Source organism: Protobothrops mucrosquamatus, unplaced genomic scaffold, assembly GCF_001527695.2.
Source record: "Protobothrops mucrosquamatus isolate PMUCROS unplaced genomic scaffold, P.Mucros_1.0 scaffold1292, whole genome shotgun sequence".
In the NCBI taxonomy this organism is placed as follows: Eukaryota; Metazoa; Chordata; class Lepidosauria; order Squamata; family Viperidae; genus Protobothrops; species Protobothrops mucrosquamatus.
In genome coordinates this window covers 400277-524329 of record NW_015387495.1, presented here as the reverse complement: position 1 = coordinate 524329, position 124053 = coordinate 400277, and the positions used below count along the sequence as shown (strand labels likewise).

General features: G+C 41.2%; 3 protein-coding genes across 4 annotated transcripts; all 3 read right to left on the bottom strand.

The window, feature by feature from the left end:
- Nucleotides 1-13626: 13626 nt before the first annotated feature.
- USP36 (ubiquitin specific peptidase 36) lies at nucleotides 13627-43546 on the bottom strand. Its single transcript, XM_015821276.1, has 20 exons — nucleotides 43472-43546; nucleotides 40583-40888; nucleotides 40285-40500; nucleotides 37881-37991; nucleotides 34533-34635; nucleotides 32777-32844; nucleotides 32339-32409; nucleotides 31669-31751; nucleotides 30579-30690; nucleotides 30223-30363; nucleotides 29566-29666; nucleotides 28477-28615; nucleotides 26767-27438; nucleotides 25453-25568; nucleotides 23333-23857; nucleotides 22351-22571; nucleotides 19845-19997; nucleotides 17509-17624; nucleotides 16540-16674; nucleotides 13627-15207 (listed from the first exon to the last, which is right to left on the bottom strand). Exons 2-19 carry the CDS (start codon nucleotides 40833-40835, stop codon nucleotides 16543-16545), a joined length of 3333 nt encoding a protein of 1110 aa, XP_015676762.1. The 5' UTR covers nucleotides 40836-40888; nucleotides 43472-43546; the 3' UTR covers nucleotides 13627-15207; nucleotides 16540-16542.
- A 6232-nt stretch (nucleotides 43547-49778) lies between these two features.
- Nucleotides 49779-81133, bottom strand: TIMP2 (TIMP metallopeptidase inhibitor 2). Its single transcript, XM_015821275.1, has 5 exons — nucleotides 80910-81133; nucleotides 56252-56352; nucleotides 54428-54536; nucleotides 52064-52188; nucleotides 49779-50145 (listed from the first exon to the last, which is right to left on the bottom strand). Exons 1-5 carry the CDS (start codon nucleotides 81037-81039, stop codon nucleotides 49948-49950), a joined length of 663 nt encoding a protein of 220 aa, XP_015676761.1. The 5' UTR covers nucleotides 81040-81133; the 3' UTR covers nucleotides 49779-49947.
- A 21395-nt stretch (nucleotides 81134-102528) lies between these two features.
- Nucleotides 102529-110193, bottom strand: CANT1 (calcium activated nucleotidase 1). 2 transcript variants are annotated; one of them, XM_015821274.1, is made up of 4 exons: nucleotides 110181-110193; nucleotides 106898-107555; nucleotides 104694-104897; nucleotides 102529-104253 (listed from the first exon to the last, which is right to left on the bottom strand). In XM_015821274.1, the coding sequence occupies exons 2-4, from the start codon at nucleotides 107532-107534 to the stop codon at nucleotides 103883-103885; spliced, it is 1212 nt and encodes a 403-aa protein (XP_015676760.1). In that variant the 5' UTR covers nucleotides 107535-107555; nucleotides 110181-110193; the 3' UTR covers nucleotides 102529-103882. The 2 variants fall into 2 exon arrangements, with proteins under 2 accessions (XP_015676760.1, XP_015676759.1); XM_015821273.2 differs by lacking the exon at nucleotides 110181-110193 and adding an exon at nucleotides 108705-108754.
- Nucleotides 110194-124053: the final 13860 nt, after the last annotated feature.

Below are 124053 nucleotides of genomic sequence, written 5' to 3'. Positions count from 1 at the left end.
ATCAGGTGCTCTTCAAAGACAGCCCCATACAGAGCACATTGCAATAATTCAGTTATGAGATGACCAGGGCATGAGTGATTGTCTGAAAGACTTCCCAACTTAGGGAAAGGCGCAGGTGGTGGTGCAAGATGAACTTATGCAAAGGCCCTCCTGGCCACAACTGCCAACTGCTCTTCGAGCAATAGGTGTGAATCCAGAAGGACCCCAAGCTGAACACTAGTCTTAAAATGAGGTAGTGCAGTCCCATCCAAGATAAAAAATGATAGTATCCCTAATCCCAGTGGAAAAACAGGCACAACCAGGATTGCATTCTGCCCCATCGACACCTGCCCCATCCGATGTATTGACCAGATGCTAGGTCAATACATCGACATAACAATCAAACAGTCCCACCTAGCCTCAGATTCCATGTAAATTGGAATTTGTACATGCAACATGCAAACCTACAAATAACATGCTTTCAAATGTAGAGTATATACAGTATTTGTAATGAAATCTGGCCATCTTTATGGAAACTTGTGAAAAACATAATATGCATATAATCTGTATGAGACATGAATGTGTGTATATGCTCTTTTTTTCTTTCTCTTGTTTGTTTTTCCCCTTTGTTTTGTTTGATTAAAGCCCTTCCCCATATTAAAAACAAAATCAATACTGCTCTTCCAAATCATTTGTCTTTTTCACTGTCAAGTAAGGACTAGAAAACAAACAATTTTGCTATTAGCAAGATGAAGCTGTTTATGGCTAGGCAACACTTTTAGATTTACTACCCCATTTACATTTAGGTGTATTTCCCAATACCTCAGCAATGGCTAGTAAGAAGAAACTGAATTTCTTCACCTTCCTCTAAAATGAAGCATAAGCAACACTCTACTGGAATTGCAATCATCAACCAAATGTGAATATAAATGAACTATGTCTAAAGCATTATTTTTCAAAGCAATTGAAGAGACACACTGGTACTTAATCCCCAGCAAATCTGCATTTTTCTTATTAATCCCTGACAAAGCAGAAAACACACCACAAAGCCAAATCAGTTACCCTATTCCTTTTTCTTACCACTGCAGCCAGGAGATGTATAGTAATAGTAAGATAGAATCTGTGTTCTCAGCAACATTCCTACACGTGAAAACAGATCAAAGCTTATGCACATTTACAGCAAGGCTGTCTGGAACAGCGCTGACTAAACAAACTGTCATGCTTCTGAAATAACTTCTTACCACAAAACCACTGCTTCATTGCAAGCCACCTTTTTACCAGATGCTCAGGATTGTCTAAGGGTGCAAGATGATTGTTACACTGCAGGCTTTTTGCAGAAATGGATGAAACCAAGGCCAGGAATACCACACTGTGTGCCTGAAATAAGGGACTGGATTTTGTAAAATAAATAAATAAACAAACAAAAATCCACTTCCTAACTCTTATTATATTTGTGGCCTATCAAATAAAGGATTTAGAATCAGAAATTCTGCAATCTAACATAAAATATAGTTCTTTGTTTTTACCTGCACATAGCATGTAACATTAAAATAGTGTTATATTTTATCTAGCAGTGAGCCATCAATCCCTCCTGTACTATGTCTGTTTTGATCAAAGAAAAATTAGGCCCATCAATACCAGAAATGGTTCTCATCCCCAACCTTCAAAATGCGCTAGCGAGAGAGCGAGAGAGAGAGAGAGAGAGAGAGAGATATGCTTATGCTCAGTGTAAATCATAATGCTCTATGTTGGGATAAAGCCTAAGGTTGGTGCTCCCTAGCATTGGGATTCAGTGAGGCACAAATGCTAACATAATAGTAGGAGATTTCTGGAAAAAGGCTTTACTTCTGGCAACAAAGATTAATTTCATAATTGTTTGGACATTCATTAAAGAGAGCAAGGCCTTTTTATATAAATATTTTATTAATTTTCTACTTTTACAGTCAAATACTTAATAGACAACGTGTTGTCTGGGTCCATCAGTAATTCAGTGGTATATATTAACTTCTTCAGTCTAGATCCAATATTACACCATCAGCTGTTTCCTCTCTTCTTCCGGTAGTACCTGTTTTCCCACACTAGGCAAATACAATTCTTATTGTTATTAATAAATATACAATTGAATATCAACATCTTTGTTACATTTTTCTCATAATATCAATAATGTCAGTTTTAGATAACTTTTCTAACCAAAACATATCTTAATTGCATTTGCACTTAATATCCATATGTTCAATCAGTATCCCATTTTCACTTTTTTTTAAATTTTAATTTCCCATCAGTGTTCAAAATGTCTCTATTGTTTATAATTTCAAAGTAAGTTATATTTGGGTAACCAAAAGCTTCCCTTATTCAAACTTCTTAGCATTTTCCTATTTCCCTTCTCATACCAAAATCTAATATTCTAATTACAGATCTTATCTTTCTGGTTATGATAATACTTCTATTTCTAGCCATTATCTATTCTCCATATTCAAACATCTAGTTAATAATATAATATCCCATCTAATGAATCAAGACCTCTATTTTCTTCAGTCTTACTCTAGCTTTCTTCCTTTGCCAATAACTTTCCAAGTCAGTGCATTTGAATCATCAAGTAATTTTTCCTCTGTTTTTTTAAAGGGGGGGAATCAATTATGTAAACAAGTCTTCTCCAACTTGATGCCATCCAAATGGAGTATACTTTATATTCCATAATCCCTCACTTAATATCATAGTGAGTCAGTAAACTAGAAAACAGTCCCTGATGCAACCCAAAGGCATTCAGGGTATCAGCAAATAAAATCTCCTAAATTTCTATAGTAGCCATGGAACTATACTTTAACTACCCTCCCATTTAAAAGAGACATTTCAAGCCCAGAACAGAAGCAGGCTGTTGTTGCAGGCAGCTGTCAGTTGTTCCCTGACCCAGAGCAGCTGCCAGCGAATATATGCAAAATTCTATAGCAATTTAATGTAACATGAGACCATCTTTTATTGTTTGTATCCAGGGTCTACAGATTTTATTAGCTAGCCATTAAAACAGACATGGAAAATGCTATTAAATATAATCCGCAAAACGTTATGGCTATATTCTAACAAAGCAGACAGCCAAGGATACGACTGCACTGTTACAGCAGATAACCAAATCCAGAAAACTGCAATAAAAATGAAAGAACGTGTAAAAAAATACAGTGAATAAAACCAATGAATAAAACCTGCAGTTGCCTAGCTCTATCCAACCACAAACGCCAAGAATAGGATATACAATGAAGATAACAAAGGGCCCTCTGAATTGATGACAAGTCACATTCAGGAGAGAACAGAATCAGAAAGAGAGAAGGATCACATCTGCATGACACTCAAGAAGCGGAACTGAGATGTGGGGCAAGCACTCAGTTAGGAGGAACAATGTGCCACAGAGGATGTGGCATTCATTTCATGATTGCACACAAAGCAATTTTTCTCCCTATTCTCAAACTTAAATAAGAAAAACCTAACTAAGAGTAAGGTTCCCTTGCACCAGGACTGAACTAAGAAGGACTTCTGTGGTGGCCTAATGGGTCCCAATTCCCTGAATAGTCAAATTCCTTTTTCCTAGAATTAATTCAGTGCAATGAATGCGATTGTTTACTGACAATCCCATAATCCTTGATTTACAGCTTTTCATTTAGCAACCGTTCAAAGTTACATTGGCGCTAAAAAAAGTGTCTTACATCTGGTCCTTACACTTACAACCATTGCAACATCCTAGGGTCATGTGATCCTAATTCAGGCACATGGCAAAGAGGTCACGTGATCACCATTTGCGACCTTCCCAGCCAGCCTTTGACAAGCAAAGTCAACAGGGAAACCTGGATTCACTTAACAACCGTCTGATTCACTTAACTACAGTGATTCGCTTAACAATCATGGGCAAAAAAAAATTGTAAAATTGGACATAACTCGCTTAATAAATCACCTTGCTTAGCAATGGAAATTTTGGTCCCAATTGTACTTGTAAATCAAGGACTGTCTATTTTTCTGGAGATTCTTACTAGCATAAATACAACTTAATTGCATTCATTTGAAGAGTGCCCCCACTTCCTCTTTGGTTGAAACAAGAACCTGACAACTCCCATGCAAATTTGGTTAAATTTAGCTTGCCCATAAACAAAATAGGCCAGTAGAGTTGAACCAATGACAGATTTCAGAAAAGACAGTGACCCACAATATACTGTAAGTGCTCAGAGATACAGTCAAGCCTGTTCTGAATTCCTCCCCCCAAAATAATATTCACAGTATATTCCCCTGGAAACACACACTAATCCATGCGCTCAGATTAAAAGTGATGCCCAGATGGCAAGCAGGGAAAGAAACTCATTTTTTCCCCTCTGCAATTTAATCCTAGACAAGCAACAAGACTCCTTTCCTCATCTCAATTAATCTCTTTAGGTCAGTGTTCCTCAACCTCAGCAACTTTAAGATATGTGAACTTCAGTTCTCACAATCCCCTAAGAAACACTGCTCCAGGTGAACAATGCAAATTGTAAACCTTGTCCAGTCCATTAAGCAGGAAATTTCTGAGCTGCATCATTTCAACTTCTCCCTCTTTCCCAGCCCCATTTGCTGCCCTGTTTTGCACTTAAAGAGAAAATAAGTTAAATAAAATCATACCCAATCTGGGAAATCCCCTACTCTCTTATGTAACTGAAATAATTTAAAAATAATACTGGCGCTCTAGAATGGAATATTGCTGTTCTTGTATGTTTGATTTTCAGAAAAATGTATCACAAGTAATTTCACATAAATTTATATCAAAGAGAAAATAATTAATCTAAATATGACCAACTGCGGTAGCAATGAAACCTCAGCTCATATTGAGCCCCACTTGGCAGAGCCTTGTTAAGCTAAGTCAAAAGGCTATTGATCATCTACCTCTGGATCTGCCATTGCCCCTAAGTTACCTCTGTTGACGAACATACAGGATCCCCCCCCCCCATGTGACTGGGCAGCACATCCAGATTGAAAACATAGCAGGTTGGATGATATGTGAGCAGAACTGGGCAGCCTGCCATTTGCCCAAATGGGAGATTATCTATTGCTGAACATCTAATCCAGCACTTGCAATGAACGCTAGGTGAGAAAACAGTTGCATAGGTTGTTTTACCATTACAGTACTTCTCTCTTCCCAGGCAAGTTCCCTAGGATAACAGCACAATGTCTGCAACTCAGCTGGAATGTTCATGTACAGATCAATCAAGAACAAGTGTGCGGATGGCAGGGGCATATGTGCACACAGCTTGCCTCTCTAGTACCAAGCTGCAGCTCCCATGTCTTTCATCTCCAGTCCAGATCTCTGGAATTAAATGATGTATCCAAGCTGCTCTAATCAAAGCCATTCAAAAGCTGATTTCTGATGAAACCATAAATTCAACTCATCCACTTTAAAAGGAATTCTGGTATGAGCACCCACAATGTTAACTGAAAGGTTAAAAAAAAAATCCAGGTGTTGTTTCTGTGACAAGATATGCCAAATAAATGGAGCAGGCCTCTATCACTTCAGCAATGCAGAGATCTGATGCCCAACTCCACTGGGGAAAGCTGTAAGTCAGCTACTCACCCATAACTGGGTCATACACACTGATTGGTGCAACAACACTGCAGAGATGCTCTCAACATTCAGAATGTCAGTGAATTTAGAGTCAACATGAATGAAATTAATTATAAAGACAGCACTGAGGCAGTCTCTCCATTGAGCTGTCACACACACCGGGTTGAGTAAGCAAAGGATCACAGTCTCTTTGAAGCAGACTGTACAACTGGGCTCATGCTTCACTGCAAGATCTAAACCTGTTATTTCTCTTATGTGGTCTGCCTATTCCAGTCGAAAGCTCTCTGGATGAATTGGATTGCAACTTCTATCTTCCTAGCCTCCATAAGATGCTGGAAATTTTAGAACAATACATCCGGACACCACCAAAACCAGAAAGGCAAATAAAAGAGGTAAATTACAGTTATTCCCATTATCTTTACAATATACATTCTGGATCACTGTGTGAACTGCCATCTCTTTCCTAAGTCTATGCACACTTGTTATGAATGAGAAAGACTAACATGCTAACTTAGATGTCCATTGTTGGACAGTGACAAAAGTTAAGCTATAAATACAGAAGACTGAAGGCTTGTTTCTCAACATAAGACAGCTTTGCAGAAAACACATACTGTATACTGAAGTTTTAGCAAAATTTACACATTTATCACAGCATTTCTGAACTGATTCCAGTTCCTTATTTATTATGACAGCACAATCAGGAAATGCGTCTATCCATCTCTTTCGTATGTAAAACAGGCCAGACTTTTTCCCTTCAGGCCTGGATGTGTTGCTCCTTTGCCAAGATGAAGCCAGGGAAGCAGACTAGGGAGAAAAAGTACCATGCTGCACAGTTTCCGAGCACCACCAAGCTGTTAGCTGCACACTCTTCTCACTGCATGTTGTTCATAGTATGTTTAGGTGTGTGTCATGTACGTGTTTCACTTTGAGAGCGGGCAAACTAAATTTCATTTTTGATGTGTGCCATTGTGCCCACAGTATAAAAATGACAATAAAGGTTATCTTATCTTATCTTACCTATTGAAAGCTTTGAGTTTGGTAAGAAATGGGCTTGGCTAAAGTCCAGGGCCTCCCAGACATCACACAATAATAAGCTGAACAGCCAGAACTTAAACATGAAGCTCACATCACCTCCATTCAGTAGCCAGTCCACTGAGAACCCAGAAGAGTGCCATGACAGCAGAGACTGGCAGCCGGGTACACCAGTCAAGCGGCATTCCCAAGGCCCAAAAGACGAGAGCACGTTTTCCTCTCCCGCAGTCCGAAGTCTGGTTGGCGTTAAGAGAGCAAGACCGGCAGCAAAGGCAAGCAGCTGCCATCCACTGCAGCTGTTGCCCTGCTGTCAATCCCAACGCCCCCTTTCGCGATCCGGGTAGTGCTTCTCCGCTGGCCTCCTGGCCTCTCAAACAGCCCAGAGTGGATAAACGCCCGTTCAGCGGCTTCTGGTCAGTTGCCCCCCATCCCCAATTGGCCGCGCTTTCCAAAGGAGTCCCTTGCCCAAGACCGAAAGAGCTACACGCCATTCCCACAATCCCGTCGCTGCCAGCAACAACTCCACGCCGAACTTCTCCTCCCCGAGAAAGAACAGCTGTCTTTGCCCGGAACCAGAGGGTGCAACAGCTGCCAGTCGCGATCGGAAAGCCGCCCAGCCCAGCCCAGCCCAGCCCAAGGCAGCTGCCCCGGACTGTTCACCACCATCCTGTAAGCAATTCAGGTACCCGGCGCGCCGCCCCCAACAACCGAACAGACTTGAGGCCCCCCACCTCGTCCCCGGTCACTCGTTCCCGACGCCCGAGACGGTGGGGCTGATCTTGTTTGCCACCGAACCCCACCTCCTTCCTGCCAATCCCTTCGCCCTTTGAGCAATCGCTCCCATGGCTCTCGGCTCTTCTCTGCCCAAAATGCTTCGCCTCCTTGCTAAACACGGAAGGCAAGGCGCTATCCCTCAAGCCTCCGCAAGCCAGGGGAAGCAGGGGCACGCGCGGGGAGAAGGAAGGGCGGGCGGGGGGGGGGGGAGAGAGAGAGATCACCGGATCGCAGCGCGGCGGATCCCAAGGACAGTTAGCTGCGCGTAGGAGGGCCACTCCCCCCTTACTGCCACCCGGAGAGAAATGCTTCGTTTTCCCCGCCGCGATGCAGCGTCTGTCGCCCTCCCGCAATTCATCCGCTCGCTCACCAAAACCAGCGGTCTCGTCTTCTTCCTCCATGTTACCAAGCAGAGTGGAACCGCTGCCGAGAAGGCAGTACGAAGCAGCCGCCGCCGCCGCCGATCCTCTGCAAGTTCCTTCTCAACCTCCCGAAAAGAGGCGCGGCTTTTTGTGCCACGTGATAGAGGACGCGCTTCGGGGCTCGTAATGCCGCCAAGCCCCACCCAAGCGGGGTTGGCGGCTTCTGCTGGGTCGGAGGTGCGCCCGCTAGAAGGAGAGAAGCTGCCGCAACACGGGAAGTCATTCAGACCACGAGGGGACGGGGGGCTCGGGGTTTACACGCGTTGGCTGCAGGAGGGCCAAGTGGACCGCGGGGCTGGTGTGTCCCAAGGCGACCCGAGATAGGCGGAGCTATTTACGTCCGCGTTCTTCGCTTTGGGAATTAATTGTAATGTAATTGTAATTACTAATTCGTCTGTGTCAGGGGTAGGCAACTTTGGCTCTTTTATGACTCGTGGACTTCAACTCCCAGAATTCCTGAGCCAGCATAGCTGGCTCAGGAATTCTGGGAGTTGAAGTCTACGAGTCATAAAAGAGCCAAGGTTGCCTACCCCTGGTCTGTGTCGTAGCATCTTACTAACAACGATTCAGAGAGTTGGGGGCTAGCAAAACTTGCTTCTGCTTGAGAGCGGGGTGCGTGGCCGGCTTTGCCCCCCTGGAAGCCAAACACTCCGCCCTTCTAGATCGCCGTATCGTTCTTCGAAGAAAGCCTCGAATCCAGAATTTTTCCTAAGGATAGCTTTAGAAGTCCCGTTGTCATAAAAAAAAAAAAAGAAAGGTTGCTCGCTTCCTATTTTCGTGCGGCGGGTCTTTTAGCGTGTAAGCGGGAAGGCAGAAACTGATCTCGTAAATTGTTGAGGGAAGCTGTTTTTCTAGCTGAGTGGTTTAAAAAAGAAAAAAGAAAAACCTGCGTCAAGCAAAAGTGCCCCAGAAGAAAGTGCACGAGGGGGGAAACCTAAGGATTTAGTAGAGGAAAGAAGAAAATTGCCTGCAATATGAAGTAGAATTTTGAATGCTTGGGAAATCACCCATTGCACAGAAGGTGCTGGTTTGGGGAAATTACTTTTCATGCAACGATACCTTGTCATTTAAAAAAAAAATGTAGCAGTTCAACATAAACCCCGTTGTGTTGGAAAATCAAGAAAAAAGTGGAAAGGAATATCAAACAATGATCCTGCTTCTATTTTTCTGCAAAACCTTTCCAAGAAATGCTAGTTCAGTGTTTTACATCTTTGAAATTAAAAAACCACTGTGGCATAATTGTAGTATAATAATAATAATAATAATAATAATAATAATAATAATAATAATAATAATAAAAAGTTGGAAGGGACCTTGGAGGTCATCTAGTCCAACCCCCTGCCCAGGCAGGAAACCCTATACCATTTCAGACAAATGGCTGTCTGAATCTTCTTAAAAACTTCCAGTGTTGGAGCATTCACCACTTCTGGAGGCAGGTTGTTCCACTGGTTAAGCTCAGTCATTATCAGTGTGCAAATGTAGCCTATATCCCCAGCCAGTATTTGAGCTCTATACTCAAAGCTGACGCATTCAAACTAATGATGGAGAGGAAGGTGGACTCATCAGAGAATCAGCTGCATCAGACTTACAGCTGAGGCAAAGCAGGTTGAGCTCTGCTGAGAGTATAATTAACTCCTTCCAAGAATGAAAAGACTCTGGTTGGCATTGCTCTCCTTAGAAACCACCCCTTGCTAAGCACCTCTCTGAACCCAGCAAAACCATGCCACATTTTTGGAAAGCTCTCCCAAGCTGTGGCTTTTCTCATGTACAGGAATTCTGCAGTTTCCCACAATGGGCCTCTATGCAGAGCTTCCTCTTTTCCCTGTCTGCTGCTGTGTGGGGATTTTGGGGGGGGGGGGGTTGGAATAGTCTGCAGGTGTGTGAGACTACAGAAACCTCTAACAATAATAAAAATGCAACCCTGCTCATTCATGACATATAAAATGCTAGAGCTGGTTGTTCACTGATCTGTTTCAAAAGCCATTCTTCACCACTGAAAAAGGTGCGTCACAGGTGTGAGCCTCATAGATGGCTCATGGGAATTCAGATAGCAGAGAACTTGCTGGGTAAATAATATAGTATGTCATTCTTATTGCTATATTAGAATGGAAAGGACAATTTAGAAAACAGTTGCTGTGGAGTTTGGAAGATGAAATAAGAGACTGGTAGGTCTCCCACTTCACTTCCTCACTCCTACCTAAAGCTACCATCTTCCAATTATGTTGTTTTCCGGTTAAAAGACTATGTCAGTGTCAAGTACTATCCAGTCGTATTCAGGTTTCTACATGTGCTCTAGGGCAGAGGTCCCCAACTTTTTGGGCCAGGGACCAGTTCCGTGGAGAAAGGTTTTTCCATGGACAAGAGAGTACATGGTTTTGTGTGCTGCCTGCATCCCACGGATGGGGCTTTGCTTGTTTGTGCGGACCGGTTGCGGTACCAGTCCACAGACCAGGGGTTGGAGACCCCTGCTTTAGGGACGGATTGGGGGTCCTGCTGATGTACTGTCTACCCAACAGGCCAAAAACCTCTTGACCCTACCTCCAAGGCTGGTGATTGAATTCCCGATGTTCTGGAGGTCATATTAGGAATTTTTGTCCTGCATAACAGCCATAACTTTGTCTTAAGTCATTATCAACTCATATAGCTGGCCACATATTAGATCTTTTTAAAAAAAACCTCAGAACTGTTAATTCATGATCGGGAAATGGTGTGTGTGTGTGTGTGTTTCTGTTAATATTTTATCTTACCAGGTCACTTTCACTCGTGCTATTGATTTCTTTAAGTGTGGAGAACCAATTAAAATATCCACCCCAGATGCCAAATCCCCGAGTCATGCCTGTCTGATTGGAGCATATTACAACCTTAAGAAATTTAAAAAAAATACTTTGACATTCACATGAGTGGCCCTTTAAATCTTATAAACAGCATGGAGATTGTAATGGAGAAAATCTACATGGTCACCATATGTTGACATCAATTTGATGGTACATGCTTCTGAATCAGGGAGGAGTCTCATATAAACATAAAGAATACATCCATGTTTCTCCTGGCCAACCTCTTCCCTTTTCAGTAAATCACACATGCCCATTATGTTATATCTGGCCTACTAGGTAGACCAGAGTAGGAAGGCTAAAAGTACTTTTATTGGGATAGACTGTAATATCAGAATCTTTAAAGTCTGACTATGTATCGCCTTCTCCTTGTATTTCAGTGAATTAGGGGAATATCGAAGTCACTGGATGTTTTGGACTTAAAAAATGTTAAATCCCTTTTCTTTAGACAACAGCTTCTACATATCTGTCGTAGTTGTCTCTTACCCACTGTACCTTAGGATATACTACAATAATCTTTAAAAGTGTGAGAACGCTTTTGTATTGATGTATACATTACTGCCAAACGAAATATTCTCAGCATTTCTTGTCCAACATCAGCAGGCAAAATACCAACTTGTAATGTGTACAGTGTGGGAAACTGTAAGTCATCCTTTTATAATAATGAACCATTAAGGCAAACCTCCACTGGATTGTTATAAATCTTCTAATGGCTCTTCTTAAGCCATATTTGCTTTTTCTTTGAGAGCCTTTAGTTCTGCACAGTATTTTAGTTTTTGACGTAGCATACACTGCATTCCTAATTGGAATTGTAGTTCCTATCAGAATATAAGTACCTCCATTATTGAGGAACAGGTTAATAAGAAATAACAGTAGTTCAACCAGATATTGCCTTTAGATATCTTTAGCTAAATTTTGATGTATGAAATCCTCTCTGAGCTTGTTTGCTTGCAGACATTTCATTATCCAACTGGATAACATCGGTACTAACTAGTGTGGGGTTTGCCCTATTTTATATACAGTAGCTTGTCCTACCACTGTTGTGAGAGTATAGTTATCTCCTTGGTAGTTCCTTGATTAGGGCATTGTTTTCTGCTGGCTTGTCTGATGTTAATAATAATAATAATAATAAAGCTGGAAGGGACCTTGGAGGTCATCTAGTCCACCCCCCTGCTCAGGCAGGAAACCCTATACCATTTCAGACAAACCCTGTTTATCTGAGTGTTGGCTGCTGGAGAGGATGTGAGGGGTCTTTTTGTTTCCTTCTTAGCTTTTTTTTTCTTTTGAATGGTATGCAAATGTGGTTTATCTCTATTTTTTGATTCTGATCTCCTTAAGGTCCATTACTTACTATTACCATTACTAGTTCAATACCAGGTAGCTAGAGGACATGCCCACAAGTTTGTCTTCTCTTAGAAAACAAACACATTTGTTATCCCTATTTAACTTCAAATGAAGGGGTTTTTTTTAAATGAAAAACATGTTTTAAAAGACAGTGTAACAATTGCATGCTTAAAACCAGATTAAAAATATTTGAGTAACCATAGTTATGAATAGGGTCTAGATACCACAAACTTATGTTAATTATTAAATTCATAAGGAAGAGAAGGCTTGGGGCAACAGCCATCTTCCAATACTACCAGTAGAAGGGCTGTTAATTTATTAGAAGGGGGGTTTAATTTATTCTCTACAACAGGGGTCCCCAACCCCTGGTCCATGGACCAGTACCGGGCTGCGGCATGCCAGCAACCGGTCCGCACAAACAAGCAAACCACAAAACCATGCATCCTGTGGTCCGCGGAAAAACCTTTCCCCATGAAACCGGTCCCTGGTGCCCAAAAGGTTGGGGACCTCTGCTCTATAGCTCCTGCAGGCAGAACAGGAAGTAATGGGTGGAAGCTTGTCAGAGGGAGATTCAACCTGGCAATAGAAGGAATTTCCTGATAGTGAGAACAATTAATCAATGGAACAGCTTGCCACGAGAAGTTGTGGGTGTTTGAACGCTGGAGATTTTCAACAAAAGACTGGAAAACCATTTGTCTGGGATAGAATAAGGATTCCTGCCTTGTACAGGTTAGACTAGAAGACCTCCAAGGTCCCTTCCAACGCTACAATTGTACGACTCTATACACACCTTTCCCTTAGCAGTTGAAGGGACAATCAAAACATTCCTCTTTTCAATGGTAGCTTATTCTGAGAAAAGGTTACTGGGCTGGAATCATTCAATGAGCTTCCATGGCTGGGGTTGAATTTGAACATAAGTTTCCTAATTCTAGTCCAACTTCTGAACTTCTATGTGACACTGACAAAAACATGGTTTATTAAATACATGCGACACCGGGCACTGGTTCTCTAGGGTTTATATTGGAGGTTTTTTTCCATACATAACAAGATATTGGGGCCAAATAAGTGTTCTGCTCATGAGGTAGTCTTTTCATTGAAGAAGCCTGAAGTCATCAAATCTCTCCTAAACTATATCACAGTTCTGCTGAACCCAATTTAAAGGCTGCTTCTAAACCTTCATTTTCTTTCATGTCTATTGTAATTAATTTTACAAAAAAAAAACCTTCCATATATAATTTATCCATAGTTTCTATCACAATCAGCAAGTAGAGGGAGGAGTTAATATTCACATAATAGTAGCAAAGCATTACATAAATTAGATTAAGCAGAATAAGAGTAACTCTCAGCTACTGCTTCTTGCTAATGACCCCCTGGAAGGGTATGTGTTTGTGGGGTCATTGTGGAATTTCAGCACAATAAATACTCCAATATAAATACAATACTTAAAAAAACATGTGTTGGATATAACTACACCCAGCTAAACTCTTCCACTCCCAAAAAGCTTTTTTCAATATAACAATGGTTATGTTTTATCTTTTTGGTACTACTAGTTATCTCTGAAAACTAAATGTCTAAGATCATTTCTTTAGACCTTCTTAACCTTTCATTCACCGAACATGTTAGAAAAAGCCACAAGAGATTGACCGACAGACTTGAATAAACAGGACACATACACAAAACATTCCTTTATTGCACCGTGAACCGTTGCTACAATGAGGGCTATTACATTAAACCCCAGTATGAGGTGCAAAGTGTGCCCATGTTCAGGGTATCTACATATTGGCAGAAGACTGTAAAACAGAAGACCCTGTTCCCCTCAGAGAAATAAGAGGATCAGAGTCCTCTTCGTCAGAGAACAGTCTTAATTGTGAGCCCAAAATAGGTACAAGGGCCAAATTGGTAACAAGTTTTTGTGTGTTATGCAGTGGAAAGAATTAAGTTTTCAAGCTTCACACCCCATCTGTGAATAGAGAAAACAGATACCAATGCTAAAAAGGCCAATGGATGGACAACAGAGAGATTCAGAATGGATGGAGTGCACATGGACTGCCCCTCAGAGGTGACTGTGCAGTATTGGCATATGACAGATGAAATATGTCAGCCTTAGAGAGAGCAGCAATTGTATTGGTAGACAACAACAGGCGCAAAGGAATCCCTTTTCCTATTAGTGAAGTATCCCATTAAAAAAAATTCTTGCAGGCAACTAGTGTTCCTTTTCAACTGGGCAAGAAACAGATTCTGCCTTAAAGCAGCAATGATTCAGTCAGCCTCTTTCTAACACTAAATCTGTTGCGTGAATCAGATCTTCTAGGAGACTCAGCTTCTGCCTATCAAATTGTGCAACAATGCCCACCAGAAATGAATTTGCACAAGAGCAAAGATAGACATGTACTTGGAACAATCCGATGCCCTACTTCAAGAGTTCCCAGTTTAGGATATGCAATGGGGTTGTTTTTTTTTAACGTGAAAGGACCTTCAAATGTTCAGTTTTCAGTTTATACATTCAAAATCGCAAAAATCCCATCAATAAATAAATTGCTTCCAAGCTCCTTGAGAATGTAAATTAGTTGAAAATCATGTTTAATAAAGGCAGGCCAATCAGACCACCAGCTTTTCTTGCGGAACAGAACTCGGTTCCAAGGATCCTCTGCAGCAAGAATAGGTGGTGGAGAATTCCTGAGGAAAAAAATGTGGTGAGAATTTATGCTCATCTGAAAGGCTGAAACAAGGGATGGGTCAGTCATGCACAAGTAAAGAAAAGTCATACAAATTACACTCATAATGACACAGCTGGTAAGTGGGGAAAGGCTAATTGCCATTTCAGGCAATAATCTTAGAAACCAGGCAGAGTTCTCAGTTTACTTCAAGTTCTCTTGGCAGGAAAGGTTGCTGAGGGCATCACAACTCACCAAGCCTAGATTTCTGGGTGTGGAGCAGCAGAAGGTTTCATTTCCAAGGGCTGATTGCCCTGCCCCCCTCTCGATCCACATCAAGTTACCCTGGGACAGTGCTTTTCACAGGCATGGCATCCTGCAGCGCCCCTGATATAGTAAGATCAAGAACCTGCTTTCTTCAGAGGCTGTAGAGGAGCGATGTGACATCCTAGCACTCTGAATAGCAGCACTCTACTCAAGGGAAGAAGAGGCCCTTCTCCCCAGAAGTGGCAACTGGTGACTGCTAACAACATGATTCTGGTCACTTGAAGCTCCACGATGTACACGTTGACCACAGCAATTCTTCAGCCAAGACTCATCTGTTGGGTGGAAATGGAAATGAAATTAATGACACAGAAAAGTCCTCATCCTTGTGGAATCAGAATGACATGACCACAGCTTCAAACCCAGAAGGGGGAAAGAATGGTAGAATTAGAAGGGGCGTTGTCTTACCTGAACGCCTTTTCTCAGCACGGAGATGGAGGATCCACCAATGGGTAGTAGACTGTATTCCTGCGTACCTGGAGGACTGATTGTCTTGACTTGATCTTGCCCATGGACGGATGTACAACTTTGGCTCTTAGGCAGGTATAGTCAGACTTTTGGTGAATCCTCCTTTTTTTGCTCTTGAGCTGTTTTTCAGTTCAGAATATGGCCTTTTCCAAATTGATACAAAAATTGTCACCTCTGTCAGCCAGCAGTTGGGGGGATAAAAGTACATTAACAGGGTAGAAGGGGCTCCTTCTCCCGTTCCCCCCTCACGGTAACAACTTACAGCTGCTGGATCTGTCTTCTCAGGGAAATAAATGTCTGATCTGATTGGGCAGGAATACAGTCTACTACCCATTGGTGGATCCTCCATCTCCAGTGCTGGAGAATGAAGTGACTTCATCACTTGCATTCCTTAACTTCAGAGCCAAAATGCATCTTCTACATCCAGGATAATGCAGCAAAAAAAAAAAAAGTCGCATTTGACAACTGCAGTTTAGCTATATCCAATCACATACATGTAAAAGCCAAGGGAAAAACCCGGAACAACAGTTACACTGTATAAGGTGTTTCGGCTCGGCTTATTTATCAATGCTGTGCAGAGACTTCCACCTGAAGTGGACATGGGTGTGCAAGTAACATCTGTCAGGAAAGCGTTAAACTAAATGCTTATTTTCTCAGAATCATTTGTCAACTGTGAAGCATGGCTAAATAGGCTTGTGCATTCCTGCATGCTCCAAGCCATATTTTGCCATCTGAATACAAATTTCCATACAACCCCACAATGTAAATATTGTTTTGAAGAATACATAGCATTTTTACCCATCTTGGATGCTAGCTACCTTTCATTCCCTAATAACTGGCCATTTCCTACTCCATCTTAGCAATTCTATATAAAATAACTATCATCAGTGGTTCTCAAATCTTTTCTTCACACCGGACCTCCTTTAAATATATTCTGTGGCACGGACCATGGCCAGGGACCACCAAGACACCATGGCCAGGGACCACCAAGACACCATCAAGATTTAAATCATAACATTTCTTCAGGACTTTGCAGACACCTTGTGATGACATCGCAGGCCCCATGATGATAGCAGAATATCATCATCACCACGGCCACCCCATCTTTCTGCCGCCAATAAGGTGCTCAATTTATTTACCTTTCAAAGCCGATAGCTCAGGCTAGCTACTTTGGCTGGATGTGTCACAGCCCAGAAGTTGCGCCTGCTTTGCAATTTTTGGAAGACATTGTAGTTTCTCTTCCGTTCACGCTTGAACTTCTTACTTTTTTTCACCTATGAATAAGAAGAATATGTTTTACTGTTTAATTCCTGATACTGAAACTGTGACATAGGAATTATCCTACAGAAATACAAAACAGAGTAGAGTGGACAATGGGTTTCCATAAAAGCTTAGCTTTAAAGCAAGTATTTTCAAGCCTTCACTTCTTCGTAAAACCAAAGTGTTCTAGACCTTCTATCAAGCATTCCAAGTTTTTCCAAGACTGCTTTACTATATTTATATTAATATTTACTATATTAAAGAACAATGGGAAAAAGTGTCTAAGCTGAAGCATCAGAATTTACTATGGGCTTCTGACTGAATCCAAGATCTAGCATATCTACAGGCTATTACTTTATCTTCCACTCTTACCTTGCATTCTCAACTATCTGAACTCTGTAGTATGCTCAGTGAAAATTATGCTTAGTTTCCCACTAGATGGAGAAATGCTTATTTATAGACTTAACTTCTGCTATGGAAATGTAGGTCTGACCTTCCAACCACTCACATTAAACTCTGTTCAGTGCAACCTATTCCTGAACAAATGCCCACAAGATGGAAATCATCAAATAAATGACATGGGCAGAGGCAGAGAAAAATAAACTGTCTCCCATATTAAATCAGAATGTAACTTTGTATGCACAAGGGCTGCATGATCAAAAGTTTGGGTTATGTTCTTGGACTTACATTATTGCTTTGTTTATTTCCTGACCAAAATACGTTGCAATAGCAATTCTCCACATGGATACATATTTACCAAAAGTATGAATTTCAAAACCGAAAAATTTGAAACTCAGTCCAAATGGTAGAGTTGGGGCACTGTTAGGCTCACATGAATTGCTCCGTACCTTTCCACCATCAAATTCTTCATCCCAATCATCAAGGATGGACTGCTTCTGGGACCATATAGCATCATGCATGGCATCCTGGCGGACAGCAGATGCTTCACCATCCCATGTTAAAACTGTGGATTAAACAGTAGAGCTGAGAGTGGCAGCATCCAACCTCTTTATTTCAGCTTACAATGGATTCCTTATTTCTGCCCTGAAGAATCAAGCAAGCATCTATTTTCAGAAGTATAGGCAAGGAAATAGGAACACCTTACATTCACGTCGCCATCATAAACCTAAGGAGGCCATCACAAAAAAACAGATCTCTTTTTGCCTCCTTTTATTACATGCAATATGAGTCCTTGATTATTTAGGATGGCAAGAACCATTCCAAACTTGGCGCGTTCCAGCAGTTAAAGAATCAGAAACCAAATAGAAATTTTGCATAAATCATTCTCATACATACTAAATCCTATTCCAAGGCCTTTTCTTAGCTCCCAAAGTATCTACAATTCAATTCTGATGGAAGAAGCTAGAAAGATGTTAGGTAATAATTTTTCAGAGATTATAATTTACTGCTAGATATCAAATTTGGTTAGAAAATTCAGAGCCTGCTAGGCCACCAGCTAGGCTGATCATATTTCTTTCTCTTTTTTTTTAGTTTTTATTTTTCTTTTTTTACAACAAAAATAAAACTGGAAAAATACATTTTTTCCCTTAACAAAACTGTGTTATACATCTCATATTTACAATTTATTTACATCAGTAATCATGTCTTTTTCTTTCTTTGTTCTAGCCAATCATAACATTTGTTCCATATTTCATAAAATTCTGTTGCCTCCTTGTCTTTTAATTCTAGCATAAGTTTATTCATTTCCGCGCATTCAAGAATTTTATATATAATCATATCGTTTGTAGGTATGTTTTCACCCTTCCAACACTGAGCGTATACTATACGGGCTGCTGTCAATATATGTATAATGATGTGTTGGAGTTGCTTTTCCATCTTTGAATTTATTATATCCAGAAGAAATAGTTCAGGTTTGAATTCAATTTGCACCTTGGTTATCTCCTGTATCCAGTTCCCTATAGCTCTTTGCTTTAGGGCACAGCCACCACATGTGATAGAATGTTCCTTCCTTATTTTTACATTTCCAACATTCCGGATTCATATTTTTGTACATTTTGGCCAATCTCGCCAGTGTTAAATGCCATCTATAGAACATTTTGTATTGATTTTCCCTATATGCAGTTGACAGTGTCAGTTTACAATTTATATTCCATAAACTTTCCCATTCTTCCAAATTTATATTTCGGCCCACATTTCTCGCCCACACTATCATTGGCCCTTTCACTATTTCTTCCTCCAGATCTACCTCTAATAAATATTTATAGGTTTTTGTTAAAATATTTCCTTCCTTAACTGTTAAAATTTTATCCAATTGATGTGGGGTCTGGCTTATTCCGTGCTCTTCCATATCCTTACTATGTTTAGATTGGATCTGTAAATATGGCCACCAATCTATGATTATTCCTTGTTCTTCTAATTTTTCTCTTGATTTAAGGTGTCCTTGGTTGTCTAATAGTTCTTTGTATCTAATCATCTTTTTCTTATCCAAGGTGTTAGGGTGAATCATCGCCTCCATCGGTGAAATCCAATTTGGAATTTTCCTATAATGTCTTTTTTTGACTTTTTCCCACGTCCGAATCAGCGCATCTCTTAATCTGATGTTGATAAAAGTATGTGTGTGTTTTCCTATGTTTCCCCCATAGAAAGGCATGCCAACCATAGGCTGATCATATTTCATTACATTTTCCAAACTGTAACTTATTTATATAGATGATCTTCGTTCAATGACCAGCTCATCAGCAGCTGTTCAAACCTATGACAGTGCTGAAAGAGTACTAGTTATGATCAGTCTTCATGCTTAGGTTAATCACAGTGTCCCCAGTCCCATGATCATTACTGGTTACCCTTTTTTGCCAGCTTCCTACAAGCAAAATCCATGGGGAAGCCAGCAGGAGGTCGCTAATGGCAGCCAAGTGACGATGGCAATTGGAAGTGCAGGAACTTCTGCCTCTAATTGGCATGGTCACATGACCATGTTGCTTACTAACAAAAATCCAATTGCCATCATTAACTACCTGTGAATGTGTTGCCCCCTTTTTTCCTTTATCTTAATTAGAAAGTGAAGTACAAGACATACGATAAAAATGGTATAGTAACGAGCATGCAGCAGTGTGACTCGGTAAAAACTTAGAACAACATGCATGTTCCCAGTGAAAAAGGTTTCCAAAGTCCCGGTGAAAGCTGTAACTGGAAAAGGAGGGAATTCCAAAAGTATTGAGCATACCTTGCTTTCCATAAGCTTTATCCAAAGAATCCTTCAGTAGCTCCTGAACTACATCAACTGGTCCACATTCATGCTGTGTTATTTCCTTCTTTGGGCTCAGGACATTGAGGGAGAACTTGTCCCTATGTCTGAACTGGTTGCCCCAAGCCAGTGCTGTTGTGAGAAGAAAAAGATGAACAGCATATTAATGTAAGAGATGTACACGCAAATCTCATCTTTCCTGCAGGATGAGCAAATCAAGTAGGACAATGATGGCAAACCTTTTAGAGACCGAGTGCCCAAACTGCAACCCAAAACCCACTGATGCATCGTTGGGTGCCGGATGGGTGTGGCCCATTGGGTGGGTGTGGCTGCGGTGGTAACAGCAGGCTAGGTGGGACTAAAAAGTTCAATCAATCAATTCCAACTTTGCAAGATCTTTTTTTTTCTCGCGAGAAGTTGAAATTGACTGATTGATTGAACCTTTTTTTTGCACATGGCGGCAGAGGCCTAAAGTGAAAAGGTTTTATAAAACCCAGCTGAAGGCCTAGGACTGGGGTGACGGTGCGCGTGCCCACAGAGAGGGCTCTGAGTGCCGCCTCTAGCACCCGTGCCATAGGTTCGCCACCACTGAAGTAGGACATCCATAAATGTTCCTTTGGGGCAGTGCATTCTTAATGCAGTGGAATGGCAGTCAAATTTCTCACTTTCAAGGTGAAACACATGCAAGATATTAGCAGATACTGAAGTATTTCAGTTCTGCCAATTATTCTTCATTGCACTAAATATCTCGTAAAATAGTATGTTGTAATTCAAGCATTTATCCTCCAAATCCTTTCTTTTTTAGAATATCTATGCGTGTCTGTGTGCATAGAAGAGAGGGGTTGTTTGCTTCTTTCAATCAAGGCTGATGAAAAACTAGCAATGTGGCTTATCCAGGAACAGATGCCTAATCTGTGAAATCCCCAAATGAGGTTTGGGTATAAACACTAGGGACACAAAAAGAACTTGGCGAAAATATCTTGGAATTAATACAATGCACTGGTGCTAATGCATGCTTCTATTTTAATTTGGAAATACAGACATCAGCTCCTATTTCTGGAATTCACAGATGATGTAATAGACTATTATGTACAATTCAGCTTGAGTGAAAGTGGAAGGTCACCTATATATTCTTTTCAACCTTTTCACCGATTGTACCACTTTTAGGATATGGCAACATCCGAATTCCACCAGTCGCCTAGCAAGGTGTCAAAAACTTGATGACCAAAAAAAAAAAAAAAGGAAAAAAGTGATAAAGCACAGGTAGTCCTCGACTTACAACAGTTCGCTTAGTGACTTTTCGAAGTTACAATGGCACTGAAAAAAGTGACTTATGACCATTATTCACTTATGACAATTGCAGCATCCCCAGGGTCATGTGATTTACATCTGCATGCTTGGCAACTGATTCATATTTGTGACAGTTGCAGTGTCCCAGGGTCACGTGATCCCCTTTTGCAACCTTTTAATAAGCAAAGTCAAAGGGGAAACCAGATTCACTTAACAACCGTGTTACTAATTTAACAACTGCAGTGATTCACTTAGCAAATGTGGCAAGAAAAGTCATAAAATGGGGCAAATCACATTTAACAAATTTCTCACCCCTTCTCCTTTTATGTCCTCTCCTCTCTCCTCCTCTCATCCTTTTATATCAGGGGTGTCGAACTTGATTTCATTGTGGTTACTGTGGGGAGGGGGAGGGGGGCTGTGTGGCTAGCTCTAGGTCGCTCAGGTCTGGAGGCACCTGTGGGAGGGATCTGGGGGTCTCCAGTGGAGGGGGTTAGGGTTAGGCTCCTTCCCTCTCTCTTTCTCATTTGCATCTCCTTCCTTCTTCTCTCTTCTCCCTTTTTCAAGGTTTGTCTCACAAAAAGCCTTTTCTTTCTCACGCACACATCCCTCCAAAATCCTCCCCATTCTCATGCACACGTCCTCCAAAATCCTCCCCATTCTCACACACAGATCCCTTCAAAATCCTCCTCATTCTCACCCACACGCCCTCCAAAATCCTCCCCATTCTCACGCCTCTCCAAAAACCTTTCCTCTCTCTCTCTCTCTCTCTCCCCCCCTTCTCTGACAAAAGCCTTTTCTCTTCTACCTCTTTCTCCAGCATTTTTTTCTCTCCCTCTCCCACCAAACCTGCCTTTTATATCCCTTCCTGTCTCCGCCCCCCCTCCTCCTTTCTCTTCCTGGTGAGCCACAAGTGCCGATCCTGGGGCCTTTGTCTCACCCCAGCAGCCCTGCAGCTCCTGAGGACTCTCTCACGGCAAGTCCTGCGCTGTACAGCTTTGGCTTGTTCCCTCCCCCGCTACACTTGGCTAGCCTGGGCAGGGCCCCATACCAGTTGAAAAGCCCTGATCTATACTACATCGAGGGAGCAACAAGACTATTTCAGGTGGGGATGGGAGATGGATACCTTCAGTATCCAGATTTTGACCTCCCTTGCTTTCCCCTACCCAATTAACTTTAATGCAGATGTATTACCAACCTGGGAGGCTGTCTCTATCTACAGAAAGTCCATTCTCGTTTAGTTCTTCTTGGGGGCTACAGACCTCAGCCACAGAACAATGCAATATCTTTCTTTTTTTATCTTTGTGGTGCTCACTCTCTCCAGAAGAAGCGCTCTTGTCTGAACTGGGTGAAGGCAATTGCTTCTTCTTTTTCCTCTTCTTTGTTCTACAGGAGCTGACTTCAGGCGGAGGAGAGCAACTGTACATAACAAATAAAAGTCATTTTATGGTGTCAGCCTTACCAGTAGACCAGACAAGAAACCATTCTTCTTCACTGTAAAGCTACTTTAACAAAATCTTACAAGTCTGAAAGTACAATCTTCATGTCGTCTCCTTTAGAGCCTGAGAAACTAGGCAGGATTCCTCCAGAGCCTCTTTGCCTAGCCCAGGGGTGTCAAACTCAATTTCACTGAGGGCCGCATCAGCATTGTGGTTGCCCTTGGGGGGCTGGGTGGGTGTGGCCAGAGTGGGTGCAGCCTACTGGGTGGGCGTGGATGGAGTGGCCGTAGCTAGTTCTACATCATTCGCGTCAAGGGGGCCTGTGGGGGCCTGGGCAGGAGTGGGACAGATCTGAGGGTCTCTGGCAGAAGGGGGTGGGACCGGGGCAAGTGCCAAGGCATGGTCCACCGGGGCAAGTGCCAAGATGGCCACCATAAAATTGTACATTGGCTCCCAGCCGGCCTGGGCCAGGGCCAGGGCCAAGGCAGTGGGGGCCGTTCCCTCACTGTTTCCAGGATGGCTTCGCGGGCCACATGAAACCACTTCACAGGCCGCATCCAGCCCCCGGGCCTTGTGTTTGACATGTCTGGCCTAGCCTACTATCCAGTTGTGGGCTATTCTCTCTTTTATCATTCTCTAGCCAGAATCTCTCTACTGTGTCTTCCAAGGTCTTTCCCACATACCATTACAACTGATCAAGTAAAACCTTGACTTGAGACAACCAGCCAAGCAAACACTTACCTGTCCACAGGGGACAACAAAGAGGAGCAGTCTTCCTCCCTTTGCTGCAGCCTTTTCTTCTTTTTCTTCTTCTTCTTTTGGATGGAATTACTTTGACTAGTAGCTATTGCCCTGTCGTCTCCAGCCCTTTTCTCTTCCTCTCCCTTCCTAGTCATCACCAAGTTGGCTTCCTGTGCAGGGGAGACCATAATGCTGCCATTTTCCTCAAATTGCCTCCTCTTGCTGGGAGGACTGGAGAGCCAGGTCCTCTCGCCATTGAAGTATTTTATGTTTCGGCTACCGTGGTCACCCTGCTCTTCCACTGGGGAGCTATGCTTCCTTTTTCTCTTCTTACTGCTGACAACTAATGGCTCTTTGCTGTTGCCTGGATAAGAGAGGTGCGGTGCCAATGTGGGTACAACTGGTGATGGAAGAGGGGTGGCAGCAGAGAGGCATGATTTGAAGCTGGATGAGGGCATGAAGACGGCAAAGGTACTGTCAGCTGTTTGTGGTGGTGCTGAAGATTTGGAAGCAGGTGAGAGCACCCTAGAGGACCACATAAAGGTAAAGTTAAGAAGACCCAGCAGATCCCGAAACTTTGAAAATCTTTGGAAAATGTCATTGCTGCCTCAGTTCTCTAAAGGTCAGAGCCAACCATCTCACTAATTCAATGTACAAACAGAAAGGCATCATCACATATCTGGTTGCTTCCAGGTGAAGATTAGAATTACATGTTACCCTTTTTCAAAAGATACAAGTACCAATTTGGATCACAATTATTCCAATTCCAGAACTGGGTGTATCGAAGATTTTGCACCACTTTAGTTCCCATCCAAAGAGAATCATATAGCTGGACATGAATGCAGGATTGTCAACTAACATACGTCTAAGCATGGAGATTTTCCAATTATAGAATTTCTGTTTACTTATTTCACTGCCAAATCTGGAGCCACAATTTTTTGTAACAATGGCTGGATCATATATCATGCTGGATCTTAAAAGTGGCTTGCATGGTGGCGACTTATATATTATGTGTGAACTAGGTAACTGGCTTATTTTCCAAATCATTATAATAAGATTTATGAGAACACTAATTTATTTTTCTCTTTGCAGATACGGTTTATAGTCCACGAGAATAGTGATGTTCCAAGATAGGAATGAAATGTTGCTGTCCCATATTACTTCTTGTTTATGTCTAAATGACTGGGAGGCATTTCTCTACAATATTTCTATCATTCTGTTAACCTAGTTGTCCTAGAACTTTCCTTTTTTTGTGTGGCAGACATCTAATCTACACTAGTTCTTAAATTTAAAAAAAAATGCACGCCCTGTGACTTTTTGCTAAATAAACTGACCTACACCATTTGCTCAATTTACCGTATTTATCGGCGTAATTGTGCGTGAAAAGGGGGGACTTTTATCCCCCGTTTACTACACACGCACAATATGCGGCTATATTACAATTCTTCACCATTATTATAATTATTTTTTTTCAAGACTCGATGGGAATAAAACGAAGTTTCAAGAAATAAACTTTAAATTCAAAAAAAGGACTTTAAAGGGAGAATTTTAGAAGGTGCGTGTTATACGCCGATAAATACGGTACTTGGGAAAAAAAAGTAGAATGCAAAGCATTTACGATTGAGCAGCACGACTGCATTTTGCTTCCAGAGGTTGAACTATTGCTACAAAGTATATTTTTCTCTAGAAATTTTAGGTAAAGTGCTGATCGGTTCACGGATCAATTACTGGACCCTAATAAAAGCTTTCTAGGGGATGGAGGAAACAGAACTTACCAATATTAAGTTATGCAATTAGAAACCGTTCTCAGGCATCATCTCTAGCTGAGCAAATGACGCCTCACTCCCTGGATGCAATTTTCGGTTCCAGAACATGGAGGAACAAAGCACCTGAACCAATCAGATTCCTCTAAGCTAGCAGGCTTTAACGCAGAAATCCTTAGGCAAAGCACTAGAGGGATTCCAACAAGGAAACTAAACTTAACCTTAACTAACAAAAGGCCTTAATGAGGAAAAGGATTAAATACCACTGGTATTTAATTTAAATACCACTGGTATTTAATATCATACTACTTATGATGCAGGCTGTCCTGCCCTGAAGCCCCACTGGCCATAGCTTACCTGGCTTGGACGGGTGTAGCAGCACAGACGAATTGGGTGGTATATGTGGCAGCTGGGGGGGAATGGGGCGGTGCCTGATGCTCATTGCCGCTCACTTTCCGCAGGGTGTTGCTGCCCTGTAGTTATCGACATAAATAAAAACTTGGTGGTCTAAAAGGAGGTTTCCATGACCCCAGGGACAGCGGGTGGCATAAGAAGAGGGTGGGTACAAAACAAAGAGAGGTAGGGGTGGAAGAGGGAGGGAGGGGAAGAAGAATCAGAAAAGTGTTTGTGGTTAGAAACAGAGGGAGGACATGTCAAAAGACAGAAGACGTGTTAGAATAAGTAACAGGCCACTGACACCTTCCCATTTCCCAGGGCATGCTAGCTTCACTCCTAAAGGTTACAGCCCTGCCAAGCTGCTCTGTTCTGGCCCAGTGCAGCAAAAGGATCGCTGTCTCTCCAAGCAGCCTCATTTACTTGCAGATGCAGCAGGAGGGGGGCGCGGGGGGGGGAGGGAACAGGCTGTGGATCAGGGCCACGGGCTGCTCACAAAGCCAAGATGGCCTTCCTCAAAACTCCACCTCAAGAGTACTACCAAAGCATGGCAATTCTCACCATGGCCAAAGGGGAAATCTGTTACTTCTGTATTTCAGTCACTTAATATCATTTTAATTGTTCAATTAAATCCATTTTAGATTTTTTTTTTTGTCCTGGTCCTGTATTCTTCTTGGAATGCAGCCCTCAGCACGCCATTCAAATGGTCTAGTATAGCTCTTGGTCCCCCCCCCCCCAAAAGGTTCTACATCTTAACTTTTCATAACCAGAAAGAGGATTTGGGGGGGGGGAAGCAAATTCAACATGTTTCACCCCAAGGCCATGAGAAAAGCAAGTCTTGCTACAGAGACTGCAAGTATAAAGCATAATTTACTTCCCGCAAATGCTGTATATTGTACTGGGGCAGGGGTAGGCAACCTTGGCTCTTTTATGACTCGTGGACTTCAACTCCCAGAATTCCTGAGCCAGCCAGGCTGAGGGGAAAGCGAGAGGTTTCCAAGCTGAGCCATGCTGGCTCAGGAATTCTGGGAGTTGAAGTCCACGAGTCATAAAAGAGCCAAGGTTGCCTACCCCTGTACTGGGGCATTGCAAGTCTGCTAAACGAGGTGTCATTTTGGCTACTGCCTGCAGGTAGATGCCTCCTGAGCCTTTATTGATGGAAAGGCCATCTGCTTTTCTTTCATCAAACTTTCACTTTTTTCACCATTTCCCCCCCACACCCACCCACACACACCCACCCTGGAGAAGGGCAAGATCGATTCCTTCCCCCAAACGCACCTTCCTGGCAGAAAGTGCCAGTTTCTTTGCAGGTGGGGGCGACATGGTGTTTCCCAATTCCAGATGGCCCAAATTAGCCAACAGCGGTGATTTCAGCTTGGCAAACTTGGTGTCCTCGGAAGCCTGTTTCCCAGACCCAGAGTCCGATTCCTGAGAGGAAGAGCGGCCATCAGCTCCTGCCGTGGCCTGAGAAAGTCCCTTAATTGGCCTGTGAGCTGGACTGGAGGAGGAGGAGGAGGAGGAGCTGCTAGAAGACGACGACGATGTCAAGGATGAGTCCTTGCTTGGTAGCTCTGTGCCGTCCTCCTGCACTTTGGCTTCAGAGGTTCCTCCAGAGGTGCCTGACAGCTGCAGAGATGCCGCCAAGTTCTTGCCTCTCCAGGAGCTCTGTTTGGCCATCTCCAGTTTAGCACTGTCAGCCTGACCAAAGTCCTGAGAGGTTTTGAGAGACAAGGGTGGCTGCTTCTTGGATCTCTTGCTTAAGTCATCCAAGAAAGAAGGCTTACTGGGGAGTTTCGGAGATGAGAATCCAACGGCAGGTATGAGCTTGGGAAGAGGAGAAGGAAGTATCCCGTTGTGAGATTTATTGTTGGAAACAAAGATGTTGCGGGAAACAGGAACGCCAGATTCCTCACTGTCTGAAGCCTTCTTAACCTGAGTTGCATCTTGTCTCTAGGGAGGAGAAAATAGACAGAAGTGCTGGATCAATAAAACGATCCACTGTATCTGCACCACTTTACTTTACTTTACTTTACTTTATTTTGATTTATATCCCGCCCTTCTCCCAACGGGACTCAGGGCGGCTCACAACATATTTAAAAACAGAAACATATTTAAATCCCCACCAAATAAAACCAATTAAAACCAAATATTTTAGAGTTGTGCTGTTTAAAATTTTCTAAAAAAAAGTGAACCCGATTTAAAATCCTCCCTAGGCCAGGCCTGCTTGCTGGAAAAGCCATGTCTTGAGGGCGCGGCAGAAAGTAAGGAGATCCGGAATCATCCGGATCTCAGGGGGTAGTTCGTTCCAGAGGGCGGGGGCACCCACAGAGAAGGCCCTCCCCCTGGGGGTCGCCAGCCGACACTGCTTGGCCGACGGCACCCTGAGGAGACCCACTCTGTGGGAGCGTACCGGCCGGTGGGAGGGAATCTGTGGCAGAAGGCACATATACATACAAATTCCACTGAAGATGTTACCTAGCCTGGTAATGAAACGTTTGGAAACCAACCCACAAGCTCAGAGAACGAATCTGCACCCTCATCCTACACCCGATATTTGCCACTATTGCAAACACACACATGTACCGGGGAGATGAAAAGCTGACTATAACTCTGGTGGTCTTGCCAAATGAAATAAGGTTGCTGTTATTTATATACATTAACCTAACCATCTTAAGATTCAATCCCACTTGATCTACTAAAATAAATTAAATGGAATCACTACAGATTACAGTGAAATTCTGCTGCCTCCGCGCAAGTTCTCACAACAATATATCTGCACAGCTACCACCCAGATCTGAGAAATTAAAAACAGAGCAAGATTTTTATTGTCTGGGGGCAGAGACAGCATTCTTACTTAATAGCTAAACTATGGATTCCTCTTCCCGGGCCCAAAATTGGCTACTTGGAGGCAATTTTTCCCATCCATTTTTTCCCCTCTTAGTTTCACATTAGACCAATTTTGGAGTGTAGCTCTAGTGTGTCACTCACTTTGCTTATCAGTGGTGATGCAAGGGTACCATTAGTTGCACTTTTCTTCAAATGATCAGAGGCGATGTTTGTTCGGCTGGGCATTGAGCAATTGCTTTTGGAGACAAGTCCTTCAGGATTCTTCTTAGTGCTTGGGATCCTTAAAAATATATTATTTCATTAATTTGTTCATAAGATTTACCTGATTCCTTGTCTTTCATTAAACATTTTTCTGAAGTACTTCAAGCACAGGGGTAGGCAACCTTGGCTCTTTTATGACTCGTGGACTTCAACTCCCAGAATTCCTGAGCCACAAGTCATAAAGTCCACGAGTCCTGAGCCACGAGTCATAAAGTCCACGAGTCATAAAAGAGCCAGGGTTGCCTACCCCTGGTCTAGCAGCTAACTAGGAATAAGGGTAACTATTTGAACACTGGAAAGTTGGGAGCCTCTGTCCCAAGGGAGCATTTAGTTGCTATGTAGTTTGTATACATTAGTCATGTAGTAGAGTTCTGAAGACTATTAAACTCAAAAGGACCTGGGATTGAGGAGGTCCACAAAAACATAGGAAGCTGTCTTACTCCATATCAACCCAGTGATGTAATCTCACTCTGTATTGTCTACATCAGCTGGCAGCAAATCCCACATGGAATCTTTTCCATCTCTGCCTGAAGGTGCTGGGGACTGAACCCAGAACTTTTTTTTTTCACAGCAAGCATGTTTGGCCCTTCTCTAACAGGAAGGATAGCTGGACGCCATGATACAGTGAACACATTTCCCAATAATTAATTCAGGCCAATTCAGGTCATGAATAGTACAAGGAGATGTTTGCCACTTAGGTTACCTCTCAGCCATCCACTTGCAATGGCATCAACTAGGTTATCCCTAGTACTGATGTTATTATATTTGTTATCTATTTTCGTTAGATCATAATCCTGAGGTAGGACAAAATAAAATCCTATCAAATTTTGCCAGCTTTTAAAAGAGCATAAAAGAAGAAAGCACAAAACAAGAATGGCCTAGAAGACACCAGTTCAGATATCGGGGTGACAGCAACAACACCCAAAGGGAAAGCAGGAGAATCTAATAGGAGCCTCAAGCATCTCTTACCTAAGATAGAAGAGTACGTAGGCCTGTTGGTTGAGAACAACTTTGATGTTGCTTGAATGTACCAGAGAATCATTCATCTGGTACCACTGCCCATTACTAGCCTAGATATACAAAGAAAGAATAATTGATCACTATCCCCTAGAAATATCATCATTATCCTCAAAAGATGGTTACATGCATATATTCATTTATTTCATTCATCTATTAGTAGCAGCAAGCCAGGAAAATCAGCCCAAGTACAGCAATGTCTAAACTCTAAAGGGTAATACTAGAGATTATCTAAGTAGGTGGATAATGTCATACCTAATCGTAATATACTTTGCCTTTGGTATCTAGCTGATTAATGTTATTAAACTTAAGACATTAGGACAATCACTGTCTGGACTGAGCTCAACCATTCTTATGACGTCACATCACTTCCAGTAATCTGTAGCTTGGACATCTTAGAAAATCCCCAAATCACAGATTCTTCAATAACTGGGAAAATTTGGAGATGGATCACAAGACACAGAAACAGGGAAACAAAGTAAAACAGTTCTGGTGGTACAAGGCAATTTTGCGAACTTCTCAAAAGGCATGGAAGTAAAACCTCTCCCCTAAGGTTAATGATCACTGATCAACCATTACCCACAGCCTAGCATATCAACAAAGACCCACCTTGACATAGCAGTAGTAATGCCCTGCATGGCAGCTGTATCCTGAATGCACAAGTACAGCATAAAGGCCATACATGACAGGGTCACCACTGCTCTGCGACATGTAAGGGCGAATATTCAGGAATTCAGGGTAACCCACGTCCTACATAAGAAAGAGAAAGAGTTCGTAAGAATGCGTTCCACCTTCTATCCACCTGCATAAGGAGCGTCAGCCTTATCAGGCACAAGTCAGTCATCTATAGATTGAACTATCCAAAGGACTGACACCCACTCTTAAGAAAGTCAGAGGTACTGGCCAACTGGATTCACCCAAGCCCTCTTTCTAAGAAGGTACCACACTCCCCCTTTTCTGATCACCTTGGTAATCTTTCCCCCACTAAAGTTGGCGAAGCGCTTGAGTGAGATGGTAAGGACATTAGAGGCCCGGTGGATAGTAAAACGCTTGGTGGCTGGAACTTTCTTCTTGCACCTACACGGAAGAGAAATGAGTGAGTTCTATTCCTGCTCAAAACATGAAGTACTTGAAACAGAGCCAGTCCCTAAACGCCTATCCTCAATAGAGCTTATAGACTGCCACTAACGGAGGCAAGTTTGAAACATCTTGGGAAGGGCGGCTTCCTGTCTCTCAGTCTGCCATGTACGTGAAAGGAAGACAGCCTTGAATTTAAGGCCACCCCAAAGGAAGAGTGGTTTTAAAAACTCTGCTGTTTCCATTACTATACTTGCACCAAATTTAAAGAGAGCCTCCCATTCTAAGGGCAAATTATTTGAGGAAAAAATAGTCACATACACTGGATAGTTTCTAAGTATTTTGGAAAATGATTGGCTTCAAGTAATAAGTGGCTAAGTTCACTTTTACTCAACTATTTCTCCATGACCCCATCCCTGCCAACTGATTAATTTATAAATGATTAGGTGACCTTTCCTTTCCTTTCCTTTCCTTTATGTATGTACAGTAAGTCCTTGGTTAATGATCATTTGTTCAGCAACTATTCAAAGTTCCAATGGTGCTGAACAAGAAGACTTAAAGCCAGATCTCAAAAGTTCAGCGTCCCCAATCAGATGATCACAATTCAGTTGTTTCCCAACCAGCTCACAATTATGATAGTTAGAGCATTCCAGTCATGTGATTGCATTTGCAACCTTCACTGCCAGTTTCCAACAAGCAGTCAATGGGGAAGCCAGCAGGAGGTCAAATAGCAATCACATGACTGTGGGATGCTGTGACTGTGCAGGATTCACTTAACGATCGCAACTGGAACTGCCAGCCTAAGTCAGCACAGATACATGACACTATGCTTTATGATCGTGTCACTTAACCAGTTCCCAATAAACACTGTTAAATGGGAACTACCTATATGTGCAATTATGTAATTATGTGAGGGAAACGGTTTATACACGTAGCAAAGAAATCAAGAGGGAAGCCAAGAAAAAAAAAGTAACTCACTTGGCACACATGTAGGCATTCTCCCCACTCAAGACATCAGCTTTTACAAATAATTCTAATGCCCGTACAATGTTGGCTGCTTGCTGTAATAAAAAGAGAATAGAGGGAAATTCAAAGCTTTGGCTTGAACCTCATAGAAGTTCAGACTAGAGGGAAGATATAGCTATAATCATATGCATTCATATGCACAAACAAACATATGCACACCAGCAGGCACACAAACCTATTCCCCAGCAATCTCTCTCTTTATTTGCCTGCCCCCTTTTACTTATCAATATTGCAGCTACTATTGTGTAATAACACAGTGCAGTATCCTTTTTTGGATATTCCAGATCTAAGTGAGGGGAATAAACCTGAAAAGCAAGCCAAGCAAAAGGATGAGAGTCTTCCAGAAGTGGCTATGCCCCAGCTACTTCCTCCCCCTAGTATTTCAGTGGCTTTTACTCCTTTTTATACAGGACAGCTGCCCTTCTTCTGCAACTACCACGAGCTTTAAGAAGTGGTATGCTTGGAACAGCTTCCTATAACATATCTACCCTATGGTTTAAAACAATTCAGAAGGTGGCCTTCAATATTTCATTATTATCACAACTGACAACTAGGAGATACCATCCTTTGAGTTGGATTAAAAAAAAAGAAGAAAGGAAGAGAAATAATAATGCTGGCATACCCTAATTTCCAAAGCCACATCCAGGTATGGGTCATAAGTATCTGAAACACTCTTGCACACGGAGCACTTCACTGCAAAGAAAGCAGAACAGTTGCTTGCCTGTTCTTCATGGTCACAGCCAATGTCACGTTTCATACTGAGACAGACGAGGCATGAGGCTGCAGTCTCTGTCTCTAGCAAAACCAGCACTGAAATCAGCTAAGCAACCAGATGCTTAATATCCCATTCATAGCCTTGATAGAGGCCAAAAACTAGAAGGAAACGTCTACAGTGTCTGGGAAGCAACTACAAATCAACTGAACCTATAGAGGTATAGTTGGGCACTGAAGGGAACTTTGGAGATGCCTTAGTAGACTTAGCCAAAATTTAAAACTTCAGGGACATGGAAAGGAAACCTCCCAGCACTCCCTCATCTGGGCCTCGCTAAGCTGAGCTCACCACGAGATCGGAGGTAGCCGCCAAAGATCTGGTGCACCAATGTGGTAGCCTGAGTCTGACGATCCAACCTGAAAAGACAAGCAACAGAGTGACTAGATTTCAGGAATGCTTTCATTTAAAACAGGGGTCCCCAAACTCTTCTGCTCATTGATCTCTTCATGAGGTTTCAGATGGTTCATTGACCCCCCCAAACATTTATTGTGTGAAAATAATGTAATAAATACAATTTTAATCAATAAACCACAAACAATAACAATAATAATCAATAATCCCATCAATCCTTGGGGGGGTCAACATTGATCACTGGTGAATTCTGATTTAAATAGGATGGCCTAAACAAGGATAAGGAATGTTGCTACACTACATTCTCCAAGAATTCTAACTAGCATGGCCTATAATGAGGTATGATGGGGGGCATAGCTCAACAATATCTGATAAAATGCAATTCTTCACTTATGAGTTAAACACAAGCAGTCAAAACCACCAGGCATGAATTTCCTTCTCTCAAGAGCAAAGAATACCTGCACGTCTGACTTAAACTGGTGGGTTTTTTTGTTTTCTCTGAGCCTGGTTGGTCTCCTCAAATGTTTTTGTTACCAATACACTGATGATGTTACCTAGCGTGGTAACGAAACATCTCCAGGAAAATGACCAAACTCAGAGAACACCAAGAACCCATTATTTCTTCCTTCGATAGGATTTTTTGCTATTTTTATTTTTCCGTTATAAAGGTTTTTATTGAGTTTTATAGGGTTAGGGATAGGATAGGATAGGATCAGGATAGGGGTTAAGGTTCGGGATAGGGTTAAGATTGGGATTGGGGCAGGATTGGGAACAACATTGGGATTACCCCCCAATAACATTTTCAAGCTTTAGCAAACAGACTGTTATCCGGGTACATATGTTAAGACTAATTAATATGATGGTAAATAGCTGTAGTAAATATGATAAACGATAATCATAAACAGTATCAGTTGGTCAATACATATCATTCTTCTTAGTAGTATATATTCAAAATAACATATCACATTCATTTCTCACTAGTTCGTTTTCCTAACCATTGGTAAAAATTATCCCACGTTCTAAAATAAACTGAATCTTCTTTCTCTTTGATCTCTAAAGTTAATCTATCCATTTCTGCACATTCTAAGATTTTCTTAATTAAAATCTCCTCAGCTGGTAAGTTTTCATTTTTCCAGTATTGGGCAAATACTATTCTCACTGCTGTAAGTACATGTAATATTAATTACTCAATCTCCTTCTCATAATTAGCTCCTGATATTCCTAACAAAAACAGTTCTGGTTTAAATTCTATCTGTCTTTTAGTTATCTTTTCCAGCCATATATGTATCTTAACCCAAAACCTTTTTGCAGGGCATACCCACCAGATATGATAGTAAGTACCTGGCCTTTGTTTGCTTTTCCAACAATTATTGGAAGTATTTTTAAACATTTTCACTAATCTCACTGGTGTCATATGCCATCTATAAAACATTTTATACAAATTTTCTTTGTATGAGACTGCTTTAGTCAGGATTTTTTGCTATCTTTAAAGCTTTAATATTTACTTCCATAGTAAGGAAAGGTAGACCTAGTCACTGTTGCTCATGTAATATGCAATTCCCCCCCCCCACCTTCCTATATTTGGGAAAGCTAATGCTTCAGTAAGCAAATTTAATGAGAGGACATAATTACAAGATCAGTTCAACCCAGTGTTCTCTCCCAAGCACACAGCAAGTAAAGTAGTTGCTCATACTTAGTATAACCGTTGAGGCAGGCCTTTTGCATGGCATCAATGGTGTAGCGCAAGAACTCGTGAGCATCCTCCTGACTACCGAAACGGAAGTGCCGGGCAATCTCTGCCAAAGGAGATTAAAAAAAAAAAGAACTCATTACAGACCATCTCAGAACAGTACCAGAAACAGATGTCATTATTGAATCCAGCATGGAAGCTCAGAAGTTGTTTCTCATAAATTGACCACCATCAAAACCAAACTCTCCACCTAGCATATCTAAGAAAAATGCTGATGAGTAAAACAAAAAATATTATAAATAAAAAATAAATGTTGATGAAAGAGCCAGTTTGGTCTAATGGTTAAGGCAACAGGCTAGAAAGTGGGAGACTGTGAGTTCTAGCCCAGCTTTGGGCAACTTTCGGTCGACCCACTGGAACTCGGTCAGTGAGAGAGAGAGAGTCTGGTCGGGTGGAGTGTCCCAACAACAACACCCTTTTTATTCTCCTCCCTCCGCACAACCTATTTCAAGTGACGGAACTCAGTAAACATTTTTATATTTATTTTATTTATTATTTTATTTTATTGTAGAAATTCAAAGTGGGAATGTTAGAAAATATCTTAAAAAATCCTGAAAAAGAGCATCTTTGGACCACGACTTTTACACTGATGGATGCCATGTCTTAATGCTTCTATTTGTAACCATAAGATCTAGAAATCTTGCTTTAAAAAAAAAAAAGCAGCATTCACACGTGCAAGTATTTAAGTTATGGTCATCATCTCAAAAGGATCATTGGTCTCTTGCCCCGTATGAACTGGATAGGTAGACTATTATTTTATGACGGTATTCCAACCCTTTGCTTACTTTTAAGATCTCTGATGAAGGACACAGGTTTGATGGCATTACCACTATTGGCAAAAGCCTGGATCATGTGATTCTGCATTATGCACATCATGCAGAAGCCTCCCTGGTGACCTGGAAAAGAAAAAAATCACAATTACCTATTTTCATCAATAGCTACATTATACATCTTCCACTGTATCACTTTTTCTGCTAGAAACAAAATATAAAACCTGCAGTTGAAACTCTCACTTTACTGAAATAGCCTACCCACTGAGTTGTGACCAGACCTATATGGACCGTCAATCTGCCTGCCTGCCTGCCTGCCTGCCTGCCTGCCTGCCTGTCTATATCTATCTATCTATCTATCTATCTATCTATCTATCTATCTATCTATCTATCTATCTATCTATCTATCTATCTATCTATACATACATACATACATACATACATACATACATACATACATACATACATACATACATACATACATACATACGTTTTGTCTCTTTTCCCCCTTTTTCTCTTTTATCTGATGGCTAAAAGCCATAATAAATAATATAGATTGATCACATGGACATTTTAATAATTTCCTATCCTGACTCTAGGTTTCTCTGCCACATACCTATAAATCTCCTCAAGGCAATGCTACCCGTTAAGCAGCTCAGGCAAACGGAAACAATTTCTAAAGTATGTGCATTAAACTGCTGGCACCTTGAGTGCAAAATGATCCTTGCTACTATTTAAATAGCTCATTTGATTTTTAAAACAAAACCACCAAAGCTGCCATCTACCTACCTCTACCTAGTCATAGATGTGCACTCTTCAACTAAGAGTCAGTACCGCTAGTAAGGATGGGATATGGTATAGTGAGGAAAGCAGTTCTTATGTAACACTACAGTTGGCTCAAGACCTTCACAGATGCTAGCATAGTCTGCCAGTCTCCCTTCATAAGGATTTATGCAGTGAAAAGCAGTTGCTGGCTGGAACGTGATACAGCACCTCATGTGAGCTAACCCTGGATTACTCACCCTTCCCCCACCCCTGCAAACCAAGAAAAACCCACCCATTAAGTTCACACAACACTGCAACCCCATTAAAGGTAGTCCTTGACTTACAACAATTCATTTAGTGACCGTTCAAAGTTACAATAGCACCATTTTTCACACTTATGTCCATTGTAGTATCCCCACAGTCACATAATTTACACTCAGATTTCCACATAAAATAGGCAGAATTATAGTAGAATTTGAAAAATTCTTACATATTTTACAACATCATCATCACCATCACCATCTGTTAACTGGTTCATATTTATGATGACAGCAGTGTCCCAGGATCATTTTGTGATCTTTTAACGAGCAAAGTCAACGGGGAAGCCAGATTCACTTAACAACCGGGTTACTAATTTAACAACTGCAGTGATTCACTTAACAAATATGGCAAGAAAAATCGCAAAATGGGGCAAAACTCACTTAGCTAATTTCTCACTTAACAACATAAATTTTGGGCTCAATTGTGGTCATAAATCGAGGACTACCTGCATTACAATTGGGTTCAAAGTAAATCTTTGTCACAAGAAGCACTACTCCTAGATTTCAGTTACAGAAATCAAAACCCCCAGTAATGGAACATATCCAAGTCCGAAACAAAAAAACCAAAATGCAGCAGAATCTAAAGTCATAGCCTAACTTCATTATATAACCTTGTCTTAAGAGAAAACTACTTAAGATACTTCCTAGTGTCTTAAACACATTGAATTCTTCACATGTAAGTCTGTTAAGCATAACCTCATATATATTGGAAAACTAATGTTTTCCACAAAACACTATCAAAATAGAGGAAGCAGAAATTTGTAATTATAAATTGTAAAGTAATTCAAGAAGTACCGTATATACTCGAGTATAAGTCGACCCGAGTATAAGCCGAGGGACCGATTTTCCCACAGAGAACTGGGAAAAATTGGTGACCCGCGCATAAGCCGAGGGGGCATTTTGGCTGTTCCTCCCTGGCCGCCTCGGCCCCCCCGGCCCTGTCAGTGAGCGCCCGGCAGGGCGCAGCGTCGCCAGGCCTCCCCCCTTNTGAAAGCCAGCTGGGTGACCTTGAGCCAGTCACTCTCTCTCTCTCAGACCAGCCCACCTCACAGGGTTGTTGTTGTGGGAAAAATAAGAGGAGGGAGGCGTGTTGGATAAAGTTCACTGCCTTGAGTCATTTGTAAAAATATAAATAAAATAAATAATAAAATAAAATAACATCTTTAAGTTTCACCCTTACAATCTTTGTATCTTAAAAAATCCTGAAAAAGAGCATCTTTGGACCATGACTTTTACACTGATGGATGCCATGTCTTAATGCTTCTATTTGTAACCATAAGATCTAGAAATCTTGCTTAAAAAAAAAAAAGGCAGCATTCACACGTGCAAGTATTTAAGTTATGGTCATCATCTCAAAAGGATCATTGGTCTCTTGCCCTGTATGAACTGGATAGGTAGACTATTGTTTTATGACGGTATTCCAACCCTTTGCTTACTTTTAAGATCTCTGATGAAGGACACAGGTTTGATGGCATTACCACTATTGGCAAAAGCCTGGATCATGTGATTCTGCATTATGCACATCATGCAGAAGCCTCCCTGGTGACCTGGAAGAGAAAAAAAATCACAATTACCTATTTTCATCAATAGCTACATTATACATCTTCCACTGTATCACTTTTTCTGCTAGAAACAAAATATAAAACCTGCAGTTGAAACTCTCACTTTACTGAAATAGCTTACCCACTGAGTTGTGACCAGACCTATATGGACCATCAATCTGCCTGCCTGCCTCTCTCTACCTACCTACCTACCTACCTACCTATACATACATACATACATACATACATACATTTTGTCTCTTTTCCCCCTTTTTCTCTTTTATCTGATGGCTAAAAGCCATAATAAATAATATAGATTGATCACATGGACATTTTAATAATTTCCTATCCTGACTCTAGGTTTCTCTGCCACATACCTATAAATCTCCTCAAGGCAATGCTACCCGTTAAGCAGCTCAGGCAAACGGAAACAATTTCTAAAGTATGTGCATTAAACTGCTGGCACCTTGAGCGCAAAATGATCCTTGCTACTATTTAAATAGCTCATTTGATTTTTAAAACAAAACCACCAAAGCTGCCATCTACCTACCTCTACCTAGTCATAGATGTGCACTCTTCAACTAAGAGTCAGTACCGCTAGTAAGGATGGGATATGGTATAGTGAGGAAAGCAGTTCTTATGTAACACTACAGTTGGCTCAAGACCTTCACAGATGCTAGCATAGTCTGCCAGTCTCCCTTCATAAGGATTTATGCAGTGAAAAGCAGTTGCTGGCTGGAACGTGATACAGCACCTCATGTGAGCTAACCCTGGATTACTCACCCTTCCCCCACCCCTGCAAACCAAGAAAAAACCACCCATTAAGTTCACACAACACTGCAACCCCATTAAAGGTAGTCCTTGACTTACAACAATTCATTTAGTGACCGTTCAAAGTTACAATGGCACCATTTTTCACACTTATGTCCATTGCAGTGTCTCCACAGTCATATAATTTACACTCAGATTTCCACATAAAATAGGCAGAATTATAGTAGAATTTGAAAAATTCTTACATATTTTAGAACAACATCATCACCATCACCATCTGATAACTGGTTCATATTTATGATGACAGCAGTGTCCCAGGATCATTTTGTGATCTTTTAACGAGCAAAGTCAACGGGGAAGCCAGATTCACATAACAACCGGGTTACTAATTTAACAACTGCAGTGATTCACTTAACAAATATGGCAAGAAAAATCGCAAAATGGGGCAAAACTCACTTAGCTAATTTCTCACTTAACAACATACATTTTGGGCTCAACTGTGGTCATAAATCGAGGACTACCTGCATTACAATTGGGTTCAAAGTAAATCTTTGTCACAAGAAGCACTACTACTAGATTTCAGTTACAGAAATCAAAACCCCCAGTAATGGAACATATCCAAGTCCGAAACAAAAAAACCAAAATGCAGCAGAGTCTAAAGCCTAACTTCATTATATAACCTTTTCTTAAGAGAAAACTACTTAAGATACTTCCTAGTATCACACTGAATGTGACACACTGAATTCTTCTCACGTAAGTCTGTTAAGCATAACCTCATATATATTGGAAAACTAATGTTTTCCACAAAACACTATCAAAATAGAGGAAGCAGAAATTTGTAATTATAAATTGTAAAGTAATTCGAGAAGTAAACACTGATTGAGGGGGAAAAAGATTTCCACATAAAATGGGCAGAATTATAGTAGAATCTGAAAAATTATTATATATTTGGGAATAAATAACAACATCATTACCATCATCATCTGAACAACACTTCTGAATGGTCAAATATTTTTACCTGCCTGATCTTGCTATGATCCTTACTACAATCCTGTGTAAAGTAAAATGGCATAATCTCCTCCCACAATGTATGGAAGATTAACTCCAATTGGGGATCCTATGCCCATGGGATTGATGAGATCGCGGCAGAAGAAAAACCAGACATCATTTCCTAATTTTGGGGACAGTTACTCTGCTTGCATTGATGCTCTAAAAGTAATAATGGGGATGAGAAAGGAGTAGCTTCCCAGAAGCAGCCTTAAAGCTATCTGAACCCTTCTGATTTTCTCAATATTTATGTCAACAACGTTGTGCACATTTATCATCTAAATGCCTCATTCACTGACCATTCACCTTCCTTGAGCTGCTCTGCCAGCCATAATCTTATATTTTTAAGAACTCCATCCTTAATAGGCCTTGGAAAATGAAACAGGTTGTTCCTATAGCTTTGCTCTAAGGAGAAAAGAGATATGAACAAGTGAACGCATACAGCACTGCAAAACACACACAAACTCAGCCACACACTTACAATTGCGGCTGTGCTCCTTGGAAAGCAGATAATTTGCTAGAGGTGGGGTGTATGTTAGACACTGCAGAGTTGAGTTGAGGAAGCAGGTGTTGCCCAGGTTGTGGAGACCAGCTCCAACACGGTACACCCGCTCCCATTTTAGGGAGAGTCGCTCCAGAGGGAAGAGGACCTTTTGGGGAGCTGGCACCCCATCACTTCCTGGCACATGCTCATTACCTGTCATGAAAAAAAGGAGAAGTCAGCAAGTCCCAAAAAAAATAACTCATTCTCCAAAAGACAAGTACAACAAATGAGGCACCTTGTTTTCGTATGGGTCCCTCTTCATAGCTCTTGTGCCGACTGCAGTTGTCTGTCCTTGGGTTCAACAAAACGTACTTGCTCTTGAGGGTCTCTAGCTGGTAGGAGAAGTTTTTGGAGGCTGGTTCAAACTCAATCTTTTGCAGCAAAATCTTCTTGGCAGAAGCTGCCAACAGTTTACCCAGTTCAACATCATCAGCAGAGTCTTTTCGCCCAGGTTTTAGGGCTTCTTTTAATTTGTCCACTATCGGCATGGTGCATCAATTGGTAGAGGCAACAGCCACCATCCTAGCAAGGAAACTTCACTCTGCAGAAAAAAAGTTACTCGACCTCAAAATCAAATGCATCCAGCTCAGCCCTGTTTTCTCTATTCTTCTTCTTCTTGTGCCATATCTGTTATCGGACGTTGGCGATCATGTTGGCGATCCTGTTTTTATCAGCAGCCACACAAAAAAGTGCTGCTGAGTTTTGTCCAAACCAGTCCCTTAGATTTTGATCGTAGTTTTGGGTTTATCATGCTTCTAGCAGACCGGGAGATTCTTAGCACCCCTGCCCCATTTAAGGGGCGCCCATACTCGGGGCCATTGTAAAATCCACCCTCAAAATATATTATTGCGACAATCAGATAGTCTTTGTTTTTTTACTTCTACCTCTATTTTGCTTCCCATATCTCTCATCTTCCTATGCTGAATGTGGATTATAATTGCCATGAACTTTATGATGCTTTAGAAATCATGATCAACATGAATCTGGTTTCCACAACAAAGTTTCTGTTAAAAAATATAAAACTAATCTATCTTCAGATTTATTTTCTAATCTCTATAAACAATCGGGTAAATTCAAAGCACATCTACAAATTAAGATTTCTCAACTGTATAATTTCAAATAGAAATGTGTAGCAATAAATATATACTATCCACTAAGATACAGGAATAATATTCCCATGATAAAAACTAGAAATACACTTATTTGAAAGGCAGGATAGGATAAAAATTACAAAATAATTTTTTTTCACATTTCTGAAAAGCCTAACATTTTATTTATATTGTTAAGCCTTTTAATGTATCCTTTAGCATCTCACAGGTCCTGGATCCAAAATTCTGTACTCAGTAAACAGGTTTTTTCCCCAAAAAACCGAACAAAGGATTAGATTATATAATAGTTTTTGCTGCATATGAGGACTCTAGATGTGCTTTCATGTTGCTTTGCAACTAACTGGAAATTAACTTCTAAATGATGCGTTTCTATTTTCTGAAATGACTGTGCTCTGGAACATGCAATTCACATTACAACCTTTAATGAGGTGTGAAATTTGCTTAGTCTTTAGACAGACAAATTAGCAGCTACAGCAAGGAGTATAAATATCATAAATAAATAAAAAAGGCTCACAATTATTATCTGACTATTTCCTGGATTGCCTTGAAGTTTGATTGGCAATAGTTTTACTTCCCATTAAGAAACCCCAAGGGTCCCTACTAATAGAAGATTAAAACATTCTGCCAGGCTGAATAGATGAATCTTTCTTATAAATATAACAGGCCTTGCTGAGGGAAAAATTCATAAAATACTCTGTTTTTGAAGGAAACGGGGTTTGCATCATGTGTCTTTTTGGGAACCAGGTATTTTTCCAGGGGGTAAATATTTATATATATAAATTTAGGTGGCTGTGTACATGAAATGCTATCACACACACATTAAAGCATACTATTATCTGAACATGAGCACCTCCCTAAAATAAACAGTTTCAGAAAGTTTCCTCAGCCTATCTTGCTTCAAATTTGCCATTCACTTTTTTTCCTATTCTCCCATTAGAACATAGAGTGATCACACTTATCTAACAAAAAACAGTCTCCCACGCAAGTGCTGGATTACATCACATAATTCCAGGCTAGTGGGCAATTAAGTACAGCATACTTGGAGGGCACCAGGTGTCATATGCAAAACAAATTTCACCCTTTGGCAAGTAGCAGCTATCTAAGCGGGCGGCCAAGGGCACCCAAGGTATAGGATGCTAAGGAAACGGCATGGGAAGAGCAGAGCTGCTGGTGCATTCTTGCACCTGAGTGCATGTCAGCAGAACTGAATCATCAGGAGAAGAGAATATCACTGGGTGCCTGGAAGCAAACTTCTCAAGCGCAGCCTCACAAAGGTATTCTATCAGAGATCAGAGATGAAAAGAGGGCGGGGAGGGAGGGAGGGAGGCAGATAACAGGCCAAAAAGAGCCCAGCGTATTGCAAGGAGCAGCAGAAATTCCACAGTTCTAAGGAGAAAATGCTTCGTCTACCTTCCGATCTCTTCCTCAAGAGAAGACAGAAAGGAACCCTTTCCTCCTCTCGCCCTCCGTCCTTCCCCATCTCCCTCCCTTTGCAAAGAGCGCGCGCGCATTGGCCCCATCTGCTACAATTCGTGCCTACAGTTTGGGGCAAGCACGCGCAGCCCCCCCAACCGTACATGCCTTTCTACCCCAGCCCAGAAATTCCAAAGCGCTCCAGAGCCTCCGGCGTTCGTGCAAGGGCACCTACATGCGTCGCCTTCCGGAGAAGGTCCAAGCAGGGCCTGAGCTCACAGCGGAGGCTCCTCCTCGGCACGGCCCCGATTCGCCGGGGATTCGAACAGAAGCCTCTCGCCCTGGCGCCGGGCCATCAGTTCAAGCAGCCACGGCCCAGAGGAAGCCGAACAAGGGCTCCACAGGAATAACCGCGGTGCCGAAAAGGAGAGAAGGGAAACGGGGGAAGAGTCACGCAGCCAGGCACTCGGGGACTCCCGAGCGATCGCTCTCCGCGAGCAGCCAACACCCGGTGGCCCAAGCCGTCTCCGTTGCACCGCCACCCACCCTCTCCTCGCTCTCCCCGCGCTCTTTCTCCGTTCTCACTCCGACCTTTCACTCACCATCCGGAGCTGTTCACCAGGTCTCTGCGCTCCCTACAGCGTGTGCGCATATACAACACGTGTCCAACGCAGCGCAAAGACAAGGCGAGAGCGCAGCTGCTAGGCCGCGAAGCCAGGCCCAATCCGCCGCCTAACGGGGCGGGGAAACGAAAGCCAGTCCAGCCCGTCTGCTCTGACGCAAGGCAGCGCATCTGCCCGTTCGCATGTTTCCGGAAGGCAGTGCCGCCTGGCTCCGTCGGCTTTGGCCCGAGGAAGCCGCGAAGTGCTGGCTTTGCTGGTAGGCAGCAGAGGCCGCTGTGTCCCTCTTCCCCTCGCTTTGCTACTCTTTCGACTGAAAGTGCTGACTGGCCGACTCTTTTGAGCGGGTCTACGACAATTCGCCACGGCCAACTCGCCGCAGGATAACTTGCCGTGGCCAACTTGCGGCGGAACAACTCGCCTTGGGACAAGAGTTACATTAATATCGAAGAAATAGGGGAATAGAATCATTAAAAAGGGGATGCCAAAGAAGGATAAGATAAGATAACCTTTATTGTCATTTTTTTTACTGTGGGCACAACAGCACACATCAAAAATGAAATTTAGTTGCCCGCTCTCAAGTGAAACACATACATGACACACACCTAAACATACTATATGTATAGACCCATACCCCTACATATACATAACAAATAAATATTAAATACTGTCCATCTTGAATATATAACGGAAGGAGGAAGCTTGAGAGTTCACAAGGTTAATGCTGTATGGAATGAAATTATGGCTGAATCTGGATGTTCTGCTACGGATACCACGAAGCCTCCTCCCAGAAGGTAACAAGGAAAACAGGTCGTGAAGAGGATGCGTAGTGTCCCAGATGATCTTACGGACCCTGCTCAAGCAATGCTTCTGTGCTATGTCCTGGATGGGAGGGAGGGAGCTGCCAATGATCTTTTCAGCCATCTTTACCATTCTCTGCACCGCCTTCCTGTCTGAAGCAGTGATGTTTCCAAATCAGACTGATGTTGTATGACAGGATGCTCTCAATCATCCCCCTGTAGAAAGTGGTCAGGACAGGGGAAGGAAGATGTGCTTTTCTCATGCGACGCAGAAAATGCAGGCGCTGCTGTGCCCGCTTCACCAGTTTCTCACTGTGAGCGACCAAGCCAGCCTACTCGTTAGCTGCACACCCAGGAATTTGATGCTGGTAACCATCTCCACAGGTGAATCATTAATGCACAGAGAAGCGTGGCCATGCCTGCCTTTTCTGAAATCGCCAATGATCTCTTTGGTTTTTCCACTATTTAAAACTAGGCTGTTTTCCTTACACCGGTTCACCAACCCCTTAACCTCTTTGCGGTAAGCTTCCACCTTGTCATCATGAATAAGGCCCACTATTGTTGTATCATCTGTGAACTTCACAATATGGTTGGTGGCAAATCTAGCATAACAGTCATGGGTCAACAGGGTGAACAGCAGCGGACTTAGGACGCAGCCCTGAGAAGAACCTGTGCTCAAGAAAATGGTATTAGAGGTATTTGTTCCAACTCGCACATATTGGGCCTGTTGGTAAGAAAATCAAGAATCCAGTTGCAGAGAGGTGTGTTTAAGCCTAAAAGGCCCAGTTTGTCTACTAGATGCTGGGGAATGATTGTGTTAAACAAACTGAAGTCGACAAACAACAAATGCACGTATTTCTTTCCTCTAAGTGCTTCAAGCTCAGATGGAGAACGGAATAGCATCCTCCGTAGAGCGATTTGGTCGGTAGGCAAACTGAAGCGGGTCAAATGCTGGCGGGAAGCTAGATACAATAATGTCCTTTATCAGCTTCTCAAAGCATTTCATAATGGTGGATGTCAGTGCAACCGGACGGTAATCATTGAGGCCTGTAATTGTGGACTTTTTTGGCACTGGCAAGATGATGGCCATCTTAAAACATGATGGGACCATTGCCTGCTGCAATAAAATGAAATGTGAATGACAAAAATTTAAATATTTTTAAATTATTTTAAATAAATTGAATTGTTGCATTTTCCCGTGGTGAGTTGTGCACGTAGCAGTGCTTGGAGGATCCGTCGTCAGGATTTTAGACGGCACAACGGATGGTTGTCCTTAGAAACCAAAGTTTATTCTTTGTGCGATTTTAATCCCACATACCTGAATCGGGAGAGCTGATGAGATGGGGGTGAGCTAAATAGGGTTCAAATATTTATGCCAGGGAGAAAAGAGTACTGGAGAAGGTAATTAGAGTTGTGAATAAAGGTAGTGAATTCTCAACACTTTAAAGATCTAATGCAGAGGTCCCCAACCTATGGGATGTGCCTGTGAGGCCGTGTGAATAGTTGGGCAGTGTGCACGTGTGCGTGCTCACCCTCCCCTCATGCCACTGTTGCTGCAAGTGTGTGGGCAGCGGCAGCACCGCTAGTATTGCGTGGATGGCGGCAGTGCCGCAAGTGGCAGGTGGCCCACGGTGTGATCCTTGTGCAGGGGCAGTGGCGCGATCCTCGTTCCGGGAGCAGCATCACTGTGGGCCGCGGCGTGATCCTTGCATGGGGGCGGTGGTATGAGCCTCGCATCGGGAGCGGCATCGTTGCGGGCCACAGCACAAGCCTCAGGTCACGCTGCAGGTCGCGGCGCGAGCCTCACATGGGGCAGCAGCGCAAGCCTTATGCTGGGGGTGGTATCACTGTGGACTGCATCGCGATCCTCGCGCTGGTGGTAGCATCAAAACGAGCCTGGAAGCAGCGGTGCCACAAGCCTCACACAGGCGCCGCCGTTGCTGAGAGCCTTGCACGCATGCTCGCAGCCCCATTTGCGTGGTGCACATGCTTGCAGCCTGTTTGTACATGTGCATGCATGTGTGGCCACAATGTTTGTGCGTGCGTGCGTAAGGCGCCTGCCCCTCCCTCTCCCACTGGGCTGCCAAAACAAAAAGGTTGGAGACCCCTGATCTAATGGATTCTTCTGCCTAAGATGGGCCTATGACTCATGGTTTCCCAGTTTCTAACCTGGTACTTTAACCACTACACCAAATTGGCTGTTTGGAAATGGGGCATTTTATATTGTACTGATTTTAAATTGTTCCAGTAAGAATAAATAGAATTCCTGAGATCCCTTTTGTAATTTTGCAGTCGTGCTAAACTGAGGGAAGGCTGAGCGTTGTGCACAGTATGGAGCTCTGGGAAGCACACACACCCAGAGAAGGAAACATTAAAAAGGCAGAATATTATATTTCCCCAAAGGATCTTAAAGGCAGAAAAGCAGGCCCAGTTTTTCTTAATAGCCCCAAACAGAAACTAAGCAGGCCAGCTCTGTAGAAATGCAGATTTGATAATCCTATTCAGAAAGACTGAGGCCCCATTCATGAGCAAATACTACCTGCAGAAACCCATTCAAGATAGGATCTTTCAAAATCCCTTGCAGCAAAATTGATAGCTAACAATAGCAGAGTGATAGAATTAGAACCAGCAATCCCTCACCCATCCAATACAGGACATAGCCATCAGCCACAGCCCCAGGAAAGCAGAACATGACATTTAGAACATAATAGGATTAACCCACCATCAGAATGCAAAAAGAGCACACTCAGACTCAGGTCAAAGTACATGACACAGGAAATACAAAGCCGCAGGAACAGGAACAACTCCAGACACAAAAGCCCAAGAAGATATAAAAACCCACTACTCCCAGCAACATGTGGTCAGCTGTTCTAGAGCCATATGTCTTGTGGTTCTGCGCTTCAATAAACTACAACCTTCTTTCTAAAGCAGTCTCCATTTTGTTTATTCCCGGCTTGGACTGGATCCTGATGAAGATTTTTCTTTCAACAGAGGTTTATGTACTATTAAACAGCATTGGTGGATTATTAATTGCCATCACTCAGATAACTGGTAACTCCAACTTTGGATAGGGAAGGGAACATCAAGAACATGGGAGAAATACTGAAAACAGGTGGGAGGGGGGAATTTAAAGCCATTGACACTGAGGCTATGGAGGGGAAGAGGATCCTCCATTGATTTGCCTGCATTCTTCCATTCAAATGTTCTGAGTGGTTAAGAGGCCCTGCAGGAATTTTGGTTGCCCCTCAGCAGAAACAAAGTGTATGCCACCCAAAAAGAGCCTGTTTTCATTTTCTTTGATAATACTGTTTATTGTCCGGAGACTCAAGTGTCCACATACGAATTATACAAAGCGTCAGAGACATGCCCAGTCTGCTTGTCTATTCAACAACTTTCATGTGTTCCCAGCACAAGAAAATCTCAGCTTTCAGAATCCAACAACAACAAAAACAACCCACCCCATATTATTCTACCCACCAAACAATCTTCCCACCCCAGCTGCTCCCCAAAAAGCTTTAAATTACGGCAGCAAGTTACTTATTTTTTCATACTCACTAAGCAAAGATTTGAAAATAATGTAAACTCTTTATTATTATTTTTTAAATATTTTTGAATTGCTGGCATGGAGGGGAAACTGTTCTGTTATGGGTGCTTCAGGGAAAGTTATGCGTGACACTAAAACTCTCAGCTATAAATTAAGCCAATTGGGAAGTCTTTTATACTGTTTTTCTATAAATAGATCTTTTGCAGGGATTGTTTTTTCACACTGCTACTTAAATGGCCAACTTAGTTTGCTTGCTGGCAGGCTGGGAGCTGCAGTTTGGCTAGCAAGAAGCAGTCACGTGTTGCTGCTACCCTCCAGTCTCTGTAAAAGTCTTACACATGCTGCAGGAGAAGCCAGAGAAGAAGACAGGAACAGAATACTGCTTCCGCTGGCATTCCAAGATGAAGGAAGGAACATTGTCCTCCATACATTTTGACATTCTTCCCCACTGTATGTTAAAAGCTTCCAACGCAGAACCCCTTTACAAAGTAATAAGTGCAAATCTAACAGCTAAACAAGGACATTAAAAGAACATAATAGAGGAATGATACAACTGATTGCTGAAACAAACTGAAAAAAAATTAAAAATCAAAAAGTATCAACAGAGAGAAAGGTAAATGTCACATAGGATATAACCGTACAGGAAGTAAAACAGGAGTCTTATATTGGATTGAACAGATTCTTTTTCCTTTTTCTTGTTTTAAAAATATATTGAAATCAACAGACTGGCCCAGTATGACATCTTTAAATTCTACCTTGATGAACAGCATGAAAAGGCCACAGGGGGCAGGCCTGGCTAAGAATAAGTGTAAGTATCCTTCGGATCTAGGTCTGAGAATCTCAAAGGAGGGGGGGGGGGCTCACAGAGCTTGGGGAAACCAAGGAAAGAAAGGACTAGCTCAGAAGGGGGAATGGAAAGGCTGAACTGAATAATGCTCCTTTTCAGATAGTGGAGGGTTTTGTCATTACTATAAAGGAGCATTTATAATCACAGTTTATAAAGGTGTGTATCACTGGCCAACTCTCCTAATCACATATTTGGGAAGAGAACATAAATGTTTGCCGTCTGCAGAATTCTTGAGGCAAAAATTAGTTTCTCCATCGAGCAAATCGGAGGGCTTGGAGCTGTGTTGGTCTGATTAAAAAATCATTCTGTGCCAGGAACTTTGGAGGAGGAGGAGCAAGAGAAAAATGACAATTCCTTGATCTACAAAGTTCCAATATCCTAGTAGGAATAGCAAACTTTACAAGTGGCTTAAGAGAGACTGTGACATCAGAATTACATTAATGGCACGGATATGAAAAAGGTGGATAAAGTATATGGAGTAAGTCCATATCCTGAAACCCTTTTTTGAACTCAATTTTGACAACTCCAGATGCAAAGCTAAAAGCTGCATATATCTCTTGCATGTCTTCCAGGCTATATATATTAACTAATTTTGTAACATGATTAATCTCCCCACTTTCAATTTTTGCCCCTGAAAGAAGATACTGTCTCCCTCTGATAGTCAATTTTCAAAGGGTTGCTTAGTCCTTGGAAGATAACACAACTCTCTGCAAAAGGATGCCCTGACTGATGACACCACCACCACTTTTCATGGAGCCCCCAAATGCATGTTTAATCTCAGCCCACCACATGTGTCTCTGTAGATGTGGCTAAAAGAAAGGAATGACTCTAAAGCAGTAAGTATGGAATAATTTCATATGTGGAAAGAAGAGGGGTTTTGACCCAGGCAGAAGGTGGGAGAGTGGGAAAGAGAGGGTTTACATGCTTTCTTCACAAGGAGGGATGTCTTCTCAAGACAATAAGAACCTGGTAGGCCTGCTACCCAGAATCAGAGACAACACCTCTCAGCCAATCATACTTTTGATACTGCCTTCCTCCATTACACTTTGACATGTTGCTGCTGAAATCCATAGAGTAAGAAGACAGCACAGGAGAAGAAGCAGAAGAAGCAATGTATGAATGGCCTCAACATCCCTTTCCTTAGCACTCTCCGCCCACCACTATTGGCCTGCCCATGAGATTTTATTTTCATGCTGTTTCCAGGAAGAGATGTCAAATGTGGACCGATCTAATTCCTTGCAGGCCATGCTGCTGGTGCCAAAGGAACTCAAGGATCCTCAATGTCAAGGAACTCCTGTTTAGGGGGAGCCACTCCACGGTACCACGCACAGGAACCATCACTCCGCTTAATGCAGGCATAGTGTTTTGCCTGCCGCCCATTGATGTTCTTCTCTGTCACCCAGTCAGTCCACAGACACTCATCCTGAGCAGAGACATAGCAGGGGATGAAGGGGCAGCGGGAAATCTGCAGAGAAAAAATACCAATATTCCATGATTTCCTACCATTATGATTGAAGATCCGATTAACCCTGCTGGCATTGGATTCAAGTTCCATGCATTGCAGCATTTTGGACCAAACATCTGAGCAATCTGATGGGTTAGCATGCAAGATTACTAGCAAGACAATACCATCAATATGGAATTATGAGCATTTTAAAGTGCCTACATTGGTTACCAGTAGACTTCTGGGTCCAAATCAAAGTGTTTTAAAGCCCTGAATAACACAGCCTTGGATAGGGTATTGGACTAGAAGACTTCCAAGATTTCATTCAACTGTAAGAGCCTACAAAATCTTGGGCAATACCTTGCCAGAATGGAGTCTGTCTATTTGGTATGAATGAGAGAGAGCAGGAATTCTGTCTAGTAGTCTGTTCATCATTCACCAGTAGTAGTCCAGGGAACCCTACCTGTTTGCAATTCTGAAAGCAAGTTAAATTTGTTTCATGTTAGTCTGCCTTCTGAATTTGATTCTGATTTTTGGTACTAATTACCATGGCCTTTTTGTTTTGTTTTGAGGTTATACATCACTCAGATCTTTGAGGATTGGGGTGGGTTGGGAGTTCTTCAGCTGAATAAATACTTTATTCTGCCAGCACCTCCAAGAAGGTAAAGCAAAAAAGCAAACAGGAGCCATTCTCCTCCTCGCAGAAGGTCCAAAGTTGAAAGGGTTCAGGCCAGGTTACAAGATTAAGATGACACTGACTACACTCTTAGATGACCTGTGGTAGGAACCAGATTAGGGCAGTGTGACCATCCTCGCTCTTCTTGACCTATCAGCAGCTTTCAATATTATCGATCATGGTATCCTTCTGGACCGGCTTTGTGAATTGGATGGGGCAGTACTGTGTTGAGCTGGTTCTACTTCTTCTTGGATCAATTCCAGTCGGAGTTGATGGGGAGGTATTCAGCCAATCTCTACTTTGGGGGGTACCCCAGGCTCAGTTCTCTCCTATTTAACATCTACATGAGGCTCTAGGTGAGGTGATAATTAGGGATTGGGATTGGGCAGCTTTATAGCTTCATGCTGAGCTGCTGAACGATGCCATGGATGTCCTGTTCCCAGTGCATGGAGACTGTAAGGGGTCGGGATGGAGTGCAATCAGCTTTGTCTCAATCCAAGCAAGACTGAATGACATTGGGTATTTGGGCCTTCTGAAGAAAAAAGTTTTCCCACTACTGGCCCTGGTGGCATTGCCTGTGTACAATCTGGGGGGATCTTCTGGGACTTATGGCTCCTGCTAGAAGAGCAGCTAGCAACTGTGGCCAGAAGGACCTTTGCACACCTTAGGGTTGTGAGACAGTTGCACCTGTGCCTGAATTGGGAGGTTTTGTTTATAGTCGCTTATTCCTCATGACCTCTTGTCTTGATTGCTGTAATGCGCTTTTACAGGGGACTGCCCTTCAGCATTCAGAAGCTTCAAATGATGCAGAACGTGACTGCATGAGTAGTAAAAAGTGTTGGATGCTTGACAGACGTTAACAATGCCAATGTGAGTGACACTGGCTGCCAGTGTGCTTCCCGGTACAATTCCAGGTGTTGGTTATCACCTTTAAAGCTCTTCATGGTTTGGGACTGGGTTAAAGAACAGTCTTCTCCCAGTCATTTCCACCTGCCAGTTGGGTCCAGCAAGTTAGGCTGTTAGCACAACTTGGTTGTGTGCCTGGGCCTGAGGTACTGAGTGACGTAAGGACTCGGTTTCTTGACTGTATTAACATCCATGACAATAGTCCTACTCAATAACCATATATATTTATTTTATATTGTTTTCATTGTTTTTTATAATTATAATTTTATAATATAAGCCACTCCAAAATCACTTGTTGAAATGGGCAGCTATAGAAATCAAATAAACAAACAAACAAGTAAATAAATTTGGATTTACCTTGCATTCACAGCCCATCTGATACCGCTGGTTGAGACTCTTCTTTTGGGTAGCACTGAGGGAATCCCAAGGAACAATGAAGTCACACAGGGTGATATGCATCCTGCCATTACCCTCCGATTTCCCTGAGAGAACAAAGCAATTATGAATAGCAGCCTGCAAGCCAGAGAACACTTTCCTGATTAATTCCAGAGTTAACTTATGTAGTGGCCACCCTCTTAATTTGATTGGGAAACCTAAATTGTAAATAAAATGAGAGCTAAAACAAACTTTGATTTTTAAATAATTGCACTCTCCTACACAGCTTCCAGTCAATTGGGGATGGGGGGATAGCACTTGGTAGGCACCTCTGGAATTTCCAGATCACATTCACAAAATGGCTGTCTTTGTGGGTAAGCTGAACATTCACAAAATGGCTGCCACAATGGGCATCGCCTATCATAAAATAACTATTTCCCAAAGCAAATTGGCAAATCAATCAATTCCAGTCTTGCCTCTCCATCTAACTTTGGCTTAATGATCACCCCCTAACAATCAGCCACTTTTTTCTTATAAGCCCTGTTAAAAGTTACAGGACCAGCATATATTTGTGGAAATAAATAAGGATGAATTTGAAAGCTTGAGCTGTAATGTATAATTTGCCCATTTCACATTCATTTATTGAAAAATAAAAGTGTTCTGTTCTTCGCGTCGGTAGGCATTGAATAGTCAGAGCTCATGAACAGATATTTCTTTATTCAAGTAAAACAGAACAACAAAATGGCTCTGCCCTTTTTATTCATTCTCCCTGGGGCGTCGCCAGCCAATCGTTGCAACGGCTTTTCCCGCTCAAATTGCATGCTAGTCATTGCTTGCAGACAGCAAGTCTGACCGGGCAGACCACATGGTCTGCTGACTGTTCTGGTGCAGCTCCCTGCACCTGCTCTTAATTAAGCCCAGTGCATAACAAAAAGTATAAAAATAATAGGTATACTCTTCCATACTAGGCTACAAATGAAATCCCTTTCTCTATTTCTGGCATCTTATTTTAAGGAGATTGAAAAACTGGAATATGCACAGAGAAGAATAATATGATGATAAGAGAACTAAAAGGCAAATTTCATTAAAAACATTTCAAAGAAGTAAATTTGTTTAGCCTGTAATCACAGGCATGTGCGGCAAACAGATCATGGCAAAATGATGATCCATGTGGAGAGAGGTTGCAACATAAATTCCAGAGTTATATTGTGGTGTCCCAACAAGCACATATGCCACAGATTTTGCATCATGAGATGAGGCTGTGTGTTGCATCGGTCTCCCACCCCTTGCTGCCCTCACCAATGGCTATGACTGAAAAAGAGAAAATTATGGGAACTGATAGTAAACTTCACATGTTTGAAGAGCTATCATGAGGCAGATGAAACAGAATTCTTCTATTCTTCTAAAAATAATAGTTGGAAACTGTTAGGGAAGCCAGCTAATCATTTGAAGACATTTTGCAATTTAGAGAGCTGCTGAGATTTCAGATGAAGCTGAGCAGTCCCCAACTGTGGATGTACTGTATTATAACAATCTGTGCTATGAATCTTCTAGAAGCCTGGCACCCTGACAAATTAGTCATCAATAAACAGATAGCCATAAACAATATCTACAGGGTGTGCAACAGAGATAATCAACAAGTCAAAAAGGGAACAAAAAGACCAAAACACCTCCCCACCAGCAATCAGCACCCAGATGAGCATAGATTAACTCCGAGATTAACATCAGACCAACTATCAAGTAAACAATACCTCAATCAAGGAACTGCCAAACAAGCCAACATTAAACAGCCCAACCAAAGAACTTCCAAGACCACTCCCACCAACATTAACAGGGCAAGCTACTAGAATATAAACTGAGAGCAAACCTCAGTACCATGTTTCCCCAAAAATAAGACCTATCCTGAAAATAAGACCTAGCTTGATTTTAAACGTGTGCCTAATACCTGATGATGTTATTCAGTTTGAGTAATGAAATGTCTGCAAAAAAAAACACCTCAAGCTCAGAGAGCACCAAGGACCTCTCACTATGAATCTTGCATTGAGCAGGAAGCTGGATTAGAGTCAGACTAAGGATCCTGTTTATCACTTTATTTTCTAAGAAACAGCCAGTCAAACACCACTACAAGATTCTAGTACCAAGTTGCCAAAGATATGTGATCACCAAATTTGAAGATTCATTTCTTGTACAAAGCTCATTGTCAGAAATATTTTGGGTATTTTGAGTGATACGGGACTGGTAAAAAGCAGATTTGGGTTTGTTTGTTTTTTGTCTTTCATAGCTCTATTTCATTGGCTTTCTATTTCTTACTCCTTTTCTGGACTTTGCAAATTTATTATTCTTTACCCGCAATGAGATATTCCTTCTTGCCACCAACATCCAGTGTCACTCCACACACTGCTGAGGAGGGAGCTGTGAAGATGAATTCAATGTCCTGTTCTGGCCCTTTAAACATCTGAAAGGAAAGAAGCAAATGAGGCCAAGAGTAACAACCATGCCAGTTAATATTTTTTTTTAAAAAAGTAAGATGGCGCACACCCTTTAGAAATCTTTACGTGCACAAGCCCTTCCTCTTGCTAATCATCATGTCAGACATGTTTCTAGTGCAACCTTTTCAAACTGGTACCCTCCAGATGTGCTGGTCTCATTCCAGAAATCCTAGTTAGAAACTGTAGGAGTGGCGATCTAGCACATTTGGAGAATATCAAGATGGGGAAGCAAATTCCAGTGTTTCCAATGTTATTCCAAGTTCTTTCCCAAACACAGTCAAAATACAGGGACCAATGTTTTCACAATTTTCTTTAATCCTTTGACAGGCATGTATATTTTTCCTATCGATTTTCCCTCTTGATTGATTGATTGATTGATTGATTGATTGATTGATTTCTCTATCAATCACTATGCCAATAAAGTGCTACCACCTATTTATTTTTAAAAGGCCATCCATTAACCATTATTACAACAAGGGGATTCAGAGATTGTGTCAAGCCATACATTGTGATTTAGAAACTAAAGTTATGGTTAATGTGTGTGAATTCTATCATTCGGCATGTGATCTTATATCCAACTGATTTTCATTTGACAAATGTTAACTTTATGTTTAGGGATATTTTTTTTAAAAAAAACCATAAAATAGATCATTAATGAATCTGGCAAATGGGATGTTGTACTGAGATCTAAGATCAAGTTATTTTAGAGTAGAGCCTTAATGTATGGAAAAGGAGCATTTGTTTCCAACAGCTTCTCCAGCAGAGGGAGAAGCTTTTACAGATGACATGCAGGGAAATCAAACATTAATAGGTCAATTCCAAAGAAATTCCAGAAACAGGAAACCAAAACTGCTCTTAAAGGCTGCTTCTTCCATACTAGTTCTAGGATACAGAATGATAGCTCTTTTGCTCTTCTTTCATTAAATCAGTGTAGGAATAGAATGCCAATTGGATCTAACTCTAGCCTATGCTAGAGTTAGATCCACTCTTGATTTCTTTGCTTTTGAGGGGTTTTTCAATGTTTTTACACTATCAGCTAAGACTAGAAGGCTTTTCTTCCCCTTCCTTTTTCTTATTCTTTCGTTAGTCTACATATTCCCAACTGGTAAATTAAAAATATTTTAATAGTTCTAAACAAGGCAGCTGGAAATCTGACATGAAAACAAAACACAGAAAATGTCTAGCACTAACACAACTGGTTTATAGGTTCTCTGCAGTTTCACTCTGAATTGCTGTTGCTCTTCTTTGTGTGTATGTACAAGGCAGATACACAGGCAGCCCCCAGGTTCAGAAAGTAAGGACTATCTTCAAATACCAACAGGCTGCCTATTGCTAAAAATGGCAGTCAGTGTTCTCGTTCCTTGAGCTGATGAAATGCTGAAGCCGTACAATGCTTTCAGGAACCACTGAAGCTGTACATTTTTAATATATAAGCCTGTTTTCAGCCTTTTTCAGCAGTTCTTGAAAGCATTTTGCAGCTTCAGCAGTTCATCAGTTCAAGGAAGGACAATGTCATCCACTTTTTTAAGGAACAGGCTGTCCATTTGTAAGTACAAGTTCCAACTTCCATACAAATTTGAGTTAAAGATGGCATTAGGAACAGAAGTCATTCTTAACCTAGGGACTGCCTGTATACAAATAGCCAAAGCTATGGATTTCATATACTGTAGCTGTTTGTTACCTTTATCTGTTTGATCTCATACTGGATGTGTTTGATGGGGTTTCCATAGATGTCATTCCCAGAGTCCACCTCTTTTTCAGAGACAGCCTTTGCTCTGATCACTGAAATACAAAGAGACAAAAGAAATTGGAAAGATGTAGTGCCAGTGATGAATCCAACCATTCCAAAGCAGACTACAAATAACATAATCATGAATCTCACTCTTCTTCTTTCCCCTTATAGTACTTGGCAGCTATTCTCACAAGCAAAACCTGGGGTTATTAATCCTAGGGAGAGTTTCTGTTGCATGCTGCTAACCAAAAGCCTTTTGCCCTTTACTGCTGTTTCCTTTTTGCAGTTCTTTTGATTATAGACTCTTTCAAGCTTGCAACAATATTTGAAATGCCACCTTGTTCTATTTATTTCAGAGATAAGGATAATGTCTGCATTATCTGCAAGCAGCCTCCAGGACAAAGAAGATTACTTTAACTAAAATGTGCTGCTGTAAGAATACTGATACAAGAAACAGAGGTTAATAGCTTTTCTTGTCAAATGGATTTGCTATTAAAACTCAGGTCTCTTCATCCATAATGAAGCTAAACACACTGAGACTTGACTCGGATGAAAATATTTTGCATTCAGACTCTTTGTACATAAAATCTTCAGGCTATTGTGGGGTTTGGGGTGGGAGGTAGGAGAGGGTTTGATTTCAGTAAAGGGAAGAGGTGAAAAGCAGGAAAGAAGATACCTTTTATTCAAAGCCTATCAGGATAATCACACTAGGGCTGAGACCAAGCAAGACTGCACTCATTTCCACACTAGGACTGGCTTATCATGTCTTATTTGCTTAACCAAGGTTTGTTAAAACCACAATTTACTGAGTTTTCATAAGAAACTAAGCTATTAACAATCTCAGTTGTACCTACCGTGTTTCCCTGAAAGTAAGACCCGGTCTTATATTATTTTTGCCTCCAAAAGAGGCATTAGGTCTTACTTTCAGGTGGTGTCTTATATTTTCAGTCAGACCAATAATAATAATAATAATAATAATAATAATGATGATGATGATGATGATGATGATGATGATGATGATGATGATGATGATGATGATCTTGGAAGGGACATTGGAGGTCATCTAGTCCAACCCCCTGTTCAGGCAAGAAACCCTATACCAGTGATGGTGAACCTTTTAGAGACCGAGTGCCCAAACTGCAACCCAAAACCCACTTATTTATCGCAAAGTGCCAGGGCTGCATCAGCATTGTGGTGCCCTCGGGGGGGGGCACTGGGTGGGCGTGGCTGCAGTGTTCACAGCAGACTGGATGAGCAGGCCGGTACCAGGGTGGCGGGGGCGTCCCTCGTCATCTAACACTGCTTGCTCACTCACTTCCTGCCCTGTCGCTTCCAAACGCCACGTGTTCGCTACTCTGACAAACTCTGCTGGGGCAACAGCGCGCGTGCCCACAGAGAGGGCTCTGAGTGCCGCCTCTGGCACGCGTGCCATAGGTTCGCCACCACTGCCCTATACCATTTCAGACGAATGGCTGACCAGTCTCTTCTTAAAAACTTCCAGTGTTGGAGCATTCACCGCTTCTGGAGGCAGGTTGTTCCACTGGTTAATTGTTCTAACTGTCAGGAAGCTTCTCCTTAGTTCTAGGTTGCTTCTCTCCTTGATTAGTTTCCATCCGTTGCTTCTTGTCCTGCCTTCAGGCGCTTTGGAGAATAGCTTGACTCCCTCTTCTTTGTGGCAGCCCCTGAGATATTGGAACACTGCTATCATGACCTTCCAACTTTTTTTTTTTCGCAAGAAGTTGGAAGGTCTGACTGAACTTTTTTTAGTCTCACGAACTCCGTTTCCCTGCAGCAGGAGAGAAACGCACCAGAGCTGGAAAGCAGGTTAGTGAAGATTTTTTTTTTGCTTTCGGGAAGAGGGAGGAACTGGGTGATGGTGGGCCAAGCTCTATAGCAGCGCCGGGAGGAGAAGCGGCAGGAAATGGGGCTGCCAAGCCACGGGAGAGTTGGCAGAGAAAGAAGTGGCGGCTGCCGCCAGGCAGGTGATCTACAGGGTGGAGCATGAAGAAAGCCCCTGCAGCGGCACACAGCAGCAGCGGAGCCTTTCGCCGTCACTCCCCCCGGCTCCGAAATGGCAGAGGGGGACCAGGTCTACCCTACCCAGCCTCCATGCGGTAGCATGGCAGTCCGGCTCGGGAGGGGAGTGAAAGAGAGCAAGGAATGGCCTGGCTGGGGGGGGGGGCCTGAAGGAAGCGGGTGCAGGGCGCAGCTCCACCCCTCCCCCACCTGCCTCGCCTCATTGTGGCGGAAGTGGCGCGATGTGCCACGTGGTCTCCTGCCCCATTGTGGCACCCAGGTGGGACAGAGTGGGCGGGATCCTAATTAGGGCTTATTTTTGGAGTAGGACATATTAGGCCTACCCCCACAAATTAAGGCAGGTCTTTTTTGGGGGGGGGGATGTGGTTTATTTTCGGGGAAACATGGTAGCAGGCATGGCCTGAAATCAGCTTGGAATCTCCTGATAATAATAACAGGTAGTCCTCAACTTACAACCACAACTGAGCCCAAAATTTCCATTGCTAAACAAAATAGTTTTTAAGTGAATCATGTCCCATTTTACGACCTTTCTGTCATGGTTGTTAACCAAATCACTACAGTGGTTAAATGAATCCTGTGGTCATTAAGCAAATCTGGCTTCCCCCATTAACTTTACTTATCAGAAGCCCCTTAGGAAGATTACAAATGACAACCCCAGGATCCTGGGACACTGCAACCATCATAAATATATCCCAAGCACCCGAAATTTGATCACATGACTGTGGAGATGCTGCAATGGTGATAAGTATGAGAATAGGTAAAAAGTCATTTTTTTCAATGCTGTTGTAACTTTGAATGGTCATTAAATGGATGGTTGTTATGTCAAGGACTACCTGTAATTCCTGGTTTTAAACTGCCTAACAGTTCCAACAACTAAGCCAGCTTGTTGTTGTTTGTTTCATCTAAACTATCAATTGAGAAAGCTTGAATTAACAAAAAATTGGCTTTTTGTGTGAAAGGATTGTGATCTCAGTTCAGCTCAGCTGCTGAAAACCAATTGTTAAGCTCGGAATTCACTCAAAGGCATCTTATTTATTTTAAGCTAAATGTTGTACCTGGTTACAGTGGGCCTTGGAACTGAACAACATAAAACACTGATGAGATTTACCACTGCTGAAATCTGTCTCAGCCCACCTATGGTTCATAATAGAAACTTTTTTTTTGGCTTTGCATTCCAGTAATATTATTTGATTTATAAACTCAGCCACTCAGATCATAAAATAGCAAAACACTGATCCAAGATGAAACCAAATCTTGCTGTGCAACATTGTAAGGGCAGTGACTGGCAGTTTTCCCTGGCTGAAATCTGAATGCCACCAACTGCGTGAAAAGCTGTCATCAACTGCCATACAGAACATATTTCAGATGATCCCTGCAAAGTACTTCAGCTAATCATTTTTCCCTTAACCTTGTTTCCCCAAGGTCTGTTGACCTATCATCCTAACAATGGATAAATTACTATAGTTTCTCTGTGTTAACTGCACAGTTGTGGCTGCCAGTATTTGCACAGCTCAGATGCTGTCTCTGTGTAAGGATCCTTGGACCTGGAGTTGAAAATAGGGAGTTAGGCCTGAGTAAATGTATTGAAGCTGTAAAATGCTGTCAGGTACACGGTGGCCTAGTGGTTAAGTCTCTGCACTTGTCAACTAGAAGGTTGGCAGTTCGAGACCCAAGTACCTTGTGACAGGGTGAGCTCCTGTTCTTGCCCCAGCTCCTGCCAACCTAGCAGTATGAAAGCATGCAAATACAGGTAGATAAATAGGTACATTTCAGTGGGAGGGTAACAACGTTCCATTCAAGGTATAGTCATGCCAGCCACATGACCACTGAAACACCTTTAGACAATGCTGGCTCCTTCAGCTAAAAAACGAAGATGAGCACTGCCCCCTAAGAGTCAGACAGGACTGTACAGGGGAAATCTTTTTACACACACACGCACGCACGCACGCACGCACGCACGCACGCACACACACACACACACACACACCTGCTTCAAAACTACTGATAATTTATCTATTTATCTATTGACCACTAGGTGGCATGAAATAACTAGTTTTTTCTGTATGTCCGGAGTTCAGAAATGCTGGATCCTATATATGAGCTTTCTGCTGTATGCTTAGGCCATATCCATACCAGGAAACTTTCCATGATGGAATTGATTTTTTAAAAAGAACATTCCATGTGTAGAGGAACTGAAAAACCAAGGCCATTGAGAAGAGAATTCCCAATTGCTCAGGCTACATAAGTTAAAGAGGGGAACCCTTTCAACCATCCTTTCAATTACAGACATTAAATTAGGGATAGGCCGGTCAATTTCAGGACTTCAGCACCCTCTAAATTGTTTTTTCTCAAACTTGGCAACTTTAAGATGTGTGGACTTAAAACTCCCAGAACTCTCCATCCGGCATGAATTCTGAGAATTGAAGTATGAGATTGCCAAGTTGGAGAAATATTGCTCTAAATCAAGTAACCAATCACCAGCTTTAAAAGGTCGGGGGAGGAAGGCAGCTGCATTTCAAGACTCCCTTGCAGCCAAAATAGTACTGCAGAACATCCAAGCCCAGTGACCTGATGGAAAGAGGTGGTTCACAGCAGGTCCAGTGGGCCATCTGTAGTTCAGCAGATCACTGGCCCCAATCATAATCATATTATCTCAAGCCTCCTTCTCCACAGGGCATGGATTCTCCATACAGATTTGGATCAGCTTTGGCTTGTCTCAACAACAGAATGCCTGAAAAATAGACATTTCCTTAGCAAATGGTAAGTGGGGCATCTTTGAACCACAGTAAGGAGGTTATGTGGATCAGTCTTTCCACACATTAACCGCTAACGGATTAACCACTAACCACAGACTGAAGACCATATAAGTAGAAGCTAATCAGGTATACCACACCTAATCCATAAAAAGCATGACAATTCATACCCGGAAACTGCCAAAACAATCCAATCACAGGGTACAGGACATGTCAACATAGAAATGCTGTATATTGCATAATACTTAGAATTGTTTGAGATAAAAGCTCTTCCCCTTACTTCTCTGCTGTAAATGAAGGTTAACAGTCGAGGCTTCTTCTTTAGCGTCTCTGGCCAGACTTTTGGGGGGGGGCGGGTGTGGGGGCTTAATTTACCAAAGCCATCCACTTTTAGCTTTTCTATCATTTTCACTTGCAATTGTAAGGGAGAGAGGTTTTAAAATGAAATTATAGGTTTCAGAAGCAGAACTACAGATCACTGTGGTAGTGCTTTTGTAGAAAATAAAGACATATTATAATATTGTAAGTTTTTAGTTTCATCAATAGGAACTCACAAAATCCTATAGTGACAAATTCCACTATTAAACTGTTCAACGTGCTAAGCCTAATGTTTTTCAGACACATGTTTCTAACCAGTTTAATTAGGCCTACATTCCAGAAGAGCAGTTATGTGAACTTATTGCAGGCAGCAAAAACAGAGACTTTTGGCATCATAAACACCATTTCAGCTTTCATGAAGTCAGAGTCTGCTTTTCAAATATGCTGCCACAATATATTGGTTAGTCTTCAATATACCACAGAACTTTGCTATTTTTACTGGATATAGAAGAGGATTTTTTTGTACGTGTGTGTGTCTTAAGCCTGACAAATTTTCCATGCGCTGTTAAAAACAGTAAAAAACTGACTCAGCATTCCCTCTTAGAAATACATTTTCCATATATAGCTGTTTTATTGAAAACTAAATCTTTGGTCCAGCTAGGGTAGTAATGTTTCAATGCGCACATTCCACCAAGCCAAAAGGTGGTTTGGGTTTGGCTTAGTGTTGTGTGAATCTAGCCTTCTGATTTGTCAACCACAGTTATGATGATTTAATGCAATATGTGAACCCCAGCAAATTATTGTTGAAATCCAACTATAACACAAGATGTGAACCCAACCACTGTCTACTTTAACTGAAGTGATTCTCCAGTTTTATGCAGGAATCATTTCCAGCCCCTTCATTCATGATAGGAAATATCACATATTGAACGTGGCTGACATAGACGCAAAATATATACCTATAACTGAGCAATAGTTCATTTTCACTGCAATTTGCGATTTCCAAAATTTACCCTTAGTATTATGCTTGGACTATCAGTTCTGGCTTACTTCATCTGATTAAGTCTTGGTGCTGCAGGTTGCTCCTATGCATTGCCAACGATGCTTAGTATAGTTGTCAACATTCAAAAATAACTGCTTTGCTCTCCTTGCTGATACATTGGTGAGAAAGTGGTTTCCAAAGTGAAGAAAGGTGATATGTATGTAAGGAACTCAGGAAACCAAGAGGTTGTCCAGAGGGCACACAACAGAAGACAAAGGGCTGCACAGAGGCTAGCTAATGAGCTGAGTAGGGATCATGTGAACACTTGTCAACAATCCCCAAATACACTTCTTCCCTCCCCACCAAAAGCAGGCCATCTAAAGTTGCTTCCAAGAGAATACACAGATGACAAAGCATTACAGATTTTAGACACCTTGATATGAGACAGGGTTGATTTAAGGAGGAAAAGACTACTTTAAAACCAGTACATCTAATTCTTGGGTTACATCTACTCCTGTCTAAGCTAGTAGCAGAAGCTATTTTGTACGTTAGAGAATCTGCATGACATTTTCTCAAGTGTAAGTACAAGGCCAATTTTTTAAAACCACAATTTGCTTTAGTTTTAGTAAAATCCTTGGTGACTACTTGGAATCTATTTGTGGTCTAAAATGCAACTTGTAGGCTTCCTGTTGGTCACTCAATGAATCACATCCACTGGATACTTTCCACATTAAAGACACTTATAAATAAGCTAGTACTTACATGCATGCATTGTCCTATTGAAAATATTATTTTATTAAACTGCTGAATTTGGAATTAAATTATCCCTTATAGCAGGATCTTGAAAATCAATTTCAGGTTGATAATTCTCAGTGGTTCCTTCTCCTTATTGCTAGCTATGTGTTCCAAGCATTCTATAAGCAGGGAGGAAGGTGACTTTGATGGAAACGTGCACAATTCATTACCGGAACAACAACGGGGGGGGGGGGGGGAAGAAATCTCAAATCCACAAAAAAAAATGCAAAAGGCTTAAACAGACACATCTCCAATTTACAGGAGTATATTGAAGGGGGAGCACATACAGCACAATCAGACTTGCAAGATTCTGTTATTATAGCAATTCTTGATCAAAATAGTTTTAGCCTTCCTTTGAAGTCGATTTCCTGGCCTGGTCAATCTGGTGATATCACCTAAGAAAAACAAATATGCTTCCTAGTTTTAGGGCTCTAGAGCAGAACACATCTGGTACAGCCATCATCAACTGTAGTTCAGAGCCCCCCCCCCCAAAAAAAACTGGCTGTGGCCTGACTTGGATGCTTTTGGTCTGGCTGAGACAACTGTGTGACAGCAACTGAGTTTTTAGGCCTAGCTAATAGCTATGGCTCCAGGCTTTTCCACTCACGTGCCGCTGAATCACTGTCAAAAAATGCAACCTCGTAGAAAGATTTCTGTGCTGAACAGAGTGGCTTTGTAGAAGGGAATTTGCTGCTTTGGATTTTCTTAGCCAAGTTCTGAGGGAGGAGGCTGGGAGGAAGGAGGTAGAATGAAAAGGGAGAGGGCAGAGAGGAGTGAAGAGCATATATATTTGATCCCTATATACAGTGCATTCAGAAAGTATTCATATCCCCTTCACTTTTGTCAAAAAAATTTATGCTACAGCCTGATTTTACAGTTGTTGAAATTCAGTACCCCATAAGGACAAAGGGAAAAGAGAATTTTAGAAATGTCTGTAAATATATTAAAAAGAAAAAAAACCTGAAATATCACATTGGCATAAGTATTCAGACCTTCACTCAGTACTTTGTTGAAGCACCTTTGGCAGCCTCGAGTCTTCTTGAGTATGACATGATAAGCTTTGCACACCTGGATTGGGGGATGTTCTGCCATTCTTCCTTGCAAATCCTTTCAAGCTCAGTCAGGGTAAATGGTGACCATTGGTGGACAGCCACTTTCCGATCCTTCCAGAGATGTTCAATAGGGTTCAAATCAGGATTCTGCCTGAGCCACTCTAGGACATTCACAGGGTTGTCCCTAAGCCACTCCTGGGTCATTTTGGGTGTGTGCTTAGGATAGTTGTCATGTTGGAAAGTAAACCTTTGGCCCAGTCTGAGGTCCTGAGCACTGTGGAACAGATTTCCATTGAGGATATCTCTTTATTTTGCTACATTCAGCTTTCCCTCAACCCTGACCAGTCTCCCACTCCCTGCTGCTGAAAAACACCCCACAGCATGATGCTGCCACCACCATGCTTCACTGTTGGGATGATATTGGGCAGGTGATGAGCGGTGGCTGGTTTCCTCCAGACCAGTGGTTCTCAACCTGTGGGTCGGGACCCCATTTGGGGTCGATCGACCATTTCACGGGGGTCGCCAAACAAGGCTGTCCGCCATTTTTTTTGTCCGCCATTTTTTTTCCCTTTTCCGGCGGGTGCTTACCTCCCTTGAGCTGGGCCAGCTGGTGGTCGGCCTGCTCCGTCTCTGCCGCTTGCCAGCTACGCCTCGGCCCCGGCGCAGGGGGTGGAACCACGCATGCGCGGCGCTCCCAGGCAGGGAAAGTCCTCGACTTACGACCGGTTGGGTAGTCCTTGACCTACGACCGGTTTAGTCCTCGACTTACGACCGGTTGGGGTCGCTGCATTAAAAAGGTTGAGAACCACTGCTCCAGACCTAATGTTTAGAATTGAGGCCAAACAGTTCAATCTTGGTTTCATCAGACCAGAAAATCTTGTTCCTCAGTCTGAGAGTCCTTTAGGTGCCTTTTTGGCAAACTCCAAGCAGGCTTTCATGTGTTTTGCACTAGGAGAGGCTTCTGTCTAGCCACTCTGCCATAAACCCAGATTGGTGGAGGGCTGCAGTGATTGTTGTCCTTCTGGAACTCTGTCCCATCTCCACACAAGATCTCTGGAGTTCAGTCAGAGTGACCATCGGGTTCTTGGTCACCTCTCTTATTAAGGCCCTTCTTCCCAATTGCTCAGTTTGACTGGCCAATCAGCTCTTGGAAGAGTCCTGGTTGTGTTAAACTTCTTCCATTTGAAATTTATGGAGGCAGCTATGCTCTTAGGAACCTTCACTGCAGCAGAACTTTTACTGTAGCCATCTCCAGATCTGTGCTTTGCAATAATCCTATCTCTGAACTCTGCAAGCAGTTTCTTTGGCCTCATGGCTTTTGCTCTGCTACAGTATGCATTGTCAGCTGTGAGGCTTTCTACAGAGAGGTGTGTGCCTTTCCAAATCATGGCCAATCAATTTAATTGACCACAGGTGGATTCCAATCAAAGTGTAAAAACATGTCAGCAACGATCAAGAGAAATGTGAGACTCCTAAACTAAATTTCACATGTTGTTGCAAAAGGTCTAAATCAGACATGTCAAACACAAGGCCCGGGGGCTGGATGTGGCCCGCGAAGTGGTTTCATGTGGCCCGCAAAGCCATCCTGGAAACAGTGAGGGAACGGCCCCCACTGCCTTGGGCCTGGCCCAGGCTGGCCGGAGGCCAATGCACAATTTTGTGGTGGCCATCTATGCTGAAACGCATTCAGTCTTAGCTCCACAAGGCCGTCTAGAAACAGCGAGGAACCAGCCCCTGCCTTGTTGGCCCGCCCCCTGGGTGCATGCTGGGGAGGTATCACCCTTTGTGAGGAATGAAGAAATGGAGCATGCCTTGGCGCTTGCCCCGGTCCCACCCCCTTCTGCCAGAGACCCTCAGATCTGTCCCACTCCTGCCCAGGCCCCCACAGGCACCCTTGACACGAAAGATGTAGAGCTGGCCATGCCCACCTAGTAGGCCACACCCACTTCATCCACGCCCACCCAGTAGGCCGCACCCACCCTGGAGTCATAGGAAAAGAGGTTATCATCAAACAGTCACCAGGTATGCAATATTATTCACCCACCTTGGCCACACACACCACAACCACAATGCTGATGCGGCCCTCAATGAAATTGAGTTTGACATCTCTGGTCTAAATACTTACGCTAATGTGATATTTCAGTTTTTTCTCTTTAATAAATGTACAGACATTTCTAAAATTCTGTTTTCACTTTGTCCTTATGGAGTACTGAGTGTAATTTCAACAACTGTAGCTGCAGCATGACAAACCTGACAAAAGTGAAGGGGGTCTGAATACTTTCTGAATGCACTGTATACATTTTAATTTTCCTTTTGTGCCACCATAAGAAAAGATTCTTGGTTTTAAATGGTGGCGATTAATGCTTGACTAAAAAGGCCTCTATTTTCCCTATGGATCATTGTCTGCCAGCTAGATCATTATATTGTATAATGATTTAGCAGGCAAATAGTACACAATTCACTTTGTTCTTAACAGGTGTAACGCTAGTTGCCATATTTCACTTACAAGCAGCTGCAATAAAGTCTCACAAAACTCAACTCTGCTTTTAGCACCTTGTAAAGATGGATCCCATCATTCTGCAGATCACATTTCAACCATCATAGCAGTAAAATCAAATGGATTGCCTTTGTGCATGCTTTTGCTTGATTTCAAGTAGGTCTGTGTCTTGAGTAAGAAAGAAATTAATTTATCCCATTGGGAATGGAATTACTTAGCAACTTTAGTTTTTGTCACCATAGATACCCTGTGGGTAGGTGAGGTTACAGGTCAAATACAGCAGCCAGTAGGCTACCCTGCTGTGAATACAGCAGCCAGTAGGCTACCCAATCCCATCTTAAGGAGCCCTTCATCACATGGCAGAAATAATCCTTTATTGATCATCTATGTCTGATTTTGATGCAGCAATGAAGGGACTGAGGCATTAGAACAGAGAGATCTATTGAAGCATAGGATAAATTTAGCTTAACAATCCACATGTTATGAGGTAGCGTGTTTTTTCTGCTTTCTACATTGATTTATTAAATGGCTACCTTTAAGAGCTATGAGAAATATCTTAACCTAGATATATTGTTGTGACATACTGTACTGTTATATAAAATTATCTGAATAAACTGTGTTACCAATGAAAAATAGGCAAATGAGTTAAAGCCAGCTTTCAACATTATTATGTGTACAAATTCAAAGCCAGCAGGACTTTTCAAAACTGTAATATATTTGCAAATATAAAGACAGAAAACCTACAAAATACATATTAGGAACATGATCTCAGTTATAATTCACAGATTTGAAGTTATGACATTACAACATGTAATAATTATTAGGGTTGAAGACAGTCCATGGCAGATGTTCTATACAACTTTCTACAGGAAAAGTATCAGAATGAAGCGATGTTTGCTAGTATTAAGACACATCAATGGCAGTTTGGTATGATAATGAGGCAGCCATCCTGAGCGATTCCAATAGCAATCAATCCTCCCCACTTGGATCTGCTGATACATCCAGTTACAGGTAGTCCTCAACTTACAACCATTAGTTTAGAGACTGCTCGAAGTCACAACAGCACTGAAAAAAGTGATTCATGACCATTTTTCACACTTAATGACTGTTGCAGCATCCCCATGGTCACGTAATCAAAATTCGGGTGCTTGGAAACTGGCATGTATTTATGACAGTTGTACTGTCCTGGGGTCATGGGATCACCCTTTGTAACCTTGCCAGCTGGCTTCCAACAAGCAAAGTTAATGGGGGAAGTCAGATTTGCTTAATGATTTCATTTCACGTAACAACTGCAATGATTCGCTTAACAACTGTGGAAAAAAGGTTGTAAAATGAGGTGCAACTCACTTTGCAACTGCCTCACTTAGCAACAGAAATATTGAACTCAATTGTGATTGTAAGTCACAGGCTAGCTATATACCTTTCTTTTCATCACGGTGATATATTGGCCTTTCCTTTCCCATCATCTTGGCTGTTCCTATCAGTCTGCTTGCCTGATTTTATTCACAATCCCTAAAATATGTTGCCAAGCAAATCAAGTCTCAGCAAGCATATTTATTACTCAGTGAAGAATTCTGGCATTGCCTTAGAGACAGCATGCAATCAATGCAATTGGCCTTGATGACATTGAAAGTGCTCAGTGCCCCCCTTCTCACAGCTTACTTTATGGAAGTCAAACTGTGTTTTTGCTCTCACAAAGCAGACTTTAATAGAATTTTCGTCATGCAAGAAAAAAAATACTGTATATCTTTGAGGGCAGAAAGATAAATTTCCATGTTAGTAGGATTCAGCTTTCTACCAACAATATACTATTCCCCCGCCTTTCTGTCATCTCCATCTTGTTTTATACATAAAACCGGGCTTAAACAAATAGGTTGTGTCAGCCCCTTGCCCCATCTCAGGCAAATATATTAAAGAACAATTGCAGTTGCCACTGGATTAAAATCAAAGGAAATTTAACAGGAAGCTTTTTTACGTTCCTTTCAGAACTGACACAAAAGACATTGTATGAATCAGTGCATGGATACGAAGCGAGGATAGCTTGATTGGATGATGGGTATTTGAGGCTGGAAAGATATTATGAATTGTATTGGTTAAAGGGGACTTAGTTGAATATCCTGTTCTTATCCCATCTCTTTATTTGGCTTGCTGTTCTATTCCTCAAATTACTTTTTCTGTACTATGCTCAGCTGATCTACATCTTTTGTACTATTCTCAAACAAGGGAAATTTGTACCTGAGGCTGTGAAATGGAAGCCAGAATCTTCTAAATATCCCTCACCAAATTATTCACAGATACAGCAGCTCAGCTGGTTGTTCTTCCAATGTAGAGATATCACACTGGCAATTTAGGTCTTCCATCTGTTTCCTATAGCTCCTCACACCTCCCATCACTCATATCTCATCAGTTTCTTCTTCATTACACACTTGCATATACCTTTATTCTAGTACAGTGGTTCTCAACCTTTTTAATGCCGTGACCCCAACCGGTCGTAAGTCGAGGACTAAACCGGTCGTAAGTCGAGGACTAAACCGGTCGTAAGTCGAGGACTACCCAACCGGTCGTAAGTCGAGGACTTTCCCTGCCCGGGAGCGCCNCACCAGCTGGCCCAGCCCAAGGGAGGTAAGGCCGGAAAAGGGGGAATAAAAGGCGGACAAAAAAAATGGCGGACAAAAAAAATGGCAGACAGCCTTGCTTGGCGACCCCCATGAAATGGTCGATCGACCCCAAATGGGGTCCCGAGCTACAGGTTGAGAACCACTGTTCTAGTATGAATGATAGGTCTTCCTTTACTGGCAGCAACAGCGAAGAGTTTCTGTTAAGTTTCTCTGTTTATGAGCTTGATTGCTTACTTAGATTACTGACATCTTTTTAGCCTTTCTGCAAGTCAAAGAATGGTCCCTCTCAGAAATTATTTTCACATCAGCAATCTGGCAGAGACTAATGATAACCAGCATTTGTGTTTTTATAGATTTGTTTAATGTCTCTGTTCACTCCAAAAATATGACCAAAATCAGGCCAGAGCAATTACTGTATAGCTCCAATGCTCTTTGCTTTATCCATTCCTGTTTTGTTGTTCATTGTTGGCTAATTTGGATATTTCTCTAGAACACACCCATCCACAAAAATGTGATTAATCCTGAGATGATGAAACTCACATTCCTAGCAGTTACCATAGCAAGGGACCCAATGGCCTCTCTGCTTGTTTCTTTGGAGAAGTCCAATGCTTTAACCTAAATTTGCAAGCGCTAAATAGGCAGCTTAAATAGCCAGGATGGAAGAATATCAGCCAGGTGGGTTTTGGGGAGGGAGGGGATTAAAAACAATAAAGTATAATCAATACAATCCAAATTAACAGAACTAGCTACTCCTACTGCTTGTGGCAGTCCTACCAGTCTCTGAAATTTTCAAAAACAGGAGAGCTGGTTTTCTATTTTCCAGCTGGAAACAAAACCAGAATTGCAGAGTGGTTCTAAATTCATTGCTAACAAGGCTGTTTGCATTCAAGATTGTTTCCTAAGGACAATTTTTTTTAAATAAAAATTCATCTCACAAGAGTACTCTCAACAACATTTTCTTCCAGATTACAATAGATTATTTTCTAGAGGAAGAAGCTGACACAATTAAACAAGCATAAAGCTAACCTAAATTTAAACCACAAATGGCCATTTTATTTTGTTGGACAACCCATACCAAGAACAGTCTCTCTCTATACAGAATTTTAGACTTCTAAAAAATGAGAAAACCATACTAGAAAGTAAGAAGGAGTGTCAGAGAGAGTTCTTCCTACTTTGGACCCCGACCCCACCCATTGCTTTCTCTCAGTTCAACATCAAACTGCCCTCAACAGAACAGAACATAAAATAAGATGCTCCGTTTTTTGCTTTTACGCTTCACCACAACCTTATTTCTCACAAGTAGAACTTATTTTAAACAAACTTCAACTCTTCCCATTTGAGAACCACCCACCTTCCTTATATAGGCATGCCTGAACGGGCAAGTGAATTAAATGAAATATTCATTAAATTAAATATTTCAATTTAATCTTTTTAGCCTTCTCAGCCAAAAAGGAAATGATGCTGATTCAAGTAACACATCCTACACACTATCTGGTTTAACATGATGTTTGAGTGAAGTCCCTGTTTTAATAACTATTAGGGACATACAATAAAAATCAGTTTTCAAATCCCCTCTCCTCCTTTCAGCATCCACTCTCTCTTATTTCCCATCCAGATCTTCTCCACAGAGACAATCTATATGCTGTGTTAAATACATACTACGGCCTTGCATTTTAGTTATTAAAGAGTAGCTAGGACAGTGGTGGCGAACCTTTTAGAGACTGAGTGCCCAAACTGCAACCCAAAACCCATTTATGTATTGCCGGGTACCAGGTGGGCGTGGCCCACTGGGTGGGCGTGAACATGGTCATGGCAGACTGGGTGGGTGTGGCCAAGGTAGGCGTGGTCACCTTGATGTTGCTTGTGGGGAGGGACGCTTGTGGGGACTGGGCAGGGTTGGGGGAGATCCACGGGGTCTCTGGCAGGTGGCGTGGTGGACAGGAGGCTCGTCCTGTGGGGTGAGGTGAGGCAGGGTGGGGGTGCCATTGTCGCAGGGCGAGGCAGGGGCCAGGGCGGCTGCTGCCTGACACCATCAGCCTCCCCCACACAGAGGCCAGTGAGCACATGGGGGCCGACAGTGTCCAACAGCAGCCACAGCCTGCTAGCCCCTCGACCGGCACACTCTGGGGCTCCACAGCCCGCCACCAGCAGTTCAGAGAAGCTGCCTCTGAGCTGGACGGCCGGCCGACAGCTGAGGAGGCGATGCAGTGGGTCATGCCCAGGAAAAGGAGAGCATGCGAGGCCAGGAGGGATGGGACAGAGGGGGGAGGGAAACCAGCCATGCTGGGATACATCTGGCCACATGGGACCTCGGTGAGTTAGCGGGCAGCTGGTTGAAGAGGGACGGTTGCCAACTCTGGGGCATGGCGCGCGTGCCCACAGAGAGGGCTCTGAGTGCCACCTCTGGCATGCGTGCCATAGATTCGCCACCACTGAGCTAGGAGTTTACCTCATAAGCATAGAATTTGCTATTTGGCACAAGAAGCAACTTACTCCTGGCACCAGTCATAACTTTTCTGGCACACCAAAATAGCATCTAGAAGAAAACACCCCTGCTCTGACACCATGGTCATAATTCTTCTGTGGGGGGAGAACTGCCACCCTTGCTACCCACAGGTTTGAGACAGACAAAATGGCCAATTTTATATTTAGTGTAACATTGTCCGTTCGTACGCAAGAAAAGAAAAATCCTCCTCCAAATTGAGCTTAACATCTGATGATCTGAGACATATCCATGAAGTTATTTTGGCAAACAGTGACAGACTGGAGGCCTTCACAAATTTGTGGATTTCATGAAGTCATTCAAGATACTATAAAGTGATGGAAAGTGCCAAGGGCTGCCTTGGTTAGCTTTGAAAAATAAAATCTGAATTAGGACTGCTTAATATGTGGATGAGAAAGGCCACGAAATAACCAGGATTGTAGGCTATACTGGGAAATTGAAAAAAAGAAGGAAAATGAAAAGAAGAAATGAATGGTAAACTATTTCTGTACATTATTGCCACCCATAAAATTACGCCATGTCCATGAAGTGACCAGGAATCAAGGTCTTTTTTATCTTACTAGCTTTTTGATTTATACGCTAACTGTTGTGACAAGATAGGATGCTTATATGCAAAAGTCTACAAATCCCTTTATTTAAAAGGAACAATACTGAATTTTTATTCTTTCTATAATTACTGTAAGATTTTCAATGTAGTCATTTCCAATATTTTTTAAATATTGTCTGGGCTTTTTTGGTTTTATTTTGTTCACAATTCAATGTTTAGTTTATTCAAAGGCAGCCACTGAAGTTTAATATGAACCTTACCTTCTATTTTTATTCCCAGAATTTATGTCAGGATAAATCAGATTGAAATAAAATAGGGTAGTAAGCAATGCAGCATATTTTAGTTGTATGCATATATGTGTGTGTGAGAGAGAGAAATGTAGAAAAAAAGAAATATATACAAAGGCAAGGCAGTTCACAAAAAACAAAGATGGCAGTACTGAATGCTCATTTGGAAAGGGAAGGAACACAACTTAATAAAGAAACTTCATAAATATGATTACATGTAGTTGGAGCCATATTGTCCAAATATTGCTATAGTGCCATACAAAGGTGACTAGGGAGAACAAGTTTTAGCCACTAAATTTGATCAAGACTTCTACTTTCTCATCTCAAACCCAAGGCAGGAAATAATCCAAAGTATAATCAGTGTTTCTCTACCTTGACAATTTTAAGGCATGTGGACTTCAACTCCCAGAATTCCACAGCCAGCAATGCTTATATGCAAATGCTGGCTGTGGAATTCTGGGAGTTGAAGTCCACATGCCTTAAAATTGTCAAGGTTGAGAAACACTGAGCTAAGTGGAAGTCATCCTGAAGGCTGCATGTTCCTGGCTAGATTAAAGAAAACCAAGTATCTCGCAATGAACTAAATAGGCTTCTTGCATCCTGGGTAGAGAGCTGTGTGGCTGTTAATTGCACTGCATAACTGCCTTATAGTCCCAAAACCCATCTTCTGAAAAGAGTCCTACATCAAGAATACAAACATTAGTGATTGCAGATTGGCTCTAAAAATTTTGATCACTGGCCTGGAGTTATTCCAGAAGAATTTGGAGAAGTATACCAACACATATATGCATCTACTCCTTGGTACCTATGATAAAGATCCCTAGTTATTTCCATAGTAAGCTCTTAAATTGACTCAATTTATTCATCATCTTTTCAGCACCCAAGGGAGAGTCACCACCAATTAGAAAAGTGTTACGAGATCAATGACCCTCAAGCTGAACTTGACCCTAGGATTTAAGAATAGAATAGAGCTGGAAGGGACCTTCAAGGTCTTCTAGTCCAGCCCCCTGCTCAAGCAGGAGAACCTATACCATTTCAGACAACTGAAATGGTATAGGTATAGAATGGTATAGATTTACAAGGTTACACTGCCCAGAAGAGTGTGAAAGTCTTAACTGAAGGGGTGGAGCCCAAACTGAACACTGTGGGAATGGAGCTTTGGTATTGAGAATGAGAGTGTGTGTATGCATATATGTATCACACACACACACACACACAAAGACAAGCTCCTAAAAACTCCAACCTCTCAGCAATTTCAATTGTTGCTAAGGAGGTCTCGGTTCATAATTCTGGCAGCCTAAACCTGTACACAAAATCATATCCAAGCTTAGCTGTTCTTATCTCTCTCCTCTATACATATTAAGCATGTTTGCCTTTGCCTTTTTTGCAAGCATTATGTGTGTGTATATTTAATAATAATAATAATAAAGTTGGAAGGGACCTTGGAGGTCATCTGGTCCAACCCCCTGCTCAGGCAGGAAACCCTATTCCATTTCAGACAAATGGCCGTCCAGTCTCTTCTTAAAAACTTCCAGTGTTGGAGCATTCACCACCTCTGGAGGCAGGTTGTTCCACTGGTTAATTGTTCTAACTGTCAGGAAGTTTCTCCTTAGTTCTAAGTGATTCTCTCCTTGATTAGTTTCCATCTGTTGCTTCTTGTCCTGCCTTCAGGCGCTTTGGAGAATAGCTTGACTCCATCTTCTTTGTGGCAGCCCCTGAGATACTGGAACACTGCTATCATGTCCCTCCTCATCCTTCTCTTCATTAAACTAGACATACCCAATTCCAGCAGCTGTTCCTTATATGCTTTAGCCTCCAGTCCCCTAATCATCTTTGTTGCTCTCCTCTGTACTCTTTCTAGAGTCTTATCCCTTATCTAATTACTCTTAAAACATCAAAAGGAAAAAGAGTTATTTGACAAAGGAACATTTTCAACAAGAACATGAAGCCAGCCCATTAGTACTGGCCAAGGTAGGTTCTACTTTTAAAGTTTTAAAACAGGTGGAAAAGAGGTAAGATAATTAAGAGTGTGACGGTTCTTTACACAAGTCGTGTCTCAGTGTGATGCTTCAATCCTAAATGTATACTACCAAAATCATATAATGTTATGGTTCAGATGGGATCTGGATTCCTTATGTCACATGCTGATCTGATGTAACAGGCATGTGATGGGGGAGGCTTTCTGGTGTGGCACTTAGAGGAGTCATAGGAAAAGAGGTTATTATCAAACAGTCACCAGGTATGCAATATTATTCATAGCAGACTGTTGCCACTGACTCAAGATCTGTAGGACAGTTCAAAGGTTCCTGTGGACAGTATTATGATTGATAGCACAAAACAATGCAACATGTGTGGCTGTTGCAACAGAATCTGCAAATTCTACCACAATTCTATGCAATGGAATGTAAGTAAACAGACATCTGTTGTTTCTCCAAGGATCACGTCAGCCAAGAGAGCTTCCCAAGGGAAGTAAAAGGAGCACAAATGTGCATATAGGTGTGTGCCTATATAAGCAAAGGATGATGGCCTAAACACAGAAAAAGAACCCTTCTGGCTATGACTTTTTCCCATTTGGAAATGCCCCTAGAAGTTCACAAGCAGGGGACAAACTGTCCCCAGCAGGCACTTACATGGTTGCATGACTGTTTAAATCCATCACTATGGCCGATTCTAACATTATGACAGAAGGAAGTCATCCTCTCAGGTATCATAGGATGATGAAGAGGGCAACAATCTCCCCATTTCCTGTGGGTTCCCAAAGGAAGATTTTCCCCTGCCCCTTATCTGCTGCTAATATGAGATAACATTCAGATGCCTATCCAGTAGCAGTGTGCAGGTGGAGCAGTAAGACACTATTCTTAACTTGAAGCAACAAAATGTTTTGATTGGATTGATTTTTAAATATAATCCTTTTTAAAGATTAAAAATCCAAGGTGTAAGAGAGTATGGTGTATCTTATCTTAGTCATCTTGGTGTCCATAGTTTGATAGCAGCTATGCTCTTCTTGCCCACACTAATTTCCTGCTTCAATATTTTTCTGCTGAAATAGGAAACGCACGCTAAAAGGAGACCAGGAGCTCATTTATTTTTCTGTCCAGTGTTTGGTGATAGGTTGTAGCTCAGTGGTACTACACGGCCTTCAAAAGGCTTTAGGTTCAATTGTGCTGGGAAAGGAGTCTGTTTACAACCCCCAAAATGCCGAACAATGTAGAAAACACTGGATTTGATGGATCAGCAGTTTAATTTGATACAGCTTTCTATGTTTCCTCTTCTAAAACTGCAAAAATCTGCAAAAAAATCCCAAGCATATCCAGAAGAAAAACATAATAAAAAATCAGCTCTGTTCTGCCTGAATAGGATGTGGGCTGAGGGTTCATTTTTCCTTACAGCAGAAATAATCAGAAGTCCTTCAGGTGCTTTGAACTTTAATTCCATCAGTCCTAGCTATCAGAAGAAACTGGGGGTTATAGCCCCAATCATTATAAACATAAGCATATAAGGGAAAAGTGGAAGGCAAGTGATGAAATATACATTACAATGTCATGATACAAGTCCTATGATGTCATACTTATGTCTAACATTGGGAGGCAAGAATTCATGGGCAGGTTTTGCACTATATTGTCACATGTGAATCTCTCTTCTGCCATTGTAGCTAGCTGTACCAATGATTGCAAAGCTACCCATTGCCTACTTTCTGTAGATTAAAACTCCAAAAACAGTGCATCCTCAGGGAGGAAACCTAATTAGAGTTCAGCATGGACTATTGCCTGCAATAGATGGAGCCAAGAAACGTTGCTAAACTTCTTGTTGTGGAAAGAAAATAGCCCTATATAGGTCTTCGGTGTATATTTCTTGTATTTCTTGCTTCCAATCTGTCCTGTTCTGCTTGTCATGCTCTCGGAAAATTTTGTTTTCAAGTGGCATACTCATTGTTCTGTTCTACGTGTAATATACAAAACTTGTCATGTTTTTAATTCAGTGGATTCTTTCTCTTCATTCAAATCTCCTGCTAATACATAGGCTACATACCAATATACCATTCTCTGACCTTGTGGGTTGGTTTCTGATCAGGGTAACATCTTCAGCAGAGTTTAGGGGATGTCTGTCAGATGTCTACTGTTTCTGTCACTACAGACAACTGTCAAATCAACATATTGTGTAGGTTACTACCAAGTAGTTCTCTCCCCATCATTTTTCATACTGAATCTCCTATTATGACCTATGTTTTCCTGTATGGTTCTACATCAAGTAATTTCCCTATGCCAGTGACGGTGAACCTTTTAGAGACCGAGTCCCAAACTGCAACCCAAAACCCACTTATGCATCGTTGAGTGCTGGATGGGTGTGGCCCATTGGGTGGGCGTGGCTGCGGTGGTAACGGCAGACTGGGTGGGACTAAAAAGTTCAATCAATCAATTCCAACTTTGCAAGATCTTTTTTTTTCCTGCGAGAAGTTGAAATTGACTGATTGATTGAACCTTTTTTTTTTTTTGCACACGCGGCAGAGGCCTAAAGTGAAAAGGTTTTATAAAACCCAGCTGAAGGCCTAGGACTGGGGCGACGGTGCGCGTGCCCACAGAGAGGGCTCTGAGTGCCATAGATTCGCCACCACTGCCCTATGTAATACCTAAAGGATTCAAAATAATTATACTCCATTCTATGCTCAGGGAAGTGACGTTCTGAAATACTAATATAGTTTGGAAAGAAACAAAGTATCTTGGCCATACTGCTATCAGGCTGTTAGCTATCCTTTTCAAAATTTGTTCTGGCTGATGAAAAGCTGGGCTGCGGTAGCCAATTTAAGAGATACTAAAAATAAGTGAATAGGGCAATCTTCAAAAATAAACAGACCTGTGGCATCTTAAATGCTAATAGGATTATTCCCACACCAGCAGCTATACACCTTGAATTTGACAAAGAAGGTGGGGTTCCACAAAGACTTATAAAATAAAATTCTGCTGGTATTTAAAAGCCTGTAAATCTTGAAATTGTTTTTGCTATTAGGCTTATGGCAGTGTTGGCAACCCAAGAGAGCTGCTTCTAGAAAAGCTGTCTGAATATCCAAGGAAATGTAAACAAGGATTTCAGCTAGTTCCCAAGGAACAGAAGGACATCTTTGTGGTTGAAAAAGTCACAAGATCCCGATTGCAAAAATTCCTTTACTCGTAAAGGCCTGTTCTCATGGACAGAAGAAATATTGGATAGCAAAATGAAACTACAGACAACTGCTGCTGACAGCAGCCACTCAGATCCTGGAGACATTACAAAATCAAGGAAGGCAGCTTGGGCATACCAATTCTACAAATGCTGACAGTCAGAATCAGTAGGACAGATAAGCTGCCCCACCAAAATAGTTCCAAATCCCAACTGTAGAGCAAGGTCCAGAAACTGAGGGCTGAGTTGTTTGCTTATTATGTTAAGGTTTAATAAAAGGAATTTCACAGGGAGAAAAGGATGAAACTGGAGTCCAGCCCTGTCAGATTCAGTATTTTCAACAGATTCCATGCTTAGCAAATTGGGAAAAGAAAAAGACAGAGCAACAAGTGAAGGATGTAACCCAGCATGTCTGGTTTAAACCGGTAAAACAAGAGTCTCTCCCCCTTAACTCGTTCATTCTTTCTTTCCAACTGCCAAGAAAAAGGGATATAAGATGATATCACAAAAAGGCCTTGATTAAATCAATATGGAAAGAAGGAGTGTGTTTTTTCTCATGAGGGCCTCAGTCATGCTGGGACAGAGGCCTTGCTGTAGACATTTTTCCACTCATACAAAAAGCAGCTACCCACAATGCACAACTCTGGATGGAATGAAATAAGAAAAGGCTTATGAAGGGCCTTCAGAATCTTATATTCCAAAGCTAGCAGGTGAAAAAGAAAGAATTAAGTGGGCATCCAGTTCTTGAATCTCAGTTGCTTGGGAATCTTGTACAGTTGTTCAGAAGCTAGGACAAGAGGTAGGCTCAGAAATGCTCTCCCCTTTATTACCACTTCATATATTCAGGTTTATGCCTTCACCTTAAAAACCAAGTTCTGTGGGGTGAGTTCCAAATGATAACATGGCTGCCTTTGGACCACTGGGTCAGAATCCAGAGATTAGAGAGGCAGAAGGAGATGGCTCTTGATCTTCTGATCTCAGGCCAAAGAAATTACCCCCAAACCAATTATAGGTTGTGCTTAATTTATGACCATTTATTTAACAATAGTTCAGTTACGATAGTCTCAGACTTACAACCCATCCTTGAAGTTATAGCTGTCGCACCACCACCACCACAGTCATGTGATCAAAATTTGGGTGTTAAGCAAACAGCTCACATTTACAATGGCAGCAGCATCTTGCCAGCTTCCCTGCTAGTTTCCAACAAATAGAGTCATTTGGGGATGGCAGATTCACTTAATGACCTCATTGAGTCGACCTTGATTCATTTATCAACCATGTGATTTGATAAGCGACCACAGTAAAAATGGCTGTAAAATCAGGTACAGTCACATGATCACTCAACAAGCACATCACTTAGTGATCAAAATTGCAGTCCCAATTGTGGCAATAAGTCAAGGACGACTTGTATCTCTTAAGCACTTCTTTATGCTACTGGGCAGATGGAGGCTGTCAAACTCTGGGAATAAATTTTGGGATAAAATTAGTTCTTTTGGAGCAAGAACTAAGAGAGGGATGTCCCTCAGGATGATTTTATATGTCTTCAAATATTGCTACATTATTCTGTGAACAACAACTCTTAGTTTGATTTCCCCACGCTCAATCCCACTCCCTCCCACAAAAACTTTGGGCCTCTGGCTTGATTACCACACAGGAAGTATGTTGATGATGATGGAGCAAGCAAAAAGCCCGCAGCTAAGGGACCAGTGGTTCCTGTAAGGCTGCTCAAAGCACTCATTAATGGGGGGGGGGACTTTAATGACATACAACTAAAAGCAAAAACACAGCAGGGTGAACATAGCAACACTTAAAAAGGACTCTAGAGGCAAACCGAAAATGCTCTAGCCTCGAGTCAGGAGCTTAAGAGACTGTAAAGAGATTTTAACAGATTATACTTACATATATATAAAATCGTGGCAGAGGAAATGAACCAGATTTCCATTCACTATATAGATAGTGAATGGAAATCTGGTTCATTTCCCCTGTCACTTCACAGCTCTGGAGCTTTTTTATCCTTCTTTGCCTCCTTGTTTCTGGTTCCCCTCATTCCAAACCCTGGTCCTTTGAGCCCCAGTAATGCTGCATTGCCCAATCTGGAAACAGTGAAGTGGCCCTTCAGTGTGAGAATTCTGGGAAAATCCCAGGGCACAATAATAGTATATCTGCATTTGGAGTTCAAGGCAGGGACATGAGAACTTTGTGTAAACACAAAGTAGAACTGTCCAGCAAGTGGTTGGCTCTTTTGCCAAACGATTTATGGGTTTGGGAAGGTCGGCTGCAACCTCTCATTCTAAAACTTGAGTTTTGCTTTTTCAAAGCCTCACATATCTAAATAAATCCTGCCCGTCTAAGGGGGAACTCATTCTTTCCCCTTCTGGGTCAGAGAAGATGGCCCTATATGGTTCAAGCTCGCCTTTGTGAAGTTTTTCATTTTGCGGTCGTTTCTCTTCCAATTTCCACATACTTCCTACTCTCCTTCCCCTCCCCATTTCGAAGCTGTTCCATTAGAGTCTGGCAGCAGCCTACATTTTGCAGGCAGAAAGCCATCGCCAGAAATTAGGAATTTCAACCCGCGGTTGTCTTTGTGCTTTCAAATGAATTCCTGCGGATCAGGTCAGAGCGAGCGCGCTACAGCGAAAGGCGGGGAAGGAGAGAGAAAGGAAGCGAAATGCAAGGCGAAGCAGGCCGGCACTTCGCTTTTTTCTTTTCTTTTTCAAAACATCTTGGGTAAGGTGGTGGTTTGTTTTTTTAACCGAAGGGATCTGCAGAGTCAGCCCGGGAGCATTCAGACGCCCGCACTAACGACGGAAACTGCTGGTCGCTGCCCAGGCAGGGGCCAAGCGGGAATCAACACGCCGGCTCCCTTCCAGGTTTCTCCCAAGGCGGCTCTTTCCTTGCAGGAGAAAGGGGTGGGGTTGTTTTGGCCGCTAACAAGTGAGTTTGCCGTAGGGGAGAAAAAAGGGGGCTGCCAGCGACAAGAGAAACGCGGGGTCGATCAAGCCACGAGAAAAGCCACTAGGGGAGCCGCAGAGAAGGGGAGGGCGGTCAGCCGTATTTTCCTTACCTACATCTGCATTGCAAAACGCCTGTTGCGGATGCACCGGGGAGCAGCTGCAGGCGTCGGCAAGGCGGTCCATCCTCCCCAGGAGCAAGACGGCCAGCGAGGCCAGGAGGCTCGGGAGCGTAGCACTCATCTTGTGGAGCGGGTGGGAGGGAAGGCGGGCTGGCGAGGGACGGCCGAGGCTTTCACTGTTCACGGTTGCTGCCGCCTCATCCAGACGCGCGCGCGCGCGCGCCCCCGCTCAGTCCTCTGGAGCGCGTTATCTGTGGCGATTCCGGGGGGGACGCGTCGTGCCGCTTCCGCAGTTGGCGGCCCTCAAAGTTTGCCTTGCAGTCGGCCTGCCTCTCGGGATGGGGTGGAGAGGCTGGAAAAGGTCCCCGCGGCTGGAAAAAGAAACCGCCTCGCCGAGAGCTCCTGCCTCTGCCTTCTGGAGATGTTTTCTTCTCCGGGTTCCAGCCTAAGCCTGGCTTTTTAATGGGCCCCAGGGAATCGCAGCCCCTCCTCCAGGTGGCGCTGGGCCAAAACGGGCGGTTGGCCTGCTCCGGTCAGAGTGCGCGCTGCTTTCCCTTCCCTTGCCTCCGGCTCTGAGAGATTGGGTCTCGGCTGCCTTTGCTTGACAGTTGCCCCCCACCCTTCTCAGGCTGGAATTCCCCACTTAAGAGCAGCCACTCTTCATGAGTCCGGGCAGAAACCCGGCTCTCTCTTTTAACAGTAATTTTTGTCAGAATTATAAGAACAGTCGAGCTTAGAAGGAATTTATTTATTATTTATTATTTATTTATTATTTGAATTTTTACCCCGCCCTTCTCCTTGCGGACTCAGGGCGGCTGACAGCCTGATAAAAACAACTACAAAATACCCCAAAAACTATCATTAATGCAATTACAGGAGTCACCCTGATGTAAAGTCTCCTCCTCAAAACCATGGTTAGAACTTGGCCTCTTCCCACTGAACTGATGGCACCAGGTCCATTGCTGTCCTGATGCAGGCCCTTAATTGGGACCTGCTTGCTGAAAAGTGCTAAAGAAGGCCTAGCTGCTACTAGCAAGGCTGTCAACCTTAATAAGTTCACCAGAAATAAACCAACAGCTGCTGAAGAAAATAGACATCGCTCTGAAAGCAGAGTACCAATCTGCTGGACTTGGTTTATCAAGATTGTGAAATGTGATCAGTATTAGTTCCAGAGTCTTGGAAAAGGCATTTCCCCCATTTTTCTCCCTGCATTAAACTTAAGATAGAAGATGGCGTTTCTAGGCAACCTTGAATTTTGGCATCAATGAGAAATCTGATTTTCAATAAATATGAAGTAAAGAACTTGAAGCTCAATACTAATGCATCCTTAGTCTTTTGATATAAAATTTGGGGGACCGGTTTTTGACTCTCCTGGTAAGGGATATGTTTTTTCCATGTTTACAGACACTCATAAATGTTCTGAGTTAATTGGTTGAATGGCATCTCAGCCACATTCCTAACAAAAAAGAACCAAGTATGCTCTTCTAAATATTCCTGAATATTTTAGAGGCAGAATATGTTAAGTGCCAAGTATATCACATATTCTTAGACATTCACACTAGAGCATTTTTGTTCTTTTTTTAAATGATTTTAATATTTTTTCAAATTATTTTTATATTTTCCATCATCTGATTATGCAGGTTGATGCATGTTTTCCCCATATGGTATGGTATATTCCCCATGAATACCATCTTGAGGAGAAACTTGGATTTGGTAAGATTGGCACCGTATTTGGGTTGAGAGCAGCCGACTTTATAAAAGTTGGGGAATGAGGAAGATTTGAAGTCTCCATTTCAAACTCTGCCTCTTTTCATGCAACTTTGGTTTCTCTCCTTGGAAATGGCCTAAACCACATTCTGTCACTTCCCTTGAAAATGGTCATTGTCTAATGTTCTGCATGATAAACTTTATGGAACTTTGTGTAGACACACTAAGCCTTAACTTCTGCTATTTCAATGTCCCACATGAGCTCAGTGAGGATGCCTCCATTCACCCTATACCAGGGGTGTCAAACTTGCAATGTCCCGTGACGTATCGCGACTTTTTTTCCATTGCCAGCAATGAGGTGGGCGCGGTTTCGGCATGACGCATCTAGCCCGCGGGCCGGCAGTTTGACACCCCTGCCCTATACTGAGGAAAGATACTGAGGAGGATATTTGCTTACTGTAAAATTGCCCCAGAATGTCCTGGGGGCACATAAATTTATAATAGGCACTGAAAGAGTGCGCATAAGTGTTTTGACAATGCTAGGGTCAGGAAGCCAGGCTGGAGGCGGGTCTTGCTGACGGCCAAGGAGTGGAGCCGGCTGAGCGCCCAGCAGTGAGTCATGGCTGCTAGGAGATAAATGGAAACACATGTGCAACCATTTGCAGGCTTTATTACTCACAGCAGGGAAAGTGTGGACACTTCGTAAACAGAGGCCAAAGGCTGGGCTGATGCTTGCATTCAGACATCCACAGTTCCCACACCCACTGTTGCAGAGTCTCATCCGTAGAGGATGAGGTCTTCTAACTAAATGTTCCATGTTGGCTCAAGATATTCACTGTGCAAATTGAAGCCTCAGTTCTCCCCCTCTCCCAGACATCCTGCTAAGAGGAATGCTTTATGAAGTATTGCTGCAGTGTTCAACATTTCAATTGTGTCTTCATCCGTTCCTCTCCTTGCTCAGGGAGCCATCTGAAGCTGATCATCCTACTGCAGGGCACAATTAACACTCCAACTTGGGAAATGATTTCATGCATTGCCAATCTAGTTTGCAACTATTTGTATGCACGTGTACCATTAACAATAGTACAAATTTTCAATTTCCACTTCAGTCAGAAAAAGTGACCCAAACCAAACAGCAGTAAGAGATCAGTTCTAAACCGTGCCAGCTTGTTATTAGAGATATTTGGAATTGTTTTTCTCTCTAATGATAAACAAACTGATCCATATCTACATCTGCTTTTCTTTTTTCTTTACTGAACTTGATAAATATTATGTCTATTTATGTTCCAAGGAGAATTGGATATTCAGAAGGTAGAAGGTAAGATAGCTTTGATCATACAGGTTGCTTTGGGGAACCAATAGCAGGAAGCAAAAACTGGAACTGTTCCAAATCATCCAAATTGGTGAGATGCAATTAAGATGACCCCTTCTTTATTAATGTGTTTTAGTACTTATAGCCCTTTCCCTGATTCCATGTTGCAGGGAGGGGCTTTGGAGTCATTAAAATGATACAGAGCATCTTCCCTTAGCTAATTTTTCTATGGTTCTTTGAGGGAAGCCATTATACTTCAGTTGGTACTATGATCCAAATAGATAGCTGGTAGTACCCATATATTAGCAGAGAAGATTGATACAGTAGAAGAGAAAATAAATAGTTTTAATTTAACTTTGAGGATGCTGGATTAGATACGGTTCTGCAATTGGAAGAAACATCAATATCTTATACTGATGACAGTACTGAGGGCAGAAAATACAAATGATCTCTAAGCTTTATAAAAATCTAGGGACCCAATGAAAAAAACAGAAGACCAAATAATATGTTTGTACAAAATGCTTTCCCATGTTAACTGAAGCATGCTTATTCCATTCATCCATTTTTTATCATGACTTATGAACCTTAAACTAATCTTATTGACTGCGCTTATTCAACTTGCTAGACTAAAAAGTGTTTTGCTTTTTTGTAGCTCAAGATGTTGCCTCAATCAACCTTTGAATGCCATTATGTGGAATGCAAGAGTCTCAGTAACTTAACCTCAGGAAAGCACTCTCACCATCTCATAAAAACTCATGAGTAAGCTATTCAGGAACAACCACAGGAAAGTATATCTTTTCCACTAAAACTTCATGTGCTGATCCAACATTATTGAATTTTCAAAAGTGACCAGTCTCATCCACTGCATCTTTTTAATCGTCTAGTAGTGAAAGCATCAATCAAGCACACATTTCCATGTGTGTCAAATTCTCACAGTTGAAAACTAAATACTGCTTGACCAGTTAGTTAACTAAGCATCTCCACTGATAAAGCATTTGTTCTACAATTCCAACTGAGCGCCAACAGAAGGAATAGCAAGAAACAGGAGAAAGCCTCATTCTAATTTAAAGACCTGTCATTTTTCACAGTGAATCCAGTCTATGCAATTCATCATAATTTCAGTCTGCTTGAGAAGTTGTACCTGATTATAGCAAATTAAGTGTAAATCAATTGTTCTCAAACAATTCATTTCATTTCTTCTCAGATTTGTGAAAGGAAAATAAAGGTAAATTTTTTTATTTAAAAATAATGTTTTAATAAAATGAAACTTAGAAGTTTTTTATATAAAGTTTTTACTGATTTTTCAGTGACCATATTAATAAACCAGAATATAATGCAGTATTTCTATACAACGAAATATACAAGATCATTGACAATTGCACATATCTGTCACCATGTGACGGAGAACATGGTCACAAATCCATTTTTTACCATGTTAAAACTGGCTAGTATTTAGTATAGGAAACGAGAGAATTATTCAGTCACATTACAAGTTCAATTGAATTAAGTTCAGACTCATAACAAATCATATGTAGAATGGTGTGGTAGAAAGATTTCTTGTTTGGCTTGGTAGTAGAATAAAGTCTTATAAAGAAAGGGTAAGATCCTAATACCTTTTCTCTTCAAGATCATCCATTCCATAATATGTATGTATGTATTTGTTTATATATATATAAGCACAATTGGAGCTGCATCTAGTTAAAAGTGAAAAGCAAATGGTTGGGCAGATACCTGATAACCCTCTCTTCCATTCATTAAAATTATCTTTAACATTCTAATCAATAGAATGTTTAATTAAATGACCAAATTAAAAATTAAGCAAGTGCAGTTTTTATCTTAATAAGCCTCTGTCCCCAGGAAACAAGTAGACAGGGAAATATAATTTTAAAATATGTCTATTGGTCCCTGAAATGGCAATACACCATTAAAGCAGCAGATAACTCTTTTGGTTTTGGGTCCTTTCCCTTTCTCTTCTCCTCTCCTCTTTTTTTTTCTTTTTCTTTTTCATTTTCTACAATGCTGACTTCATTGTACTTATTAGGAGGTTAACCAGTGACTAAATATACAATAGGTTTTTTTTATCTACCAATCTCTCTGACATGTTTTTCTTGATTAAGGAAGTGTTTTGTTCAAGATTAACAAGAAAGGAACAATAGATACATAACTGTGTTTTTAGCAGCTAATTCAAGACTACCATACCTTCTAATCCACTGAGGACAAAGGCTCAATCCTGCTTCTCACCTGAGAAAGTTGCACCCTCCTGCTCCCCATGGAACAGAAAGCCAATTTCATTGTTTATACAAAGAATCTGCTTACTTGCACAAAGATAAATGAAATTGTGCCATTTTCTGCTGCCAGCACAGTGAAGCTGAAGTCATGTCCTGCTGCTGTCATATAGCTTGCCAAAATCCTTAGGAAAAACACCCAGAAAAATCCAAAATATCTCCCTCTTCCAATTAACTACATTTCTGGAAATAAAAAAGCAAGAAAGTCTAAGATCTCAATGACTAGAAAGGTGGTGACTAGAAAGGTGCGAAAGGGAGAAGCTTGCTATGGATTTGCAATGTCATGCTGAAATAAGAGCCCCATGCAATGAAAAAAACCTCTTATGGAACAGGATGAGCCTTTCCATAGACTGGGTTCTTCAATTTACCATATTCATGATTTTGGAAAATTCAGTTATGAACCCAAGCACATCAAAATTGTTTATCAAATAAGATGCCCACCCTTAAGTGTAGAATATAATACAATATAAATATGTTCCTCTCCCACTGCTATTTAAATTATGTCCAAACTCGGACCATGATGGTGATTCAGCTGAACATGGAAGTATTTTACTAGAATTTCTATCATGGCAGTCACTTAAGTGAGATCAGCAATGTATAAATTTGATAAATTAATAAATTCCAGCAGATCCTACAGTTCTTCAGTCAGCTAATCTTAAGTACTGTATTGAATGGCTTAAATAACATCATTTAAAAAGGAAGACATGTTTTAGGAGAGCATAGACAGAAAAATATATCCAGGAAGCAAAACGGCTTTTTTGTCATTTCCCTACAGTTTGAAAAAAATATACCATTTAAGATAGATGTGACCCATGTGAAATAGATGGGATTAAAGAACAGCTTTTCCCAACCAGCTGTTGGAGAAGCTGTGAGACTACATAGGCAGCTGATATTCACATGGAAACATATGTCCTGACTTGGAATTTGAGATCAAGAAGAAAAGCAGTGAGATGAAAAATAAGGTCAGCCAAAGCCTTTTAAATACTTGATGCAAAGATCAGGTTGCACTCTTTTGATTAAGTGCATAAAGACAGCAAGATTGGCATTGGAGTCTTGCTGATAGTAGATCACACTGATAGTAGATCACATTTTCCATCAGGGAACTTCTGAAAGCAGCAGGAATCACAATTAGGGGCTTGGAATAGTTAGTATAATATACTCAGGTCCTCTTCTAAAACCTTGTTTCTATCTCAGCTGTATATGCCACCCAAAGCAGTTCCTGTGCTCTGTCTACTGGTATAGCTGGAAATGGAAGCTACTTTTGTACCTTCCTCACGGACTGTACCCACCGTTGCTTCTGCTGTGTTGATAAAGCTAGGAAGCAGCAAGCAAAGGAAGCATCACCAGAATCTCAGCTACTGTCCTCCACTGGCTTCATAATAAATGTCCACACAGATGGGATTTTTATCTCCCAACTACACTATGCCATTGTACATGCCTGCAAACTGAGAAGAGAAAGTTATCAATGGCTGGATACAAACCTTTTCCAGCCTGGCACCACTCAATATGCAGGATACTGTTTTCAGAATTCCTATTCAGTGTGGCTACATGGATCGAGACAAGCCATCTGGACACCAATAGGTAAGAAGGCTGTACTAAAACGAGAAGCCTGAAATATCAATTAGCAATTCCTTTTTGCCTCAAATTCCTATGATAGCTTTTGGGACTACTTGCCTCTAGCTAGATAATCCATATTGCATATTATTGGTCCTGGTGATGAGGATGTTGATAATGATAGATACAATTTCAGAACTGCTACTTTGAATTATTAGCCTAAAATGATTGCTTTAATTAAAATTGTATCCTGTATCGCTTTCTAACGTCACAAACTTTCTTGATATTTATATTTCAGAATAAAACATTGTATCCTAATTCAACAGTTGCTTCCCCCTCCCTCATTGTAGTGAATGTTTACCACTTGATTAAATAAATGCACCATGATAGTCCTCAAAAATTGTTGCTACAAGTGAAATTCTGTAAAGTACTGGCTGCTTCTGCCAATCAAATAGATCACTACATTGATGGGATTATGGAATGCCCAGAATTTATCTAGTAGATTTCAGATTTGGGGCAATTTGCTAGGCTTCAATTCCATCAGGGCACAGTTTGTTGGCATCATTAATAGCAGTGCTTCAGATATGGGTTCAAGCCTATCAAATCACAACTGAAGTACTGTAAATCTTGTTCCTTGGGGAAGGATTAATGTACTTTCTAATGACCATTGCATAGAAATCAATCATCATTTTTTGCAGCTTAAGACATCAACCTATGCAGGTAGAATACAGTTTGCTCAGTTCCTTACTTCAGAAGTCTGATCTTGTTGTCAGGTTAAATTAGTTTGGATTGCACAGGTCTCTGGAATTAGATTCTATATTTATTTTCTTTTGTTAAACTGTCAGGCTCTCTGAAAAGCCCAGCTTAAGAAATAAGTTAAATAAATCTAGTCATAGGAGACAAAGTACTGGCAGCCAAAAGAAAGACATTTGTAACAAACTTGGTGAAAAAAAATATGCCCTAACTCTGAACGATATCTTTGACTTGCTCTAAGCCTGCCTTGGGCAGCTGGTCCAGAGAGCCAGCCTTTGTGTGACAGCATTCCTTCTGAAAACAGTAAGCAGCCCACCTTGTCAGGCCCAAGCCCAAAGACAAGACAATGAAATACAACTGAGTTCAATCCTTTGCTTTCTTGCACCTAATGGCATAGTCTTGCCAAATTAAAACTATAACTTTCTAATCTAGTAATATACCCAGAGGGATATTTTATAATCTATATACTACTAAAATTCTTGTGTCTGTAACCTTTAACTGGGCAAAACAGTGCATCAAATGACAGCAGTTTTTGAATCAAGGTACCTCAAATGAACTAGCAGCTTATAGAATGCATCCAAAATCTGGGACCCTTGGCTCCTGTGGGATTGAAATTTGGCATATTCGTGGTGACTTCAGTGCTGCTACGTTGCTGTCCAGCAGTTCAGTAGACCAGTCCCACACTAGCCCTCTAGGGGCCAGATAGACTAGTCCCACCATCAGCTGCCAGAGGGCAATCAGTCATAGTCAATCCATCATGAAGTTGGAAATCACCCCTGCTCCCACTGCTTTTTTGCCTTTGGTCATTCTGCTTCTGTTTAAGAAATATCTCTTGTCTAGTTATTTTTAAAACTAACTGTAAACTATGTTGAAACCTTTTACAAGAAGTGGTATATAAATGCTGCCAAGGTGGGGGTGGTTGATTGCAAACCACTCATGCATTTGAGATGGAAACTAGTTAGATTGTTCTCTGTCCCCACCAACACTTGGATGGTCTCCACTAACCCACCCTTCCACTGTAGCTGTCTGACATTTATATGTTCTAAAAATAACTTTTGAGGTCTGTGTGGAACACAGAGGCATTAAATAGTTTGTTGCATCCTGGAGATTAGCTTTACAATTTCCCTCTCTTTTTTTAAGCAAAGCATATTTATAATATAGGCTCGCATAAGGCAATTGGCATGCACCAGGAAAGGATCTTGAAGCACCTTGATGCTCAAAGGGCATCTGAGCTATCTGTAGTAGATACCTTATGTTGAAAACATAAGCATCTAATCTGTTCCCATCTCCCATTCTGAATGAAAATGAGGGAATTGCCTGCCTAGAGTATGACTAGACTTATTACATTAAATTATGATTTCACGTTCCTTTTAATGAACCTAGTGGTCCCTTCTTTCATGAATGAGTTTGCATTTGAAGAGAACACCCCATAGGAAGGAAGGGATGAAAGACTCTACAGCACGGGTGCCAAACTCGATTGTGTCACATGGCGTATCGTGACATATCACGTTTTTTTGTCTTTGCGGAGCCAGGGTGGGCGTGGCCTGTGCATGACACATGCTCTATAGTGTAGCAATTTACCTCTTACTGTACTACTCCATTCAGAGCCTCCTCTTGAAGCAAAAAAATGTTCCGGGTTCTAATAAATGCCTTTGCATATAATATACTATAATCTACTAAATATAAAGAATAAAAGGATTAATCCTTGTGTTTTCCTATTTGTCGAGGTCTTTCTAGACATTATGTTTAATCTACCAAGGCTTCAGAACCCTTATTGATCTAGAAAAGAGCTGATTACACTGCGATGGATTCACCATTGGTGGCTATTGAATTAGTAACTACACCTCCTTATTACAATTATCACTCTTCTACTCTGTGGAGTGTTATGACAATTGTCCTCACGTGCTCCTCTTTGCATTGGTTAGAAATCCCTTTAGCCAGCAATGGGAGAGTGCCAAAAGGGGATTGCGCAGCTTTTTACCCTATCCCAATCTTTACTTCTAAACATCTTTACTTCTCAGTGTTGCTGTTAGGAAGTGGCAGAGGGGGAAATAGGAGAAAACCAGAGCACCATGGCCTCCTGGCTTCTGGAGAAACATGTAATACTAAAATTAGGACATGGTGAGAAGCAAAAGTTCCTATCAAATAACTATCATCATCGTGTTTTCTCTGGAGCATGGATTAACTTCTGGGGTTTATCAGCTTACAGTTTCAAGATGGTTAGAAGTGCACCTTATGAAGTCATGGAATGGTGGCATTGATCTGAAATGGGTGGTATCTTCACACATGAGGGTCTGATTTTCCTATCTTGGCAAAGTCAACAATTGTAGGTTACTTGCAGTGATGCTGATGGCAAGTAGTTTAATGTTACTTGCTTATGCTACCAGATCTGGATTGCAAAACTCTAGATGACCCAACATGGCAGCTAAGTTTATTGCCATCAGCAGGCATCTGGAGTTTTGCAACCCAGATTAGGAAGCCTGACATAATATTATTGAAAGATGAAATATCCTGCGAAATTTAAACTGCCCCCATATACAATACTCAGGGTGCTCAGCTCTTGTAATTCTTAGTCAGAACAGATGCTGAAGCTTTTAGAAATCATGGATTGGGGAAAAGAGTCTTCTGAATAGACTCTTGCCTCTCCCACAGCAACTGTGTCATAAGAAAATGTGACCATCCACACAGCCTAAGCACAGCAAAATGTGGCAATGCACAAGAATTTCTGAGTATGCATTTCCATAAATCCACACAATAGCACAGTCCAGTAAGATTCCACTTGAGACAAATATTTTGAATCTATTGAATAAATATGTCAGTGAACAGAAAAGAGAAAGTATTTTTTCAATGGACCAAAGCTAGATCTCTCATGTTGATTTTCATCTTTCCCTATGGAGAACTACAAAACATCCAGATTTGGGGGAGTTTTTTAGGCATACAGCAAGTTTGAACAATATAAGAATGTAACATAATGAAGTTTTAAAAAGCTGCAAGTTCCAGAATTTGAAAGTTGGACAGTAAGGGATTTCATGTCATGGGAAACTTATTCAGGGAGTATTTCCTTGGTCTGGAACTCATAAATATATTAGAAAGCATAAACAAAAAACTCATGTTGCTTCCCAGTAGCTCATTTGCAATTTCTTTTTCCTCGTCTGATTCAAATGTACAGATGGACTCTGAAAAATAAATGAAAGATCAACGCCTCTGCACTGCAGAATTAACCTGAGATCATTGCAAGTCATCAACCATTTTTTGTAACCGTATCAAACTTTCAAACCAATATCAATGTGTAGTAAAGAGGATACAAGCAGTAATGACGGCAAGCAAAACTATTACATTTTAGTTAAACTAATATCTTCAAAACTATCTAGCCAAACATGAGATAAGTGTGATAGTTAAAACAGAAAAGAAAAAAAAAAACCTCCCGATCCAAAGATATGAGAGCTGTTCGAGTTAGTGTGAACTTTAGGCTTGGTGCCATGTAGTGACATAAGGAGATTTTTTTTCTTTTTAATTTCATTTTTATTTATTAAATTTATGTTACCTTAGGACAGGGGTAGGCAACCTTGGCTCTTTTATGACTCGTGGACTTTAACTCCCAGAATTCCTGTGCCAGCCATGCTGAGGGGAAAGGGAGAGGTTTCCAAGCTGAGCCATTGCTGGCTCAGGAATTCTGGGAGTTGAAGTCCACGAGTCATAAAAGAGCCAAGGTTGCCTACCCCTGACATAGGGGCTGGGAAGTCGCGTTATCTGAGATTTTACAATATATCCTTCAAACTGGAAAAGAGCTGCTTGTTACTTGTGTCCTTAGGAGATGTCATTACATAGCATCAACCTAAAGTTCACACTAGGTATAGTTTAGACTGCTTTTGTACCCTTTGGATCAAAAGCAAAACTAGGAAACTGTTTTACACTTCTAGCACAAACAATGCTACTGGGAAAAGAATTCTATTTTTCAGTAGCATACACATAGTGAGCAATCCATATATGCAAATGGGGGACAGCATCCTAGGGCATGGTTTGAGAGCATGTGATGTATGAATAGGTCAATAGCTTTAATGGTAACTTTAGATTCTCTGAGAGATTCACCTGCTGAGCACAGGACATTCCTCAGATCAGCTGAGAGAATAGCCCTGTTCAGCAGATCACACTGAGCCCTTAAGTAAAAGATTAAGCAAATCTCCACCCTAGCATCATGGAAGCTAATTTGGATTCTAAAGTGAAACCAATACAACTGCAGAGATTTCTATAACTTTTTTCAATCTGCTTTCAGTCAATTTTGTTAAAAGAAAAGCTGGATAATCTTGCTTTCTGCTGAAATGAATTGTCAAGAGCACGGCTGGCTGAGGAATTCTGGGAGTTGAAATCTAGAAGTCTTAACATTGCCAAGTTTGGGGACCCCTGGTTAAGAGCACAAGTGTGGCTGAATAAATTCCTACGAATGTCACAATGGAAAAAAGTTGAATATAAAATAAATAAGCACTATTTGTACGTATATTTAAGCAGATCTCTCAAATAAAGATGAATGGTATTAAACTCAATGAGTCTTTTTGCTTTTGGATGAGACTTGGAAGAATCGGTCCACAAACTGACTGCTACTACCCTGTTTCCCTGAAAGTAAGGCCTGCCCCGAAAATAAGCCCTAGCTTGATTTTTGGGGGTGGGCCTAATATAAGCCCTACCCCCAAAATAAGCCCTAGTTTTGTGGTGAGGCACACACCTAAAAATCAAGCTAGGGCAGGGTGGGGGTGTGGAGCTGCCCCATGCGCCCCACACCCACTCACCTTGCAGCCAGGCCTGTCCTCGCTGGCCCACTTCTTGTTCTGAGGCCTCTTCTGCAGCCAGGGCTGCATTTCTGGAAAGGCCACTGCAGCCGAGATCCGAGCTATGGATGAATCCATAGCTCAGTCCTCGGCTTCATAGCCCTTCTGCAAAGACCTGACTGGGAAATGCAGGCCAGACTGCAGCTGCAGAATGAATCTGCTTCTTTGGCTGCAGAAGTGGACTGGCTGGGCAGGGCTGTCAGTGCCGGAAGTGAGTAAAAAAGACACCCCACCCCCCGAAAATAAGACCTGGTGCCTCTTTTGGAGGCAGCAAAAAAAAAAAAAAGCCCCGGTATTATTTTTGGGAAAACAAGGTAGTTCCTTTAGAGCAGTTTTTCAACTTTTGTCATAATAAGCTCTAATTAAAACGATATATGGCCTTATCCAATGGTGACTATGTTGCTGCCCAGCAGGATTAGAAGGAATAGGTTCCCATTTACTCCACATCCCTACATGCAATGAGCTAATTGCCAACCGATGCCTGGATTAAGGTCATACTGATTTTAAAAGGTATCATTTTTAGTATCTATGCTAATCAGAATGAGATGTACAATCATGCTTTCTTCCTATAAATACACTAGCAATAACACTACCAATAACATTTAGACATATAACATTTTGTGGTGGTTTACAGCCCCCTCTAAGTTGTTTAGAGTCAGCATATTGCCCCCAACAATCTGGGTCCTAATTTTACCGATCCTGGAAGGGTGGAAGGCTGAGTTAACCTTGAGCTGGTGAGAATCGAATTGCCGAACTGCTGACAGTCGGCAGTCAGCAGAATTAGCCTGCAATATGGCATTCCAACCACTGCACCACCGTGGCTCAATCATATACAACCATAGTTCTTCTTATAAATAAAAATACTTGGGTTTGTAGATAGATTACAGAAAATATTCAGTGACAAGGAGTTATGGTCAAAACCTAATTTTATGTGGCACATGCCAATAATGTAATATATGTGAATTAGAGTATGGGTATGGGGCGGAGAATGGACTTTTATTCTAAACTATTTTTATTCATGAACAGAGGCACTGGGGAATTGCAGCATTAGTTCTGACAAGCCTCTGAGCAGAACAGAAGTGGAAGAACATCAAAGAAGTTGCTTTTATAGACCATCAATTAAGTGTCAGTTTTATATAATTTTTCATGTAACAACTTGTAGATACCATCTCTTAATCTGGTAAGGACTGGGTGAGTTTACAACTAGTGTGTGTGAGTATGTGTTCATGTAAGGTGAGCAAGACTCTTTCTGTTCTACAGATTATATTATAGCCTAGGTGATAAGAAGGCTTGCTTTAGCAAAATAATAGCCATTGTTTTTACCACTGCAAATATGCAGCCATCTTAGAAAATTTAGATTTCATTACAATGGTGAAAGAACCCCGCAGCCTTTTGTAACATTAGGAATGCTACACATAGAAATGAATAGTGGTGACAATATAGAGCTTTTCAAATTGAAATGTTCTTATCCCGTACCTGAGTCCTAGTCTAAGGTAAATAAGATTCACTGCATAAACATCAAAGTTACAACTGAATGCAGCTTGTAAAGGCAGTGTAGCACTTGAATATGAGGTATGATGTGAATAATCTGAAAATAAGTTTATTTTCTCCCATCAGCACTGTGCACAGTATCTACCAATTGATGTAAAGATTACTAAAAAAAATATATTCATTTTGGATTGATTTCTTTCTTCTAGAACAGGAGTGTCAAACTGCCGGCCAGCGCCCACCCCACTGCCAGCAATGGAAAAAAAGTTGCGATACGTCACGACACATCTTCTTAGTACATAAGTTAGGGTCTACCAGATGTATTGGAAAAATTTCAGATTGGAGGAAGTTAACTTAAATTATAAAACATTACTTAAGGGAGTACTACGGTAGAAGATAATGACAAGTTTGAATTGCGATATAGACTTTTAGCGATGATATATGATTTGCAGTGGTCAAACTTCAATGTATCCTCTAATACTATGCCCCACTCTAGTGCTATCTTTTCATACACTATGGCCTCCAAACTAGGGTATCCTGAAGAAAGGCAGGAATTCCACAAAAGAAGAATAAGATATTTGAGGCACAGGGAATCTTTAGTGTAAACTGCACTGCATGTGTTAAAATGACTACTCATGGAAAGATAGGATATCCCCTGATCTATCGAAAATATTTTACCAGATTTCTGCATTGCTCCTCTCCAGAAATGGTTTCAAGGAGGGTGGTAGCCAAAACATTTGAAAGAGGACATTTACGTGCTACTGTGATAGCAACTTTTTCTTTTATCTTTCAAAGAAAACTGATAAGGGCTGTTTACTCTGCCATTGACAGCAGGTCAAAGTGGCCCTTTAAAAGAGGTCACACAAATGGAGAACATAAATTCATAGTCTCTTATTAATCACTTAATACTCAAATTAGAAACTAATGAAATTTATCTTTCATTGCCCTCCATCATTCATTCATTCATTCAATTTTTCCCCCCATGCTATCACTCTGCTAAACAACTAATTGCCACAACACTGTCTGTGCCCTGGGATGTCAAACAACCTAGTAAGGCTATATCCTTCTCATCTTTCCTATTACCTATTTCCTTATGACTATAACTTTGTTGTTTGTATCTTATGATTTATATTCATTGCTTTTATTAGTATCCTATTATGATTTATGTTGAATCTAATCAGTGACTCTGGGCAATGAACAATCATAAAAACAATTAAAAGAAGTAAAACATAATACAAATAGCAGCCAATAGTGTCAACATAGCCAGGAAATGGGGCCCTTCACACCCTCAGGACTCCTGGCCTGGGCACATAGCCAGGTTTTCAAGGTCTTCGGGAAGGCCAGCAGGATCAGAGTCAGCCTAATCTCAGAGAGAGGATATTCCAGAGGGCAGACACTATGGCAGACTTCCTGCCATCAGCCTGCCAGCTGATGTTCCTTGGTTAACAGGAAGCAAAGAGCACGTCCATTCTGCCAGACTGGATTGTAAGGATAGAAACAACTGGAAGAAGACGGGCCCTCAAGTGTCCCCGTCCAAGCCATGAGGGACTTTAAGGATAAAAACTAGCACCTTGAATTGCACCCAGAAACACACCGGCAACCAATGCAACCCCAGAAACAATGGCGGTACATGTGCCAAATAACTGTAACCATTTACATCCTGTGTAGCCTCATTCTGTACCAGCTGAAGCTTCTGAATGCTCCTTAAGGACAGCCTCACGTAGATCCCTTTGCAGTAGTCCAAAAGGAAGGTCACAAGGACGAGTGACGGTGACCAGAGCATCCGGATCCAGGAATGGGAATGGGGATAATTGGCACATAACCCAGAGATGTGTTGAGGCCCTCTTAGCCACAGATATCACTTGCTCTTCCAGGAAGAGCCAAATTTTGAATTATGACCAAATTTTCTCTGTGATGGCTATACTAACCACTGTCCTTGGTGCTTCTAGGTGAACACTCTTCTTTTACTGAATATAGTTATGAAGTACATACAGAGAAAGTTTAGAAATCACAAATATGACCTAAAACGTGACCTGTTTGCTATAAAAGTCCTATAGTAGATAAAGAAACCTAATTAAACAAGTGAGTCCAAAACATACTTGTTCATTGATTTAGTGAGGAAAATGATCCAAAACTACATTTATGTGCGTTTGGGAAAAGTATGTGAACTTTTGCTTTCAATAATTGGCCAAAACTGCCAAATAGCTAAGTTTCCAATAACTGTTGTTCAGTCCTGTGCATCATCTTGGAGGAATTTTAACCCATTCCTTTTTGCAAAACAGCTTCAACTCAGGGATCTTGGTGGAGTTCCTCACATGATTTGTCCACTTCAGGTCCTTCTATCACATTTCTATACGGTTAAAGTTAGGAGTTTGACTTGGCCATTCCAAAACATTAACTTTCTTCTGTTTTATCCATTCTTTGGTCATACAATTTGTGTTTTGGGTCATGGTCTTGCTGCATGACCCACATTCTCTTGACCTTCAATCCATGGACAGATATCCTGATATTTCCCGTTGAATTTGCTGGTACAATTCAGGATTCGTATAATAAGTGATGAACAGCCATTCTGGTTCAGAAGCAGCAAAGCAGGCCCGAACCATGGAACAATCAACACTTCGGTTCACAAATGAGATAGGGTTTTTATGCTGGAATGCAGAGTTTATCTTTCACCAAACATAACATTTTTAATTTTAATTCTTCCGATAGCCTTGGGGCTTATCGATGTGGTCTTTTGCAAACTGTGGATGGACAACCATGCTTTTTTGGAGCGTTTCTCCGTGTAACCCTGTTGTGCACACCATTCTTGTTCAGTGGTGGTCTCATGAATACAGACATTTGCCAACACAAGAGAGGCCCTTGTTTAATTCCTTAAACCTTACCCAGGATTCTTTGAGCCCTCCTGGAGTATTACACACCTTGCTCTTAGTGGGAACTTAGTTGGTCAACCACTCTTGGGGAGGATAATAATGGGGTTGAATTGCCTCCATTTGTACACAATCTGCATGGCAGTGGACTGAAGAAGTCCAAACTCTTTGGAAATCATTTTGTAACCTATTCCAGCCTGGTGAACATCAAATGCTTTTTGTTTAAGCTATGACATACTGCCACAAGCCTATGCTGTGAAGACCAGACTTTGATAGCAAATGCCTAGATTTCTGTTCTTTAAAAAACTCAGGACAGCCCTGATCATCATCTCACTGAAACATCTGAAAATGAACATACAGTATAACCCTCGGAGTTCATAAATTTGATGCACACAAATGTGCAGCTTTAGATTATTTTCCTCAATAAATAAGTAAGACTAATATTTGTAACTTACTTATTTAACTGGGTTTTCTTTATCTAATTTTAGGATGTGTGGAGAAAAGACCACATTTTAAGTCATATTCATTCACAAATACTGAAAATTTGAAAGGGTTCACAAACTGTTAAGCACCGCTGTATATGCGGCTATATTTGAAATCAGAACTACTTGAATTCATTTAATTAGTGTTTATTACTTATGGGTCCCTCACCCCAAAATAAGCTTTGGTGTGTATTTCATAATATCATGCCCAGGACAGGTGTGTAGGTGTGTATCATATACTGTATATATGCAAATATATAATAATCAATCCTAGATATTATATTGCAGAGCAAATTTTGGATAGGAACAGATGGAAAAAAGGAAAAGAAGTTGCTTAATATGTTTTGAATTTTATTCCAGATCTCAGAGCCTTAGCTTTTTCATTTGGCCAAGTGAATAATCTTAAAGTAAGTACTTTAATTCAGATATTACTTACAGTACTTCTCAAAGGTGCTTTTTCAAAAGGCAACTGGACTTTTTTTTTCCCTTGAAGACATTTCGTTTCTCATCCAAGAAGCTCCTTCAGTTTGGGACAACCATAACCTGGATGACTCATATCATATCCATGTTATTCCCATGTATTAACAAAACATAACGTTTTATCACCAAGATTAAAACTTGACTCAAAGACCTTCATTTAATCTTTTACCTTTTCATCTTTATTTCTATAATTTCAGGACAAACTAGCTGGACAAGTGAAATGGGAGAAATCCCTCTGATTGAGGTAAAATTTTATAAGCAATAATTTGCAATCGATTTTCCTTATTTTATAATATGCATTATTTTAAATGTTGGTTAATTGTTTCAATCCTCTCAACATTCTATGAGAGATTGCTGTTTGAGCACTATTTTTAATCTTACTGGCGGTAAATATCTTAGTCCATCCAATTGTAATATGATCACCTAAAGCCAAAATACAGGATTACTGTAACTGTTTATAGCTTTATGTGTATTTGACAAGCTGAAATAAAATTCTACTCCCTCGTCCTCTTTTTCTTATTTTTAATAACATTGACTTTTAAATCATAAGATGGATTATTTGTTTTCATCTCCTCCAAAGGAGACAGAGTAGTGGATTTTTGTCAAAAGAAATATTTTGAAAATGGCAACAAGTCAGGCAAATTGAAACTTACTTATTGCTAAAGAAACAAGAGATTATCCTGGATAATCAATTAGATTCAACAGTGTCAAGAACTTCTCTTCTCATCAAAAGATTTCATCTTGGTTTATAAAAACAGAAATGATTAAATAGTGTTTCTCAGTCTTGGCAACTTTAAGATATGTGGACCATTTGGCTGGGGGAATTCTGGGAGTTGAAGTCCATATCTTAAAGTTGCCAAGATTTGCTATTTCCATACTGAATGCAGACTACAAACTTTTATGTCATTACTAAGAAAATAAATAAATGGACATTTATTACTCCAGTATTAGTTGCTAAAGCAGACCCTTCATTTTCTAAAAAATGTTGGAAAGGTAACAACCAAATTGGTTTATTTTTCTATATTTGGTGGCAATTTAGGGGAACGACTTACAACAGAATGAAAAAAAAAAAGCTAAATTTTCTCTCAAACTTGTAATTTTTAAAAAAGTAAATATTACTAAATTTTATATTCCCACAAAGTATACTTAATTAGTTTTGCATATAAGTAATTATTACAAGAATATGAGTCTTTATGCAAAATATGTACACTACCTTCTGAAGAATGCTAATTAACTTGTGGCAGTCTGCTTCAGTATCCAAAGTACCGTAACATCCTAGCTTAAAAGCAAATATTATACTGAATTCAATTCAATTCGGAAATCAATTTTGAACTGTAATTCTACATAGAGGCTTATACCATATCCAAATTTGGTTTTCTCTTAACATAAAAGTCTTAATATTTTAACCTTCAAATAGATCAACTGCTCAGGCAGACATTATTACAACTCCTAATTCATTCTATGATCTATATTCTGCTGATACATTACTTGGATTTTAACAATGATGTGGAGTTTAAAAAAAAATATATTCAATTATTTAAAACTAATTAAATATTGAAAAATATAATCTGCTTATAAATGCCATTTATTCATGTTGTGTATTTTTTTTTCTATTTTTTTCTTTTCCCTTTTTTCAGCAATGCGCTCTCAATAAACAAAGAAAGAAACAAATAAATACTGGCTACATGCCTCAAGAGTTACCAAGACCAGGAGTGATGCTAGAGTTCACTATATTTTCTGTCTTATCACCATCATGCCATGCCATTTATGGGTAAATTACTCAGATTCTGAGAGAGCCCTATCTCTTTTACAAGTTGGTATCAAGGGTAAGGAATTAGGACAAGATATTTCTTTCCTCCATAAAGGTAGAAAAGTACTATATAACCCATAACCAGAAACCGCACCAAGGTAAGTGGGGAAAAAAGGCCGAAAGGCATGGTTGGGAAGAATCAGACTTCTTCTGCTATCTGTCAATATGTGTCCCATCTCCAACTATTCTTAAAAAGCAGATTGTCTAAACCTAGGATATTTGAAAACAAGAACCAATACATCCTGTTCATATATCTTAAATGGTTAGCTAACTCCCCAGTAAAACAAGACAGAAGTGAAAAGGGATCAAAGGCATGAAGAAGAACACACCTTAACACACACACAGTGATAAAAGCCATACATACGTATCCTATTCGCAAGAATCTATAATCTTTTCCCTTGCAATAAATCTGATTAACAAGATTTTAAGATAATCTCTCTCTTAGGACATTTGGTTATTCGCTATTTCCAACTTTTTTTAAAAAATCATCTTTTAAAAATAAAACTTCCACAGGGAACCTGATTCTGTATCTGGATATATAAGGTTATTTACTGAGAGAAAAATGCTGACACAGTACTGGGAGTAGCTTTTCCCAAACTTGTCCCCTCTACTGTAAATGACTTCCAAGCCAACACTATCATTAGCCATGCTATCTGAAGCTCATGGGAGATGGTTTAATAAATTTAGAGGGCACCAGAGTGGAGAGATCATAGGAGGGAGCAACCTGCCAATCAGTTCATACAAAGATGGTAGAGCCATGTGGAAAAATTGGATTGCTGAACTTCTTTAAATAAATCTGAACTTAAATTTAAAATTTTTGAGTAAAATCACACAGAATATAATTTTGGACATACAAGGATGGGATTAAATCAACGGCTCAAGAGCTTAATTTGGAAATTAATCAGAAGTCTGTTTTGTAGATTAGCTGGCTGACTGAGTTTGGGCTGGCTGATTCAGCAGGAAAAGTCAAACATCCATGGGACAAAGAGGCAGACAGACTCAAAATTAAAAAAACCAAAACACATTACCATGACTTTAATTTGCTAATTTGTGCAGAGGTGAGGATGTTTAACAATTGGACAGTATTTCTGCCAGAGTTTTAAATTAACTAATATGTAGGTTCCTTTGCAAAGTGTTTGAAAAAGAATGAAACCTTTTCTCCTTCTCTTAGAAATCAGAAATATATTTGCGTTTTTCCAGAGTTCTGGCATTTTGCTCACAAAAAAGTTCCTACTAACTAAAATTCAAATCATTATTTTTGCTTCTTGTTATCAACCACTTAATAAGAAAGACATGTCAAACAAAGAACTATGGTGATTCTAATGAACTCATATTTAAATATCATCATATCTGAGCTTCCAAGAAAAAAATCCTTAAATTTTTACTAAGTAATCATTTTTAACCAGTTTAACTCTTATTAGCATATTACAAAAACCAATTCAACTTTATAGGCAATATTCTCGATACAAAAATGGGAGGCAGTTATCAAAATCTGTCTTTGTGTGTCCAAACACATTTATTATTTTTATATGTTTTGGACTCTTACATTTAGGATCTAAATCTTAAATATCTCTAAAGGCAAATACTGATTGGACTTGACACACACAAACACTGATTGGACTTGACATATTTGTTGCTAGCCACGCCCCCAAAGAGTGTTCTGATCCTTCCAAAGAAAGTTGACAGATCTCTTTATGTCATGGCTATGTCACAAATAAGTACAGTAGCACCATCTAGTGATCAGCCTTTCTGAATTTCACACAATATTCAAAATATAGCATTATTTCTATTCCACCCTTCTTATGTATGCATCACTTTATGGCTTATGCTCTTAAGATACAAACCAAAAGTATTGGGTGGAAGCATTTGGGGAACATCTATGTAAATCTCTCACTAGAATTGCATCTGACTTTATATGATGCTCTGTGAAAGCGAAACTGCCATTCAACGGTAAGGACACATATTTTCCATGCAAATTAGCCTAGCATCAGTCTCTAAAGGGAATTACCAGTTAGAATAGGGAATACTGAGCACGATGAGCACCAATGGTTTGGTATAAAGCACATTCCTTTATATTCACACACATTTATGGCATAGGCTTCAACCATATACATTTTGGCATACCCAAAAAATCATTACATTTCTTTGGAGTTTCTGTAGCTCCTCTTCCTACAAAGTGTTCCTTAATATTTGTGTTTCTTAAACATATATTTTTTATCTTATCTGCTTAAAAGCTGGCACGTTATGACTGTCAACACATTTTTCGTTTCATTTCAGGTAATTAAAAAGTATAGGTAAGTATAGGTAAGTTCAGGTAACTTTCAAAATATAAAAGCTGTTGATAATTTATTTGAAAAATAAGATAACAGTGCTAGGATTGAAATAAAGCTTCAAGGAAATGTCCAACAATGAGGAAGAGACATGGAAGCATGGAAGCTCACTTGCCCATTTTATTACACATAAGGGAGGAATGAAGAATACTTAAAATTCTGTAGCTGGAATAACTTGAGAATCCGATTCCAGCTACAATATTCTCGTAAGATCTTGTTTCCTAACACTGAAAACTATTTTTTTTAAATGAACGATCATGGAAAACTATGACCTGAACACTCCAGTACATATCCTGAAAGTGTAATGTTTAAAACTGGAAAGCCAATTATGGCTAATATATATATATATGAGACATATATATCTTTTAGGTTTACCAATATGAAGCTTGACATCTCAATATTAAGATTACCAAAAAGGGATCACTTTGCCTCTAAAGATAAAGGCAGAACCGAACCCTCCCAAACAGAAGGTGAGCCTTTTGTTCCAAAAAGTTCCAAGTTATGGCGTCAGCTCCTTTTCTGCTGTTATCACAAAGTTTCCTGATTACAGGCCAAAGTCCCACCTGCAATTTCCTATCAAAAAGAGGTACCTGTGCAGACAACATTAAAATGACTGTTGCAGGAATAGGCAGAGTCAAAGGGAAACCTTGCAAATGTTTGACTAATATCTTTGCTGAATAACTGGGTTTGAAGACTTTCTCTTCTCAGCAAAGGCACGTGTGAATAGTAAGGGGACAGGAGGGAGGAGGGAAGAATAAGGCAATTCATTAGGTTTGCTCTGCCAAATAGCATGGTTGAATAAAGGAGAGAATGGGCTAAATCCTAGGAAGCAACTGAACAGAGAAAAAAAGGCTGTACAGGCACTACACACTTTGTACCACTAGGGGTCAGCACAGAAACAAGCAACAACTGCAAAGTACTTTTTACAGAGGTGAAAACTATGTCAAGAGAAGCACTTCAATGTCCCATAATGCTCTGCAGCAGAAGTAGAATTAAGAGTAATAAACAGGAACAGAACTTCTGCCACCTCTCAGGAGTTTATATGATCTCCTTAAAAGTATGACTTCTTTTAATTAGATAAACTCAATACCCTCGTATTTGACAGAACCAATGCGAGTTTCAGGTAACAGGCAACGTCCATCCAGCATGAAGGCAGTGATATAGGTTGCCACATGTCCAGCGTCCTCTTCAGATTTTAATGCCACAATTATCTGATCATCAGTGTCAGGGACAAACTTGAAGGAGGAGAAGCCATGCGTGGGAATGATATCACCAATATGGCTCACAGAGATATCAGTGAAGTCTGGTGTGGAACTAAGAAGCAAGTTGGTGCCACGATGCTCATCCTCCTGCTCATTGTAGCGCCCATGGCTGGCACGGCGTGGCAGGAAGAACCAACGCTGCAGTCTCTCACTCCAAGAGGCAGATTCATGGATCAAGTAACCTGAGAAGCGTAAACAAGACAGACATCCTCAAGCACAACCAGAAGGACTTACAGAATAACAGAACTGGAAGGGATCTTGGAAGTCTTCTAGTGAAACTCCCTGCTCAAGCAGGAAAACAACACAGCACAAGCTGGTAAAGTTCCAAGGAAGAAGAACCAGACTATTACAAGATTACAATGATGGTAATAGGTATTTTTACAGGTATTGATCTGGGTAAATCATAGCCAGCACAAGAATAGACATTATACTCTGCCTTCTCTAAGGACACACATACTTTTCATTTTCAAAATCCAAATCCTCTTTGCCTTTTTAATTCCAACAATTAAGTATGTATAAGCCTTCATTTTACAAGAAAGAAAGAATTAGAAGCAGAATTGTGTATACCATTCAGCTGTTGAAAGGTTTATTATGTTGTAACAGAAGTCTGTCTATTGCTCACCTGGTGATTTAATCCCAGCTGCAGTCCGGAGTGCATCGTAATTGGCCACCCAGTTTTCATGAGCCACGTCACCTTTGTAGCCAATGACTTTCACCCATTCTGGATTTTGATTGAGCACCTCTCCTGTAGTTGTGGTCCATTCCTTGCCCAGGCCTCCCACATAGAGGTGCTCATCCTTCACTGCCAACCATTCTGCCTTAAATCCTGAACAAAATGTGAGACAATGTAAGGCAACACTTATCCAACCTGAAATATCCCCCTTAAGATAGGTGTCACAGTTTCCCCAGTAGATTGAAAGGGATCTGTCTGGTCTTAGGAGAAAAATTAAAGTTCTCAGGATTTTGTTCTAAGCATGAGTAAAATACAGATTGACCAAATGTCTATGGAGATTCTCAAACATCCAAGTCACAATTATCCCAAAGGTGCTTTTTCCAAAAAGCAACAGGACTCTTTTGGTTTGAAAAATGTTTCACTTCTAAATCCTTCCATTCCCCACCAGTCAATTAAAACTGAAGAAGCTTCTTGGATGAGAAGTGAAACATTTTCAAACAAAAAAAACCAAGAAGGTCCAGTTGCCTTTTGGAAAAAGCATCTTTGAGACAGTTTGACCAAATTACCTTAAGAATTATAAACTTGCCTCCCGTACCACCAGTCTGTCTCTTATTTTTCAGGTGCTTCCAGACAGCCTCTGATATTAATAACTCTTTGTTCTTCCAATGTAAGTTACAATTGTAACATACTTTCCAAAACCATCTGATGCTGTTTCTATATTTTCTATTTCTTTACAACACGGGTTCTGAGAACTTTTGAATGTGAAGAAGAACCTTTCAGGGGCTCTGCGAGGTCAAATAAATGATTTTAAAAATTCTCAGTTTTGATTCCTAATACAATAAATAGCAATAGATATAACCTGCATAAACCAAAACTCTTTGGTGTCCTCAATAATTTTAAGAATGCACAATAACCCTCAACTTACAGCCGGTCACTTACTGACCATTCAAAGTTATGACAGACCTACTTTGTATACTTACAATCCAGATTCAAAGTTCTGATAGTTGCCTACCCTCCCCCCCCCCGGTGGTCGTATGGCTGCACATTGGGCCATTTTTATGGCCATTTGTAGCATCCTGCAGTCACATGACCAGGTTTTACAATGGCTTTGCTGAAAATGGACATTTACTTCTGGTTTTCAGCAAATCCAGCCCATAGCAAATCATGGGTTCAGTTAGCAACTGAGGCATTCAGTTAATGACTCCTGTAAAAAAAGGTCATAAGCTTGGGTTGGTCACATGACCAATCCAATTTAAAACCATCATGACTTACAACCATAATAGGCAGTCTCCATTAGAGATGTAACTCAAGGACTAATTGTAAAGGGGTCCTAAGACCGAAATGTTTGAGAATTTCTGATTTACATCATGTTCTGCACATAAAAAATGTTATGACCTTGGTAATAATTTATAAAACAGACCTATAACAGCTCAATACATTTCATCAATGTTTTACAACAGACTTCATTTTTATCAGTTTTTTTTAAAATCATAATACTAGAAAACTGTTCCATCTTTTTCTTCTTGCAGTTTTAATGGTATTTCTATAAACTGCCCTGAATCGTTAAAGGTGTGAGAAACAAGACATACTAAATAATTTAGTATAAAATCCTATAGCACTCTTCCATTGAGGTGTCCATGCATATATATAAAATGGAAACAGAAGTTCCCATTGACTTTTTTTTTTAACAAAGTGGATAATGGAAAAAGCATTACAGCTACACGAACAGTGCTATAACATTCTTTAATATAAACATTTCAATATTATTTTAATATATTAAAAACACAGCCAACAATTCCAAATCAAAAGCACTTCAAATGTTATATTCTCATTTTTTTCCCTTATGTTTATAGTATATATATTTTTTTAAAAAAAATTGAAGATGGGGAGGGGGGGTGATTCTAGACCAAAAGGCAGAACAAACAATTTTTTAAAAAATGGTTCTTTTACCTCTAAAGAAGTTTCACCTCTACTAGACAATGTAACAGAATGTTAGTAAATTGGGTAAACTTCAAAAAGGAGGCATGATATTTAGAGAATTCTTAAAGGTTTCTGCTGCACATAGATTTACTTGTGGCATTAAGAAACTGAGGAACTACATAAAGGTTAGGGAACCTTCCAGTATAAAACTTAGAACTTAAACTTGAGCTCACCTTTGCCAATTGTGCCATCTCCATCAGTTAATATCACCCAAGGTACTACTTTCGTATCATCAATCTGATAGACCACACCGGTTCGATCATCGACAGCATAGAGTTTACCATTAAAGACTACCAGTTCAGAAAGCTCCATGCCACGTCCTTTTTCGGCTAGGTGAGATTCCAATATATGGTCCTTTGTATCCCACTCAACAGACACATGGTCCCCACTGGCTGACAGTGTGAGATAACCCTTCTTCAAGTAGCTGAACCAGGTATGCTCACTGGGACCCTTGGAGTTTGTGTCAAGGTCAGCAATGAGTCCAATACGGTACCGCACACCTTCTGGGATCCGCTGGGATGGTGACAGTGGGTAAGTGTCATTATACCTCTCACTGGATAGAACATTGAACCTCCAGGTATGAGCATTGAGAGAAACTGGCCTGTTCACAGGGGATGAACGCTGGAAACAAAGGAGAAGCAACACAAGGACAAGGGCCAGAGTGGTCACCACAATGGCCTTCCAACGCAGGCGGAAACGGGGGTCAGCTGCTTTGGTCATGGACGCCAACACTGGAAGACTGCCCACACTAATCCTCAAGGGATTCAGAGAATCATCCCATTGCAAGCGTGGACGAGCTGAGATGGGCATCAGCCTGAGGTTCCCTGGAACCTTGGAAAGAAAACATAAGGTCAACACAAAAGGATGGGGATAATGAACACACAACTGAGTACTGTGGTAATTGCCCATGTCTATGGGAGAAGAACAAGAAAAAAACAAGAAATATAGAAAGAGCTGCAACAGCATGACAGAATGTCAGATAACTGAGAAATTCTGCAGTGGAACAGGAAACAAGACTAAGTAGGCTGTGGTCTTTTCAAGAAATACGTTACTTGGATACCTGATGGAGCTAGACGCAGGGGGTAGGCAACCTTGGCTCTTTTATGACTCGTGGACTTCAACTCCCAGAATTCCTGAGCCAGCCATGTGGCTCAGGAATTCTGGGAGTTGAAGTCCATGAGTCATAAAAGAGCCAAGGTTGCCTAAACCTGAGCTAGAGGAAATTGCATATGAGAAACTGACACATACAAAGCAGAACTGCCAAATGATTAAGACATTTTTGGTTAACATAATATAGATTTAAAACCTTATTAAATGTATTATTAAAATAAAATAGCTTACAATCTATTATTTTGCCTTTCTTCCAAGGAGTTCAGAATAGCATTAATACCATCTCCCACTTTATTGGCAAAAACCTCCACGAGGTAGGTCAGGATAAAAGACATGACTTGACCAAGGCTAGTCATTAAGTTCCATCCAAGTTAAGTCTAAATCCTTTGCCACAGAGGTTGTTCATATACAAAACTATCCTACGCTTCTTGAAGATAATGATATCTTTAAAGCTAGACATAAGACCAAAATAACAAGCAGCAGTATACTTACAAAGTGATCCCAACTCACAGAATTTGTTCTCAACAATTAAAATAAACTCATAACAATCAGTTAAACCTTTGCTGCTAAACTAATTAAAAGTGAAATTTCAACCCCCGAACAAAATGGTGCTAAAAGGTGGCAAATGAGAACATAAAAGGTAGTGTGCTGAAGCTATGTAACATACATCTCTTCACCTCCAGTAATTTTTTTCAATCCAATTTCCTTCTCCTTATCAATGAATAAGTTCTTTGGCTCCGAACAGCAGTCGCCACCAAATAGTTTCTACCTGCTCTTTCAGAAAACACTAGATTTAATACTTCATCTACCACTAGGAAATACCCCCTACTCTTTTCATTACACTGAATAGAAATTAATAACCCTACAGACCTGTTTGATCGTTCCAGAATCATATCTTGTTGGAACTTCAGGGGAGAAATTTCACTAACAGAATGCAACAGGTGGCAAAGCTCAACTCCTCCTCCAGAAAGATTGAGGAAATATAATCAGGAAATGTCAACAGGTCAAAAAGATTGCTGACTGGTCCAACCAGTTTTACTGAAAGGCCCAAAAGGCATTTTTTTTTCTGCTCAAATAGTTATGGTGCTATGTCTCAAGTATTGCAAACTCCACCCTCTCCATAATTTATATACAGTAACAGTTCTCCCAATGTTACTCTATATTACTAGATTTACCACACACCTGGGACTAGATAAAACAGCATTGCAATGAAATAGTAACGGGGAAGAGAGCTTTTTTTTTTATGGTAAACATCCAAGGTGCACATGGAAACTGAAAATCAGATGTTAAATTTCCATCAGTTCCACAGCCAATTTATCCATAAAAAATCTTTCTGCTGGAAGTTATGAAGAGCTGAAAACATTTTTCCATTGACAACTCTCAGTTGGTGCAATGACAGTGCTGCATCGGAAGTCTTCCTGAATGAGACATTCTGGGAAATAAAAATGTTTGATGAGGGATAAATTGCTGGGGCAAGATGTGCAGAGGCATGACTGGCATCTTTGTGCCTAGACAAGTATCTTCCTATCAAGAGAAGTAATTGCTTCAGCATTTTACAAAATGCCTAGAGAGAAACTTCACAGCGTTCCAGAGTTTTGAATATAAATATCACTGGGACCCAGAGTGAAGCAAATGAATTGATGGAAACAGATCTGACAGAAATGAAAAGCATGTATAGACAGCTGTGCCAGGGCCCAAGATTGCCATTGCTGTTCTGTGCTTCCCTGCTCCTCTGCATGCTCCAATTATGCATTATCTTTCTCTTCACTACCAACGTGTTTTTGGGTGGAGCAGCATCCTCATATATTCCATTCTAGGGATGAAAAACTAGAGCAAACTGAATTATTTTGAAAAGGCTGCTGCTGTCTTCATCAACTCCTTGCTTTGAGCCAGGGGGCCAATGGAAGGCAAGTCAGCAAAGGGGTACAAGGATGGACAAGAGAGTGATCAGTATCTGCATCACCAGACCCCAAAGGCTGTGACCTAAATCACAGAGGTCTATTGCCATCCTCCTATTTGTTTTCCTCCCTCTCTGAAAGCTGACACTAGGCTTGCAGGTAAGAAAATAAAATCATCCCATATACAGCAAAAGCAATACCATACATAGGCTGGCACAACCACTGAGGATGGAAACAGAATAATATTAATTGAAAAATGCCTTACCTAAACCCAGATAAAATGAATAGTTTGGGGAGGGGGGCAAACTGAAGCCAATCACATAAGAAAAAGAAAGATGGGAAATACATTTTCCTTTCAATCTCACCAGTTCTTCCTGAAAATCTAGGAATCTGGCAAAAGAACCAAAAAAACAAAAACCCCTACATCTCCCCTTTTCTAACCACTCACCGACCAGGCTCCTCCCCACACCGGGAACAACCGGAGGAGGGAAGATCTTTCTGCAGCCAGCCCTCCCTCCAAAATGACTGCAGATCCCAACATGCACCACGCCCAAGAGTTTACTACAGATCCCGACACCCCCTAGTTTATCAAGAGAATATATTTCACTTCCTTTACACAGAAAAAACTACATTTCCCACAATTCATTACACAAGAAATAAATTAGACTGAAAGGAGGGGTAAAATAAAAGTACAATATGCCGTAACTGTTGGTTCAGTAAGACCATATTACATCCAGATAGGCGTCATTTAAACACAGAAAATGGATATCTGGAAACAGTAACATCATAAACATAATATGAAAAAGAATATTACAAATTCAACCAAATGTATTGGCTCCTCTTTGTGTGGCTACTATGCCTATTCCTTCTGAAATTTTTTCAGTGAACGTGGTGGATAGCTAGGTCAGCAGGGAATAAGCAACTGATCAGTCTTGAACAATTATCCAGCTTTGCTAACCACCATCATGAGGCCCACTTCTGTCAAATTATTTGGCGCATTTGTGCCAGGCACCTGGATCACAGCTATAGTTTTTTCTCCCGTTTGCTCAGAAAAAAAATCAAAACGCTGCTGAAAATATCCTATTAACGATTTTCATAGAGAAGAAAAGCAGCAAAATATATGATTACTGGAAAGTTTCGATTATAATCTGCATAAGGTATCTGTCCTTTAAAGACTTGCTCAAAGTGGCAAGGGCAATCCAAATCTCCGATTAGCTGAATTACAGTAGTGAGATTCGCCCGTACATCAAAACCTGGAAGACTTTAGGTCCAGCACTTACATTAAATGAGGGTGATTATTGCATAAATATTTTCAGCTATATGTGAACCTCAGGAGGTGATTTTTCTCATAATATGGCAGCTATGGAACTGCTGTTGGAAATTTTCCATCCAATTCCCAATACCCCTATGCATACACCCCACCCCCGCAAATCTTTGCGGTTCTTCATTTTCTGTGCATTGCTAGACTTACAGAGGGGCCTGGTAGCTGAGAGCGGCACTAGAGTTTTTGCTGCAAAGGGCACAGGAATCCTGGCGTTTGCAAAAATCAGATATACTTTTATTTTGCCTCCGCAGTTTGAGTAGCGCGCCAAGGAAGCCCCGCGAGGGTCTTTGGGAGCGGGACGCGTTGAGCGAACTCAACGAGCTTTCGAGCTGCGGACATTTTCTACGTCCTACTTGGAGAGGATCTGCCCGTAAATGAGTCTGGTTCTAAGGTTCAAGAACGCTCGGACGGGTTGAGAACTCCCGAAGCCTTAACGCCGGTTCCAAACGAGTTCGGAGCCATTTCCCCGGGCGGCTTTAGATGGGTGAGGTCATAAATCCCGAGTTCCCGGCCTCTGAACGGAACAAACGCCGCCCGCTGGCCCCCTATTTTCCTTCCTTTGCCCTCGCGCCCGCCATCTTAAGCTACCCAAAATACCACGCGGGCAGAGCATTTCGGGAAATTTAAGATGGCGGGTGCCTGATGTTTCTGGGAGTCGCCGCTGGTCGTTTTCTTCCTCTGCAATCTGTTGAAGTAGAGGGAAGAAAGCGACTCTCGGGAGTTGCTGGTCTACGCTGTCTGTTGGAAAGCAAAATTAGAGCAGAGGATGCTGATCTCCCTCGGCGCCCCGTGTCTTTAACTCTCTCGCGGATTTTACCGAAAAAGCATGGATCAGTCCTGGAGTTTCAAAAGTGTCCCTCCTGGAAAGGAAAATTGTGCCAATAATGGGCCAAGAAAGCCTAACGTGCACTTTAAAGCTATATTTAGCTTCTGGTACCAAAACCGTTCTGAAAAATTGGGTCAGCATACAATAGTCCACCTCGAGTGGTAATTTGCGTCGAAATAGCACAGAGGTAATCCTGAGGGAGGCCAGACATCAAACACTGAAAATGTGTCTCCTGTTCTCACTGCTGGTTGTTACTAAAGGTCGTATCTGTTAATACCGTAGTATTCTTCACTTACCCTTAGGATGGCAAAAAAACCCTATCTAGTACTCCCCTGACATTTTTTTTGATCCCCATTACTATTCCTAGTTGTATCTTGACAGCCAGTGTCTCAGCCCCCTAACTAATTTTATATATTTCAAGGATATCCTTGGATGATATCAGAAGCTACAGTACTTGTTTAATGCTGGCATAACTAAATTTGGTTTAAGCTTGTCTCATGCATGGACTATGAAATAAAGGCAGTATTGTGGAGATAATGGCAGGAAAAAAATACGTTGGGTTATTTTTTGTCATAGGTAGGTGCAGGTGGGAAAAAGCCTTAAGGGTTCCAAGTGGCAATAAACCCGAATGTACACTTTTGCTAATATTACCAGGATTTCCTAGAAGGTGAATCTTATTAATTTTTAGTATCTGCTCTGAAAAGATTGTTTTTTGTGGTATTTGTTATGCCTTGCAGAAGTAAGGTTATCTGATGAAATGTGTAGAACTCATTTCAAAAGAATAATTCCATACAAAAAAACTCAATCTAGGTAATTAGAGGTGATAGATCTACCTGTCAACAAAACTAATGAATCCACTTTGTTTGGATTCAAGATTATTTGCAGACAACCTTAAGCTGGCAGGAATAACCAACACACCAGATGATAGGCTCAAGATTCAGATGGATCTTGACAGATTTGACCATTGGGCCCTATCCAACAAAATGAAATTCAGTGTAGAGAAAAGTAAGGTTTTACACTTAGACAAGAAATATAAAAGTACAGGTACAGATTAGGTGAAAACATGCTCAAAAGCAGTAACTGTGAGAGGGATCTTGGAGTCCTAGTGGACAATCACTTAAATATGAGCCAGCAGTGTGCAGCAGCAGCCCCCCCCCCCCAAAAAAAGCCAATTCAATCTTATATTGCATAAACAGAGGGATAGAATCAAGATCACAAGAACTATTAGTATTGCTTTATAAAACCTTAGATCACACCTGGAATACTGCATCCAGTTTAGGTCACCATGTTATACAAAAAAATGTTGAGTCTCTGGAAAAAGTGCAGACGAGCAACAAAGATGATTAGGGGCCTGGAGACTAAAACATGAGGAGCAGTTGCAAGTATTGGGTATGACTAGTCTAGTGAAAAGAAGGACTAGGTGGCATGAGAGCAGTTTTCCAATATGTGAGGGGCTGCCACAAAGAAGAAGGTCAGCTTATTTAGCTTTTATCTCACCAGAAGGCAAGACAAGAAACGATGGAAACTGACCAAAAAGAGAAACAACCTGAAATTAAGGAGAAACTTTCTAACAGTGGGAACAATTAACAAGTGGAACAGTTTGCCTTCAGAGATTGTGGGTACTCCATCACTGGAGGCTTTTAAGAAGAGACAAGACAATCACTTGTCTGAAATGGTATAGGGTCTCCTGCTTGAGCAGGGAGTTGGACTAGAAGATCTCCGAGGTCCCTTCCAACTCTGTTATTCTAAAAAGGCTTATTTTTTTACTTAAAATAATTTCTTTTGGCTTAATTGTTTTTTATTTAATCTTTGCTCATATGAATACTTTTTAAAAATTTAATAATGAGATTTGCCTACTGCCTAAAACCTAAAGGACTCTAAAGGCAGTATATAGAGTTTACTTATAAAATGCAGTAAAGTCAGTATAATTAAAACAGTAATCTAATTAAATCTCATTTTAAATTAACACTAAAAGTAATAAGCTAAAATGTATTGAATTTGGCACTGCTGGATATAATTAATTTCCTAAAGCCTGCCAAAACAGCCATGTGTTCACCTGCTTCTGGAAGGCTAAAGTGTGGAGGCCATCCTTTATCTCAGGGCAATCTATTGAAGGGAGCTGCTATAACAAATGCCTGCTACTGTGTCCCCATGCCTCATATCTCCTGATTGATGGGGACTCAGTTGTTCTCTAACTGTTCAGGTGTAGAGAGCAGAAACTATAAGGAAATGGTGGTTCCTAACTTACAAGGCCCTGAGCCATATTGGGTTTTATAGGTACTTATCTAAATTCTCATAAAGCAATTTGAACTACGTTCACAAACCTACTGGTAACCAATGCATCTTCTGCACAAGAGATATATATGGCCATATTGTGACTGACCACTGCCACTATTCTATCTGAAGTTTCCAGGTGTTGGGCAGCCTCGTGGAGTAAGTTACAACAATTTAGAGATGATAACGTATCCTATTATAGATAAGGCCACAATTGGTGTACCAGACAAAACTGCAAAAGCCATTCTGGGTGCAATTGCCATCTGCTCTATGAGCAAGAGAGTGAGTCCCAGAGGATCTTCAGATTGTGAGTCTGCTTTTTTGTGGGGAAGCACAGTCCCATTAAAAATTAAGGATAGTGCAGTTTTGGAATCAGGCAGAGTCTGAGTCAACAGCCATTCTGTTTTGTTCAGGTTAGGTTTGAGACTGTTTTTCCCCATCCAGATCCTGAAAGCCTCCTAATAGTTGTGATTTCTACCATATTTCTCTATGTGCCTAGGATAGAAATGCATGACTGGATGACATCTACATATTAATGATACCTCAAACCAACAAATGGCCTTTCCCAATGGTTTCACATAGACCAGAATAATAAAAATGACTGAATCCTGAGGCCCATAACAAGGTATCCATGGGTCAAACTTTCTTTCTCCCATGATCATCATTTGAATTCACTTGTTCAGGTAGAAGTGAAATGTTCTAACTCTTACAGTCCTGAAGGATACTTGTGGTTGACAGTATTGAAGGCCACTGAATGGTCTAGGACAGGGGTGTCAAACTGCCGGCCCAAGGGCTGAATACGTCATGAGGAAACCGCATCCACCCCATTGCCGGCAATGGGGGAAAAGTTCCAATATGTCACGTGATGTCACGAGTTTGACATGTCTGGTCTAGGAGGAACATAATGGTTGAACCACTCTCATCCAAGATCTTTTACTGGTCACCCAGGAATGTTACCAATGCAGTTTCCATCTGATATCCAGGCCTAAACCCAGGCTGCTCAGTGACCAGACCATATCTATCTTTCAGAGCTCTCTGCACATACCAGTATAGCCTCATCACTTATTCAATAGCTTTTCCCAAAAAAGGAAGGCTTAGAGATAGAATAGTAGTTGTCCCACTTTATTGGATGCAGACCACTTGAGGAGGCCTTTTTAATGGCATCTCATTGTCCCTCAAGGAGGCATTGATTAAAGCCCAATCTGGCTTATAATTCTCTTTTGGCCACCTTTATTAGCTCAGTGAGGAAGGAGGCCAATCCATAAGTGACAGAGCCAAGATGACAGAGGACTCTTATTTCCTTGGGATCCACAGGCTCAAAAACTTCCCAGATAAGCCCAGAAGGCATCAACTTGACCATCTTAATATGTTCAATCGGCTTCCAATTTAGCACAAATGTGATTCATGAAAAACTAAGATATTCCAAAAGCAACCAGGACAATGTCCAGAATAAAATACATTTTTAGTATAAAATGTTGCTGTATACCTGATACTGCCTTTCCCCATTGATCTGTTACTTCTGAGACACTAATAAAAAAAGGTAAAGACTCCTTTCACTTAAATATGTCTCCTGATATGTTCATGAACAAACCCATCATGCTTACTTGGCAATGGTACAAAAGCAGTTTCCTGTTTGTTTCTTCCAGGATGTTTTTTTCTTAACCTTCCAGCATCACCCCAAGCCTGGGATTTCCTGGCAGTCTTCCATTTTACTACTCACTAGGCCTAGCCCTCCTTAATTTTTGAAGATGAGTCAAATTTGACTGTTCTGCCACCTGCAGTGAGATTGTAGAATGACTCCTATGGTGCTGTACAAGGGCATTACCTTTATTAACATTAAAAAAACAGTGAATAGTGTAAACTTTTGAGCTCCCCAGAACTTCATCATGCCAAACATTAAGAAGGACACAGAGTCATTGTTTAGGCTGTTATAATTATTTTGTGTTTGTGGAAAGGAAATACTAATTGTTTAATCCCCCCCCCAAGTCTGCTTCAAGAGGCATAGAGAGTTTGGCCATGTGTAAGATTTTCACAAAGATGATTTTACTTGATGGATTATTTCAGGGTTTGAGTCTTACTATGGGTCTTTTTTGTTGTTTCATTTTCACTTCTGCCAGTAAAAAAATACATCCTTGCAGCATGTTGTTCTAGCATGTTTGTAAGGGATATCATGATAAGTGCTTGGATTATGTTACAACAGAAATAACGAAGCTGTCATTTTGCAGTCTTTGTATGGTGAATCCCTTGCGGCTAGTGACAAAGAGATAGATAAAACTGGCCTTCTCCAGATCTATTTACACTGAGTCAAACATTGACTTTCTTGTAACTTACTAGATATGATGCACCTGCTTGTGTGGAAGATAATTGGAGGGTGAACATTAGAGAGTCGGCAGACAGCAGTTATTAGCATCCTTCCTGAAAATACACTTTGGTAAGTAAGTTGGAGTAAAACTCAGAGTTTAAGGAAACACCACCAAACACTGAGATAAAAGAATCAGTAATGTGATTCAGTGTAAATCAGTTATATAAATAGCTATTCTTCAAAGAGCAGCTGTCCCTTGTCAAGCATTCTGTTCAGTTCTAACAGAGAGATTCCGTTTTCCTCCTTCCTCTTTTTGGTTTGTTTATTTCAAATTTTGGCATATCCCTTCTGCAGTATATTCCCAACAGGATGGATTTTGGAATTTGAGGCTGGAATTGTTCTGAGGTCTGTGCTGCAGCTGGGGGGCCAGCTGCCAATCCCAGCAGTATCTGACTCTTGTATTTCTCCTACCATAATATTGTTGTTTGCCTGTCTCCTAGACTCCTCTAAACAAGCAGATAGTGAGAGGATTAGTAGTATTTTCACATGGCCATACTTTCCCTCTGAGCTGCAGATTGCAATCAAGAGAGGCAAGCAAATAGCCAATGACAAGCTAAAAAGATGGGTACTGAGGGAGCTCAACGGAAGCATTTTTTAATACCTTTATTATCTTTATAAATAATTCAAGGCAGCGAACATATCTAATACTCCATCCTCCTCCTATTTTCCCTACAACAGCCCTGGAAGATGAGGTGGACCAAGAGTGATTGACTGGCCTAAAGGGTTTTGTCAAACATGTAGTTGCCACTGAGGAAAAAAAAACAACCCCAAAGAATTCACAGTATAACGATTTGCTATCCTAGTTAAGACAAAGATAAATGCAGATGAGTAACTTGCCAATTGGCAAGTGTGGGAAGATTTACTCTTTGAAAAATCTTCAACCTTTGCTGCTCATTAGACATTGTGGCAACATTCCTCCTGCCCCCCAGGTCACCATGCTCATTAATACAGATGAATAAGTGTGGAAAATCTTACAGCTTTATAAGTTGTTTGTCTGTATTGGAAATTCCTTAAGTCCAGTAGACTAGACTACAGATGAAAAACCCTGAAAAAAAATACTTATAGCCAGTGCTGTCTTTTATGTATTCAAGGAACTGGTACTAAGTGCATACCACCTCTGATCTTGGAAGTCCATTTAGCCGTCATTAGTATTACTTAATGGCACTGCTTAACATGAATTTGTAATCACAACCACATCTGGTGATAGGGAATCTATGACCTAACTGGAATGTATGCTATGTACCAAGACATATTTTATCTGATCTGAATCTCTGCCAAATGAGTTTCATCAAATGAACTCAAATTTCTAATGTTACAAGAGAGAAAGAAAATGTGTTCTAAGTACAAAGGTCTGTATTCTGGAAAAAAAATTTTTTCCCTAGAACTGATTAAGGAAGTGGAGTAGATAATCTCAGTTCAAAAGCCACAATTTCCTGGATTTAGAAAAGAGAGTTTTCTTCCAGATTATTGTGTTGCAGTTAATTAGCTTTGAACTGAATTAATTGGCTTTGTGTTTAGCGAATATAATTTTGGTAAGGTTCCCCCTCTCCCTGCTTATGTATTTATTTTCCACAGACAGTGGTGAGGCTGGTAAAATAATGATAATATATAGGAGAGTAGTGATATAAGTAATTCTGTCTTTTCTATTGACCATTAAGCCTTTTCCTAATAGTCAAGTGAGGGGATTGGACTGTTACTGAAAATAGAAATGTGGATTTCTATTGATAATGATAGTATTAGCAATTTGGTATCTGAGCATAATGAACAGTGCAGTGTATTTCTTGACTAGCAAAGGAACAATGGAAAAAATAGGCAAGTCAATAGGACTTTAGTAAGTCTTCCTTGCTTAGATCTTCAGAAGTTCCTTGTCAAACAGAAAAGGCATTTCTGTTCTGTGAAAAGCAATGGATATAATAATAAATAGTGAGATGTAGGAAATATAAGGGCACATTTTCTAGAACAGTATTTTTTAAAACTTTTTTCTTTCAGGACTTACTCCCCCTTTTAAAAACTGGAGGATCCCCAAATAACTTTTGATATATTTATCAATATTTACCATATTGAAACTTAAAATTAATGTATTCACTGCCACTGCACCTGTTGACCCAGACTTAGGGGACAGTGTTAATTGTGAATACTTGCAGATGGCCCCGCTATCTCTGGCCACTTGCAGAACCATGAATGCAAGGTCATAAAAGGACAGCAAAGGAAACACCCAATATCCTAACTCACCTGGAACATAGGGTGTCTTAGGGAAACACCTAAACCACCCAAAAGGGAACATATGGTGTCTTGGGGGAACGTCCAAAAGCTACTTCTGCTTTCTTCCTTCTTATCTACGGTGTGCCAGCCTTAAAGGGGGAAGTCTTTATCTTATGTGTGTCAGCTTTGCTGGGTGAATTGCTTATGTAATAAGGTGACCAACGTTTTTACAATGAAAAGGAGGACACACATAAATTGAAGAAAAAAATATCGTAAATAAAAGAAACATTTTATTCATTGCAACAATAATACAGAATACACTATAATATGATAAATGCATAATAAAAAACATTTGTAACAATAACATTTTATATTGTAATTATGCTTACATGCCGTGCCCCCACCCGCAGCCGCCCCACCAGCACTGCTACCCTGCCGTGTAGAGTGGGCCCCGCGGCTCCCAAAGCACCAGCTGCGCCGGCTCCGGCCCCAGCGGGGCAGCCCGCTGTCGACACACCCCGCCTGCAGCCGCCCCGCCAGCACCACTGCCCACCCTGCACAGACCCGTGTAGAGCAGACCCCGCGGCTCCCACAGCACGGGGGGCAGCCAGCCACCGCCGCCCCTCACACCGCCGCCCGCAGCAGCCCCGCCACCCCTGCTTCTTGCGCCCACAGCCATTATTGCCTTAGCAGGGCCGAAGATCAAGAGAAAGTTACCATGGCATCGCCTCTCCAGTCTTCTCCAGGTATCTTTGGGACTAACTAGGAGATGGTGTAGTTAGGTAGCAGGGAGGGGTGCAAAGTTCCTGCCAATTCGCCTTCACTGCAGACAACTTACATGTGCAAAGTTTGCCAGCCGGGTGTTTTGGCGCGCTCAGCAGCAATTCCTATTGGCTTTCGAAAGCCAATAGGGGGGGTAGCACAGCTCATGCAAAAGTTGAAAAAAAAAACCCATCAAAAAAAGGTGCTGGAACACCGTTCTGAGCGTTCTATGAGAGAAAAAAAGCCCTGCAGATTAGTCTTCAAATATAGAAAAGGAGGACATGTAGGAGGACACTTTTCGAGGGAGGACAGAACTCACAAAAGGAGGACTGTCCTCCCTAAAGGAGGATGGTTGGTCACCTTAATGTAATCAAAGAAGATATAAAAATAAGGCTTTACTGATATTTGAGGCTTTTTCTTTTTTTAGAGAAGCCCGTCTTTGTTCAGCTGAATAAAAACGTAAAGCTTGAAGGCAACTTCTGGTTTCCTATATTTTTTATCAAGCAAAACCTCAGAACCTGCAGAGCACACCTCACAATTATTTAATTGGATTTTAACATTGTATTATTTTTCAACTTAGACTGGCAAATAATTTGATTTTGTAGACCCATGAGAAAGTCTTAGGGGATCCCCAGAGCTCCTAGGACCACACTTTAAGAAACACTGTCTTAGAAGAAGCCTGGAAGTAGATAAGGCAATAAGGGGAAATTCCTGCCACCAGCTAAAACCATCATTAACCTCAATAGGCAATGCTGGACTAAGTGGCTAAGAGGTAGTATAAGGCATTTTTTTAAAAAATGCTCCTGTTTTGGTGGGGGGGTGATGGAGGTGAGAGGAAATAACCAGGCTTATAGAAGCTGTGCTAAAAGTATCTTTAGTCAATGGGATGAGCCCTTGGAAATGAGAACAAGATGAGGAAATGAGGTGTTAGAAGTAAGTCTTCATCCTGGTTCATCCAAGCCGGGAATAAATAAGCAACATGGTGACTGCTTTGGGAAGATGGTTACAGTTTATTGAAGAAGCAGAAAGATGGTTCTTGCAGGAAAGAGCAGAGGAGAGAAGGGCTGAGCACATGGGCAGTAGCTTTATACCCTCTCTAGCTTTTTGTTTGGAATAGTTTCCTCTTCCTGTGGCATGAACTTTGAACTGAGTCTGAGTGCTTTTCTAGGCCTTAGTATCTGTGGTTCAGTCCTATTATGTCTCAAAAGTCATCTCCTGCTTCCCTGGGGCTGGGCTAATGACTCTTAAGAGTTTCTTTGTCTTCTTGAGTTCCCTGGCTTCAACCTTCCTGATGGTTTTACATCTGCATTTGTATAGGACTGGCTCTTGCTTGGGGCAGAGATTTGAGGCCAGAGAGATTTGGTTTCTGCTTTTAAAAAAATCCCTTTGAGGAAAAATATATTTTTCTGCCCCTTTTAATATTTCCTTCTCCGGGGGGGGGGGGGGGTTTCTGACTTCCCACAGAGGACTGGGTGAAGAAGATGCTGGCTTGGTATATTTGTGCCCAAGACCAAAAGGAAACAATTAGGAGGTTGTTTGCTCCCTTTCCTTCTCTCAGACTGGGTTAGTTGAGGCTGGCTGCTTGCAGAGGATTCCTTGCTTTTTATGTTTTTCCTGGCAGATTGAGGACAACCAACGTGACCCTCCATCAGATTCTGACATTCTGTTTTTCTAGTGTTTTCCTATATTATCCTAATTTTGGTTCCCAGCACATTTTCTGACTTACTTTTTATATTTCCCTCAACCCCTTTATGTCTGCGGAAAAGTCTCCCAGAGTTCCTTGCATGTGATTTATAAAATGAAGTGTTCCGCCCTTCAGGCTTATAATGTAAAAGTCATGACACCAAAAGAAAAAAAAGGTTGAGGAGGGAAAACAAACAAAATAACCAAATCCAGACCAACAGTTCTTAAAACCATACAGGAGTCTCAATTATGACCAGCTGGAATGAGAACAAGTCAAGGATAGGAGGAGCTAGCTGATAGCAGAGCTGATGGGATGTCTCTATTTCTTACTGTGTCTTTGTACATTTTTGGTTTTTCATCCATTTGTACAAAGTCTTTCAACTAAATTAGCTATAAGTATTAGTATTGGGGTAATTTATGTAGACCCCCGAGACTAAGAAAGCATTGACTGTCTGAAGTTAACTAGTCAAAAGAAGCAAAACGTCTACAGGGTGCAGATAAAAGCCAAGTTTCCAACCTCATCACGATGTACAAGTTTATTATTCAGCGGATGTTTATCGGTCATTGACTCACATTTATATTCAGTATGTAAAAGAAGCAAATTTGGGATCAACGGGAGAGAAGGGAGAAAGAGTTCTGAGCTGGCAGCTTGAAGCAAAGGGTGATCTTGCTAGGAATCTGCTTGGTAGAGATAAGCATGTTGCTTATCTCCACTTACATGCTGCTGCTTGTAGCAAATAAGCCAGACACATTTGAAAAACAGGGAAAAGTAGTGATTATGTAATAATATAGAGAGACAGCACTAAAGGAATCATAGTATCTGACTCCTTGGCTTCAGAAGTGCCTTTCCCCCACTTCTGTGAACAGTGACACTACCTTTCCTTTCTTTCCATGTTTCACTTCTTGGCTCTGGGTCCCTAACATCTGGAGATACTTTCTGGCAGAGGAAACCTGTCTTCTTTCTCTCAGCTGTGGGTGCTGGGCATACATATGGTTAATGGCAGCTGTGCTCACAACTGAGGGAGGAGGGCTGGCGGCTTGCAGTGTCTGCCCCTTTCTTTCCCTTTCTCTCTCTCCGTTTTCCAGAAACCGTCTTTCTGCTTGGCGCCTGAGATCTGAAGACTAGAGGCGGAACTGCTGGGCTCTCCTCTCTTGCCTTCTCACAGGGAGGGGCAGTATTTACGTGGAGGGGGATGCTGTAGACGTCCAAAGACAAACACAAGCAGTGGCTGTGGCAGCCTATCATCCTATCCCCAAGGTAGGTGCCAACAAGTTGGGCAGTGCCAAGGGTAGGTACTTAAAACTGTTTGAAACCATGCAGGTAAAGGGACAACATTAATCTGAACAGGGGGGATGAATGGCCAACTCTGCCTGGAGTTATTTCTTGAGCGTCCTTCTTATGGAATGCACTGCAAAGCTTGGGCAGTGATGCTTTAAATGCTCCGGAGGGTGGAAATAGCCTGGGATCTGCCTGGAGTGCCTGCCTTCTGTTACAATAACAGATACCGGTAGGTTGCTTTTCTCTCTCTCCATTCTACTATGTAACTTTGTTGGTCAGAGATCTCTATGTAAGGTAGATGTACAGAGTGATTCAAGGTTCACATTTACAGCAGACAAGTCTCATCCTCTAGTTTTATACAAATTCTGCTTTTGAGGAATTGTCAACTGAGGACCAGCTGGGGCAGTCATGGATGCATAATAGATGCCCTGCCATGGGGAAGGGATACAGTAATTGTCCCTTTGAATTTGATGCCTATCAACACAGTTCCTGAAATGTAGCTGCTTCACCCCAAATGTCCTTTCTGTGTTTGCCAGAGTATTAAAAGTTGCTAAGGCTGAGAAGATTTTTCTTGCAGGCCGTGATGCCTTTATATTCCCAGGCACTACTGGCTGCTATAGCAGACCCTTGGGAGATAGCAAGTTGCCAGAGGGAACCGGAAAAAACAAAACACAGTCTGAGAACACATCCTTGTATGCACTTCTGGACTTCTCTCCATGCAAGTCAACATTGGTCAGGCCTGTTGGGTGCTGTCCTGTCCCATCTTGTCTCTCTTTGCATGTATACAGATCTTTTTAATAGACAGCAGCTATTTGACAAGCATATATTTATGGGGATGATTTTCTCTTTCTCCAAGATCAATTAGATATTCCATTTGCTGCAGTACTGCTGGCATACATTTTGTGGGAGACTTTGAGGGCAGAATGAGAGATGGACACAGTATATCTATTCAGATTTCTTGTTTTCAGCATTCCAAGGCTTTGGGACAAGTGGCTTTAGGAAAGTACAATGGAAGTTGAATATAATCCCATTAATTATGAAAGGTGGTCAAACAAGAGCTCTTTCTCAGTCATAACCATTGCCACTTAACATCTGCCAAGCAAAGAAGTTCTTACAGCACATCTCATTATGATGGGTTCGGTCCAGAGAAAGAGAAATTTGAAGAAGCTACTAAGAAACAGGTTCCCCCTCTGCGTAGGATGCTACCGTATATGGAAGCTTGTAAACCTATATGCAGACTTTTTCAATTGCACCAATTAATATATGCTGCTCTCGGGGCATCAGATAAAGCCTCCCTGTTGAAATTAATGAGAATTAACTCCCTGGGAACCTACTCTTTGCTTCTTTGAATTTCATGGTGAAATACAATAGGAAGTAATGGTGTTAATTAAATATGTGAAAACCTTACTCACATATCAGGGCTTTGCATAAATGACACATGTGCTTTCCTCTGCAAATCCATTTCATGGCCAGGATTTTCTTTATTTTACAAGCATGCATTTTCGGATTGGATACTTCTTACTTTTTCTTCCTGCTGGTGACTTGATTTCCTAGTTGCAGTTCATATGCCTATCTGCATTTTTGCATAGTATGCAGTCCCCATGTGTAA

What these genes read in the sequence shown, in the direction of transcription:
- USP36 (XM_015821276.1), bottom strand. Translation starts at nt 40,835, where the DNA reads ATGCCGATAGTGGACAAATTAAAAGAAGCCCTAAAACCTGGGCGAAAA. An exon ending in CTTCATCAGAGATCTTAAAA is followed by an intron (nt 34,636 to 37,880) that starts GTAAGCAAAGGG and finishes CTCCTTTGGCAG; the next exon opens with AGATTGCCCGGCACTTCCGT. An exon ending in ATGTGGCTTTGGAAATTAGG is followed by an intron (nt 31,752 to 32,338) that starts GTATGCCAGCAT and finishes TTTTTATTACAG; the next exon opens with CAAGCAGCCAACATTGTACG.
- TIMP2 (XM_015821275.1), bottom strand. Translation starts at nt 81,039, where the DNA reads ATGAGTGCTACGCTCCCGAGCCTCCTGGCCTCGCTGGCCGTCTTGCTC. An exon ending in GAAGGAATATCTCATTGCGG is followed by an intron (nt 52,189 to 54,427) that starts GTAAAGAATAAT and finishes TTGTTCTCTCAG; the next exon opens with GGAAATCGGAGGGTAATGGC. An exon ending in AGATGGGCTGTGAATGCAAG is followed by an intron (nt 50,146 to 52,063) that starts GTAAATCCAAAT and finishes TTTTCTCTGCAG; the next exon opens with ATTTCCCGCTGCCCCTTCAT.
- CANT1 (XM_015821274.1), bottom strand. Translation starts at nt 107,534, where the DNA reads ATGCCCATCTCAGCTCGTCCACGCTTGCAATGGGATGATTCTCTGAAT. An exon ending in AGATGGCACAATTGGCAAAG is followed by an intron (nt 104,898 to 106,897) that starts GTGAGCTCAAGT and finishes CATTTTGTTCAG; the next exon opens with GATTTAAGGCAGAATGGTTG. An exon ending in AGCTGGGATTAAATCACCAG is followed by an intron (nt 104,254 to 104,693) that starts GTGAGCAATAGA and finishes TACGCTTCTCAG; the next exon opens with GTTACTTGATCCATGAATCT.